The 141637-nt window shown below is 36.6% G+C and overlaps 4 protein-coding genes across 8 annotated transcripts; all 4 read right to left on the bottom strand.

The window, feature by feature from the left end:
* Positions 1-7774: 7774 nt before the first annotated feature.
* Positions 7775-27722, bottom strand: LOC121413913 (TBC1 domain family member 15-like). 2 transcript variants are annotated; one of them, XM_041606920.1, is made up of 11 exons: positions 27153-27722; positions 19064-19139; positions 16807-16931; positions 16086-16219; positions 14098-14210; positions 13554-13621; positions 12982-13194; positions 11366-11456; positions 10508-10656; positions 9263-9404; positions 7775-8173 (listed from the first exon to the last, which is right to left on the bottom strand). In XM_041606920.1, exons 1-11 carry the CDS (start codon positions 27499-27501, stop codon positions 8062-8064), a joined length of 1572 nt encoding a protein of 523 aa, XP_041462854.1. In that variant the 5' UTR covers positions 27502-27722; the 3' UTR covers positions 7775-8061. The 2 variants fall into 2 exon arrangements, with proteins under 2 accessions (XP_041462854.1, XP_041462861.1); XM_041606927.1 differs by having other exon boundaries at positions 12982-13128; positions 27153-27721.
* A 5842-nt stretch (positions 27723-33564) lies between these two features.
* Positions 33565-57479, bottom strand: LOC121413907 (solute carrier family 23 member 1-like). Its single transcript, XM_041606906.1, has 12 exons — positions 56897-57479; positions 55006-55163; positions 54134-54222; positions 53139-53203; positions 41006-41187; positions 39989-40109; positions 39305-39461; positions 37663-37916; positions 36986-37115; positions 36548-36691; positions 35802-35897; positions 33565-35224 (listed from the first exon to the last, which is right to left on the bottom strand). The coding sequence occupies exons 1-12, from the start codon at positions 57095-57097 to the stop codon at positions 34941-34943; spliced, it is 1881 nt and encodes a 626-aa protein (XP_041462840.1). The 5' UTR covers positions 57098-57479; the 3' UTR covers positions 33565-34940.
* Positions 57480-61463: 3984 nt separating this feature from the next.
* Positions 61464-92334, bottom strand: LOC121430587 (acetylcholinesterase-like). The gene is made up of 11 exons (XM_041627907.1): positions 92278-92334; positions 91648-91824; positions 89568-89727; positions 87653-87730; positions 84343-84461; positions 81963-82133; positions 81364-81555; positions 79443-79693; positions 78421-78615; positions 63609-63790; positions 61464-61689 (listed from the first exon to the last, which is right to left on the bottom strand). The coding sequence occupies exons 1-11, from the start codon at positions 92332-92334 to the stop codon at positions 61592-61594; spliced, it is 1680 nt and encodes a 559-aa protein (XP_041483841.1). The 3' UTR covers positions 61464-61591.
* An 11046-nt stretch (positions 92335-103380) lies between these two features.
* On the bottom strand, positions 103381-138825 carry LOC121413892 (histidine--tRNA ligase, cytoplasmic-like). 4 transcript variants are annotated; one of them, XM_041606889.1, is made up of 12 exons: positions 127888-128131; positions 124472-124558; positions 121713-121928; positions 120212-120337; positions 119086-119193; positions 116885-116983; positions 115748-115841; positions 110969-111096; positions 107745-107927; positions 106871-107053; positions 105137-105283; positions 103381-104530 (listed from the first exon to the last, which is right to left on the bottom strand). In XM_041606889.1, exons 1-12 carry the CDS (start codon positions 127999-128001, stop codon positions 104465-104467), a joined length of 1551 nt encoding a protein of 516 aa, XP_041462823.1. In that variant the 5' UTR covers positions 128002-128131; the 3' UTR covers positions 103381-104464. The 4 variants fall into 4 exon arrangements, 1 of the variants encoding a protein (XP_041462823.1); XR_005969785.1 differs by lacking the exons at positions 103381-104530; positions 127888-128131 and adding exons at positions 105378-105829; positions 138698-138825 and having other exon boundaries at positions 105136-105195; XR_005969783.1 differs by lacking the exon at positions 103381-104530 and adding an exon at positions 105378-105829 and having other exon boundaries at positions 105136-105195; positions 127888-128134.
* Positions 138826-141637: the final 2812 nt, after the last annotated feature.

Raw genomic sequence — 141637 nt, 5'->3', positions numbered from 1 at the left:
GCAACGGGCCCCTGCCTAGCAGCCATAGCCCAGGGCTCCGTCTTACAAAGAGTTGCGATCGATCCGATCAACCACAACTATAGCAAGCTAGCAAAGCCAACATCTAAAGTGCATGTTTGTTCAAACTGTTGTCTACATATGATGATTCATTGTTGCCTTGACAGTTCAGTATGCTTCCTCTTTGTTAACATGGGACATTGGTGACAATTTCTTGTAGGAAAAACTAAGACGTTGATTGAGGTTGTACAACTCCTTCTTGTACGCGAGCAAATGCGAGGCTGAATGTCAAACATTTGTACCGTTGCACCCATACCATCCAGAAGGTACCGTTGCACGGGTCAGGAAAAGGTGACGTCACTATAAAAATATGATTCAAATCATTGCATGCGCTCATAGTAAATGCAGGTGCAATACGCGTAGGGCCGGGCTTACTGGCTGAAATGTGCTTTGCTGCTACACATCAGATGCGTGTTTGGAAGGATTTTCCTTTAGCTTTCAGAATATTTTTTCTTATTTTTATAGATTTACGTAGGAAAAATTGTTTATTGTTCGTATTTCCTCTAACTTCCGAGGCGTTGTACAACACAAATAGCGAACATTCTTATTTGAGCAATGGTGCGGCAATTCGCACTCGGTGAAAGAAAGAGACACTCTATTCAATTTGGCCAACGCCTCGTTGAATAGAGCATCTTTATTTCGCCTCCTGCAAAATCTCGCACCATCGCACTCGTGCCTATTTGTATATTTATTGGATGAATCACAACTCTTTGTAAAGTGAGGCCCCAGGTTACAGAAAATTGGCACTTATGTTTTGCTTCTGCTAAAACTGAAATGGGAAATCATCAAGGCCTGAAATCAGGCAAAAGTTTGAACCTTTTCATCCCTGTATCATGAAGATTGCCAGAGTTTGAAAGATGGAAAACTATTGGAAATATATTATTCTATTAAATTTCATAAATGAATCTGATATTTCTTCCTGTCTAATTAAAGGTCTAATAGAAAGGGAAAGGATAAACCCTGTGTTGGCTTTAGATAGTAATTACGATTCCATTCATATGCATTCTAGTGGTCTAGTGGTTCCGACCCTAATCTTTCAAACAGGGTCGTGAGTTTGAATCCTAGCCATGGCATGTTTTCCTTCAAGAAATTTCTCCACACTGTGCTGCACTCGACCCAGGTGAGGTAAAAAGGTACTGGCAGGAAGTAATTCCTCAAAAGCTGTGCACACCAGAATCGGTAGACTAGCTAAGCTGGGGTAATATAGGAGCGCCTTGAGCACCTAGCAAGGTGGATACGTGCGCTATACAAATCCTCAAGAAAAAAAATTACAAACCCACAAGAAAACTCTGAGAAACTCTCAGAGTTCAATGAATTAAAGGATTTTCCCCACCCCTTTCAATTTTTTTTTTTTGGTGGGTGGGGGTAAAAATATGTGTATGCAATTCCCAAATACACAACACTTGGAGAAAATTGCTGATGTGGTTTACGGTACACCATGTGGAGTGTTATAGAAACAGTGGATAGAAGAAGAGAAGTGGATAGGTGAGAAAGTGGAGATTTGAGAGTAGAGTATTCTTTCTTGAAAATAGTCCTGAAAAGGACTGTAAACCAGAAGGAATGTTGAGTGAGAACAGCTTGTGTAGTAGAGCTGATGAGGAGACGCTGGCTTGAGTCGGCGAGTATACTCCTGAAGACGGACAGTCAACCTGTCCGAAACGTCGAGTCTCTACTACTACTCATCATCTCTACTCGCCGACTCAAGCCAGCATCTCCTCATCAGCTCTACTACTCAAGCTGTTCTCACTCAACATTCCTTCTGGTTTACAGTCCTTTTCAGGACTATTTTCAAGAAAGAATACTCTACTCTCAAATCTCCACTTTCTCGCCTATCCACTTCTTCTCTTCTTCTATCCACTGTTTCTATAACACTCCACATGGTGTACCGTAAACCACATCAGCAATTGTACATGCCACCATGCAAACCTTCAAACAACATCTGACTTGGAGAAAAATATTTTTTGTCTTTCCATACATTCATTCAAACTTCACATCAAAATCATTGGTTAAAACAACTTCAGACAAAAAGGTTGCTGTTGTTAAATGGTGCTTGTACAAATAATGTATCCTGTCCACCTCAGCAGCAATTGGTTCAAAGTACCCAAGCTTGTCAAAGCACTATAAAAATACACAATACCAACAACAATTTTTTTTGCCTGAATGAACCTGCCATACTTTCATTCAAGCTGCAGCAAACTCAATTGTCAAACACCCTCTCAGGTTCTGGCATGAATGGCCTGCTATACTCTCATTCAAACTTCATCTAGTGCTTAACATTAATACTGCCCCCTCCAAAAAGGTATAAATCCTCAAAATTGAGTTATATTGCTGTATACAAAGGGGACTAAGTATAATATGTTCAACATCAAAATGTTAAAAGGACATGTACCATCAACATCATGTTTAAGCACCCGGCAATTGACAAATCATGGGGAAATTGAATCGATATGAAATTTGCACAATATAATCTGTCCATCATGAGCTCCCGTCGGACTAATGTGATAAAAGTTTGGACAGCACGAATTTGACCGAACTTGTGATGATTATTTACTTCGGGTCGTCGAAGTTCTAATTTCCAACAATCCCAATTCCTAGACTCTTAGCAGGTCTCTTGATTGCGAAACCAAAATAAATAACCTCTGTGGAGTTAACACGTTTCAAATTGAAAACACGGTTTACTCCTGGTTGGTTAGTCTACTATTGCTCTCCTAAGATTAGACCTCCCAGACATGCCGGCGTCTATTACATAACATCCCCAGGCATGCAGCCGAGTAAAAGACTTGAATCCCTTCTCTGTTCGTAGATTAGCCTTGATTTCCCCATGAATTGTCAATGTACAGTCGCTTTAATAACACATTTTCCTCGATATCTCAATACACCTAAATGTCAATCTTGCCTTTTGGTCATGGAGGGGGAGGGAATACATGAGTACATACAATCAGAAGGTACAAGCAATGATCTATACAGGTAATAAACAAAAAACATTTAATTAGCATACACAAGATGGTGAAATTTGGCTTTAAAATATATATCTCTGACAAATAATGTATACACTCTCTTACAACATAATGGTTGATTAAAAATCATCTTCTATACAAGTTTGTAACCGTCTGCTTTTCCACTTCTCATTTTACCAAGTCACTGAATAGTCACTGTAATTGCTATGAACTCAACGAGAAAGAATGGGGGGGGGGTACTTCCATATGGCATTGTAGGTTGTATCAGTTTTTCAAAAGAAATCCATAAAACACGGTTCTACATTTTTGTAGATTATTGTTACCTTTTCTCTGAAAATTTGCCCCCTACTGATAGGTAGTTAGGGGATCTAGGGTATTTGCAATGAGCATTTTTATAATCAAATTTCAATCCCACATTTAGATGCTGTCACAAGTGGACAATTTAGTCATTAAAACATTGTTTGCCAAATGATATTTTTTAATATATCTATGGAGATTTGAAAGATGTCCAGAAACAAGTATCTTCTGCTTACAATATAGATGAAATATACAGATGATGTTCTACCTAAAAATGTATGAAAATTCAGATATGTCGGCACATTTTTCCCTCCAAAATTGAATTTACATTAAACAAACATTGTTTTATAGCCGTAGTCTGTGTGTACTGATGTCTTTTCATATTTGAGCTTTACATTTACCTTTCGGAACCAATTCCAATAGAAAGAAGAGAAAGGGAAATTATACCATAATGGACATGAAAATTTTAAACTGTTAAGAAAGCATATTCCTTGTTAAGGCCAGAAAATTTTTCATGTCATATTCATCATATTTCAAAGAAATTGAGATGAGCAGGTGAATATGATAAAGCTTCACATATACAAAAGAGAACAGAAAGTGATAAAAGCAAAAATTAATACAAATTACAATATATAAAATCTAATGTAATACATTTGAACACAGGCACTTGAAATGCAAATTAGTGGAAGATTATTTGATTATTACCAAGTAAATCTCAAGTTAACAAAGTAAATTCATTTGTCATAAATATTGCACAAATTTTCTGCACCATGATCTGACTTGGAGTACATTTGATGAAAAATCTATAAAATACTTAAAATGAAAATAATATGATCAATTACAGGAAAGTTTGAATTACAAACACATTCACATTGTATGTACCGGTAGTTTAATCACAGCGGTTGAACCCAATTGAACTTTCTATCATCTAAATGTAGTCCTCTAAAACTTTTTACCCAGCTTTATGAAAAATCCCAATCAGATGCCAAGTATAGAATAGTAATCATGTCACATTAGTTTCTTAAAAATAAATTGTATATTAACTTTTAAGTTTTAATGCCCTTGGGAATATGGATGCCAATTTTACTATTAACGCTATACCACAGTATAAATATATTTTTTTTCAAATAATGAATGGCAATGTACAAAAATTTGACTCAATATTACTGTCGCTCCAATCGACTGATATAGTACACTTCATTCCGTGGTCGATAGTCCATGTACATGTCTACACATAAACATACATTTTTTGTGTATTACACACAAACACCCAAGAATTCCTAAACAGTTCTATCATGAACGTGTTTCGCATTGTGATCATGGGTTTGGTGTTAATCTTTAGGTAGAGTTGGTGTTGGGCCAATTATCGTTCATTAGCACAACGTCAAACTCTAGGTAAAGCTGGTCCTGGAAAGAATCTCAATCAATGCTACGCCATCAGTATTTTAATTTGGATCGTTTTTGTCAACTTTCATCACGTGCTGGAGCAAGAGGAGGCATTCTGATATGTGCATCTAAACACCAACACCAATCTTGATCTCACTTTATTTTCTTTTTTTTTTACTGTTAGCATAGAGAAACCTGGTCATAGGGACTTTTCTATCGTTTGTTCACTATTGGAATGAGAGTAAGTACATCACATTAGTCTGCTTTACGTAAACGGCATACAGAGCCGTGGAGGGAAGCACCGGGAAACACAAGAGCACGCACAAGCTCTTTATACTGCACTCTCCTGGCGAATGACGTTATTTGAGGGGAAATCCATGTTGTCAAAAACAGTTGACACAAGTGTGTCGAGCACCAATAGTCCAGTGTGGGCACACTCAGTGTTTCGCATTGCTTCAATGGGTGATTTCAAGTTCAGTGTTGACCTTTTGGTGTTGGTGTTCGGTCAAATTTTACATGATTACAACACCAAACATAAAATGAAGATGGCCCCGAAAAGTCACTAGTTGTTGAGATGTCAGAAATGTGATCTGGATCAGTTTTACAAACTCTGAATAAGTTTTGGAGCTAGGGGAAGCAATCCAAATTTCAACACCAAGGCCAACACCAGACTTGAAATCGCCCAATGTATACATCGTCTACACAAAACAGGATATTATGAAACAGTATACCAGTCCACCTGTGGACGAGCGAATAAAAAAATCCCTTACAGTAACATACAAGGAGAAGATATGGAAGAATGTTTAAAAGACTTTGGGTGATTCAAAGATAAACAAAAGGCACAATCAGATATAGAAAACAGGGCGAATGAGAGTACTGGTATTGCTTCAACTGTCCTATCTTTGTCAATATTCATGTGCATTTATTTGACGTTCATGATGACATCCTAAAGGTTAGCCCAATTCCTGCATGCTACATATTCTATAATTCCACGAAAGGAGTTTTGAAAATATTGACATATACAAGAATAAGATATTCTTATTGTTTTAAATATATATCGATTCCAAGCAAAAATTGTAAATACTTGCTACCATGCTGATTCCACATCTTTGGATATAAAATGGAAAGTACACATGTACCCTAACTTATGAAGGCTGAAATTATTATATTCTTAATCACACACAAATGACATGGATAATTTTTAAGTTGTAATGCAAGTACTGTTAACAATATATCATAGGTTATATGAAAAATGAAGGGAAAAATGATATCATTCAAAATTCATCTAAAAATTGAGGTACAAAATAGACTGATTTGTAAGAAGATACATGTATCATATTTATGAAATGAATTTCATTTTTTGCGACAAGTTCAATAACCAACAACAGATGGCAGCATTTCACGCACACTGCAAAGATGTGGGTATGAGTGGAACCCACAAGACAAAAATTAATGAATTAAAATAGAATGGCTAGCAAAATGTGTATCTTTTTGTACAGAAATTCAATTTCTCAATATTAATAACGAGAGATGGCATGATTGGTATGCTCGTAGCTACTGTTTGCTACATTTCAAGTTCCACAATAGTAGTCTAGCGGTTTAACTCAACACGGTATTTGTCATTTGGTCTACAATACACTTTCTTATTCTCATTTAGTCTAATGTCAAGTTGGGTCTACTTTCCATTATTTATTTTGCACTTGATGACACAAATGAAAAATTGTTTCATAAACAGTTCATCTCACCATATAAGTAAGTAGTATCAGACCGAGTAAACATTAAAGGGGAACTTTACCCTGACAAAATCTTTATTGTATAAATTATAGCAGAAAAAATAATTGAAAATATTGCTTAATGTTTGAGATAAATCCATCAAAGAATAAAAACAATATTAGAATTTTAATTATTTGATTTGTGATGTCATATACATGTACATAGTGAATGATAAAAATTCAATGAAACATCATTTTCTCAGAAAATTGAAAATGGTTTGTACTGTAACTTTTGCATATCAATAGACAAATCATTACACACCTGATCATGAAAAAAAAATCATCAGGAACCATTAGAAAATAAAACTCATGGATTTCATATTACATGGCACCTGCTCGTTTATGATGTCACAAATCAAAAATGTACATTTATAATAACTTTCTTAATCTTTAACGGATTTTCCTCATACCTTCACCAATATTCTTTATCCTTTTTCTGCTATTTTTACAATAGACCTTTCTTCAGGGTGAACTCACGCCATTCAATACAGCAGCAGTGCTGACTTTGAAAACTACCATAAAATAATTAAACACAAAAAACACCATTCATGCAATGATACAATACTACGTTCATTGACAATAAATGACATTTGACCTTGATCATGTGACCTCAGACTTGTCAGTGATACTTGATTACCCCTATATCCACATTTTATAAACTAAATCTATAATCTTTGAAAGTTATGACAGCAATCTAATAATTATCTCCAAAATGGCCAAAGTTAACTGACCTTTGACTGTGGTCATGTGACCTGAAACCTGCACAGGATGTTCAGTGATACTTGATTACTCTTCTGTCAAAGTTTCATGAAGTAGATCCATAAATTTTCAAAGTTATGATGGTAATTCAACAAATACCCCCAAATTGGCCAAAGTTCATTGACCTTTGACCTTGGTCATGTGACCTGAAATTCGCACAGGATGTTCAGTGATACTTGATTACTCTTATGTCTTAGTTTTATGAACTAGACTTATGTCTAAGTTTTATGAACTAGACTATAACTTTCAAAGTTATGAAGGTAATTCAACAAATACCCCCAACTTGGCTCAAGTTCACTGACCTTAAATGAACTTTGAACTTTATCATGTGACCCGAAACTTGCTAAAGATGTTCAGTGATACTTGATTACTCTTTTTTCAAGTTTCGTGAATCAGATCCATAAACTTTCAAAGTTATGATAGTAATTCAACAGATACCCCCAACTTGGCCAAAGTTCATTGACCCTAAATGACCTTTGACAACGGTCATGTGACTTGAAACTCAACAGGATGTTCAGTAATACTTCATCAACCGTACAACTAAGTTTCATGAACTAGGTCCATATATTTTCTAAGTTATGATGACATTTCAAAAACTTAACCTTCGGTTAAGATTTGGTGCTGACGCCGCTGTCGAAAAAGCGGCACCTATCGTCTCACTCTGCTATGCAGTTGAGACAAAATCCAGTGTAGACCAATTATAAATTTACCAATGATACATGCACACTCTGGGTGATAATACATGTACTAGCAGTATTTCAGTCAAACATGATACGCTATAACAAGGCCTGTTTTGTCAGCTGTATTGTGTGAGTTGATAGGCTTGCAACTTTTCATTCGATAAGCGCAAAAGTACTTTCAGATGAAACCGACTTCCGGCAGTAACTTAAGAGAAGACTCTCTGCCTTTGCAAGGACATCGACAAGGTCTAATTTCTGGGCCAATCTAGATACATGTAGAGAGAAGAAAGAAATATTGAATAGCTAATATCTTATGAATCAAGAAATGAAACATCTTTTTTGATGTAACCAGTCCCCTTCCTCTTCTCTTCAACATCAGAAATATTCACCATCACAACCATTACTGCAAGATCATTGCAGTCAATTGATTGGTTATCACCATCTTCCTCTTTTCAAGAAAAGAGCTGAATAAAGCCAAGATAACCTCATTCTCCTCCTAGACATGGGCCACCAATTTTTTTTTCGTGGTTTTTCGTGAGAAATTTACATCTTTCTCAAACTGATATGATCTAAGTTCAGAGGTGTGAGTGGTCACAAATAAAAAGACCTGAAAAAAGCTGAAGAGTATTGCAAAAGTCTGAAATAGAAAGAGCTCCCATACTTTTTGTACAGAGGAAAGCCAAATATAAGCTGAAATTGAAACAAAAAAATCTGAAATCAGATAAAAATCTGAACTCTCACATCCCTGTAAGTTGCACTTACTCTTGAGAAATATAAGGAACAATACTAACTGAAATTTTTGTAGAATTGAAAAAAAAGGTTAAATCTTACGAACGCAGTCATGGGCCCCCTTCATACCCTTGTAATCTGGTTTCCATGACCTTTGCTCTGGCGACGATTGCTCCGATGTAAAATCTGAACGTTAAGCAAACATAAGACCTAACCTCAAAAACTATTTAAGCCCTGTTCTTAATCATTAAATTATTCTGAACCAAAAACTCTTCCAATTTTATCTATACAATTTAGCTCTATGTAAAATCTGCACGTTACACCAAACATAAGGCCTAACCTCCAAAACTATGTAAGCCTTAATCTTAATCTTTACATTATTCTGAACCAGAAACTCTTCCAATTTTATCTACACAATTTAGCTCTATGTAAAATCTGCACATTAAACCAGACATAAGGCCTAACCTCCAAAAATATGTAAGCCCTAATCTTAATCTTTACATTATTCTGAACCAAAAAATCTATTAAAATGTTAGCTCTAACCCTCTGCCCTCCGAGATATTAAGACCAAAGCAAATGTCGCAGGAGCAAAGGTCGTGTCACCTATAATCTAGCCATGACTCACCCATTGACCATTTGAAAGATGCTTGCTGCATCATCACACTGCCTAAGTTGGTTCCTGTACTCATGGAGGATCGTCACACAAACAAAGAGCTCAAAGGTGTATTCAGTGGATATCGATCCCGGTGCTGATCTACTCACACCGTCTGCAAAATCAAAATTAATGATAATAATAACAATAATAATAAAAATTATAAGAATAATAACAATAATAATAAAAATAACCACAACAATAATAATCATATCAACAAGAGAATAATACTAATAGTTATAAAAAATTAATGATGATGATGATGGTGATGATAACAATAATAAAAATATTATATATATATTCTATAGAGCTTGATACACCAACACACTACCCGTAGGTGCTTTATACATTCTTCACCCCATCATAAGATCCTGGCTAGCCTACACACAATGTATGCACTTTCTGCACAACATTTGGAGCATCTCTTCTGTATCAAGTTTCATCATTGAAATGGAATCCAAGCCATCACAAATACCATGCCTGGCAACAAATTGTGGCTCTTAAACTTGGAGGTCTCATCTTGGACTTGCTATGAATGCTTAAAGGTCAAGTCCACCCCAGAAAAATGTTGATTTGAATAAATAGAGAAATATCAAAATAGCATAACACTGAAAATTTCACCAAAATCGGATGTAAAATAAGAAAGTTATGACAAGTTTCGCTTATTTTTTCATAAAACAGTTATATGCACAACTAGGTGAGTCCGTCGATGATGTCCATCACTCACTATTTCTTTTATATTTTATTGTTTGAAATATACAATATTTAATTTTTTATAATAATAATAATGGTATATTTACCCAGGGAAGCCACTTCAGTTCCAAAAACTGTTCTCCCAGCAGGCCCTGGTATTATTATTACCCAAGCTTTAGTTTTAAAGATTTGACAATAAGGACCAAATTGACTGAACCATATAGCATTAAACAATGCTAATTCCACATGTTCAGGGATGAATTAATCATTGTATCACTTGACAATAAGGAGAAAATTAGAATATTTCATATTTTATATAATAAAATACAAAAGAAATAGTAAGTGGATGACGTCATAGTCTCCTCATTTGCATACCAGTCACGATGTGCAAATATCTGTTTTGTGAAATTAAGTGAAACTTTAAAATGTCATAACTTTCTTATTTTACATGTGATTTTGATGAAATTTTAAGTGTTGTTTTTTGGAATTTTCTCTTTTTATGCTCAGCATTTGTGCGATGTTTACCTGTTTTCTGGAATTCCCTTGCTCTCTCCTTGTCTCGCTCTCTCTCTGCATCCAGAGAACACAGCTCTAGATGATCACTGCTGATTATTTCAAAGATCCTCAGACACTGACTGAACTCAAACTCACGCTTGAAACATAACAGCAGCCATCTATTAACAACAAACACCAATTTTTGAATTCTTTGTTAAACATTGTAAAGAGAATATGGAGAGATTTGTTAGTCATTGATTTCTACTGACTATGTTAGAAGCTACTGAAATCCTTGCATCTGATTGGCTCAAGGCATATCTGTCAGTGAAAACCACTGAAAAGATGATTCATGAAACAATCCTCAAGTTTTTAGCACCATAATTCCAACTCATCTCAAAGTTAATAATAAGAATACTACAAATAATACACAGGTCTTATTAAACACATAACACAATATATTTCTTTTCTCAGTCAAATCCAGTCCTATCTGTTTTTAGGAAGAGTAGTCAGCGCACAAGCCTCTCATGATTACAACATTGATCATCCATGTAGAATGAATCACAAATTTTGGATTGAAGTTTGGGATAAATGCTAGTTTACCCATATTCTAAAGTCAAATTCAACTAAGTCCTTGGCTTAAATCTGTGCTAAAATTATGGCAAGCTGAATTTAAATGATATATATATACTTTTTTTTGTCCTCATGCTTTAATGATAGCTAAATCTGCATTCGCTAGACAGTTATAAATGATCTGAGTGACATATACGCTGGTAAATTGAATATGCATTGTTAAAAGATTTGTGTCAACATTGGCTATCCATAGTTAAATCCCAACTTCAGAACAGAGTTGGATTTATCTCGAGTTCAAAATATGGGTGGTATAATTACCTATGACAGAACATGAGATCTCCCATGTCACACTGTGAGAGGTGTTTCAGCAGTGGCTCATCAATCTCTTCTAGTAATCTCTTAAGGGATTCTGTAAATCAAATCATTATAGAGAAAAGAACAGGGCCCCGTCTTACACGAGTTGAGATTCATCCCATCAATTGCAACTCTATGGAAATCCATCAATGTCATAATTTTTTTTTTCTTTCAAAAATTTGCTCAATGCCCTTTGAAAACAAATGAAGAGCTCACTTGCAAAATGGGCTAGGTCCATTTTTCATCAAATTTGATTTTTAAGTCTCAATGTATAGATTTTTAGTAGCTCTAGAAGATGATACCAAAGAAAACCTGACATTCCTATTAAAAAGTATTAAAAAGTGTTGAAAAGGGGGTTAGGTCCACACAGATGGGTTTTTAAAGAATATCTTAGAAAATATGAAGACAGGTATATTTATTTTATACCCAATTTTATGTTCTCATTGTAGGGTATCATGAAAATTCAATTTTGCATAAGAATACGGCAATATGGGAAAATTTAAAAAATTATTTTCTTCGAGTGGACCTAACCCCTTTTGCAACAAAACTCTTCTGAAGAACTCATTTGTCAAAAGTGATTAGGTCCCGTTTTCATACATTTTATTGTTTTCTGTCTCTAAATCTCAAATATTTAGTCACTCTGATGATACCAAAGAAAATTTGAAATTCGAATGAAAACGTGAATGAAAGAGGCAAAGAAAATCGCTTTTTTAATCAAAAGAGATTGGATTCATTTCAGTTAACTTGCAAAAGGGGTTAGGTCCACAATGATAAATTAAATATATAAAAAAAATTGAAAACAGGTAGATTTCTTTAATACCCAATTTTATGTTCACATGATATGGTAGTACATCATGAAAATTTAGTTTCTCATAAGAATATTGCAATAAGTGAGAATAAAAAACAATGTTTTTTTCGGAATGGTCCAAGGTGGACCTGACCCCTTTTGCAACTAAACTCTTCAAATAGAAGCATACTAAATTGTCAAGAAAACAATGAACACATGAATATACATAATTTCTAGAAAATATTTTGAGCAAACATGCATTTTAGATGTTGATGTTGCTGGCTCTCCATAGTTGCAATCGATCAGATCAATAGCAACTCTTTGTAAGATAAGCTCCAGATATGATTGTTTGCGACTCAAAGCAGAATTGAGTTGTTATAAAATGTTTGGTGGTTTTTACATTATACACTAATTCTTGGCTGCATCATCACCTTTTTCCAATCACTTTAAGAGAGTCAGTCCCATCCATTAACATGACAATGTCAAAGTGAAGATTATTTGAAGTGAAAAAAAAGGCTGGCTATTCAATGTGTGAAGGGCTTAAAGACACACATGATAATGTAGACACGTTTCCATCTGAGAAATAAATCAGAAACATTTTTTCTCATTTTTCAGATTGAAAAAGAACAAGTGATTTAAAAAAATACCTACTGGATGCAGGCCAGAAACTCTTGACTTATTTTTCAGATCGAACATGTGATCTATTTTACTGGGTGAGAGCAAGAAATGTATTTACATAATTTAACTTCCCAAGAAAGCCTTTAACAATGTACACCAAGGAGGTTTTTCATACCTAGTTTCTTGATCATGCCCGTTTCGAGGAAGTCATCTACGACCTTCTCCAGGTAGAGAGTGAAACACCAGTATGCCTCTGTCTCGTTCTCCATGACAACCAGAAACCTACTGAGGACATCATTCATACCCTGGGCATAGGTCACAGCTATGAGAAGAAATATGATACATATCATTCTGAGGACATTGTTCATACCCTGGGCATAGGTCACAGCTATGAGAGCAAGAAAGATACACATCATTCTGAGGACATGATCATACCATGGGCATAGGTCACAGCTATTAGAACAAATAAAAAGGTACGCATCATTTTGAGGACATTGTTCATACCTTGGGCATAGGTCACAGCTATGGGAACTGTAAGTGGGGGCATGACACCAACAGCCGACCTACTGCACATTCATGATGGTATACAGTTTTACAACTATAAGCTTTAAAACTCAATATTAAACTTTGGTTTCTTCATCCGATTTTGATAAAAAAATTTATCATTGCTCATTTAGTTTCACTTCTTTTATTCAGATATTATTATCTTCAGCATGAAGTACCCATTAAAAGTCAAATGATACTTACTTGGATGAAAGACTGCAAAGGTAACAAGAATATTCCTGAGTTTTTCCAGGTTTGGATTTCCCTGCCCCCTGATGAATAAAGAGAATGGATCAATAGTGAAAAACGTGCGTTGTGGCCCACTGGATTAGTCTTCTGACTTTGAAACAGAGGGTCATGGGTTCAAATCCCAGCCATGGCTTAATATCCTTCAGCAAGAAATTCATCCCCATCGTGATGGGCTCAACCCAGGTGAGATGAATGGGTACCTGGCAGGAATTTATTCCTTGAAATGCCACCGCACTGTAAAAGGCTGCGGGGCTACAGCCGGGGTAATAATATCCAAGTCCTTTGGAAGTGTATAGGGACGTTATGACGTATGCGCTATACAAGAACTGAGTTCTTATCATTATCATAACATGAGTTTTACTTAAGCTCAATGCTATTCATATGAATGCAGAGTGGAGGATATTATAAATGATCTCTTGATCAATTCATCACAGATAAAACGAATGGGAATGCGGGTAAAGCAACTGTGTGTACTGTGACTTGGTGTGTAGTAACGTACCTGAAGAAATCTAGATCTCTGTCTGTCCTTGGGACGTCTTTGTCTATTATCCTGAGGTTCTTCTTGATTTGATCAAGATCATTCTCGTCTAGCGGCTGACGACTCGCATAAATCTGATGAGGGAAATAACAAAGGCATTTCAGAAAACATGAAGGCATTGACTACAACATCAGGGCCCCATCTTACAAAGAGTTATGATTGATGCAATCAATCGTAACTCTATGGAAATCCATGCGTGTCATAATTTTTTCTACAGGAAATTTGCATAATGTCTTTTGTAAACAAAGGAGAACACACCAACTTGTCAAGAAATCAATGAATTGGCTGCAAACGTTTTTCACAATCTCCTGCAACAGACATATCACTCTAAGCCCCAGGTAACTACATAGATATACATGTAGCTGCAGTCTCTGTCTGGGATATAGCAATCCAATCAGCTAATTTCTTGGTGAGCTTCAGTCAAGCTTTCAGGGGTTACGCTACAGCCATACTGGCTAAATCGACTCCAGTTTTAATAATCAAAGCAACTGCATTATTCCAATTCCATCAGTCATTTTTTCGGTTTCAGGTTGATGTAACTGTGGCAGTTAGTCCAGATAGTCCACTCATCTTCCCTCCCAAAGATGAGTGGATTGATTAGAGATTGGGGGACATGTGCCCTCTATGTTAGCTTTGGGAAAGTAAACTTCCAAACACCAAGTTCCAATCTGGACTATGTAGCAGTATGCTACAGTCACACTGACGATATAGACTCCAGTCGGATCAAAGAATTTATGTTGTTGTGGATGACGCACGATCAGTCGGTTTGGGGTCAGTTTCGTTGGTATGACTGTGGCATTGTAGAGTCTTATAACAGAGCATTCTTCATGAAAAAGCAATACAAGTGCATACTATTTGCACCAAATGCCCCCATTCCACAGAATAGAAACCTTTCTGAACGACCATTGAATTAAAAAGACCCTAAATTGGCATTGTCTTTCAACAGTCTCTGAGATCAGAAGCACAAACTAACAGCCAATTCATTATTTCCTATTTCTTTCTAAACCACTTGGTGACCTCATTATGCAGAGGGTGTACTTTATTTATGTTTGTTAGGAGTATTCACACAAAAACAGTTTATATGAAATACTGATTCATTTGAATCAAAGAACAGAGACATGACTGACAATCAATGTACAATCAACATATACATACAAAAGGATAAATATATGTACAACACAAAGTTACAATTTGAATAGAAGTCAATATGAAGAGAGGCCTGGGACAAAAGGTAGCACAAAGTCCAACTACATGTATGTTATGGATTTTTAAGTGCAAGTGAAGTGCCAGTAGCAATCAACATCGGTTGCACAGGGGGGCGGGGGAATCAATCAACCACATATACTGTACATGTACATCATATGTTATCAGCTCAGCGTACTCCCGGAAAGTTCCATTACTATTTGCTTCAATCATAACAGCCAATCAATCCAATAAATGAAATATCAGATGAACTTTCGGCTTTTCTCTCTCTACAATTAAAGGCATTTCCCAGGACTGTTGCATACAAGTTTATTATCATTCATATTTACTTTTTCCAAAGTTTGGGAACAAACAAAACCTCAATGATTGTTGCCAATTTGAAAGACAAATAAAATAATTCTTACCATATGACATCATTGTACCACTGCAGGGAATAATTTTATTTCTCAAATTTGATGACCATTTCTAGTTGTAAGAGAAAAAGCTTTCAACTATATTCCATTTGGTCCTATATGTTTAATTGTCACACACAAAAAAAAAATATGTGTGTAGCAGTCATGATACATGTAGAGAAAATCCTAATTCGATATCAGAAAAATTATTCCTTGCTCTATAGTATAGGTTACAATACCTTCGCCTGAAATCTGGCAATCTGATATTTCATTTCTTGGATTGATACATGTGGAGAAAATCATAATTCGATATCAGAAAAATCATTCACTGCTCTATAGTGTAGGTTACAATACCTTGGCTTGAAATCTGGCAAAGCCAAGCTTCTGTTGGATTTCATCATCACCGTCATCACAAAGTCTTTGGATTGATGAGGAGGATGATGAAGAGGTAGACGGTGACGACGATGCTCCATTGCAAGAAGATGAATCTGAAACAAGTGTTGAAAATTAATAAATTCAGCTTGATTCGAAAAGTCTACCTGGACAAGAAACACAAAACTAATATATCACCTACTTAGAGGAACAAGACAAAAAGGGGGAGGTCCACCTAGAACATTGTAAAAATAAATGGAGATCTTCGGAGAAAATGGTATTAGTTAAGCGAAAATCAATCAGATAATTACAGTTGAAAATACTGAAACTATGATGTCACGTTGATCTCTGAATTGTACATGTATTGTAATTTTGATATTGTTTGGTTTTCATTTTTAATGAGAATTGAAATAACTCAATCACAATGAATTGAAACTCCCCCAGTTATATCATCTCATACCCCAACCCCATTCAGACAAGGGAAGTAAATAAATAGTAAGCTAGGGACAATTTAGACCCAAAAATACTCAAAAGCCCCTTGCAAAATAAAAAAGAGCTCTTCAACATCTCCACTCACTGCAACATTGTACCTTAATATCGATGTCATGGACTGACGCAGTAGGTTGTGAAAGTAGCCCCTCAAAATAAAATAAAAATGTGTTTTTTTTTTACATGATTCATTCTATTTGTAATTCTTACTCACCTGAATGGGAGGTTGGCTGCTCGTCTTCCCCTGTAGTAAGCCCTCTATGGGCAAGGATCGTCTTCCAGCGCGCCTTCAGGGCTTCATATCGAAATGCAAACTCCAACTCTAGAGCTTCTCGTTCCCTGATTAGTGTAAGATATAGAGAAAGAGTAAGACAAGTGCACAGCAGTACTGTTTTATTCATGTCCGACACAATGTTGAATAACATACATTGTTAATATTTCATTACTAAATATTTCAAAATTTTGTACGGCATCACCTGTGCCTGGGAGGCAAAAAGAGAACTGAATCTCTGTGAATGTGATGAGCTGCAGAATTTGTTTCTGTTCATTCATTATTCAACATCAGAGCATAACTCCATTGCCACCATGTTTACAATTTTTATCACTTTTATTAAAGGTCAAGTCCACCCCAGGAAAATGCTGACTTGAATAAACAGAGAAAAATCAAACTAACATAACCCTGAAAATTTGATAAAAATCAGATGTAAAATAAGAAAGTTATGACATTTTAAAGTTTCGCTTTTTAATACGGTATTTAAAAAAGAAAAAAACGTGACACATGTATGCACAACTACATGTAGGTGAGTCAGTCGATGATGTCCATCACTCACTATTTCTTTTGTTTTTTAATGTTTAAATTAGACAATATTTCATTTTTTATAGATTTGACAATAAGGACCAACTTGACTGGACAATATAGTATTAAACAATGCTAATTCTACCTGTCCAGGGAGGAATTACTCATTGTATCACTTGACAATGAGGAGAAAATTAGAATATTTCATATAATAAAATAGAAAAGAAATAGTGAGTGGATGACATCATAGTCTCCTAATTTGCATACCAGCCAGGATGTGCATATAACGGTTTTGTGAAACAAAGCGAAACTTTAAAATATCGTAACTTTCTTGTTTTACAACAAATTTTGATGGAATTTTCAGTGCTATGCTTGTTGGATTTTTCTCTTTTATTCAAATAAACTTTTTGTTGGGGTGGACTTGTCCTTTAAATGATATTTTGCAGGCATGAGCTAGGTACTGTACTTTTGTTCATTTGTTAATCAATTGGTTTGAAGTTTCACCTCCATGTGATATTTGAAAATCTTTGAATTTGATACACACCCTAGAACATTCTTTATCCCTGTCATTTATAAAGAAGACAAGAGACAAAGTGAATCCTGGTGTGGCGAAAAAAACCCCTGATATGTGTGCTGTTGAGATGCTGGGCTACATATAGGATACAAGACAGTACAGATCCTCACAAAAGTTTGAATGGAGTGGTGCTTATGGACGACAAGGTTTTATCAGGAGAAATTTGACTGGAGTCATCATACATGTAGCTAAGCTTCCAACTTTAATATTCACTGTGAGAACTTACTGAGGAAGAAACGTTATCTTTCTTTATTACACATAATCCAATGAAAGAAATCAATGTATGAATGATTAGTGAGATGTGAGAATCTGCAGTTTTTCACCAAAATATAACTTTCTGTGCCAGTCATGGAAAGTTCATTGACCTTTGACCTTATTCAAATTCGGCTCACATTTGAACTTGACCTGCACCTTCAAGAGATGGATCTCTGTTATGAATTTGGCGATCTCACCTCGAAGCTATAGAAAGTTATTGGGTGTACAACACAGCACAGTGCCAGTCATGGAAAGTTCATTGACCTTTGACCTTATTCAAATTCGACTCATATTCAAACTTGAACTGTGCCTTCAGGAGATGGACCTCTGGTATGAATTTGGCGATCCCACCTCGAAGATATAGAAAGTTATTATGTGTACAACATAGCACAGTGCCAGTTATGGAAAGTTCATTGACCTTTGACCTTATTCAAATTTGACTCATATTCAAACTTGACCTGTGCCTTCAGGAGATGGACCTCTGGTATGAATTTGGTGATCCCACCTCAAAGCTATAGAAAGTTATTGGGTGTACAACACAATTGTGCCAGTCATGGAAAGTTCATTGACCTTTGACCTTATTCAAATTTGACTCATATTCGAACTTGACCTGTGCCTTCAGGAGATGGACCTCTGGTATAAATTTGGTGATCCCACCTCGAAGCTATAGAAAGTTATTGGGTGTACAACACAATTGTTGACGACGCCGCCGCCGGAAATAGTGATACCTATGTCTCGCTCCGCTACGCAGGCGAGACAAAAATCAGGGAGACTTGGCAGCACAGTGGACTGCGTAGGAGAAATGTGCTAGGGGAAAACAAGAGTGGAAGCCTGGGTTCTACATACCTTTTAGTTGATTGGCAAGGAAAATAACCAAAGAGGAACTTCCACGCATCTTTCCTCACATCTTCCTCAATTCCACCTATTAAAAGAGAAATAATATTGAAAGAATATCACCATCAAAGTACGAGACGAATTGATTTCTTTAAATACCAAAAAATGCAGTATTCAAGTCACAGGAACCTCCTCGAAAACTGTTTGGACCGATTCTTTACCAAAAACTTAGGCAACGCACTGTCCAATATGTGAGACATGCAAAATTGAATAGTCGGTAATGATTGTACCTTTCATATTGTGTGGTATGGGTTTATTTGTGGAGTTTGTTTAGTTTGTGTTTTTCTTGTAGAAAGAAAAACTGTTGTTGGGTATTAAAGTGCCATGCCCATGAGCGTCTTTGGATGGTGTGTGCACTGTATTTAACAACACCACCATCATCATCACCATGATAAATTATTATGAGCCTGGTTAAAGGGGTATTATGAAGTGAACCCTCCCCCCCAGAGAAATTTCAGTTATGCTCTCCTTGCACTCTTCTTCATTTGTTCCCGCTTTTTTCCTAGTCCCTCCCTCTTTCTCTTTAATTCACAAGTCATAAACAATACATGTAGGTGCCCCCCCCCCCTTGGTAACACCCTGAAAAACAATACACAATATTATTTATGTACACTATATTCAGGAGTTTTGGTTTCATTCATCATCATAAATTTAGAGAATCAGTATTCATAAAAATACACATTACGCATTTACACAATTAGGCCTACAGTACACTATGTGTTGAGGGAGATGTAATCTCAGCCATGAATGAAATTTAGTTTCTGAATGATGAAATGGAAATTTGGCTCGCGATTCCATCTACAATAAATCATGGTCATGATTCATGTCGGTAGAAGTGCGGATAGCCAAATGGATTCTCGGTTTTCGGGGGGGGAGGGAATGACTATAAATAGGAAAAAAAAACATTTATAAGCTATGGTAAATTGCAATTTCTACCAAGCAATCAACACAAGAACTGTGCAGGAATTCTGCAAAAAAAAAATATTTTGACCAAAAGAAATATATCATCATTTTTTTGTATGAAATACACTTCAGTGAGTGTGATTACTAATTATACATGTATTTCTCAATTTCAATTTCAATCCCATATAGAAACAATTTCTACCCCATATACATGTAGAAACAATTATTAAGTGTGTGAACATTTAGATGTAAGTGGAATACATTTAATACAGTTTGCAAGTTTGCTTGTTATGTCTGTCAAGTCTCTTGCAAGATATAGTGCTGTCAAGAACACCACTGAATTAATATGTTTGATTTGTTAAAAGTTAAACTTAAGAGCGAAGCCTGTATGAATTACTAAAATGTATATAATTATGTAGGTATTTGGAATCAGTTTGTATGTTATGTACCTGTGAAGCTTCTGGTAAGCAATCAGGTTGACAAATGATGAACTCAACTTTAAAGCATGGTATAAATTCAATAATCATGCTAGTAGTATACAGGTTTATGAAATGTAAATTGGTATTCAGTTTGAAATTGCTGCATGTATTCACACTTTATGTGGGTGGTGTCAAGGTTACATGTATGCCACACATGTTCTACTTTTAATACCGTAGCCCTATTCGGCGGGAAATGATATCGATTATCAGTATGAATAATATGGAGACAATACACACAAGTGTGTATTGATTGATTTATTATATTATTGATGCATTTTAAAGTGTGCAATAATTTCATGCATATTTTGCAATGATTTCATAGTGTGCAATATAACATTCTACCGCTACTACATACAATTTCAAATACAGGTACATACATACTGTATTTTGTAACCTATAAACTATTTTAGGCCTACGCTGGACAAAAACAGGCATGGATTAAATGTAGACCCACATCTGCAGTGTGTACCACAGCTGATTCAAGGAGTCTGCATAGCAGACTAGGTCTACTGAGGCTGCAGATGTCGCTTCGCTCGCCCTTTCAGGCTGGTTTGCTTCGCAAACCAGTAGCAGATCCCACCTCACGAGCCATTCAGAGTCTGCATAGCAGACTAGATTAAAGGGGGGGGAGTCAATGATCATAACTTGGCCAGAGTTAAGCCCAATTTTGGATAAATCTTTTGAAAATTTGAAAATGTAAGAGCTCTGTCAATAAGAATGAAAAATCATATCATAGAAAACAGTGCAAACTATATTAAAATAGGAGTGATCAGGCTATTAAAATAGAATTGGTAATGTACAAATAAATAAAATGGGTCCCCAAGACTTACCATTGGCTTGCATGTATTTTTTGTCTTTTGGTACATTTATACATGGCATATCAAACTGGTGTACACGGGGCCATGTACAAACACAACAACATAAACTTCATCAGGGGAGTGTCAAAGCAAACAGTCAGTGATTTCACTGACTAATTCTATTTGAGGTAATTAGATGCAGTGATGTCAGTAATTGGGACATTTATGGTTTTAGTAAAAAAAAATTATATAATTCATGAAATGTCTCACTTCTGGCAGGGACCAGGGTGCTACATAACTTTTTTGAAGCACTTGCCCAGTCTGGCAAGTAAATTCTTAAATAGTTGCAATATACTTGCCCAAAAATCTATTTCACTTGCACAAAGAAATCCTTGAAAAAAAAAGTTTCACCTCTTCATAAGAAAGTTTTGTGGTTTTATAAACCATTGACCTTTTTTCTCTCTTCTGACATGAACTGATTTACCTTGTTATTGCATTTCTTTTTCCAAAGTGATTTTATCTTGCCTGCCATGACCAAAATAAGGGTCAATATCATCGACCCTAATTATGGTCATTCTACTGTGAGAATTTTGCTTGCCCAATTCGGGCAAGTAGTTTTAGTCTTTTCTTCAAAACACTTGCCTGACTTTTACTTGCCGCGGGCAATCGGCAAGTGCTTACATGCATGTAGCACCCTGCTTCTGGTCATGTGATGTTCTATAGAAGAAACTCAGGGTCCCTTAAAACAGATTAGAAAAAAGAAATATTTGAATGCATTGTAGATTTTGGTTTATTAGGTGGGTGTTTCATATAGCTGTTCGCAAGTTAAGAACGACTGGTGATCCTTTCTTGTGGAAAATGGTATATTCATTGGCGATGGTTAAGCGCGTAAGAAAGGTTCACCAGTCGTTCTTAAAGTTGCTCTTAACTTACGAACAGCTTTATGAAACGGCCTCAGGTCTCTCCACAGTACATGTAAATCAGGGGTTCAATCCAATTCATAAAGTTCTAGATTTTTCTTTAACTCTTCACGCGTTCACCTGTAAACCTCCCGTGTGTTGCGTTATGTTAGCAGTAATACCCTCTCATTCACATTCGTGCCATGAGTTACAGACTTCTTACAATAAGCCTAGCCATGGTATTGTTTGTGAGGAGGGTTTTATTGATTTTCTCCTCTCCTTTTTCAATGAACTTCCTGTCTGTGATCAGGATGTATTGATTTTTTGGGATAACTCAACGATTCTGTAATTTGTAAACTGCGATAATCCGTCAAACGCTTAACTAATGTCGCACGCGCGATCGATCGGTATACGGTATACAAAAACGCCAAGCTACACATTGTAGCTAGGTACGCACCGGGGCATGCAATTGTTCAAAAAAACAATGGGACAGGGGACGTCTATGGGAAATGCGTGGTTGTGCAAAAATGGGAACGAAACACGCCTACGGATGTGCAATACTGCGAACGTAACGCATGAAGAGTTAAATCAAACAATTTTTTCTCTCATTTATCTACTTAAAAATGTTTAAAACTTCATCCAAGAAGACCAAACAAGGATTGCTAGCCAATTCTGAGCATATGAAAGGGAGTCTGATAGGAAATACCATTGTTCATCTTTAAAAAAAAAAATCACAGGGTGATGGAGTGCGGGGAGAGTCTTTTTGTGACATCATTGCATTTGTGCTTGACACGGGTGTAAAATACGTTTAAATTAAAGCACAGAGAATAGTTGATTAGTAGGGTGTACAGTAGTTTAGTGATTGACCAGCACTCAGGGAGATAGGGACCCTGGGGGTTCATGACAATACATGTACATGTACTGGTAGTTGGTTCATAGTAGTAGAGACGGGGGAAGGGAGAGGGGGAGGGGTTATTGGTGGGGGTTTTGGAGATCCATATTGGAATAAGTTGTAATAAATATTTTGTTCTCACTGAATTTTTGGCTGACCCTCACAGGTACGTACATATGCTGATTCTGCCACAGCCAAGTTTATGACATGTAGTGGACATCCCTTTTACTTTGCATGATATAGCTTCTCCGTTAGTGTGCCCACAAGGACTATACTTGCATGGTTGAGGTGGAGTACCCACAGGGACTCAAAACTGGAATTGGTACAACGTCGTTACGCCCGCTTTGCTTTAGGAGACTTTCGACGTACTGTCAGCAGCCTATCAGAAATGCTAAAGCAACTCCAGTGGGCTACGCAGCCTACCCTTCAGGAAAGAAGGGCACAACAGCAAGCTAGCATGGTCTACTGCATCATCAACAAGCTTATTGACATCATGTATGACCAGTTTATCCCATCAACTGGACAATGTACACTTGGAAATCCTGATAAGTTCAAATCCAATATGCCAGAACAAAAATATATCAAAAGACATTCTTTCCTGATGCTATCAGAATATGGAACTCACTCCCAGCAAAGATAGTCCACAGCACCTTCCTCGCAGGAGGTGCAGCAAAGGAGGCTTCGTTAAAGGCCTCTTCTGTTCTTAGCCGCACATAGTTTTGTAGAGATTTTTACTCGCACTTACCTGGGCACTTGACAAGCACAACTAGTACGATAATATGCCATTGCAAGCGGCAGTCTGTACTTTACAGCCCGGAGAAGAAGAAGAAGACTATAGTTGCATTACTTGCATGGTTCCACTGCTTTTGGCAATGTGGCTACTTGCCTCATTCAGTGTGTCCACTGCCATGCTGTGGGTGCTTAAACATGGCATGTTTTAAACCCACAAGTTATCAGGGGTTGAGGGTTTTTTTTCTCTTTCATGTATTTTTGTTTCTGATACTTTTCTTTTTGTGATAATTTGTTTTCCAAGTGTGATTTTCTCATGCACTACTAGCAGGGTGCTACATAACTTTTTAAAAGCACTTGCCAGTAAATTTTCAAATAGTTGGTATATACTTGCCCAAAACTCTATTTCACTTGCCCTAAAAAATCCTTGATAAAAAAAAAGTTTTATGTCTTCAAAAGAAAGTTTTGCAGATTTACTAACCATTGACCTTTTTCTGTCTTTTGACATGAACTGATCTACCTTGCTAAATATTACATTTCTTTTTTCAAAGTGATTTTATCTTGCCTGCCATAACCAAAATTAGGGTCAATATCATATCATATCGACCCTAATTTTGGTCATTCTACTGTGAGAATTTTTGCTTTTTACTGTGTGAATTTTGCTTTCCCAATTTCCCAATAAAAGTTAGAGTCGGGCAAGTGTTTTGAAGTAAAGACCAAAACTACTTGCCCGACTCTAACGTTTACTTGCCCCCGGCAATCGAGCAAGAGCTTATGTAGCACCCTGACTACTATATATCCTGTACACTCAGTTTACAGGTACTGTATATCATGTATCAAGATTCAAGAGTATGATGACAATTTTTAAAAATGTTTTTGAAATATTACATAAAAATAAAATGAATTGAACTGAATAACAAGTGGAATGCCTCTGGCCGTCTCACCTGCATCACGCGGTTCAATATAGCAGCAGTGCTGACTTTGAATACTACTCTAACTCGCACAAGATGTTCAGTGATACATGGTTACTCTTATGTCCACTTTTTATGAACTAGACCAACAAACTTACAGAGATATGATGGTTATTTAACAAAAAACCCCAACATTGCCAAAGTTCATTGACCTTACATGACCTTTGACCTTGATCATGTGACCTGAAACTCGAACAGGATGTTCAGTGATACTTGATTACTCCATAAACTTTCAAAGTTATGATGGTAATTCAACAGATACACCCAATTCGGCCAAAGTTCATTGACCTTTGACCTTGGTCATGTGACCTGAAATGCGCACAGGATGTTCAGTGATACTTGATTACTCTAATGTCCAAGTTTAATGAACTAGACCAATAAACTTTCAAAGTTATGATGGTAATTCAACAGATACTCCGATTCGGCCAAAGTTCATTGACCCTAAATGACCTTTGACCTTAATCATGAGACCTGAAACTTGCACAAAATTTTCAGTGATGCTTGATTACTATTATGTCCAAGTTTCATGAATCAGATCCATAAACTTTCAAAGTTATGATGGGAATTCAACAGATATCCCCAATTCGGCCAAAGTTCATTGACCCTACATGACCTTTGACCTTGGTCATGTGACGTGAAACTCATGCAGGATGTTCAGTGATACTTGATTAACCTTATGTCTAAGTTTCATGAACTAAGTTCATATATTTTCTAAGTTATGATGACATTTCAAAAACTTAACCTCAGGTTAAGATTTCGATGTTGATTCCTCCAACATGGTCTAAGTTCATTGACCCTAAATGACCTTTGACCTTGTTCATGTGACATGAAACTCTAATAGGATGTTCAGTAATACTTGATTAACCTTATGGCCAAATTTTATTAACTAGGTCCATATACTTTCTAAGTTATGACGTCATTTCAAAAACTTAACCTCAGGTTAAGATTTGATGTTGACGCCGCCGCCGCCGCCGTCGGAAAAGCGGCGCCTATAGTCTCACTTTGCTTCGCAGGTGAGACAAAAATGTACCAACTCAAATCTAATTAGCAATATTGGTTATGAGAATACTGAGAGACAATATTTCAACAACTTTGGGATGTTTGTGTATACATAGTCTTTCTTCCTACGTAGAATATATAGCAAGTTGTAAAATGAAGCAAAATCATTCCCTGCACTTCCATTGTTTTTAAAGAAACATCATCGGATCTGATCCTGTCAGCCTAAAAACAGTAAATTGACTAGGCCTACAGAGGCTTAAAATCTTGCTTACTTAGATTTATGGATGTTGCTATTTTATCTTGCATCAATAAGAACATGTGAAATGCCAAACACATTTTATTACCAACATGTGTATGTGCTAAAAAAACATTTTCTAAAATTCCACTTCAATCATTTTCTAAATTCTACAACTTTGGCGACAGGCTGTAGTACTAACGTTAGATAGATCTAGGTACTACTAGTATTACAACAATTTGTAGGCCGTCTTTTAATCTCAATCATTACGTCAAACCCCCGTTTGGAGAAAGACCGCAGTTCAGATTGCAAACTGCGGTATTAGACCCCAAATTGTGTTTGAAATCATTTCCAAGCCCTGGGGGCCGTTTCATAAAGCTGTTCCTAAGTTAAGAGCGACTTTAAAAATGACTGGTGATCATCGCCAATGGTGTGTACCATTTACCACAAGACAGGATCACCAGTCGCTCTTAATTACAAACAGCTTTATGAAACACCCGCCTGATCAATCCTGCTTGGCCAGGTAATCCCCGCTGTCTCAATTTCACCTCCACAGGCCAGATTATGAGCGTTGAGCCAGGGACGAAATGATAAACAACAGCTGTGCTATTACGTAAGACTTCTCTGCCTGTAGTAGGACCTTCGGAATTAAATTATTGTATTCAATATTCAATCACGTTTTCAAAGGCATATTGACTTGTATTCAGAAATTCAATGTTAGTCCATTTTCAATTTCGAACAAAGAAAATCGACCTCGAAATAAGGAAAGTGAATAAAAAATGGCGGCATGCTTTGCCGGAACCGCGCTGGGGCTGTTGTGTTATCTTCAGACCGAGGTCAAGAAACAGGTGTTTTGATACTTACTTGGGGCAGTAGGGTTTGTTGTACTTGGACTCTTTTGGAGAAGAGAATTGACTGAGAAAACTGGGGTAGTTGTACTTGGACTCTTTTGGAGAAGAGAATTGATTGAGAAAACTGGGGTAGGCCCCTACAGCTAGTGTTCTCAAACGGAGGTTTTAGTCATGTCAAAAGTGGCTAGTGCCATTGGATTACCTTAAACCATGTTTAACAATCAACAGGTACATGAAAACATTATCCTTAAACATGAAAATTTCTTAGCATAATGTGAAAAATCACCTCGAAAAACAGCTTTCCTGAATCCATGCTCATCCACCAAACGACCTTCGCTGTCAAAAAAATGTTCAAATCTTTCCCGATCAAGGGGAGGCCCTCTTGTGTTTTCTACATCCTCGCCAATACTGATCACTGGTTGCCAATGATCTGGCAACACTTGTTCAAAACTCTCATCATAACTGCAAGTTCTTGTGACAAAACTGGGAATCGCTTCTGCGACTTCACCGTCGCTCCCACTCAAATCGTTCTCCCAGCTGGATATGGCCTCTGCTCTCGTTGAAGACGCCGCCCCCGTCGGCCCAGGACGTTTGAACTTCACCCCCTTAAAGAGTCCGTCGCTGGATTTGAACATGACGAAGAAGGATAGATTGAAGGCTCAAAAATACGGAATATCCACATGAAAGAGAAAAGTGGGCACATAAGCAAATTATGGCCAATCTTATGTTCAAGTCATATCATAAACTGTCTACATAAGTCGCTAATTTCTGGTTTTCCTGTTTTCTTTTCATGACGGAGTCGGAGATCTCGGGTCAGGTGCTCAGAGCTAGCAGAATTCGCAGAAATGACTCGGATACTCGGATAGTACAGGTATAGGATACAAAACATCCGATACCGGTACGGTAAGTCCACACATCAAGACTTCCCCAGTTGTTGTATCTGCAGATACAACAACTGGGGAAGTCTTGATGTTTAGTGTTCTGTGTATCAATCTGCCTAACACTCTTTTAAAAGACTTAATAACATGATGTTTAAGTTCATTTGGAGCAATGGAAACGACAGAGTCAAGAAGCATTTTTTGTGCAATGACTGTGAGGAAGGGGGGTTGAGAATGATAAATCCTCTGGTATTTGCACAAGCTCAGAAAATGTATTGGGTTACTAGACTTCTGGATGACAATTATAAGAGTGCTTAGAAAGTAATAGAACTGAATATTTTATCTGATTTTTGTGAAGACAATTTAGCCCTTTTTAGGACAGATGCCCCAGACATCGTTTTGTCTAAGTTAAAAAATTGTCAACTGATAGAATCTATCAAAGCTTGGTATCTGTATAGGCAAAATATGCTTAATGAATTTGGTTACAGCCAATATCATTTACAAGAATTTATTTGGTGGAATAGGAATGTGAGGTTAAAGCACAGGTCTTATTTTTATTATCCAATATGGTATGCGAAAGGTATTTATTCTATCTTACAATTATATGATGGTGCTGGTAATGCAAAATTATTTGAAGATTTGGTTATCGAATTTGACATTCCTATTAGGGACCGTAGAAAATATGATTCTCTCATGAATGGAATCTATCTTAGCTGGTTTGATGATGCTGTGCACACAGATGAAGATATTTTTAGGAAGATTGTTAATAATTTATTGATTCAAAAGAAAAAACCTAAACATGCATATGATATGTTACAAAAAAAGTATTGTACTTTCAATACTATAAGAGGGAGAGTAAGTGGGAAGAGCTTTTTGGGCGCCAGCCTAAAGAGACTGGTCCATAATACACAGGGATAACTTTAGATGTACAATAGAAACTCAACTGAGAAGTTTTCATTTTAAGATTTTTCACAATGCTATTCGAGTCAATGCCTTTTTGTTTAGGATAAGGAAACGATATTCCCCCGATTGTTATTTTTGCTCTGGTATATATAGGCCTATAGGCGAACATTAAGGGGGCGCCAAGCTAAACGAGACGTGTACGGAGGAAAAGATCAAGACTGAGGGAGAAAAAAAGGAGGGAGAGAAGGAAAAAGAAAATAAAAGGGGGAAAGAAAGAGAGAATTAATGATAACACATGGGAAGAAGAAGAAAAAGAAAAAAAGATGAAGAAGAGGAAGAAGAAGAAGGAGGAGAAGAAGAGGAGGGAAGGGGCGCCGACTGCATGGAGGTCCGACCTAATAGCAGGCCTAATAGGGGCGCGCCGTATTGATGTTTGACATAGGAGGGGGGGGGGGGCGGGGGCGCCTGAATGGATGTTAGACCTACGGGTGCCGAATTCAATGTTCTACCTGTATAGGGGCGCCGAATTGATGTTCAACCTAGGGGAGAGAGGGGGCGCCGACCTGATGTCCGACCTAGGGGCGCCGAGTTGATGTTAGACTGATAGGGGTGCGCCGAATTGAAGTTCGACACAGGGGCGCCAAATTGATCTTCAACCTATACGGGCGCCGATTTGATGTTCAACCTATAGGGGCGCCGAATTTATGTTCGACCAAGATGCGCCGAATGGATGTTCGATCTTGGGGTGCCGAATTCGATGTTCTACCTATAGGGGCGCCGAATTGAACTTCGATATAGGGGGCACCGAATTAATACGTTCGACCTAGGGGGCGCCGTATGGATTTTCTACCTAGGGGCGCCGAATCGATGTTCGCGCGCGGGGGCGCCAAATGCATAGTTAGATGCCTATCATGTTCATGATTACCATTATCATGATTGCTTGGAAATAAGTCCAAATTTTAGGTCAGAATATCAAAAATTTTCATATCACTCTTCGTGCTCGCATTATTGTTTTGTAAGGTGATAATCAATCTTATTCATGGTTAGATATGGTGCTTAGATGTCCAACTTTGGGTCGAAACACAGGCGGCGGAAGCGGGGGGACGTGTCCCCCCCTAAATTTGAGGAGGGGGATGGTCCCCCTAAATTTGTTGTTGATGACCTTTTTTTTTTTTTTTTTTTTGCCTGTCAATTTATTATCCTATTAAGAACCTTTTTTTTTTTGCTTTTTTTTTTTTAGCTCGCGCTTGCATAAAAAGTTTGTTAGACAGGCCTACTCATCCTGTTCATGGTCACAAAAAGTGCTTAGAAAGTCAAGTTTTGGGGCGGAATTCAGTTCGAGCTTCGCATCGATTAGTTAAATGCCCATCCTGTTCATAATAACAGAAAGTGCTTTGGATATCACAATTTTCAGCTCGTGCTTCGCTCTCGCATCAATTGCTTTGTTAGATAACCATCCTGTCCACAATTACCAAAAGTGCTCAGAACGTCCAAATTTTTGGTCAGGTCTCAAATATAGATCGTTAATGCCAGGAGCGTTGCAAACAGAATTGACGAAATAACGACAATTATTGTACATGATAAACCTGATGTTTTTGTATTACTAAAACTCGTTTATGTCCGGAAATTTTCATCTTCTGAGAGTTTTCCTCAAAATTTTAACATGATAAGAAAATATGGAAATAGACATGGTGCGGGGATTCTCATCGCCTACCAACATAGTTTGTCGGTACTCCGGTAAGAGAAAAGACCTCGAGACAAAGTGTGAAACTATCTGGTGCGTAAGATAAAAAAAAATCTATTCTTCTCGGACATGACGGAGTTTTTTAAACAGACCCACGAACAGTAAGATAGATATTGTATATAAATTTTAAAAATATATGTCTTTAATAACAAATAATGGTAATAAAATATGGAATGTTTTCTTAAGGAGACTTTAATTTCCCTAGTTTGCATATTTCCAGCAGGAATGCAATCAATGCTCAACGTCATAAAGAACTTACTTGAAAAGCCAGGATGAGCGTTGAATGTAAAGGCGGTCTGTCTTCTAGCTTTATATACGTCATGTCGTTGGATAATAATATTCTTTCAAGATTTGATCCTCTCTCTTTCTGGCCTCATAAGATATTTAGTCATCCATGCACCTGGTCGTCGCCGACATCGTCATCAAGTCTCCCAATTAAGTAGCTTACCAACATCCTTACTGCCAGCATGCCATTTTAATCGATGCCAGAGAGTGGGAGGGGAGCACTTCCATTGACAAGTGGATACCATGCGTAACCTTGGGGTTTCGAAAAGCGCCATAAACAAATATTTTCCATGTTCTGAAAATGCATCCCTTAACAAGTATTGGCGTTTGAAGCCATACCCTTAACAAGTATTGGAAACAAAATGGTCCGCGTAGAGAGACACTTTACAGTGTAATTCATCAGGTAGGTCATTTATATATAATGAGAATAATACGGGCCCTAACAATGAGCCTTGTGGCACACCACAATTTACCTGCCTTACCTGTATCGATGTCGAATGGAGGTTTATGAATATTGTGTTTCACATGTCCTAAAGAGTGTCCCCAAAACAGAGGAAGACACAACTGTAGTGTGTTGTCAAATAAAGGTATACAGAATGATGACGCCAGTGACTGGACTGTGATATATCTCGCAGCAGCACCGTCAAATAAAACAGAATTTAAGCGTACTGAAAAGTCCTCATCCAAAGTGAATTATTTTTTGCACGATGTTGGGGGCGTCCTACCTGGACTAAAAAAAATAAAGCAAAAACCTATTTCTATTGGTTTTTAATAATAATAATAATAATTAAAATACTGATACTACTACTACTATTTTTACCAATATTAAAAGCGGTAATGATAATGCATACAATAATAATGAAAATAATGAATATGAAAAAATTATATCAAGTTTGATAAAATAACGATAGTTATAATTACATTGATGATAGCATGGACCTATGATAGTAATAATGACTTAAGAATAATGATGATGATGATAGTAAAATTGTTTTAAAAAATGTAACTAATAATACAGTACACTATAATCACAAGATTCATCGGACGAAATATGCGCAAATTCCTGACGATCATGTCCCTCAACAACATAAACAGGACAGATATCTGGAAATGTTTGGTAGTCAAAGGAAAAATATTTGGTGTAAACTGGATCTAGAAAGCATTTCATATAGTTCTGGATATTCCCGTTCAGACATCCTAAAGATCATATTCAGAATTTCATGTCAGATATAAGATTTGATCAGTTTCTTTTCGTCTTGTTCCTTCTTTGACCTTCCAAAATTTTAGCAAAGAGTTAAACCATCGTCTAACTCAAAGTGGACCTCAGCATATACAGGCCACTGACACGTATTCTGAAATCTTGCTGAACTTCTGTGATCATTAACAACTCTCCTTTGCCTCCTTTATAAGTATTGATTGATTAAAAAAAGATGTCGTGGCAGATTTCTTGGAAGATAATGATCTTCTACTTGATAACTCATTCAACAAAATAACCAAGGAATAAAAAGTTATGTATGTTTTGTTATTTTATTTCCAAGCCAGACGATAAGAAAATACAATGGAAACATCACACGGTAAAAAAAAAAAAAAAAAAAAACAGAGTGAAATTGAGCACCATCCAATGACTGGGAAGTCAGCTAAAATGAATTCAAATTATGTTTAAAGAATCTCAACAATTGCTTGAGAATGCATGAAATACAAACATGCAAATATAAATATGTAAATGGAAGCAAACCTTGAGATAAACCTTAATAATAATATGCGACACTTTTTGTATTACAAATGTCTCTAAGCTGATCGGAAGCTCGAGCATTCAAGGAATTCCTTCCAACCGTGTACCCATTTATACACCTGGGTAAAGAGTGCCAAATGTAGATAAACACCTTGCCAAAGGACGCGACCTTCATTTTAATATGCGGTGAAACAAAAGTAATAATATTGAATACAATAACGAGATTATTTTATGTAAAATTGTTCAGTTTTCAAATCTTTTATAACTGAATTGTAACATAAATGTACTCATGATTAATCAAATCAGAAAACAAGTTATTATCAAATGGGCATAGATGTTGAAAAACAGCCTATTTTCGTTGTACAGATAAAAAGAAAACAGTATTTTGGAATCACAGACAAGCAACGTAAACTGAATCAAACCAGCAAATAATACAATAATCAAAATTTGAATGCAGTACTGATGAAAATCAATAAATTTACTTTTAGAGAGTTGAATGGGGAATGGTTAAATAGAATCTCGATATTCAAAGTACCTTTTTATTTTTATTTTATTTTTGCTTTCACATCGAAAGACGAATATACAAAATAAAATATACAAAGGTAATATATAACAAATAAAACACAAAATAAGCAAAGAAAAATAGAAAATAATTATCAACAAAATGTATGTTTCAATTAAACAGTATGATAATTTAGAGGGATGCAGGAGAACGCCATTTTGATTGTAAACAATAATAACACAGTAAGCTACGTTTTTTGTTAAAGAAAAATAACAATACAAGTCGACATCCAATATATACAAAAAAATCATTGTCTTGACAAATAACCATTATCGTGAGTGGATAGAATGAAAACGAATGGGTTTCTATTTGTATAGAAGTAGAGCTGTTGAACATACTGTAACATTACATCAAAGTATCTAAAAAATCGAAGTTCATATGATAATACTAAATATCCAATAAAAAGACCTCCAACAACATAGAAATTATAAGATTCTTCAAGAGAAGGCTTTTCAAAGAGGAAAATTTGGAGTAAAATTTCAAAAAAATGGAAAGCATCGGTACGTGGTTTTACTGTACATTGAAAGAATATAAGCTTCTTCATACACGGGAAGGTTTTCAAAGAGGGACATTTGGAGTAAATTTTTTTATATCTATGTCGTTTTACTCGATCTATACGTCGATCAGAGCTTGATAAATCTGTTAACGACACAACAAATACGTTTCTTTAAACTTATATCCCGTGAAATTGAAATTCAAATATATACATCCATCAGCTTAATTGTCACCAAACTAGTAAACACTTGTCACTGCATTACGGGTCCTAATCATATTCGTATCATTAGATTTCAATGAACTTATAGGACCACTTTACGCAACACAAAAGGATCATCCAAGCCTGTTTGCATAAAATGGATAAATTCCACGTTACAATTCTTGTGGAAGGGGCCAAGAAGATGTCAGATAAATCAGTGGTACAGTAATTCGTCCGATTAATATTGGTCCGATAACAGAGTCTTGGGGCACACCGGATAGAACTTTTATCCAATCCGATTACCCATTCAAACAATACACACTGTTGCCGATCTGAGAGGAAAGAGCGTATCCAACTGTCAGCGTAATTCGCAAAAAAAACACACAAATTTTAGGGGTAAGCTTCAAGTATTGAATTGAATTGAATTTATTACCAAATATGACTGTTAGGTATTACAAGGAGTAGTTGGCCTACATCACATATAAACAAAACATTTGGTAATTGGAGCTAACAAAAATGCTAATCGCGGTTAGCCCCAAATAATGTCATTATCATAGTTTACACAATAAATTTAACTAAATCTCAATATCGTACATCCAATTCAGTACTAATTCTACTTCTTACTGTTGCAGAAAATTTCGGAGTAATAAAATTTGGACTGATTCAGTCTGTCAAGTAAAGTTGTATCAATTCTTGGGTGCTTGGATTGGTTCTAAGTTTTTGCCCAAATGGAAAAGAGGACTCAGCTTGTGTTGTCCAAATACTTCGAGGAGTGGGAACCATGTTGGGAAACAGTAGTGATCGTGTAGCTTGTAATCACCGTGCAGTAGTTTTGATATTAATAAAGATACGTGTAGACCTATGTATATTGGGCCCCAATCGCGCCGATATTGCGTTAAATCCAGTTATGCTACTGTTTTATCGCATCAATATGTGTCAGATTGGTGTGGGGGGGGGGGGGAATGTGCATGGCTGATTAAGGCCTCACTGCCAAGTTTGAATCTGATGGAATATAAGACCAATCCATTTTTATTCTTCATCAACAACAATCAGCTATAATCGACAATTAAGGTAGTATAGACCAAAACCTCTAGTCTCAGTTACATTGGTTGTTCCGTTGAACTTCGTTGGCTCCACCTTACAGAAAAAAGGTTTAAAATGTTTTAAAACTCCTCCAAACAGACGACTGCAACCTGTCTAGGTAGTATGAGTGTGAACAACACTAGAGGTACAGCTCAAGTCTTTCTTTTTTTATTCAACTATTGGAAATGACCATTTACACTTGGGTTTCTTCCGCGGGACCTTCCGTATTCGGCAATCGCTTCCAGAACTTATAATTACATTTACAAGTGATATTAAATCCAGTAAAGGTCGGACTAAAAGGGATATTCTTGGTCCAAGTCAAGTCTCTGATGTATGGCATTCCGAACGGCATGTCGTAGCAACCGTTTATTAGACGGCCAACTTCAGCTTTCATTTCTTCACTCATATTACCATCATCGTTTTTATTAGTGAGTACATCATCCTGCGTGCCTTTTAGACCCCTATCTTCGCGAGTGCCTGTGAATTAAAAATAAAATTATAATAATTTATTTATGTTCTGTAGAAGCAGTGGTGGTTCCCGGGTCCAGGCCCGTGCCCCTCCCCTTTTGAGAGACATAAAACATATTTCTTCAGATTTTTCTTTTTAAAATGCCCCCGTCATGATAAAGCCCAGATCCGCCCCTTCTCCTCTAAGATGTAAGTTGCAACGACCAAAATAATGACGACAGAAAGATTGAATCGGATGCGTCCGGCATTTTGCCCAGTCGCCATAATTTAAATTACATATTACATTGTTTTGTAATCATAGTAATATTATTTCAATTGCAAACTGTAATACACAAAATAACAATGAAGAAACTGTGACATTAAATCAATATGAAATCCTTGTCGTTGGCACAAGGCTGTCACAAAATGTTTACAAGTTTTCAGGCAATGCATGACCTTTTTTAAACAAAAAAAAATTGTTGAGATAACTTTTAAGTAACGATGTTAAAAAACAAATCAAAGTTTCTTTTCTTTTCATCGTGAAGAATTTTCATATCTTGTTCTCTTTGAAGTTTGGAAAACTTTCTCGCATTTTGAATAAGTTTACCTGGTATGGTGTTGTCGAGTACGAATCCTATGAAACCACCCACGAACATACTTGTTCGCAACAGAACGGTCAAGATCTGGTCGAAGGTTGGTAGACCTGTGTATTCAAATTATTATTCGTCTATTAGATTTGGTTTATTATTTTGGTACTATAAGGCCACGTGGAGTACTCATGTGCAAGCGGGAAGTAGACGAAGCAGCCTGTGTAAACCAAATTTACCCAAAGGGACACCTTTAAAAGATATGGGAAGGGCCAATTTAAGAGGTAGTTCCCAGCTTCTAGGATGCTGAAAAATAAACTGAGATACAAAGAGTCTCTATGTACACACATAAATGTGTCGTAAGATAGACAATGGCTTTTCAATAAGCCATTCGTCTTGTGCCATTGGACTTAATTTAATGTGTAATTTGACTCTCACTTATTTTGAAGGGGGGGGGGGGTCACATAGCGGACAAGTTAACTAATGAGTTATGTGTGTAAAGAAATTTACCTAAATGTATTCACTCCAAGTAAACTTCATATTCCAAATTATTTACTGTTTGGATTCTGTAGGTGTTCGTTATAGAATAATTTAAATCAAACATTGAAATTAAAATGTAATGGAAATCAAGTTCCTGATAAGTTACCAGATAATGACGTTATTAAGGGTGTTATGGATGTTCTTCGAATTCATATGACTCAATTCAAGTTTTCAAAAGGATTCGTTAGCTTAATCTTTCAGTGATCTATTATGGCTGTGTTATTACCTGTCGCAATGATATCAGGATTTTGCGCAATGTATTGTGGGAGAGCAAGACCTAAAATGAAAGAAAATCCCACGATGAAGAGGTTCCTTGGTGAGCTCATATTGACGTGGTGCAATGTAGCAAGGCCAACTGCAGATACCATGCCTGAAAAAAAAAGTGATTTTCAATAAATGAAATTCTAAGAATTACTTTGTTTGTCATGACGACCTGTGGTTTCTTTATCAGCTTCAAAATTTCTTAACATTCAAAATTTGTTACATTCATAAGTGTCATTGTCACATACTCAGTAAATTTTTGCATACTGTCTTTTTTCGAATAAAACCTTCAAAAGATACAATTTTCAGGTTTCAACATTTAACACGGGCAATTGTTTGAAAATTTTGTTTTAAAACGTTGAAAGTGTTTCATCCCGGTTTCATCCTTTCCGTCAGTACCTACCAATGGTGATTGCTAGGACTCCCCCAACGATCGGATCAGGCATGGCGGCAAAAATCGCAGCAAATTTCAAGACGACTGCCAAAATGATGAGGTACCCTGACATCACCAGGACCACAAAACGGCTGCTTACCTGAAATAAATGCAAAACAAATCTACACCCTTTACTTGCCTTCTTCTGTAATAAAATTCTATTATTTCATGACTTGAGGTAAAGGCGAAAAGCGTTATTTGTAAATGCAAAAGAAAATATTAGTATTGATGGATTCGTCTGAATTTAAATGGTGTTCAAGCATCTAATATGCAATTTCAATCATAAGGCAACGTTTCAGCCATACTTGGTTGACGGATTGATAATATTTTTCCTTATCTAAACAGTGATCCCCAAAGTTTTATTCTAGATGTCAATATGCAGAAAAGCTATATTCATCGAAACTATGATGTTAAGGAAACCGGGTTTTTACTGCAAGTAATTAAGCAACATCATGAAAAATGATTTATTGATTTCACGGGTGTAGAATATAAGAAGGTGAAGAAGAAGTAGTAGGAGAATTAGAAGGAAAATAAGCTTTCTGAACTTTGGAAGTTCTATGAAACGTAAGCATGGTAAGTTAGATGATTATCATGACGATCGCAAACTTGTCATTTTATTAGAAAAGTGTGAGGGATGGAGAAACCACCTTTGTTAGACCAATTACTGCTACGTTGGTTGAATAGGAAGTCGAGTTCACACCAGAGCCCCAGAGGGCCGATAAGAGACCCCCTATTCCCTCTATGCCGATACCCCTGTTGATGGCATGGACGGGGGGTCGAGGTGCGCCGGACAAGCCTGCCAGGGCGTAGTAATCGCCTATGGATTCGACGACGGAGGCCAATGTACCAGCCATCATACCGCACACCCCACCAGCGGAAAATATCATTCCGCCCCACTGCCCTGTTAATTTGAGAAAAGAGAGTTGTTTGTGTGTGTTTGTTTGTATTTATTTCCATATTAAACAAAATATATACATGATCAAATTACAAGAAGAAAAAGAAAAATCGTCAAATAAGATATGGAGGATTGCCCATTTCAGCGGTATTAATATAATACCGCTGTTCTTCCATTTTGAAGAATGTTTTATTTAATGATCAATACCAACCAATGTAATGGTATATATATATATATATATATATATATATATATATATATATATATATATATATATATATATATATATATATATATATATATATATAAATAGTTCATTGTCACACAATTATCACACACTCATTAAGTTGATCATTCAAATTTGATGGAAATTTCCTGATTTCCTCACTGCATCCCATCAATATCTCAGAGAAGTGTTCGGGGGGGGGGCGACCACTTCGATGGATTTTCAAGAAACATAAAAATACTGAGGAGAAAATGGGAGAAAGGAAAGAAAGAAAAACTGCATTTGTAAAGTAAAAAAAAAACGCCACTTGTCTTATTCCATTCTCCTCATCCCCATAAAGTTTCATGTCACCACTTAATATGTAGTCTTTATATCTTTAAAGGGGAATGAAACCTTTGGAACAAATAGGCTTGTGTAGAAACAGAAAAATCAAAGAATAAGAATAAAGAAAGTTTGAGAAAAATCGGACAAATAGTGAGAAAGTTATGAGCATTTGAATATTGCAATCACTAATGCTATGGAGATCCTCACATTGGCAATGCGACAAGGATGTGTGATGTCACTGATGAACAACTTTGCCTTTGGTGGACTATAAAATACCCTCAAAATGTCTCTTTTTGCTTTTTGTTATGATGATACAAACTCTTTATCCATGATGTATTCTTAAAAAATATGTATTACATGCCCTCATGTAGACAGAACACATGATTTATGGATAGATGTGATAAAAGAGGCAATTCTAGTGAAATATATACTAAAGTAATGGGGAGAGTTGTTCACAAGTGACATCACACATCTTTGTCGCATTGCCAATTCGCTATCTCCATAGCATTAGTGATCGCAATATTCAAATGCTCATAACTTTCTCATTATTTGTCCGATTTTTCTCAAACTTTCGTTGATCTGTTTCTTTGATTTTTCTGTTTTCACACAAGCGATCTTGTTCCAAAGGTTTCATTCTCCTTTAAGACGAAATATTGATCAAGATTGTACTTTACTCGACCCAGGTGAGGTATATAGACGGAAAATTTATTCTATTTTATTCATTGAAAGGTGCTAGGCGTCAAATCGTTATAAGCTGCATGTCCTGCATATTTATTATTAGCTTTGATAGATCAAAAACTTGAATACATATGATTTAAAAAATATTTCAGAATGAATTCTATACCTGGATAAGGAAAGTAGAACCATGGGGTGTTAGCCACACCTTCGCTCTTGGAATCAGTTCGGACCTGATAGTATGGAGAGCTCTGATCGTTTGGAAAGACATCGGTGACAGTCAAAATCCAACAGAATATCCACGAGATCACTACAGACAAAAATATCTGCACAGAGGAAATATTGGATATTTATATATATGGGTCTTGAAAAGATATCTGTTTATTCATTAGTTAATTCTCATTTTCTTCTACTTCATTAATGTCTTTAACAGAACTATGGAGCAATACAAATGTTGTGGATCATTTACTTCATGAAATGCTAATCTATTTCAACTGGAACTTTTCAGATCAAATTCCTCCCGGGGATGGGTTTCATAAGTTAGTTTACCATAGGCGGAAATCCCAGGGGGACGTGTCCCCCTACCAAAAATAGTAGGGGGCAAATATCAAAGGTCCCCCTTCTGGTCTCTTATGATGGAGAAAAATACATCACTTTACAATCGAAATAATACATGTATTTTGGACTAATTGACTTTACGTTCTGACTGGTTGAAAACCTTTTTTATCTTTTTTTTTGCTTGTCAAATTTTCCAGGCCCTGGTCCCCCTACCTTTGGGGACAGATTTCCGCCCATGTGAGTTACGAAAACAGAAAACAGAATCAAAAAGAGAATTAAAAAAAAACAGACTTACTGGAAATAATCGGAACATTGGAAACCCGAAGAAATGGCATTTCCTAGTCTTGGAGTAACCAAGACACGGGATCTTAAACCGTTCGATGTACTGAGAGAATGTTAGGACCAGAGCCATCGTCCTTGGAAGAAATAGAAAGTAATAGAAAGAAATAAAAATAATTTCAAATATCATTCAAAACAACACTGAAGAAAAACAAGGAATAGACATCAAGGATCAGACAAAAATTGATCTAGCAGGCTACAAACCCATGTTCCAGGGTGATAGATGGGGCGTCAAAGAACACTGAGAGCGCCCCCCCCCCCAAAAAAAAAAAGGAGAATTCAACCGATTTTTTATCATCGGCAATTCCTAAAGCAGTTTCGCGTCAAAAACACCTGGCAAACAGACTGCCCCCTCCTTTGAAGTTGAAGACCTTTTTTTTTTGCTTGTCAATTTTTTTCTTGTACGAAATCCTTTATTTGTGGTTGAAGACCCTTTTTTTTGCTTGTCAAATATTTTGGCGGACGATTTTGCCCCCCCCCCGTGGAAAATCCTAGGTACGCTACGGCACGTCTGTAAAATTCCAGCACTTAATAAACACACTAAAACACGAAGAGCGTGAATTGTGGAAAAGGGTTGGAAACCCGGGTGGGAAAGGGTTTAATGAGAGTGTTATCCACTTTTTAAGAATCCCGTCACTCATCATCCCTTAAGTGGTCAAGTGACCACTTTCTAAACTACCATTTTAAGGTGCACCATCCAATGAAACGCTCGATCCCTGTGACAGTAGTAGATCTTGCCCTTTGCCTTGCTTTGACCATTTTGGTTCAATAACAACGATGAGCTGCGACGTACGTACTGCGTCCCGTATAGATCTTCCACTGTTCTGCTTGCGCGATCTCGTACGCAGCTAGGGGATGGGTTGTTTTTTAAATCCATTTCTTTTATAAGGGAGCTCCCCTCCCCCTCTAGATCCGCTACTGCCTGAACGCCCTAATCATAATGCTAACTATCCATCCACGTACAGTCACTTACAGGATTGAAATACCCCAGTGGGAGCTGCATTTATCCATGATCAGCCCGGTAACAGAGAACCCAATCAGTGCGATGGTCGGGGCGATGGTCAAGGGTCCAATGAACCTCAGAAGGATGCCGATGATCCCACCGAAACCAAGGAGGATCTCAAAGAATGCAGCCACGAAGAGGGCGCCCTGCACCTGTGAGATGTGATGGATTAAAGCTACATCGAGTTATGACAACGAGCTAGGAGTTGAATTTCGCTCCGCAACTCAGGACGGAAGCAAGAATACGGTAAACATATTGAAAATGCCAGACAAAATGATAAACAAGTGGAATGCCTCTGGCCGTCTCACCTGCATCACGCAGTTCAACATAGCAGCAGTGCTGACTTTGAAAACTACTATAACTCGCAAAAGATGTTCAGTGATACTTGGTTACTCTTATTTCCACGTTTTATGAACTAGACCAATACACTTACAGAGATAGGATGGTAATTCAACAAATACCCCCAATGTGGCCAAAGTTCATTGACCTCACATGACCTTCGACTTTGATCATGTGACCTGAATCTTGCACAGGATATTCAGTGATACTTGATTACTCTTATGTCCAAGTTTCAAAAGTCAGATCAATAAACTTGCAAAGTTATGATGGTAATTCAACAGATACCCCCATTATGGCCAAAGTTCATTGACCTTTGACCTTGGTCATGTGACCTAAAATGCGCACAGGATGTTCAGTGATACTAGCTTACTCTTATGTCCAAGTTTTATGAACTAGACCAACATACTTTCAAAGTTATGATGGTAATTCAACAAATACCCCCAATTCGGCCAAAGTTCATTGACCCTAAATGACCTTTGACCTTGATCATGTGACCTGAAACTTGCACAGAATGTTCAGTGATACTTGATTACTATTATGTCCAAGTTTCATGAATCAGATCCAAAAACTTTTAAAGTTTTGATTGTAATTCAACAGATATACCCAAATCGGCCAAAGTTCATTGACCCTAAATGACCTTTGACCTTTGTCATGTGACGTGAAACTCATGCAAGATGTTTGGTGACACTTGATTAAGCTTATGTCCAAGTTTAATGAACTAGGTCTATATATTTTCTAAGTTATGATGACATTTCAAAACCTTAACCTCAGGTTAAGATTTCGATGTTGATTCCCCCAACATGGTCTAAGTTCATTGACCCTGAATGACCTTTGACCTTGGTCATGTGACATGAAACTCTAATAGGATGTTTAGTAATACTTGATTAACCTTATGGTCAAGTTTCGTGAACTAGGTCCATATACTTTCTAAGTTATGATGTCATTTAAAAAACTTAACCTCAGGTTAAGATTTGATGTTGACGCCGCCGCCGCCGTCGGAAAAGCGGCGCCTATAGTCTCACTCTGCTATGCAGGTGAGACAAAAACAACAGGTGGGAGGTGTTACAACCGATAATGTCGCAGCAACGCATAATGTCGCAGATTGCGACATTATGCCAAGAGCGTTCGACGCATAATGTCGCAGCAAATTGTCAACGCATAACGTCACATGTGACATGTCGCAACGCATAATGTCGCAGCGGTATCTTCTTCAGGACTCGAGTTACAGATAATATATAAATTATGCTTTTACTAAGTATTTAGGGACACGAGAAAGAGAATTAAGTGATTTGGAAATCAGGATTATTCTTTGAATGGATATTTATCGGTTTATTGTCTCACCTGCATAGCAGAGTGAGACTATAGGCGCCGCTTTTCCGACGGCGGCGGCGGCGGCGTCAACATCAAATCTTAACCTGAGGTTAAGTTTTTGAAATGACATCATAACTTAGAAAGTATATGGACCTAGTTCATGAAACTTGGCCATAAGGTTAATCAAGTATTACTGAACATCCTATTAGAGTTTCATGTCACATGACCAAGGTCAAAGGTCATTTAGGGTCAATGAACTTAGACCATGTTGGAGGAATCAGCATTGAAATCTTAACCTGAGGTTAAGTTTTTGAAATGTCATCATAACTTAGAAAATATATGGACCTAGTTCATGAAACTTGGACATAAGGTTAATCAATTATCACTGAACATCCTGCGTGAGTTTTATGTCACATGACCAAGGTCAAAGGTCATTTAGGGTCAATGAACTTTGGCCGAATTGGGGGTATCTGTTGAATTAGCATCATAACTTTGAAAGTATATTGGTCTAGTTCGTTAAACTTGGACATTAGAGTAATCAAGTATCACTGAACATCCTGTGCGCATTTCAGGTCACATGACCAAGGTCAAAGGTCAATGAACTTTGGCCGAATTGGGTGTATCTGTTGAATTACCATCATAACTTTGAAAGTTTATAGATCTGATTCATGAATCTTGGACATAAGAGTAATCAAGTATCACTGAACATCCTGTGCGAGTTTCAAGTCACATGATCAAGGTCAAAGGTCATGTAAGGTCAATGAACTTTGGCCATGTTGGGTTTTTGTTTTGTTGAATAACCATCATATCTCTGTAAGTTTATTGGTCTAGTTCATAAAAAGTGGACATAAAAGTAACCATGTATCACTGAACATCTTGTGCGAGTTAGAGTAGTTTTCAAAGTCAGCACTGATGCTATATTGAACCGCGTGATGCAGGTGAGACGGCCAGAGGCATTCCACTTGTTGCCATTTCGTCTACTGCTTTTTTCCCCCACTATCGCATGGTCTGATATCATTTCGTCTACCATTAGTTAGTCAACTATCAACAAAGTCCAATAACCATTTTGTCTAATTACCATCTCGTCTAATAGCCAGTTGGTCTAAAAGCCGTTTGTTTATTATCATTTAGTCTGATTGTATTTTTTTCAGTTGGTCCAATATCCACATTGTCCAATATCTTAACGTCTATTACCTTTTGGTCTAATAGCCAATTGGTCTAATAACCACTTGGTCTACTCTCATTTCCTCCATGTTCAATTTGGTTTAACTTAAGTTGGTTGACTATCACTTTGTCTAAACCCATTTCGGCTAACAATCATTTTGTATCGTTGGCATGGGTCCAATCACCAATAGGTCCAATCACCGGTATTTTCTTCGGTTTACTGACAGATTCTATTATCACTTGGTCTACTTGGTCTATTATCACTTGGTCTAATCATAAGAATGGCTAACAACATTCGGGCTAAACCCACTTAGTCCTATTCTATTTTGGTCTAATGACCACTTGGTCTAATAGCCAATTGGTCTAATGACCACTCGATCTAATAGCCACTTTGTCTAATTGCCAGTTGGACTAATCGCCACTTGGTCTAATTTTCATTTGGTATAATTGACATTTCGTCTAATGTATTTTATTTTCACCTGGTCTAATTGTATTTGGTCTAATACCAGTTCGTCTAAAGGTCGGTTGGTCTAATACTAGTTTGTCTAATACCAGTTGGTCTAATCCTCACTTGGTCCATCATTCATTTGGTCTATAATGCAGGCGGAAGTTAAAGGGTTTTTTGCGCTCGCGAGCTGATCTGAACCACAAATCAGGAGTAGTACTGCAACAAGTCGGCAATGATACATAGAGTCATCGTAGAGGTCTATTACCAGTAGACCATTAAGATGAAATGAATATGTCTATTGGACCGAATGATGATTGGACGAAATGATGATTGGACCCATGGCAACGATACCAAATGATTGTTAGCCGAAATGGGTTTAGACAAAGTGATAGTCAACCAACTTAAGTTAGACCAAATTGAACATGGAGGAAATGAGAGTAGACCAAGTGGTTATTAGACCAAGTGGTTATTAGACCAATTGGCTATTAGACCAAAAGGTAATAGAAGTAATGATATCGGACAAAGTGGATATTGGACCAATTGAAAAAAATACAATTAGACTAAATGATAATAAACAAACGGCTATTAGACCAACTGAATATTAGACGAGATGGTAATTAGACGAAATGGTTATGGGACTTTGTTGATAGTTGACTAACTAATGGTAGACGAAATGATATCAGACCATGCGATAGTGGGGGGAAAGGCAGTAGACGAAATGGAAATAAACTGATAAATATCCATTCAAAGAAAAATCCTGATTTCCAAATCACTTAATTCTTTTTCTCGTGTCCCTAAATACTTAGTGAAAGCATATTTGATATATTATCTGTAACTCGAGTCCTGAAGAAAATACCGCTGCGACATTATGCGTTGCGACATGTGACGTTATGCGTTGACAATTTGCTGCGACACTGCGTTGTGACATGCGAGGTTATGCGTTAGAAAAACTACGACATTATGTGTTGACTGCGACATTATGCGTCATTATGCGTTGGTGCGACATTATCGGTTGTAACAGGAGGTCTCGATTGGAAATTGGCGAAACGGAACAGCAGTATCGTCCTAAGTTTTCGAGCTGCATGACGAAAATTGCACGTGTTTTTGTGCACTGTTCAGGACGAAAATGTCTTGCTTCACAAATTTTCGACAAAGACTTCATGGTTGTTCATTGTCATGATAGCATTTGACAATACTTTGTCTATGTTCTTGAATTCGCCGTACGTCGTAGAGATAAAAACTCCCTAATGTGGAGTAAATGAAAACTTGGATACAATAAGGCCGATACTGGTTGTTAACAGTGGCGGCACCAGGATTTTCAAAGTGGGGGGGCAAATGGGGGGCAAAAGAAAATATTGGGGGGGCAAGGGCAGTCAAAATTTTTTTTTGCATGTGTGGAAAAATCGAGCGCGAAGCGCGAGTTTTAGTGGCCCCAATAAACATTTTTTTGTTACACTTGATATAAACAGAAATTTTTGTAAAATCAGGTAATGCTTAATGGAGCAAAGTTATTGATCAAAACTAGATCATGAACTGAACATTTACATATATGTAATCTTAAGGCGTAGACCTATTCTACTTTTACATTTTTGTATCACATCAGAAAAAATGCATGATCGCATTGTAAAAGACTTCAATATTTAATTTCTGTTCTCTTTTTCATATCTTATTTTTTTTCATACATAGGCCTAATAATTTTCTTCCGAAGACAGGAAAGTTTTTAATACACAGGGTAAAGTTTATTTTCAAATATACTATAGTTGGGTGTCTTGTTATGAGAATATAGCCTAATAGATACAGACATTCCCCTCGTGGAAAGGTCGAAAATTTAAGAGGGAGGGGACAGAACACCCATCGCAGATTGCACATCTTTACATAGCCTATTTACTTTTTCACTAAAAACCATGACGGTGACAAATTATGAACGAAGAGTTCAAGCATTCTTATTTGTTAATGAAGCAAATCGATGAGTTTAATCCAAATTTTACATGAGTAGATGCATATTTATTTCAAGGAAGGGGGCAGACTTTGAGTATTTGTCCTCCACGCCCCCCCCCCCCCAAAGAATAAACATTGCTGACGACAGAATACACGCCATGTACTGTAGTTTAACACTTACATTAGCTTGTGTATCACACATTGAAATGTCTGCCTTAATGCAAGATATAACAAGCGATATAAACTTATTACAAACTAATAGTGTGCGAGGAAGCCAACAGCGACTAAGTGAGAAAATTTTCAAGTTTTGAAGAGCAGAAAATGGTATTTTAGAGCACTTCACAGCTGAGCTTGAATATGTAGTACGACAGCATCTACTTATTTACAAATTACTGTATAATTTTCTTATAAGTCCTCAAAATTTCTGGGGGGGCAACTGGGGGGGCAAAGCTTCTGAGTGGGGGGGCAAATGCCCCCCCCCATGCCCCCCCCTTGGTGCCGCCACTGGTTGTTAAGCAAAGACATGCGAAATACTGGTAATAAAAGGGATATTGTAAAATATATTAGAAGCAAAATAGCCTTTTTCATCGATGACCTGGGCTCCGTAACACAAAGCATAGCTATTGATCGTATGCTTTTTAAAGGATGTTTTTAATGTATGCACATTCCATAAACAAGATTTCGAAACACGATAATAAATTATACAATAAATCCATATCTCATATAGCGGGCGCGTCGTGGTTTAGTGGTTCTGACTCTCGCCTTTCAAACAGAGGGTCGTGGGTTCGAATCCTAACCATGGCGTGTTTTCCTTCAGCAAGAAATTTATCCGCACTGTGCTGCACTCGACCCAGGTGAGGTGAATGGGTACCCGGCAGGTAATTCCTTGCATGTTCTGAGCGCCGGTGGTGGTAGCTCGAGCTAAAGCCGGGGTAATAATGGCAGCGCTTTGTATCCTCAGGCAAAAGGTGCTTTATATATGCAGTTTTTATTATCATTGTATAATTATACAAATTATATTTACATCAAACTTTGAAGATACTGGAAATTGATACTGATGCGTTTCAACAATTACAAAATGAAATATCATCAAGAAGTCTTAAATGACAAGAGGAAAAAAAAACAATAATAAAAATGTGACGTTCTACCTCCCACCCCCACCCATCCCGGGGGGGGGTTAATGAGATATTCTCTTGCTACTTGTCATATTGACTCTGTGCAATATAGTCCAGTATAGGTCCCATAGAAACTTTGTTTTTTTATATATACAATATATTTTGATGGTTTCTTGTCTTGTGTTGATAACGAATCTGGATGATGCTCGTGTAACCTTGAGCATTTTCCGCAAATTGGCAAAATCACATATGGCCGCCAAAATATGCAAATTACCCATGAAAATCATAAAATTGCCCGCACATATTGGCTATGAAAAGCATGAAATCGTATGGCAGGAGTGAAATACTCTCTGAATAAATAATTCTTGACAAAATAGTTATTTTCCTTATATTCAAAATGGCCGCCTTATGTCATTGTATATTCTAATATGTACAATATTAATAGGGAAAATTAATTTTCACAAAAATGAGCACTAAAATGTATGAAAGAAGAAATATATGCAAATCATCAATACTAACGAGATATATCATTTATTATGTCATATGGGGACATTGCTGTATTTTGATATCTTAAATAGCCGCCACTGGCCCAAAGAGTATTACGTACAATGCAATGACCAGGGCCAAAAAATGACAAAGAGTGAGCACTAAAATGCATATTATTTAGATAAACGAATGGAATACTGACTAAAAACATCATTGTTGATATGCCATTTATATGATAAATGCTGTATATTGAAATTCAAATGGTCGCCAGAGGCCCTATGCTTATTAAGTACAATGCGAATGGAGAAAATAATTTTTACATGAGTAAGAAACATAAAATGCATGCTGATCTACGAGTAAAATGTTTTCTGAAAACATATTTTATAGCAAGACGTCATTTCTTTTGTCATGAATGAGATAAATGCTGTATTATTAAATTCAATATGGTCCCTATAGATCCTAACAGTATTATCTGCAATGTGAATGGGACATATAATTTTAAAAGAATTTGGATTTGCTTGACCATGACAGGGTGAAATATTGTCTAAAGCAATGGTTTTTAACGAGATATATCATAATGTTGTGTAAGTAAGCTAAGGTAATAAATGCTGCATTTTTAATTATTGAAAACGGCCACCATAGGCCCTTATCGTATAATATACAATTTGAGTGGAGACAAATAATGTTCACAGAAAGGGCATATGGCAGCCATAAATTATACTTATAAACAATATTTTACTGATATGTCACTATTACGTGCCTTTATGGTGCTCACTCCTGTGAATACTGGTTTCCCACTTGCATTGAACATAATACTGTTAATGTCTATGGCGGCCATTTGAAAGTCAAAATACAGTATTTATCACAAATTTGAAACCTGAATGATATATATTTCGTTAGAAAATACGTTCTTAGACAGTATCCCATATATGCATTTTAGTGCTCATTCTTGCTCCTCTTTCTCATTGAGCATAATACTTTTATAGGGCCTTTGGCAGCCATTTTGAATATCAAAATAGAACATTCAACACACACATGGCATATCAATAATATATTTCGTTAACAATTATGTTTTAGTCAGTATTCCAATCGTTTAATCTTAGTAATATGCATTTGAGTGATGACTCTTGTGAATTTTTTGGCCCCCATTGCCATTGTACACAATATTGTTTGGGCCAGTGGCGGCTATTTTAGATATCAAAATACAGCAATGTTCCCATACATGACATAATAAACGGTATTATCTCCTTAGTAATGATGATTTGCATATATTACTTCGTTTACACATCGCGATTTTTTGCAGTTTAGTGCTAATTTTTTGCGAAAATTAGTTTTCCCTGTTCACATTCTACATAATAGAGTATACAATGGTCTATGGCGGCCATTTTGAATACCAGGAAATGAAATATTTTGTCAAGAATTTTTTCAGAGAGTATTGCACTCTTGCCACACAATTTTATGAGTATCGTAGCAAATGTGCGGACAATTTTATGATTTTCATGGGTAATTTGCATATTTTGGCTGCCAAATTGGATTTTGCCAATTTGCGGAAAATGCTCAAGGTTACATGAGTGGCATCATTCAGATTCGTAATCAGCACCCTAATTGACAAGTAACCATTAAAAAAAATATTGTATACATAAAAAACATGGTTATTTTGTATTTTATCATATGAAATATGAAATATTTTCATTCTTTCGTCTTTGTCATGTGAAATGAAGTTTCATTCCTCCCTGAACACGTGGAAATCCATTGTTTTAACATTTTGTGCTTCAGGCAAGGAGGTCATAATCGTCAAATTTGTTAAAATTGAAATATTGTATAATTCTAACAATAAAAAACAAAAAAATAGTGAGTGACATCATCGATTCTCTCATTTGGATGGAACTGGCTCGTTCATATGACTATTTTGTTAAAAATAAGCGAAAATTTGAACTGTCATAAAGTCTTATTTTACATCCGTTTTTGATGAAATTGTCTGATTTTTCTCTATTGATTCAAATCAGCATTTTTCTGAGGTGGACTTGACCTTTAACAAAGAGGTTATCCCGAACCGGGCTTGTGCTACAGCCTACAGGATCGGACTACAGGGGGCCAGGAGGCAACCCCCCCATCGCTTTCTTAGTAGTGAACAAATTGAAAATAAAGATAGAGAGGGTAAAAAGGGAATAATAAAGTTTATTTTTAAAGAGAAATGCAGGATGTGTTACTGTCCATACAACCCTTTCTCGATCGAGAACGCTCAGTACCCCTCTTAATTATCTGTCGCCTCGCCCTCCCCCTAAAATTGGAATACCCTTGCATCGCCTCTATTTCTAAAGTCATGGGAATTGAGCTTCGGTATAAACGTATTGTCTACACGTCATTGTGAAGGTATATGGGAATGTTTTGTTACATTTTACATATAGCATGACCTAGCAAGCTAAGGGCAAGGGTTAACGTGGTTAACAGGTGTGACGGATGTCTACAGTGCACATAACCAACATAAATTTTCCTCCCCAAAACACATATACATGACGCTTCATTCCATTTGGAACACAAAGTGTTTTTTTTTTCAATGAGAATCAATTAGATCCATATCAAAATTTGTTTTCGTGTTAGCTTGCAGTCTTTTGTGGGTCCCATTTGATTCTAGAAATTGATAAAAACATTTTTCTCAAAAAAAGTTTATAACACAATACTAGCACGGTGCCAGGTCAAAATGGCAGAGGTAAAAATGGCAGAGGCAAAAATGGCAGAGGTAAAAATGGCAGAGGTAAAAATGGCAGAAGTAAAAATGGCAGAGGTAAAAATGGCAGAAGTAAAAATGGCAGAGGTAAAAATGGCAGAGGAAAAATGGCAGAGGTAAAAATGGCAGAGGTAATAATGGCAGACGGTGAAAATGGCAAGAGTTAAAAATGACTTGAGGTAAGGATCATGACATACCACATCAACGAAAGACAAAGTCTTTCCAATTAATATCAGTCATTATTATTGGCCTTGAATGGAATCCTATCGACGGAATGAGCATTATGAACTGAAAATATATTATTTAGATGTTTTAATCATTTTAGGTCAGCTCTATACTTTATTGTTGATATGATTAAGCTCAAACATTTTCATGCCAGAATGATTTCAATTAGTGAGTAATGAAAGGATTTATCTTGGAGTAGAACAACACTTCATCACATACATACCAAACGAATTTTATTGTGAACACCAAAATGTGCGCTACCATTAACACACTGAAATAGACAAGTTCGGGATTTCTTCGAACCACTTGCATTACTTGGATAACAGAAAAATAACAAACCGTTCTGTAATAAAAAGTTATTTTTCATATTTCAACATCATAATGGATCCGAATAGATATTGATATGATACGCATATAGTTAATAGTAAATGATATAATAATAGCAATAAGTGTTTAATTTTTCAGAGCAATACCTCATTGCAGCTAGTCCAGTGGATAGCAGGTTCCTAAACTAGTTTCTATGGTAACAGTTACCGCATGAATTTGGAAATGTGTAGCGAATCAAGGATTTTATTTCAAATTTATAGGCTTTTCTTAGGTACCATTCTATCGACCTGTTTTGAAGGGGAAATTCACCCTGACAAGTGTTTTACTGTAAAAAATAGCAGAAAAATTATTGGTGAAGGTTTACGGAAAACCCATCAAAGATCAAGAAAATTATAAGAAAGTTTGAGTTTTTTATCTGTGTCATCAAATACGAGTAGCTGCCCCGTATTACTTTTCAAATTTTTAATCTGGGTTCATGATTACTAAAAAAGTCTTTCAGGAGCGGATGTGAAATGATTTGTATGTTGATATAATGCAATGATTATTTAGAAGGGTCCCCTCCATTTTCTCAGAATTTTATTATGATATTTTGCTAATATATAATACTTTGATTTGTTTTATTATGGAAAAATATCATATATTGTACATGCCTCAATTTATATTGTCTGTATAAGTTCATTGTAATTATTTCGACCACTTTACTTCGTTCTGTTGAAAATGAAATAAATTGAAATTTAAAAAAAATGAACAAAAACAATTTTTTTTCATTTTTTTCAAACGACATTTCATTGATATATCTTGTTACACCAGATTTGGGGGAAAAAATGCTCGCAAATAACGTCACCATTAAAATATAAAATTCTAATAGGTTTTTAAATCTTTGATGGATTCCCTTAAAACCTTACCAATATCATTTTAATTATTTTCTGCTATATTTACAATAAACTTTCTGTCAGGATGAATTTCCCCTTTAATGAACTAATTACAATACTCGGGATCCAAAGTGTGCTTCAAATTTGAATATTAGAAGAGCGATTTGACATGAAAAGGCTATTCATGTAAGTCAAGGAATAAATCAAGAAAAATAAACTCGGGTGTTATAAATTTGGTGCAGAAAATCTACAGTATGATAAATGTTACCCTTTCCATTAGCCAAACATTATAATTCTAATTTTCTTCTCAGAACCTTTCTTATTTAATCTACTGTACATGGCGGGGCTTTTGGATTTTTTGGCAGGGGGGTTTAAGACTGGCCATTTTTACCTTTGCCATTTTTACCTCTGCCATTTTTACCTCTGCCATTTTTACCTCTGCCATTTTTACCTCTGCCATTTTTACCTCTGCCATTTTTACCTCTGCCATTTTTGCCTCTGCCATTTTTACCTTTGCCATTTTTACCTCTGCCATTTTTACCTCTGCCATTTTTACACCGAGCCACTAGCACATCCCGACACACTAAAAAAACTGTTAGCACACCCTGACACACTGAGAACACAATGTTAGCACATCCTTAGCACGCCGCGACACACTGTGACACACTAAGAACACACTATTAACACAATGTTAGCACACCCTTAGCACGCCCCGACACACAGTGACACACTAAGAACACACTATTGACACAATGTTAGCACACCCTTAGCACGCCCCGACACACTAAGAACACACTATTAACACACTGTTAGCACACCCTGACACACTAAGAAGACACTATTGGCACACCCCGCGACACACTGTGTTACACTAAAACACACTACGCCACACCAAGAACATACTATTAACACACTGTTAGCACGTACGCCCCGACACATTGTGACACACTAAGAACACAATGTGAATAAACTGCAAACCCACTTTGCACACTGTGTTCACACTGTGAACACACTGCCAGTACTCTGTGAACACACAGCAAACGCACTGTCAACATACTCTCAAGACATGTGAACACACTGAACACATTACGAACACACTGTGGACACGGGACACGATGTTTTCATTTCCATTATGGATGTTATACCTTACCTCTTGCATCCGACTGCGGTATTCACTCTCGACTGTATCATGAACCTCCGTAGTGTTACTTGATCCTTGATATTAAAAATGATACATAGAAAGAGTCAAATTCAAAATATTAGGCATGAAATATAATGATGTACTCATTCACTATCCATACTGTTGGCCCTTCCACATAGCTCTGTTTGTGTATCTTTATGTACTCAGTCTTATATCATCTGTTTTGTTAATGTATCAGGAAGCTACTATTATTTTGAGCATCTGGTAATTAGCTTGTATTTTGAAGTGAGAACTCATTTTGTTTTTTTTTAACTATCTGTTCACGTAGTCATTTTTACTACACTTTATGTACACTGCTATGTTAAGTTTACTCAATTAGTCACCACTGTTGAATACTCCTTTGTTACTTTGTAAGTCATGTGCAGCAGGTCTATTGTTACTTTCAATAACACTCTAAGAATCTTGTACACAATGAACCAGCTTGTCTGGTATCTCTTGGATTTTTGCTAAATTCTATTGTGCTGTTGTCAGCTCCAGCATCATGAATGTGCTAGGAATTTAAGCTGTGTTCAGTCCCATGGGGTAAACTCCTCTCAATGTTGCGTATTAAAGAGGAAGTATGTTGGAATCCTTGTTCAATATTATGCAAACTCCGAGTCTACTTCCCATACTTTGTTGCTGACATCTGGTGATATCAATTCGAATCCAGGCCCTAGCAGTGTTCAATCTAATGTGTCTCAAAAGGATAATTCTTGTTCCATTCTTCATATCACAAATATGATTCTCAAACACTTCATCCATTAAATACAAAGAATAATTCTCTTTTCGAAAGTGGTTTGATGCATATATAAGAACTTTATTTCCAAACAAAGCGTAGGTCAAATAATCATGGGGAATGGAGGTTGCAAGGAAACTTAGTTACCCAAAGTAACTTTATTTTCCGTTTGACCAAAGATCTCGTGACTTGGGGATGAAACGCTTGATTTTGAATTAAAGTAACTTACCACTTACATCCGGGCATTCACCTCGCATGTCCATCATTGAAATAAGGGGGAGAGCGTAGGAGTAAGACGGCCCCTGTACCATTGGGAGTCTGAATAAAATAAGCAGCAGATCTGGGGCCCATTGCAGAAAGAGTAGCAATCAATCGCAACTTAATAATCAACATCAATCAACAGCGCGCATTTGGGACTTGCGATTGAATTTTTGACTTGCGTTTAAACGCAACTCTCTCTGAAACGGACCCCTGAACGATTACATCTAAAAGTAATCAGTCGAATCGAAATAATTGAAAATGAAATATAGATAATAATTATGCTGATCGACTATTATAACGAAAATGTATGAGCCGCGGAACCAGATGGCTGCCCCCCCCCCTGCCCACCCCACACACACTTTTAAACGTGTACAAAACCGTGAAAATAGACCGGTTTACTAACATATTCAAATTTTATGCATATCAGTTTAACAAAGTTTGCCTCAAACAACCGGAGAGCTTTCCAGGTTTGCCCGACATAGCAACAACTAATGTATGCAAAGTGGATTCTAAGTATTGAAATACCATTATTAGGTACAGGTTAATGAGCCGCGGAACCAGACCGCTGAGGCTTCACCCCCCCCCCCCACACACACACACACTTTTGTTCAATAAACGTGTACGAAACTGTAAAATTACCTTCTGATTTTAATTTTTATGGTCACCCCCCCCATACACACACACACACCTTCTTTCGGCTCAGCGCACCCTCACTTTCAAAACCAATCCGCGGCTCATGAAAAGACTGCCAATATAATTATTATCCCTCAGTTCTTTAAAAAGTGATTATCATTTTTAATGAAAAAAGGGAAAGACTCTTTAGCTGATTTCATTGCCTACCTGATGCCCATTGTAGTTTGAAGAAACGTTTGAACCCCAGACACGAATATGATGGTGGCGATGAACTTGGATAGAAGTGTAATATCTTGGTCGATGCAGAGAAAAGGGGCTAAAGCTATAGGCACTGCTATACTCCCACTGAACATCGTTAAAAAATGCTTTAGACAAAAAAAAAGAAAAGACAAATAAGTCAAACTGATTGTTGGCCTTTTTTGTCCAAGTTTTGTCCTGTTATCATTTTGATACAAATCATTTTCACTCATCCTGTTTAGTTTGTTAAAAGACAATCAATAATCAAAATAATAAACGTGGCATAGATGCTACGTGATTTATTTTGTTTTTGTTCTTTTCTTCACGTTTGCTCAAGTAAGTAATTCACTTTTTGTTTTCCTTACTATATACATGAACTTGGTAGAACAAGTTTAATTTATCTAAACATGACCTTTAATACGTTATTAAAACATCGATCGTCTCTCTTATCAATTGTTTTTGATCTTCAACGCTGCACGTTTTTGATTAATATATAGATAAAAAACATTGACATGATTATCAGTCAATATTTGAATATGATATGGGAGGACGGGTTCGAGGTCATATTTTGCTAAGAAGGCAACAAAATGTGACGGTGATAAAATCACAATATTTAGAAATAACCTGACTAATTAACATAATCAGTCAATCTAAATCTTCTCCAAACTCCCAGAGTCAACACCCAGTACTATGGAGAACATGCCTTCACCACCCTTGGCTCACATCTATGGAACTCTCTACCATCTCAACAACGTGAAGCCACTTCAACAGCTCATTTCAAGACATCAATCAAGACCTATTTTTTTTTCATTGTTGTAGCGTAATATAGTTTAATATAGTTTTATTCAATATGTTTTGCACCAAATTAATACCATGTAATGATATATGTAAATTTAATGTTTATTATAATGTAGCACAATACTTAGTCTAATGTATAATATTGTATTTTTTAATGAAAACCATATTAATAATTTTGATCTCTTATGTAATAGATAATTCATTTGTTAAGCGCATAGAGATTACCTATATTATGAGCTTTATAAGTACAATATTATTATTATTATATCCAACGCAATTTAAGAAGAAAACAAATATAATCAGGTAATTTCAGAGATCATGCCATGGGTGACACTGTGTGTCAATTTCTGGCGCTGTCACGAGTCAGCGGCGCGGAAGGGGGGGGGATAGGACTCCCGGGAATTATGTCACTCACTGGCCCTAAGATCTCCCAAAACAACCCTACCTTGTTATGCTTAATCATGTCAATGCAGGTTTTATTCTAGAAATTTTAATCATACATGTTTTTTTTTTTATATATTTCAATCCTCATATTATCGTATTAGGCCCAAACATTCAATGTTAAAAGAACGCTGGAGTACGGATGGAGAGGGGGTGTGGCCTTGTGGGACCCCCAAAATTTTCAAAACATGCAAGGAAACGAAAAAGGAGAAAAAGGATGATAAGGAAAAGAAAAGGGGTGAAATAGGAGATTGTTTTCTAAAAAATTATGTCAAAGTCTATCACAACATAGATCTTTGAATTTAAAAAAAAATGTCTACATGATTGCCCCCGCTCGCAGCATTTTATGAATTCTGCCCCATTCGACATACAAGCCCCCCTAAAAAGAATGTGCTCATCGGCTACTGCCAAAGAAACCTAAAGAACTTTTCCAACACTTAAATGTTATTATAAGCTACAATATTTTACTATTTATCTGAGTTTCAAATGTATAACTTTGTATTACATATTTGTTCCTAAATTTAATGTATTTTTTTTTTAATTATAATTTTTGGTAGAGTTTGTTCCTATCTTACAAATGGGGAATAGGAAAAAAAAAGAAAGAACTGACTATGATGCTTACTTGAAAAGCGAGAACACCAGTGGTATACCAAGGCGGTCTGTCTTCTAGCCTATACATCATATCACCGGAGATTTCTTTCAAGATTTGATCCGCTTTCTTCCTGGCCTCATGTGATAGGTAGTCAGTCCCCTGGTCGTCGTCGCTTTCGTCATCGTCAAGCCCTCCAAGCCTCTTCCCGACACCCTGGCTCATGTACGCCATGGTAAACGAATAAATATAATACACGTATAACGCTCACAGGAGAAGAACCAAAGGTCAACGGCTTGCTAGAAATTGATCAATATGGATTTGTGTAAAGGATGAAGAAGCGATCGTTGAGGTAATCTGGGGGCCTACAGGCAGCACGGGAAGGTAGTGTTGTTAGATCCAGTCACATCTTCCAGATACGATGCCAAACGTAGAAACGTCAAATATCTAAATATCGTATTGTCGTGACATTATAGGCATAGCAGCGACATTGTATGACGACTTCTGTTTGCAGTCGAAAAGTCGGAAATGTAGCAGCAGCTAATGAAGCAGATGAACTTGAGTTTGGGACCACTGATCTGTTAATATACAGATTAGTGGCTGGATTCGATCTACTGTACGATGATGATGGGGCGCCAAACTTGCAGAGACGATATACAGAAGAGAGCACTATTAAAATGACTGAGAGGTGAACTTTTTGTGTCCCATTGCTTCTTTGTGGTGTGTGTGAGGGTGTGCTAACGAAAGCCATTGGAAAGGGCGAGGGTGTGTTGGCGCGTGCGTGGGGAGGATGAGGGTGCCGTGGCCGAGTGGTCTAAGGGGCCTGGCCATACATGGAAAGTCCGGGTTCGATCTCCGGCCGCGGCACCTATGCCCGTGAGCAAAGCATTTAAGCTACAAAGCTCTTTTATCTTGCTTTTAAATAAATTACGGAAATGTTATATGCATTATTAGTAACTAGGTGTGCACTTGTTAAAAAAAAGAGGGTGTGTGTGAGAGAGAGGGGGAGGGAGGGGGGTGACGTGTGGTGTGTGATATTTGATACATCATTATCGCGTAATCAACATTTTCATCTTTACCGCACCGCCTCCACGTATCGACATCGTCGTATCATTATTACCATGATAACAATTATCATCGTCGTCATCACCACCAACACCGTTGTCACCCTCATCAACTTGACTATCGTCATCATATCACCATCATGATCACTATCCCCATCATCATCATCATCATCATCGTCATCATCATTACCATCATCGTCGTCGTCATCTCATCATCCCCGCCATTATTTAATTTTGTTTCTGAGCAGGCGCGGTACTTTATTACTCAATCCCTTAACCACCCCAACCCCCCCCAAAAAAAAAAACGTAGTCTAGAACCAACTCTGCTTTCGAGTTATCAATATTGCCCATTTGTTTCATTATCCTTACAGTATGGAAATCATCGAAACTCGTTGATATTTTGACCAGGTATGTATAAAAAAAAAACAGACACAATCCTAATCACTGATACTGATTTAATTAATACAATGATTAACTTTAAAAAAAATAATCTATTTGCCATGGCGCTGGGAAGCGGGGGTGCTGGGGGCGCTTGCGATATTCAGACCAGAAAAGAGGGACATTATGTTCCATAGGCAGCACTATTGGAATTCTTAAAGTTGTGACAAAATGGAGAAATCTAACCAAGTTGACCTTCATTTTGTAGTGAACCTTCATCAATTTCAAGCTCTAAGCTTAAGATGAAGGTCTCCCACATTTCAAAATGTACTATGTTGATATATGTATATATATATGATTTTTTCTGCTATTTTTTGTAACAATTAAAAAAGATCAGGTATAAATATATCTTAATTAGATTATTAGATTGTATATATGTATATGTTATTAATTATATCATTTACTTATGTTATGCTAAGAAAAACATGATATCACTTGTATATGATTTTATTGGAATGTGGAAATAAATAAATCAAATCAAACCCCTGTATTTTTCGCATACATTCGTTATTCCGAAGCTTCGTTATTCCGAAGGTTTCTAATTCCGAAGGTTCGTAAGTCCGAAAACGAAATGAGGTTCGTTAGTCCGGAAAAAGTGAGGTTCGTAATTCTGAAGATTCGTTAATCCGAAAACGAAATGAGGTTCGTAATTCCAAAGGTTCGTTAGTCCGAAAATGTAATGATTAACGAACCTTATTTCGTTTTCGGACAACGAACCTTCGGAACAACGAACCTTAATTCGTTTTCGGATTAACGAAACTTCGGAACAACGAACCTTATCTCGTTTTCGGACTAACGAACCTTCGGAACATCGAACCTTATTTCGTTTTCGGATTATTACACCTCAGGAATAACGCCATAAAAAAATTAATGTTCGGATTAACGAACCCTTTTACGTTTTCGGATTAACGAACATCGAGGCATAGGCAATTTACGTGTTTCGGAATTACGAACCTTCGGAATTACGAAGTGTAACCTTATTTTTTTTATATTTCATTATTGTTTTAATTTTTTGCTTTTTGCTTTACAAAATTCTCAGGACCAAATTGACCTCATGTTTTAGTGAAATTCTTCTTAAACTTTATTTTGTTTTTGCTTTTTAAATCTACATCAGCACCCCCAGTAAAAAAAAATCATCGCCAGGGCCCTGCTTATCGCTGTATAATAACACATTCTTTTATTATGCATCAGTAAAATACACCTACATATAAAACAAAATAACATAAACAGCAACAAACTACATCTTTTAACAAGCATTTAAAATTTAAAAACATTGTCTAAGATTTACATCTCATTCGGGGGGGGGGGGAGGGTTTAATGCAATGCCAATTCAAAACTACTTTTTTTGCCATTAATAGGCCTACCATACAAAACTCCTTCAATTTGTTATATTTTCCGATAATGGAGGGGCTCCTATTCTCAGGAAACATTTCATCAAGTGGAATGATAATTTTCCTTTTTTCGGAGCAATAAAATATTCAGAGACCTTGCACTTAGCAAGAGCTACATTAAAAATCGACGACGAAGGTTTAATAATCCCTGTCGGGTGGCAAGCGAAAGCTTTCCAAAATAAAGACTCAACAAGTTAAACTTCGTGATTCTGTAAATATAATTAGTAATATTTATTAATTAGCAATATTTCTCAAATTCAAAGTAATGTTTTTAAATGAGATGTGATTTTATAGGATAATAATGATAATAAAAACAGGCATTTGTATAGCGCCATCTATCAAGAAATATGGTATTGCAGCATATCAGAACATCCAATAAATAAGACAAATTAAATTGGTGCAGCGTAATTAAGAAAAACCACAAGAAAATAATTTTAATATTAGAATATCATTAGAAGGTTAATTACAAAACATGAGCATGAAATCGTAACCACACATGCAGTACGCCATATATTATTGATTATAAACCATATTCAAAATATTAATATATTATTTCAAGTTGCTCAGGATGTAAATTGGAATGTATCAGAAATGTTAAATAAATAGATATATGTCATATAACTATATTTAGCCGGAGAGGAAAGAGAGGAAAATAGGGAGGGGCAGAGAGGAGAAAAGGAAGGAAGATAAGAGGAATGTACTGATAGAAATCAATTTTCTAGGTTTTTTCATCGAAATCAAACACATCGGATCATCAACTAAGCAATCACTTAACGTTCTATACCCTCCCCATAGCATAGAGTAAAAAAAATTATGCATAACATTCTATTTTTAACCTACGTGGAATATATTCTAAATTTCTATAATCAATAAAAAAATAGACCTTATGCAAGTGATGTCATAATCGCATAGCGCCCTCGCTCAGAGGATATATGAATTCACGTAAACGAAGTTGTCCGAGACGCGTCAGCTGCCCATTGCCAATGCATGCAAGGCAATGGCTTTGGCCTCCAAGATGGCGGCGCAATGATGTCAATGCGTAAGGTCTATTATGCAGCAGGGGCGTCGATCCGTTTTTCAGATTGGGGGGGGGGGGGGCAAAATCAGGAATCAACGTTCCACACAAAATAAAAGAACCCCCCCACACACACACACAAGCACAGGCCTATACATATATATATATCAGAAAGAGACACATATCTCACCAACAAATAAATGCGAGCGCGAAGCGCGAGCTTAAATTTTTTAGCATACTGTCCTGTAAACAGGAAAAAGGTACCTGTTTAGGACTGTTTGAAGTAACTCATGAGAAGGATACATATCTCACTACACAGATAATGCGAGTGCCGTGAGCGAGCATAAATTTCGTTATATTCTGACCTGAAAGCTTGATATTCTAAGCATTTTTGGTACTAATAAAGAAGACAGTTATCTAAAAGAACAATAGATGAGAGTGCGAAGCGCGAGCTGAAAATTTTGATATTTCGATCTGAAAAAGAAAGTTTAATGGACGTTTTCAATAAATGAACAAGATATATATCCAACAAAAGATTATTGCAAATCAAAGTTGGAGTTCTTTTGAGGTCTATACCTGAAAACGGGACATTCTATTCACCTATTTAATCATGAAAAGTATGGGTTTTGCTCAAGAAATCATGCGAGTTGTGTATCTCAATTTCGCTTGCTGATTTCTGTGTAACATTACAATCTTTTTTTTTGCACTTACGGAATTATTGGGGGGCAAAACGATATGTTTGCCCCCAAATATTTTAGTTGGTGGGGCGACCGCCCCCTGCCACCCCCCCCCCCCAGGATCGACGCCTCTGTTATGCCGTTTATACATTCTCCTCAAACTTTCTCTTCCATATACCATAATCAGACTTCCACGAAGTGTAGTCACGTCTCCATTGCTGCTCCAGTTCTACCATGGGAGCTGAGAAGAAGAAAGAAATGCTTTATTTTTTACAACATATCATATCATGCTTTCTGCGTTTCACATAATTCTTTTGGTATTTAAAAACAACGGGAAATTACAAACGTTTTATGGGAGAAATGATAAAGAAATCCAAGGAATAATGTACTGATAATAACAATATTAATAGTTAGATTTATGTAGCACTCTTTGTCAAAGGGTACAAAGCGAAACTATTATCACCCCCGGCGTTAGATTTAGTTATCAACTCTATCGGTTTATTTCCTATTCGTCTAATGCCAATTCGTCCAACTTACCAATCGTCTTATACCATTTGGTCTATCATCAGTTACTCTACTCACCACATAGGTCTACTTTCATTTAGTCTAACGCCATTCCGATAACGTTGGTCCAATAGCCGTTAGGCCATATACCATTTAGTCTAATTAAACTAAAGTGTCAATTGTGCAAAATGAATGAAAAGAAAAAGGGTATAGACCAATGGGACGAAATGGTAATGAACGAAATGATGATTAGACGAAGTGATGATTGGACCAAATAGTTAATGGACCAAAATGGTTGTTAGACGAAATGTTAATGGACGGAATGACATTAGACTAAATGAAGGTAGACCATGTGGTGAGTAGACGAGATGGCAGTGGACGAATTGGCAATTTACCACTCTATCAGCGGCGCTCAGTGCATTCAAGGCATGTAATGTAAATATGCCGTACAATGCGGAAAATTTATACGAAGAGAAAGATAATTAACAAAAGAAGGAATAAAACAGAAAAGGAAGCCGGGGAGCAGTATTGCTTTACACACGTGTGACCAAATTATTTCCAAATACCCCCTAAACTAGTTTTTCTCTGTGTGCAAAATAACCCCCTAAACAAGTTTTTCGCGGTCTTTATTTACACATTTTGGCCCCTAAACAAGTTGTCGCCAGAATATGACCCCGGGGAAAAGCTGGGGGGGGGGGGAATATCCTAAACACGTTTTGCTAGTCTTTAAAAAAAAGCTTGGAAAAAAATACCCTAAATACGGTTGAACCCGCGATTGACCATTGACCAGCTTTTCAAAACCACCTCTTTTTTTTAAATCGGTGTTTTTTTATACCCTTAAAGGACAAGTCCACCCCAACAAAAACTTGATTTGAATAAAAAGAGAAAAATCAACAAGCATAACATTGAAAATTTCGTCAAAATCGGATGTAAAATAAGAAAGTTATGGCATTTTAAAGTTTCGCTTATTTTCAACAAAATATTTATATGAACGTGCCAGTTACATCCAAGTGAGAGAGTTGATGACATCACTCACTCATTATTTTTTTTGTAATTTATGAAATATTTTCATTTTCTCGTCATTGTCACGTGAAATGATGTTTCATTCCTCCCTGAACACATGGAATTCCATTATTTTAACATTTTGTGCTTCAGGCAAGGAGGTCTTAATCGTCAAATTCGTAAACAATTGAAATATTGTATAATTCAAACAATAAAAAACAAAAATACTGAGTGAGTGTCATCATCGACTCTCTCATTTGGATGTAACTGGCTCGTTCATATAACTATGTTGTTGGAAATAGCGAAACTTTGAAATGTCATAACTTTCTTATTTTGCATCCGATTTTGATGAAATTTTCAGCATTGTGCTTGTCTGAATTTTCTCTATTGATTTAAATCAACATTTTTCTGGGGTGGACTTGACCTTTAACGAGTGACCCGCGTCAAAAACTGAAAAAACATCCCTTCAAACGCATGTGTACAGCAATATATTTGAACGTTCCCCCCCCCCCCCCCCCCCCCCTCCTGAGAGGAAGTCAGAAGAAAAAATATACAAAAGAAAGAATAGAGGAGAAGAAAGCGGGAATCCATGATGAAGAAAAAAATAAAAAAAGATGAGGAGAAAGGAGATTGTAAACTGCAAACTTCACTTACTTGTTGATGCTTTAAGCATAGGAAGATAAGAGTTCAAGAAATGGCACTGCCTCGCTCGAGCTGCTCTTCCGTTCCTGAAACCCTGGGACAAAACTTTGTGTCTCAGCCCTCTAGCGTTGAATTCCGGCCAGGGCGGCAAGGTGTTTGTTTGGGGTAGGCCCACCTCTGACAGATTTGGATCTCTGGCACAAAATTGTATAGAAATAGAGGCTTGAGTTGGAGAGAGGCTTGAGCTGTAGAGCTGCTCTACTCCCCGCTCAGGCGGGGGGGGGGCTTGAATAATTGACGAGTGGAAACCATATGCGCGACCCCCCCCAAAAAAAAAAAAAAAAAAAAAAAAAACCGTAAATAAATATTTTTCAAGACAGGGCACATAAATTACGTAATAAGAATGTAAAAAACACTGTAATAATGAAAAAGGATGTCTATTTCACTAGGGAAGCTACGTGTTTAAGGTCAAATTTGCGAGGGTATAAAAAGACTAAAATGTTTTATCCGGGTGTTTTGTAAAGGAGTTTTTGCCCCTACAGTCAACACTACGTATTTAGAGTCCGATTTGTGGGAGCTAGGTGGGGCCGTACTATACCCAATGATGTAGGTAAAGGTAAAACCAACGACCGAAGTCTATGACATAGTATACATAACAATTAAAATATCGCTGCACTTGTTTAGGGGTTCAATTCAGTGAATACTTGCCAAGGGTATCGTTTTGTTTCCAATACTTGTTGAGGATATGGTTTCACACGCCAAATACGTGTTACTTGTTTAGGGTGCGTTTTGGTATCCACTCGTCAATGGAAGTGCCCCCCCCCCGATCCCCGCTCTACTCAAGCCCGATCATCTCTCCAACTCAAGCCTCAAATTACAGGCCTCTCACCCTGCCTACTACTCAAGCTTTCCACTCCTTTTTGTTTACATTCTTTTAAGGACTATATAGTCGATTTGACAGTCTCATAGGGCTCAATACACCTACCTAGAAATGTTCTTTCCGATGAAGTTTTTTTCCTGATTCGTGTTCCTATGGGGTCCTAGAACAAATTCAGCTTGGTTGCCAAAAGTTGCCGTTTGGGCAATTTTGCTAATTTGCATAAATCCAAAATGGCCGCCAGCTAGATGCCATCTTGAAAACCTAACTTTTGAACCCCTGTCCACAAAATGATAGGTAATGATTTGTTTTGGGGGTCTATAGATGTGTAGAACCGATTTCTGTAATCATTTTTGCAATATAAGGTCATCTTCAGGTCAAATCCAAGATGGCCGTCAGATTCCATCTTGAAAAATTGACTTTTGATCCCCTTGCCCAAGAATGACCAGTATACTTCTGTTTAGGGGTTTTGGGGTGTGCAAAATCTCTTTCTGCTTTCTATTTTCAATATAATGTTATCTTCAGGTCAAATCCAAGATGGCCGCCATATGACGCCATCTTGAAATATCAACTTTTGAACTCTTTGCCCCATAATCATGAATAATAACTTTATTCGTAAGTCATTTGGTATGTTGATTCAATTCATGCTGTAATTTTGCATAATGGATAATCTTCAGATCAAATCCAAGATGGCCGCCACCCGCCATCTTGAAAAATTACTTTCCGAGGCTTATTCGTGTTAGAACTAATGTAAAGGGATATCAATAAGAATACTCATTTCTTTTATTAATTCTCAAGTTTTTGTCCCAGAATCATGAATAATCCCTCTTTTCGTGAGTTATTTGGTATGTTGATTCCATTTCTGTTAATAATTTTGCAATATAGGATCATCTCCAGGTCAAAATAATCCAACATGACCACTAAACGCCATCACTAAACGCCATATTAAGAAAAAAAAACTACTTCCGAGACTATTGAACCTTGAAGAAGTGCTCTCCCTAATAAGGTTGTTGTTATGTATTGGAGCTCATGTAAGGGGATTTCAGTGAGAATGATTCATTTCTTTTAATCACTCAATTTTTAGTTCGAGGTCAAGTCATGTCTAAGATGGTCAGATGGTTGATAGATTTCGACATCAACCGCTTACTTTAGAATGAAACCATTCAAGGTTTGGGCTATGATTTCGGGAGTTTTGATCCTTTTTTTATTTCTGTGCAACCATACTTTTCCAGTGAAATGACTTTAAAGTATTATTTGAATTAAAAAGTGATTTCTCCTTAATTTTTTTGTCAAAAAAATTAGTTAACTTATTAACTTCCTTTATAATTATTATTGGAATTTTCCTCCTGACAAGAGCCATTGACTTGGTCAGCAGGAGTGCACTCTTTAGCCTCCTGCAGAAGATAGGCTCCCCCAAGACTGTTCCACGGTCAGGATTGTTCTCATTCGTGAAATGTTTTACAGAAACGATGTCGCCCCTGCCTCTCAAGAGGAATATACATAACAGCTGCCTGTCCTGTGCATGTAAAGGGTTTGGATCATCCATCAGCCTGTGAGACAGTCAGAAATCCTGATAGACTCAAGACACCGACTGTCCTCCAGATGTGTATATCAACAGCACACACTTGTCTGGTTGTGGTGGACTCCTCACCTACCTTGGACCGACTATATGTCTCTTGCCCCCTTTCAGAGGACCAGCATATAAGCATCTAAAATCTGTCACAGTCATGGCCAAGCTCCTGCACGGAAGTAAGTCCTGGAAAACTTACGCCGACCAAGAAAAGTGGCTAAACACCTTCCATGTCAGCTGCCTCGGACGTATCATGCACGTTAAATGGCAGGACAAAGTGAAAGATACAGAGGCCCTTCAGCGTACCTGCTGAAAAGCTTATTCTCGCTCCTTAGTCAAAGGCACCTCAGGTGGTTGGGGCATGTTTGCCGCATGAAACCTTGGCGAATCCCTTCTTGGATTCGCCAAGGTAAGGTGAGCTGTGTGATTGGTCTCACCCCATCGGTAGATCACACCTCCGTTATAAAGACCCCTGCAAACGTGACATAAAACTTGCCGGCATAGACACTAACACTTATGAAGGTGTAGATGATAGTCGCCATTCTATGGAGAGCTACTAAGTACAGGGGTAAAGACGTCAGAAAATAAACGGAATGCTAAATTGGCAGACCAAAGGCCTAGGAGGAAGGCTAGGATAGAATCTCTATATAAACGTGTCTCAGCGCCATCCTCCTTCATCTGTAAAAATTTGCTCTAGAGACTACAGTGCGTATAAAAAAGGGACAGTTTTGAAAAGTCTATAAAAAATTTGTTTCAAATTATTATATATATATTTTGATGTCAATAGATGCTCTAAGATCTTATCTTTGAAATGCAATTTAAAAAAATAAATTTTGTTCATGCTTGAGCGAACACGGGAAGTTTTTGTTGGGGGTTCAAAAAGAGGCTTGCGCCAAAATGGCAGAAATGAGAAATTTGATGATTAAACTTTGGGCTAATCAGCAGAGTTCCTCTTAATCTTTTCATTAGGCATATCTTTGCCATAATTTTCGAATTATGCTGTCAAATTTCATTTACAAATTTATTTATTTACCTGAATTATATTGTTTTTCATTTTAACTTCTTTTACCCTTGAATTTTCCTTCATAAGTAAGAAAAGAAGAGACTTTTCGTCAACCCAAGTAAGAAGATTTGCATTGTTAATTGGGAAAAATTTATAATTATTCAAATCCTTTTATCATGTGAAACGAAATATGTTATGGTACCTTTAATAATTATTTGGTGAAACAAATTATGCTATGGTACCTATAAAAGACATGAATCCTATTTTCAAGGGGTTATTGAACCCTTCACCAAGTTTAATTATGTGCTTGACAGGACAAACAGGAAAGGATTCATGTCTTTCAATGGCAACGGTGCATTGAGTCAATTTTGAAGGAGCAAGATATGGCAGATTGGGTAAAATGTATTAAAAAGTTGCGAAGCGAGCAAGCAAAAATTTCTACTTTTTTATTAAAATATCCAATCTTGTGATTTTGACATAATATTCAGAAAATTATATCATACTTCACTTTCTATGTTTTCTGTTATTTCCCTTTCCCCTTTTTTCCTTGGTAATATATTTTTTATTTGTGGGGAGCACCCCGAGCCCCCACCCTCAGTATGCCACTGTTCAAAGGCACCATAACCTTTGTAGCACATAATGAAAGGATTCGAAAAAAAAACACGCTCTCCCATATTTTGGTTTTAAAAATCGTCTTGCCTAAAGAAGGAATATTCAAAGCTAAAAGAGAACAGATTAAAAAGGAACAACAACAGAACTATTCAAGCAAATAAGTAGATTTGGAAATGAATTTTGACCGCATAATTCGAAAATTATGGCAAAGATAATGAAAAGGTTAAGAGGAAGTCTGCTAATAAGCAAGAAGTCCGACCACCATATTTATCATTTTATGCCGTTTTGGCGCAAGCCTCCTTTTTTACCCCAGACAAAAACATTCCGTGTTCGCTCAAGCATGAAGGAAACTAAATTATTTTAATGGCATTTGAAGGATAAGACTCAAGAGCACGTATTGACACCAAAATATAGAGATCGTAATTTGAAACAAAAATTTTAGAGACTTTTCAAATCTGTCCCGTTTTTTTTATACGCACTGTAGTATGGATGGACCTTAAAAAAATAAAAATACACTCGAAATGGATCATAGCCCAAACCTATATAAAGAGGATTCATTCTAAGTTGAGCAATAAATGTTGAAATCTGACATCTATGATGTAACTTCATCTTGACCTTGAACTTGAGAATTATTTAAAAAAAGATTCAGTATTCTTACTGAAATCCCTTTACATTAGTTCTAACACGTATAAGCCTCGGACAGTAATTTTTCAAGATGGCGGTCGGCGGCCATCTTGGATTTGATCTGAAGATTATCCTTTGTGCAAAATAACTGCATGAATTGAATCAACATACCAAATGACTCATGAATAGACTTATTATTCATGTTTTGGGGCGAAGGGTTCAACAATTGATATTTCAAGATGGCGGCCATCTTGGATTTGACCTGAAGATGACATTATATTGCAAAAAAGAAAGCAAAAATGGATTCTACACCCCCCAAAACCCCTAAATAGGGGTATTACTGGTCATTTTGGGGCAAGGGGAACAAAAGTCAATTTTTCAAGATGGCATCTGGCGGCCATCTTGGATTTGACCTGAAGATGACCTTATATACTAGTATGTTCCTCTGGCCATGTCATGCATACTTCCTTTATTTCATCAGATTTATTTATTTATTTTTTTTTTTTTTCTTCCACCAATATCATCCAAATGGTAATGTTGTTTAATGGTACAGCAACTGCTTATTAATTATTATTATTATTACTATTACAATGCATGGCTATTTATTTTGTTTTAATCTTTATTTTCATTACAACACCCTTTTCTTCACCATTATTTGCATCGCTAATTATATCCTGTTCGGCATCACAAATTATATATTGGTACCTTAATCTTTTGTCTAAACGGACATTATGAAGCACCTTATACCATGCATACATTATTCTCTTTATTAGTTTTGCATTATCTTTTTTTATATACAAATTTACAATAATTCCTCAAATGGATAGGTAATAATGTGCTGGCTTTTGTACACTTTCATACAAGCATGCATTATTCTGAGTAGCTAGTGAATGCAACAGCATTTTCTCATTATTACTGGATCCTAAATTGTTTGACCCTTTTCAGTAGGAAATTAGTGCCATTTTTATTGTTTTTTTTATATATTTTGTTAATTATCTCCATGAACACTTATTTCATTTTCCCTTTTACATTTAGATTAGATTTTGTGCATAGCTCTAATAGCCATAGTAAGTTATGGGACTGGTACATGTACATTTAGAGGTAAGCAACATTGACAAATTCATGTATGTTCCTCTGTCATGTCATGTATGCCCTTTTTTTATTTCATTTTATTTATTTTTTCCACCAATATCATTATCTAAATGGTAACGTTATTTGTAACTGTTATTACTCATTACAATGCTTGATTAAGTTTTTATTATTTTATTTTCTTTTTAATTCTTATCTTATTTCAACACCCTTTTATTGACCATTTCTCGCTATGCTAATCATATCCTGCCTGGTATCACAAATTTGATATTGCTACCTTATTATTTTGTCCTAATTAACATAATGAATTTGTTCACACCATGCTTACATTCTTTTATTTTAGTATTTAGCATCATATTATTGAACTTTCAAATATCATTGCCTCAAACGGATGAATATCTTCATGCATCTATTATTCATCTATCTGTAATATCTAGTGATCTACTCGAGTTATTTACATAAGTTCCTCTTCGTGTGGCCGAAACCTAGCTTGGTATCATTGCATATATTTTTCACCTTCTCTTGAAAGTTGATTCTATCATGCATGCCCTTTTAGTAATTTGAAATCACTGTTTTTGTTTCGTTAATTCTTAATTCTTTTTTTTCCCTCACCTTCATATGCAATACCAATTTTTACCCAATTTTAAAAATTAGTTTAAGTCCTGTGTTCAGTAGCTCTTTATCATGCCAAGCATGCTTGCATCATTATTTAACATTCCTTGTTCGCCCTTGCAATAACTACATTACCTAATAAGAGAATAAGTAAATATCTGTGTTTAGTTGTGAGCCCGTGGCCATGCTCGCATCACTATTTGTCTGTTCTACTATAGATCTCAGTTGAATAATCGACATCTTGTTTTATTCTATCGTAATGTCCACCCTTTTTTGATATTGGCTTCTAATGACTGGTTTTACCAGAATGGCATTTTTTCAATTATCTATTTGTGTTTAAACATTTGGGCATGATCCTTCTTTCAATTCGTTCACTGCCAACCTTTTGTTCGCTCTCGCCGCACCTATAAAATAATTACTGAGAATTTGGTGTTTGGTATTCCTGATTGTCAGAATACAAAAAGGACTTGTGCTTAATAATTATATTCACTTATCATGCCTCGCATGCCATATCCCTCACATATTTTAGTATCTTGCAAGATCATATAAGAGCGCCAAAGATATGCAAATCATTAATTACAAATGTCTTCAGTTTCGATTAATGTCATACTTGACTTCTTTATTCTTGTAACTTTAACAATACCCAATTGTTTGAGAGAAGATCTGTGTCATTAGCTCTTGACCATGTCAAGCATGCTGCCTCATTATTCTTCTATTTTACTATCGATTTCCAATTGAATAATTAACACTTTGTTTAAAAAAAAAATGCTTGATTATATAATGTCTGCCCTTTGTAATAACTTCCAATGGCTGGCTTCACCAAATGGCAATCTTTCTTTTATATTATCCATTTGGTGTTTGAACATGTTGACATGACCCCTTCTTTCAATTCGTTAAGTCCTAACTTTTTGTTAGCTCTTGCCATGCACATCTATAAAATAATTACTGAGAATTTGGTGTTTGGTATTCCTGACTGTTTATCAGAATACAAAAAGGTGCTTAAACAATTATGTTCACTTATCATGCCACGCATGCCATTCCTCACATGTTTCAGTATCTTACAACATCATAAAAGAGCGCCAAAGATACGCAAATCATTTACTATAAATGTCTTCAGTTTCGATTAATGCCATGCTTGACTTACTCTTTTATTCTTGTAACATTAACATTACCCAATTTTATGAGTAAAGATCTGTGCTATTAGCTTTGACCATGTCAAGCATGCTGCCTCATTATTCGTCTATGTTACTATCGATTTCCAATTGAATAATCAACACTTTGTTTAAAAAAAATGCTTGATTATGGTAATTGTCTGCCCTTTGTGATAACTTCCAATGGCTGCTTCACCAAATGGCAATCTTCCTTTTATATTATCTATTTGGTATTTGAACATGTCGGACATGACCCCTTCTTTCAATTCGTTAAGTCCTTACCTTTTGTTAGCTCTTGCCATGCACATCTATAAAATAATTACTGAGAATTTGGTGTTTGGTATTCCTGATTGTTTATCAGAATACAAAAAGGTGCTTAAACAATTATGTTCACTTATCATGCCTCGCATGCCATTCCTCACATGTTTAGTATCTTGCAAGATCATATAAGATCGCCAAAGATAAACAAATCATTTACTATAAATGTCTTCAGTTTCGATTAATGCCATGCTTGACTTACTCTTTTATACTTGTAACATTAACATTACCCAATTTTATGAGTAAAGATCTGTGCTATTAGCTTTGACCATGTCAAGCATGCTGCCTCATTATTCGTCTATGTTACTATCGATTTCCAATTGAATAATCAACACTTTGTTTAAAAAAAATGCTTGATTATGGTAATTGTTTGCCCTTTGTGATAACTTCCAATGGCTGCTTCACCAAATGGCAATCTTCCTTTTATATTATCTATTTGGTATTTGAACATGTCGGACATGACCCCTTCTTTCAATTCGTTAAGTCCTTACCTTTTGTTAGCTCTTGCCATGCACATCTATAAAATAATTACTGAGAATTTGGTGTTTGGTATTCCTGATTGTTTATCAGAATACAAAAAGGTGCTTAAACAATTATGTTCACTTATCATGCCTCGCATGCCATTCCTCACATGTTTAGTATCTTGCAAGATCATATAAGATCGCCAAAGATAAACAAATCATTTACTACAAATGTCTTCAGTTTCGATTAATGCCATGCTTGACTTACTCTTTTATTCTTGTAACATTAACATTACCCAATTTTATGAGTAAAGATCTTTGTTATTTGCTCTTGACCATGTCAAGCATGCTGCCTCATTATTCGTCTATTATACTATCGTTTTCCAATTGAATAATCAACACCTTGTTTAAAAAAATGCTTGATTATGGTAATGTCTGCACTTTGTGATAATTTCCATTGGCTGTTTCACCAATGGCAATATTCCTTTAATATTATCCATTTGTTGTTTGAACATGCTGGGCATGACCTCTCCTTCAATTGTTATAACTCCATGGTCCCATCCACGGGGGATTTTTTCTGTTTTTGCTTAGCATTGTCTCAGCGCCCCCCCCCCCTCCCTCCCTCGTAGCCATAGGCGGCGGAAGCGGGGGGGACGGGGGGGACGTGTCCCCCCCTAAATTTCAGATGGGGGGGACGGTCCCCCCTAAATTTTGTTTTGATAACCTTTTTTTTTTTTTTTTTTTTTTTTTTTTTTTTTTTTTTTTTTTGCTTGTCAATTTATTTTCCTGCGTCCCCCCCTAAATTCACGTGGACCCCCTTGACACGTGTGTTGTCCCCCCCTAAAATTTAGGTTGATGACCTTTTTTTTTTTTTTTTTTTTTTTTTTTTTTTTTTTTTTTTTTTGCTTCTCAAAAATTTTTTGGGCGCTTGTCCTATTTTTTACATGTGTCCATCCCAAAATTTCAGGTGGACACCCCCTAAATTTATTGGCTTCCGCCGCCAATGCTCGTAGCAATGGATGATCCTGCGTGAATGGGTCCATGGTGAACTCCTAACTTTTTGTTCACTCTTGCCACATCTTTAAAATAATTACTCTGAATTTGGTATTCCTGATTGTTTCTCAGAATACATAAAGGACCTGTTTGATTACGTTAATTTATCATGCCATGCATGTTATATCCCTCACATGTTTCAGTATCTTGCAAGATCATAAAACAGCGTCTGAGTTATGCAAATCATGAACTACAATGTCTTCAGTCTCGATTAATGCCAATTTTGACTTCTATATTTTTGTAACAATAGCATTACCCAATTATATATAAAAAAAAATAATCTGTGTTTACTTGCTCTTGATCATGCCAGGCATGCTTGCACCACTTTTTGTTGTCAGTTTTACTATGGATTACAAGTTGAATAATCCACATTTTGTTTACACAATACTTGAAAAGGAAATGTCTGCCTCTTGTTAATAATTACTTTTATTAACATTAAATGACAATCTTCCTTTTCTACTATCCATTTGACATTTCAACATGTTGGGCATGTCCCCTTCTTTCAACTCATTGACTTTGTTTTTGTTCGCTCTTGCCACAACTATGAAATAATTTCTGAGTATTTGGTGATTGGTACTCTTGTTCAATTATTAGAATGCAAAGATTATTAGAAGACTTGTGCTCAAATATGTTCAATTATCATGCCATGTATGTCGTATTCCTTTATTCTTTACTCACTATACGTATTTGAAATTATATCTTGATATTTGAATGTACTATTTTATAGGTGTATCTCACTACATTTTATTTTATTTTGGAGCTGCTCACTTTATCTCCTCCGCCAATGTCTGTTTCGATAATCGTTCCGTTCTCACTGACTTTGCATCGTTCACACTTAGAGGTCTTTGCCCTACGTTCTCGTTTTTGCGTAAGAATCCTTTGTGTTGCGCCTCCTCGTCCTTCTTCATGTTCTATATGTGTTTTGTGTTCTTTGCCTTCTCCCCTCACTTTGTTACTTTGCTTTACTGCCTCTTATATGACCTTGACCGACACTTTATTGGACATAACACAACACTTTCGGATATGTACTGACTTCTTAGCATAGACAATACACCTCAGTTTCCATTTACATCATTGGATAATGATGACCTCTTCAGCGAATTGAGACCTCAGGATACTGTACTTAACAACCCAATGAATCCTTCATTTTATGATAATTTTGTTACTAATAATATAAATTTAGCTTCGGAAGAATTAGATCTCGATTTTGAACAGGATCATAACATATTGCAAAATCCTTCTTCTGAGTATATTACGCAACATCAGGTAAATAATCTTACAAAAAATTTTAACGACGATACATTCAGCATAATGCATGCTAATATAAGAAGTTTAAATAAACATTTTGATGAACTTCAGTTACTTTTGAATAACACTTCAAATTCTAAAAAATGCCCCTTTTCTTTAATTGGCCTTACTGAGACATGGATATCGTGTGATTCTAACCATCAATTTTCTCTTAACGGATATGATTTCGTAATGAATAACCGAGAAGACAGACCTGGGGGTGGGGTAGCGTTCTATATTTCACATGACTACGAGTATACGGTTTGTGATTATCTTAACTCCATGAACGCCACTGTAGAATCTCTATTTATTGAAATTAATATTCCTGGTAGTAAAAATATGATTATTGGTGTAGTTTATAGACCTCCAAACTCAAATACAAATGACTTTCTAACTTACCTTTCCCAAACAACAAATAATCCAGCTCTCGTTAATAAGGATGTAATATTTATAGGTGATTTTAACATTGATTTATTGAAACACAACAATATATCTCAAGATTTTCTTGAAACTTTTTTTTCGGCCTCCTTCTTGCCTCTGATTTCTAAACCAACTCGTGTAGTTAATGAAACTGCTACACTTATTGACAATATTTTCTGCAACATTCTCCCTCCTCCCGATTCTTTTATAATACTTTCTGACATGACGGACCATTTCCCGATTCTTACTCATTTTTCATTAAGACGACCAATTAGACCGATACACTCCCAACAACGAAGACGTAGACCTACGCACGAAAATACAGCCAGTCTAGGTGCTTCTTTGGATAATGTCGACTGGTCAGTTGTATACAATTCTGTAGATGTTAATGCGTCCTTTAACCTTTTTATGAATATAATAAATGAGAAATTAGACCTGCATATACCCTTAAAAAAAGATAAGCGTAATACATACAAAACGATTTCTAAGTCACCATGGATATCGCCATCTATCTTACGTTCGATTAATAGAAAAAATAACTTATTTTATAAATTCAAAATGAAAGGTACAGAACAATCAAAAATAAAATACACATCTTATAAGAATACACTTACTAAAATATTACGCATTGAAAAGAAAAATTACTTTGCGAGGCAGTTGGCTCTATATAAACACGACATGCAAAACACATGGAAGGTTCTAAAACAGACCATGAATCTCTCCAATAATAAATCAAGTATTTCCAAAATTAGATTTAATAATGTCATTGTTGATGATGGTGACAACCTTTCAAATATTTTTAATAACCATTTCTCTTCCATTGGCGTAAATCTAGCTAAAGATATTCCTCCCGCGACGAAAAGTTTTTCGGACTTTCTCGGCCCGCCTAATCCAAATTCAATATTTTTTGCTCCAACATATAATCAAGAAGTTATTGATATAGTATCTGGTTTGAAAAATAAAAAAAGCCCTGGCTTTGATGAAATTAATAATTTTATTTTAAAATCCGTAATAAATTCTATTGTTTCCCCGCTGGTGCATATATTCAACCTTTCCTTAGAAAATGGTACAGTACCAAATCAAATGAAGATAGCCAAGGTAATTCCTTTATTTAAAAAAGGTGATAAGTTGGATGTCGGTAATTACCGACCTATTTCTCTTTTGTCCACATTTTCTAAGATCCTTGAAAGAATAGTATACGTCAGAACAGAAAAATTTTTGTCAATGCATAATATTTTATCTGATGTTCAATTTGGGTTTCGCGACAAGCACAACACCACTCATGCCCTGATGAATTTTGTCAACAAAGTAGTCAATGCTCTAGACAAATCTAGTCACCTTGTGGGTATTTTCCTGGACTACTCCAAGGCCTTCGATACCATTAATCATGAAATCCTACTTAAAAAAATATCTCACTATGGTGTGCGAGGGAAGGCCTTGGAGTGGTTCAGGAGCTACCTACTTAACAGACAACAATACGTGTTTGTTAAAGATCATAACTCCAATTTGAAATATGTTAACTGTGGAGTCCCCCAGGGTAGCTTATTGGGCCCACTTCTTTTCACAATTTATATAAATGATTTCTGTAGATCATCCAAAATATTATCCCTTATCTTGTTTGCAGATGATTCGACCTTATTTTTTTCTCATCAGAATCCACAAACTTTAGTTGATGTTATTAATTCTGAACTTATTAATGTTACTGAGTGGATAAGAGCCAATCGATTATCTTTGAACCTTAACAAAACAAAATACATGTTATTTAGTAATTCCATAGACAAGTTACCGATGAACATTATATTTGATAATACCCCATTAGAAATGGTACCTTACACCAAATTTCTTGGAATAACAGTTGACAGTAAACTTTCTTGGAAAAATCATATTGAAAATATATCCAAAATAATTTCACGAAATATTGGTGTTATTAATAGGCTAAAATTTTGCATTCCCTCCACATCATTAATCATGCTCTACTCATCCTTAATCTTGCCTTATTTGAACTATGGGATTCTTATTTGGGGTGATACCCATCAATATTTATTAGATAAATTGTTGCTTTTGCAAAAGAAAGCACTTCGTATTATTCATAGTACATGTTTCCGTTCTCATACGGACCCACTTTTTCTAGAAAGTAAACTGTTGAAAGTCAAAGACCTGTATTTACTACAGTTAGGGCACTTCATGTATAGTTATAATAATAATGCACTTCCCCATATTTTTGATGCCATGTTCCCTAAAAATCAATTTTATCATAACTACCCCACGAGACACTCTGACGAACTTCACATCCCACTTTACAGAACTTTACTGGCCAAAAATACATTCCTATTCAACGGTCCTAAATTCTGGAACTCACTCGCTAATAATGTTAAAGACAGTGTCTCCTTGAATTCATTCAAACGTAAACTCAAACGTATCCTGCTTAATTCCTATAATTCTTCTCAACGGAACTAACACTTCATTATCTTGATTATAATCCTTACATTTTTCACTTTTATTTTATCTTTTTTCATCTATATTGTCCAGTCATATCCTTTGTTATTTCACCAGATCAAGCTGGTTCATGGTCAGCCCTTTCCCATTCTTAGTTTTACTCCTTTTTAAAAACTAGTTGTCTTGTACTGTCCTGTCTCTTGTTTTGTCTTGTCTTCTACGTCTTGTCATCACCTCTCTCTGTTTTTTTTTCCTGTCTTGCGCAACATATCCTTTGCAACGAAGACCTCTTTGTGTGAAAAGGTTTGCATTTGTTCAGTTTTTATGTTTCCGTCAATATGATTTCTTTTTCTCTTTTTCTTTCCTGTAATACATGCATGTACGCATATAGTAAGTCGACTATAATTTCTTCTTTTCCAAGGGGGATCCACAATTTTACAAGCTTTGCTTTTTAGTGGATCCCCCTCATTTCCATATCCATTTATGCTCTATATTATACTGTTTTTTTTTACGAAGTAAGAATGCCCTTCTGTAAAATTGTATTTGATTTGTATTGTTTTATATTACTTTGTATTATGTTTTGAATGGAAATGAAATAAAAAAGAATTGAAAAAAAATTGAAATATTGCAAAAATGATTACAGAAATCGGTTCTACACATCTCTAAACCCCCAAAACAAGTCATTACCCATCATTTTGTGGACAGGGGTTCAAAAGTTAGGTTTTCAAGATGGCATCAGGCGGCCATTTTGGATTTATGCAAATTAGCAAAATTGCCCAAACGGCAACTTTTGGCAACCAAGCTGAATTTGTTCTAGGACCCCATAGGAACACGAATCAAGAAAAAAACTTCATCGGAAAGAACATTTCTAGGTTCGGAAAATGTTACATGGACTATATACAGACACTCCGAAAAGAATACTTTACTACCTAACCTCCACTTTCTCTCCTTTCCAATCCACCTCTATTATCTCAGTCCATCCAAGGCCCCGACTTACAAAGAATTATTGATCCGATCAACCACATGGACGGCCAGTAACGTCAACATCTAAGATGCAAATTTGTTCAAAATATTTTCTAGATAATAATGTATAGGTCATTCCCCGGATTCATTCATTCCTTATTTCTTGAAGATTCAATGTGATTCTTTTTGTTTACTAAAGATGGTTTGGGTGGATTTCCATACAGTTGAGATTGATTGGATAAATCGTAAGTCTTTGTGAGACGGGGCCCAGGACTTCACACATGATGTACCGAAAAGCACTTCGGTGATTCTTCATATCACCATGGAAACCTTTAAACATCATCTTACCCTGTTTTAGCGAAGTTTGTCCAATATTTCATGATCTGAATTGAGAGGGCTTTCTCTTCTTCTGTGACGTTATGACCTCGAACATGATAGAGTTCATCGATGAAGGGAAAGCCAAAGACAAAGGTCAAATCTTCTCCATGACCCGCCTTCAACCACGGGGTGGACGGTATGACGTCCCGGAACTGGAAGAAACTCCTAAAATGATATCATAATGATGAATGGTAAGATAGAGGCTAGAATTACAAGATGAATGAAAATAATATTTATCATGTAATTAATTGATTATAATTATATGCATGTACAATTGATAAATTTGTTCATTTTTTTAATGTAGGAATTATACATCCATCCATTAATTCATTCATTTATTCATTAATTTATCAATTCATTCATTCAGTCATTCGTTCATTTATTATTTCATACATTCATTTATCCTCCATCCATTCATTTATTATGCATTCATTCATGCATACATTCATTCATTCATTTATCCATTCATTCATCCAACCACTCATCCATCCAACCATTCATTCATTAATCCATCCACCCATTGATTCAGTCACTCATCCATCCACTCATTTATCCATTCATTCATCCATCATGTATTCATGAAAATAAGATTCAATGAAATGAATAGATAGATCAGTGGAAAAAAATATTAGATTATTAAAATTAATATGATGTCATCATTTTCATAAAACCTGACGATGCTGAATGTGTCGTATGAACCCTTACATTGGTGAACAGGGATGAATCTAAAAAGTCACGAGCGAGCAAAAAGTTTGCCTTTTTTAAGAATTGAAGTATAATTTTGCCAAAGCTTTTGAGATAATATTTGGAAAGTAAAAAAAAATCCTCAGTTCATCTTTCTTCCTTTTTCCTACCCCCTTTGTTTATGGAACTTGGGGGGGGGGCAAGTGCCCCCAATGACCTACCCATCCATACACCAGTGATGAAGAATATATTGCCAAAGATTAGAAAATTGATGGGCATGGCGGTGATCGAGGGTCATGACAACTTACTTAGTAGGCTCATGACTGAAAACATATTGGTAGATTTTGCTGTCATCGGTGCTGTCGTGAGCACGGAGAACCTTATCAGTGGTGCATGCGTAGTATACGTCGGTTTCGACGTCGACGAACGTCCGGAAGAAGTTGGCAGTAGGATCTGGTATCATCGACCAGTTCGTGTACACCTCCAAGGCTGCGTTACGCAGGATGCTACCGGTGAACCCCATCCCCGATACCATCCGGGTCACGCGATTCTGTGCAGCCTGTTAAGGGACAAGGATGGTGGGTGGATTTAGGGTTTAAAGTTCGCCCTAATGACAATTTGGTTTTGATAAAATCATAAAAATCAAAGACTAAAATTCGTGAAGGTTTGACGAAAATCCATCAAAGAAAGAGAAAGTTATGAATTTTCAAACTTGTTAATTTTTGATGTCATATGCGAGCAGCTGCCCCAAAATAAATTTTATGAATTCAATTTTTTTAATGAAATATCATGAATAAAAAATATATTTCTTATAGAATGGGGTATGAAAATAATGTGTTTGATATGTCCACAGCACAAATAAAATCACTGTCTATTTTTTTCTTTGAAAAAAAAAGGTTTTGGTAGGATTTATATTACACAACCTATGGAGGAGCTGCTTGTCTGGAACGTCACAAATGGTCTTTTCACACGTGGATCTTGAATCATCATTGTAATGATGATTACGATTCGTCTTTACAATCATCGGACCTTTCACACCGAAAAGATCGTACCATAATTTGAGTGAAACTTAACTGAAATTCACCTCCGGAGTAGAATTTGAATTCGTGATTGTGATTAGCCTTCGTGATTCTAGTTTGTTTTCACACGTGCTAAAATGGGTTGTGTTGATATAGCAGGCAAGTCATTACAACTTGTTATTATCCCCGCTGGAAAAACATAGTGTTACTACTGTCACACAGTGTATTCGAAGTGTGTCCTTATAATAGACTACATGGAAATGTGATTCATACTGTTGAAATGCTCAAAATTAAACAGTATGAAGTTACGTTCACACTGTGGATAACTCTACAGTGTGAGCATTGGCAGTGTGTTCATGGTAGATAATGTGAACTTGTGATTCACAGTGTAAAACTGCTCAAAATCAACTGCTTGTAGATATGTTCAAACTGTGAACATCTCGACAGTAGGCCTATATTGACAGTGTGTTCACATAGTAGACAATGTGATTTTGTGATACACAATGAAAGAAAATGTTCAAAATTACCTGGACGTACATGTAGATATGTTCACACTGTGGACGCATCGACAGTGTGAGTATTGGCAGTGTGTTCACATAGTAGATAATGTGAACCTGTGATTCATGATGTAAAAAAAATGTTCAAAGTCAACTGGTCGTAGATAATTATGTTCACACTGTAAATACCGCCACAGTGTGAATATTGGCAGTGTGTTCACACAGTAGAAAATGTGAGTATGTGATTCATACTTTAAAATTTTCTAATTGAACAGTGTGAAAATAATTTCACATTATGGACACCTCGACAGTGTAAGCGTTCACCATTCGCAGTGTGTTCACATAGTTGACTTTATTTTAAATTAATCAAATTTAGATGGTGTGAATGTGATTTAAAATTGCGTACCACACTGTGAACACACTGTGAGACACGTTATTTCCAGTAGGGATAAACCATTTTCATACTCATAAAATACATGCAAACCAAACTAATGACACGACATTTTCTCCTGCGACATTTGCTCCAGCCTTAATATATCAGAGGGCATAGGGTTAGAGCTAAGATTGTATCAGAGTTTTTTGGTTTAGAATAGTGTAAAGATTTAGATTATGATTTGTTTAGTTTTTGAGGTTAGGTCTTAATATGTTTGGTATAACGTGCAGATTTTACATCGGAGCAATTGTCGCCGGAGCAAATGTCATGGAAACTTTACCCGAAGACCGATGAAGGGGTGGTAAGACTGCCCTCTGTAACGTGGGTAGTAGAAGTATGGCGTCAGAGTGCCCTCGTCTTTGTTAAAGCCCGCTAGGATTGGACATCGCTTAAAGTCACGTGACAGATATAAGTTAGTGGGCGTGTCTTCCAGGAAGAGGCCGTCCACAAAGATCGGGTAGGCGCCGTATATCTGGTAAAAAAAATCAGCAAAAATTAAGATCCACTTGAATAAGTTGATGGATAGATAGATAGTTTAGTCACAAAATTACGATAGTTAGATCGATCGGCTCTTTTCAAACTACTACCCTCGTATTTCTGTTATGTTAAATTTTACTCAACATGGCGCATGCTGTAAGCCATGCTGATATGTTAAGAGTCAAAGCATGGATCCTATAGGATCCATGAGTCAAAGTGACTCGTTTTCCGAGTTACTTTGAGTCGGAAGTGAATGTTCTTTCAGACGTTGGCACACCGTTCTGAGTTAAAAATTAATATATTCTAAGTCTAATTTTTAATTCAATTTTGTTGACTCCATTCCGAGTCAAATTTGACACCGTGGAAATAAGAGAGTGGATTATCCCTTTAAGTGGTTCTTACCCCTCCTGCAGTTCTCATCAAACTCTTGGCATCTTTGGTTCGCAAACATGCTACCAGATCGGAGGCTAAAGCAGTTGGGCATCCCATCCTCTGACCGAGACGAATGGCCCGGTTCGTGTCCACCTCCGACGAAGGATTCTTGAAGGCCCATTCAGAAAACGAATTCCCACTCTTTCTTGGGAAAAGTGATTACAAAAAAAAATCTCACAACTACAATGACAATGTTACAGGAATGTGCGTACATGTATTCATGGAGCTCGATCAAGTAAAGAAATTAAATCTAGACCTACTTACTAGAAAGTTAAGACCAACGACAGACAGAGCATTATTTCAGTTGGATCTCTTTTGTTTTGATATATGTCTATTTCAATTACATCAGAAATTTAGGGCCAGTCTAAACCCGGCGCCGTTAATTTGGGAGACAGTCTGGAGATAATCGGCTGACGATATCCCGACAACATTCTGTTTGGATGGTGCACAGCATACGTGTAAGTTACAAGCTGATTCAGATAATCTTTGTTCAATCCTTAATTCGGTCAATTCTATTGTGCTATGTCGTTAATCAACCACACAAAATAAATTGTATCTGATTCTTTACCTGATGAAAGTCCCTAAAATTTGTCCCCAACAGCTTCTTTTAATGTGGAGACACTCTGATGCCAGTCTATTGTCAAACGGAAGACAATCTGTTTTGCAAAACTGAAGATAGTCTGGTTCCCTCTGATTCATTTCTTTAAGAATGAAGTCTGGTGCCAGTATAGTATCAAGCAAAAGTCAGTCTCAGTCAGTATGAACTCGGTCTTTTGCCAGTTTGGTGTCAATCTGCAGTAGATGTACCATTTGTCAGTTTCAATATGTTGCCAATTTGGCTATATAATCTTCAGTAGTTGTACCGTTTCTCAGTATCAGTCTGTTACCAGCCAATGGAGTCAATCAGCAGTTGTTGTGACATTTGTTAGTATCAGCCTAGCTGTTGCCAGTCTGGCGTCAATCTGCAGTCTTTGTGCCATTTGTTAGTATCAGCCTAGCTGTTGCCAGTCTGGCTTCAATCTGCTGCCAGTCTCGCGTCAATCTGCAGTTACTGTAACATTTTTTCAGTATCATTCTGTTGTCATCTTGGTGACAACCTTCCGTCGTGACATTTGTCAGTTTCAGTCTGGTGCCATATCCTTCAGCTGTTGTCAGTATCATTCTGTTGCTTGCCTGGCGACAATATCCAGCAGTTATTATGACACTTGACAGTATCAGTCTGTTGTCAGTCTGGTGTCAATCTGTAGTCGTTGTACCATTCGTCACTATCAGCCTATCTGTTGCCAGTCTGTCGTCAATCTTCAGTCGTGACATTTGTCAGTTTCAGTCTGGTGCCATATCGTCCATTAGTATCATTCTGTCACCAGTCTGGCGTCAATCTACAGTCGTTGTGCCATTAATGTCAGTTTCAGTTTGTTGTCAGTCTGGCATCAATCTGCAGTCGTTGTTTTAAACAATTTGCAAGTATATCCTACTGTTGCCAGCCCGATGTCAACCTGCAGTCATTGTGCCATTAATGTCATTTTCAGTCTGTTGCCGGTCTGGCGTCAATCTGCAGTAGTTATCAGTGTCAGTCTGTTGCCATTCTGGCGTCAATCTGCAGTCATTGTGCCATTAATGTCAGTTTCAGTCTGTTGCCGGTCTGGCGTCAATCGGCAGTAGTTATCAGCGTCAGTCTGTTGCCATTCTGGTGTCAATCTGCAGTCATTGTGCCATTACTGTCAGTTCCAGTCTGTTGCCATTCTGGCGTCAATCTGCAGTCATTGTGCCATTAATGCTAGTGTCAGTCTGTTGCCGGTCTGGCTTCAATCGGCAGTAGTTATCAGCGTCAGTCTGTTGCCATTCTGGTGTCAATCTGCAGTCATTGTGCCATTACTGTCAGTTCCAGTCTGTTGCCATTCTGGCGTCAATCTGCAGTCATTGTGCCATTAATGCTAGTGTCAGTCTGTTGCCGGTCTGGCTTCAATCGGCAGTAGTTATCAGCGTCAGTCTGTTGCCATTCTGGTGTCAATCTGCAGTCATTGTGCCATTACTGTCAGTTCCAGTCTGTTGCCATTCTGGCGTCAATCTGCAGTCATTGTGTCATTAATGCTAGTGACAGTCTGTTGCCAGTCTGCATGACGTCATCTGCAGTGATTGTACAATTTATCCCTGCGTATCAGTCTGCTTTCTGTGACGCGTCTTGCAGTCGTTGTTTTCGCATTCTCAGCTCTGTTGTCCGTATGGTGTCAACCTGTGTCCAAATTGTGTAGCTGTCCAAACTCTCTAATCTGATTGGTATCTGTATGAAATGAGCTTTAAATTTTTATCACATTTGAAACAGTAATATCTGGAAATAAGACCGACTAACCTGCATGATTGCTTGGCTAAAGAGTCCCCTACTCAGTTTTGAAAGCAGTAGGAAATCCACGCTTGCAGCCCCAGCACTTTCACCGAAAATTGTAACTCTATCCCTGTCACCGCCGAATGCTGAACAATCCAACAAATAGAGAAATGGGTGGGTTATGATAATGGTGATGATGGTGATTGTTGGTGAAAATACTATTTCAGACGATGATGAAGAAGAAAAAGAAGAGGAAAATAATGAATGTGAAGAAGAAGGAGGAGAAGAAAATGAAGAGAAAAAGAAGAAAGGAAAAAGAATTAGGAGAAGAAAAGAAGAAGTAACAAAGAAAAGGTAGTAGCAGCAGCAGCAGCAGTAGTAGTAGTAGTAGCAGCAGTAGTAGCAGTGGTGGTAGTAGTAGTAATAGTAGTAGTAGTAGTAGTAATTGTTGTTGTTTTAGTAGTAGTACGTATTAGTTGTAGTAGTAGTAGTAGAAGTAGTAGTAGTAGTAGTAGTAGTAGTAGTAATAGAAGTAGTAGAAGAAGTAGTAGTAGAAGTATAGTTGTTGTTGATGTTGTATAGCAGTGGTAGTAGTAGTATAGTAGTAGTAGTAGTAGTAGTAGTAGTAGTAGTAGTAGTAGTAGTAGTAGTAGTAGTATACATGTACCATTCGAGGGCAACGAAAGCAGTATGAGCTATTTTTTGCTTTCCAAGTTACAAATTCGAAAGTTCGAAAACATTCGCAGATAAAAATCACATTCACATGTCATTTCCTGTTTATATTAATAGAAACCTGAGCTATCGACATTCATTTAGGCAACTTATATTTGCTGCTTACCTAGCAGCAACGGTTCATCTTCAGGTATCTGTGTTAAAACATTATATGTCAGCTTTGCCTGACATAACAGTCGAGGCTGAACAAAAGACAGGCAAATAAATCACCAAAAGATGGTCTAAAGTTGTAGATTTCTATCCATTTACAGGCACTCATTAATGATATTAAATTCATTTTTATTCAACCATAAAAATATGTAATACAATTCACACAGTGTACATAAATGTGCAACAATAGGTACACAATAGGTATAAAATATGGCTAGGACGATAAAAAGCAAACTGCTTGTAGAGAATATCCCCTCAATAATGAAGCCAGAATTATGTTCATTCATTTCACCTCATTGTCGAACTGAATTGAATTAAAAGACTCGACTTATTTTCAATGGCGCAACCTTGAACTACATGTCCGTGTGACAAAACCAACGTCACTGAAACTAAACTAAACTCCTTAAAAAAAGTTTGAATATCTGACTTTGATCGAAAATCCCTCCTTAGTTTTAGTACATATGTCTAATGGATAGCAATGAATAGAGCATTTAATTCTCTTTAAAATGATATCCTACATGATATGATTATGGTTCACATGGAGGTGCAGTGCCTTGAAATAAGGGGCAAGGTCAAAATTCAAAAGTTGCAAAAATGACAATATTGAAAGTCACTGTTCTTTTTTCCGTGGGTGATGAGTGAGTTTCTAAGCGGTTTTTTTTATTTGATCAATAATTTCTCATCTGTTTTAGTCAATATCAATGTGTGATTAATATCAATGAATAGATCATTTAATTCTCTTTAAAATGATACCCTACATGATATGATTATGGTTCACATCGAGGCGCAGTGCCTTGAAATGTGGGGCAAGGTCAAAATGAGTTAGGTCATGATGAGTGAGTTTCTCAGCGGATTCTTTTAAATGTTTTCATGCACATTAACATCATTGTTAACATGGAATCAAACACACCTCTGCACAAGCAAAAACATAACAAACAAACAAACATGCATGGGTATTTCAAACCACGACTAAAACCATGTTATCTCACATACCGTCGCTACAGAAGCAGGGGCTTTTCATCTCTATTGACACAGTACAGACAAAAGAATCATGTTCTGTATTGACCCATCATGAATATTTCTGCTCGTTTTCCAGCTTTTAAATTCAGACCTCATCCAACACTTTTGAATCCTGCTCTTTTCTTGATGGCATGGTCATAACAAGCATGGTATCATTTTAAAGAAAATTAAATGATCTTTTGAATGATATCAAATATGTATTGTATAAAATTGGGAGTTATTAGGAGAAATTAATGGTCAAACTTAAATATCCAAACTTTTTTTGCTCGTTTTGCAGCTTTTCAATTCAGACATCATACAACACTTTGGAATCCTGCTCTTTTCCTGATGACATGACCATAACAAGCATGGTACCATTTTAAAGAGAAATAAATGATCGTTTGAATGATGTAAAACATGTACTGTGTAATATTGGGAGTTAGGAGAAATTAATGGCCAAACACAGATTTCCAAACTTTTTTTGAGGGGTTTAGATCTCTCTGAATATCATATACTGATTTGAAAATAATAATACAATAACGTGATTTTCATTTTCTTGTCAAGTTTTAGTTTAATCTGTAGAATAACTTGCATTTTAATAAAACATCTAAAGACAATTACATTAATTATGTGTATTTCGCTATTTGACTGAATATGTAAATAGTATAGTGTAAAAGAAAAAAATGCTTAGGCCTATAATTTGAAGCTATTATGTCTTTTTGTATTCTTTAAAATAATGTTAATTGATGGCATTAAAGGTGAATTTCACCCTGACGAAAAGATTGTTGTAAAAATAGCAGATAAAGTAATCAAAACAAAAATTTGTGAATTTTAAAGAAAATCCATCAAAGATTAAGAAAATTATTATAATTTGAATAGTTTGTGATGAACTTTTTTCTTTCCGGATCGTACGTAAAATGATTTGTCTATTGATATTATACTGAAGGTACATGAAAGACCATTTTCAATTTTCGGAGAAATTGACAATCATGGATTGTTTACCATACGTTATGTGGAAAAGCTGCTTGGATATGACGTCACAAATAAATAACATTCTAAATGAATTTCCTAATCTTGTATGGATCTACCTCAACCTTCTATATTTCTTTTATTATTTATTTCTGCTACTTTCGCAATAAACTTTTTATCAAGGTGAAAGTTCCTCCTTGAACTATAAAACTGGCCATTTTTTTAACCAAGACCCCATAATACAGCATGATCCTATAGGTCCATGAATATGTTTAGCCAAAGCGATATCAACATAGATGCCATTAGATTAGAATTTATATAGATTGAGGGCAAACCTTTTTAGGTTTGTGTTTTTTATTATTTATTTAAATTCTGTATGTACTCGATACCTGTGAAAAGGCTGTGATAATTCGCTGCTCTCACCCCAATGTTTCAATCCAAGTCTCACTTATATTCAGAGCATATTATACATTTCAATGTTCCATACCTGCTATATTTCGCTGCACCCATCTCAAAGCTTCGACTTGATCGAGCATTCCGAAATTTCCTCTTGCTTCTTCACTTCCTTTTAACAAAAGTAAACAAAATTGGACAGAATAACAGAAAAAGGCAAATTATCAAAACTAGAATAAAGATATCTTTAAAACAATTAAAAATGAATAATGTGTGTTGCATTTTTAAAATAAAATGAGTTATACACTGTAAAATCGCGGTTTAGAATTTGATGTAACGCTGATTAATTTATTGAAGATTAAATGTAAAAAAAACTAAACTTTGTTGTTTAAGACTTGTATAAACTTTTAATACATTCTGTAAAGATAGTAAGCAGCATTGTATCAAAATATCAAATAACGTTTTAATGTATACTGCATAGCGCTGGAATGTTATTTTTTTTCTCCCTCATTTGCAGATAGTAAACGGATTCTGCCAACCGAATAGATCATCATATTTTCAAAAGTATTATCCGAGGTGATTGAATACTGTAAAAAAAACCTATTTGAAATAATACTCTGTTCAAGCCCATGACATTAATTATTCTTTAAACTTTTATATGAGTGGATTAAACTTTAAACGAAGTTGCTTAAACTTTTAAAGTGTACCATAGCCCTATATCGGGCTATTATGTGTCATTTTTAATCCATGACATATCCGAGTAGTGATGGAGACATGTAGGAGAAGTTAATTAACGTATCCGCCAAATTTGGGATCATGACTAATTCAATGAGGTAAAGGTAGAATGAGGTATTTTGTTGGCCAAAACATAAAAGACATCAATCAACTCATGAAAAATATAAGTTTATTATAGAACGAGGAATAGCATAGGTCAATTGTTAATTGTTTCGCTCTAGTAAAGAGGAAGCAAATTGTATTTTGTGGGGGGGGTATTTGATTGTTTTATAAGTATTCTATGCTTATGCCATAGAGACTGATATTGTGATAATCACCGTAGGAAATATTTAGAGATAACCTTGAACTATTCATTTATTCTGTGTAGGCTATGCAGGGTGCTACATAAGCACTTGCCCGATTGTCCGGGCAAGTAAAAGTTAAAGTCGGTTAAGTGTTTTGAAGTAAAGACAAAACTACTTGCCTGAATTGGGCTAGCGAAATTCTCACAGTAGAATGACCAAAATTAGGGTCGATATGATATTAACCCTAATTCTGGTCAAGGCAGGCAAGATAAAATTACTTTGGAAAATAAATGCAATAACAATGCCTAGATCAGTTCATGTCAAAAGAAAGAAAAGGTCAATTTGTTTTTAAACCGCAAAACTTTCTTTTGAAGAGATACAACTATTTTTTCAAGGATTTTTTTAGGCAAATGAAATAGATTTTTGGGCAAATATATTTTAACTATTTAAAAATTTACTAGCCCAACTGGGCAAGTGCTTTGAAAAAGTTATGTAGCACCCTTGCTATGTATATAAACCAAGGAGGCGATGCAGGATATTTTAAAGGGAAGGGGTCGGGTGCATGACGACTAGGAGATAATATTCTCTCTCAATCGAATTAAAGGTATTCTGTAGAGTTAAACGTCCAAGAACTCGTCTTTATATACTATCCCCCTTCTCATTTTTGTTTTCTCCATACTGCCATGCTCTATTTAAAAAAAAATCATAAGCCCCCCCATCTTACAGTGGCACCGCCCCCGTTTGTTTCCGCTCTTCCTGATTATAAGTTCGTTTTACTGCAGGAGCGGAAATTATGATAGTAACAGTAATAATAATAATGATAATAGTAGTAATCAACGATGATGATGGTGATGATGAAGATGATGATAATGATGATGATTATTATTATTATTATTATTGTTATTATATATTATTAACATTATTACTATTATTATTGTTATCTTCATCATCATAATAATAAAAAATAATTGAGTGACCTATTATACTAACTTGTTGAGAATCGTGAGAATATTCCCACCCTGTAATTTATTGTGACAACGATGACGTCACCGACCGCCACCAAGGGAACGCCATAATACATATAAGTCATAGCGGAGCCTGTTACGAAGGTCCCTCCGTGGATGTAAACCAGAACTGCGGCATTGTTGGGCTAAAAGTTCAAAGAATTGGGAATTAAAATATTAGATACTATACCCAGTTATTATCTGACGTGCAAATTATGTTTGGATGTATTACGAGATGAACTTTGTTTGTTTTTCCATTTTATTTCGTCGGTTGCATGCAGTAAGAAAAACAATCATGCAGTCTAAATATAACTTATATCGCATGTATCATTATTTTGAAATCGTTGTTGCTCCTAACCTAATTAGAATGAAAAGGAAATTATTATTTGTGAACTTCATACTTATCCACGGTAGTACTGATTATTTTTTGAAGTCAATATTTAATTTTGTATATAGTGTAAATACATTTGTGTTACAGTGTTTATATCTATATAATTTTATAGAATTTTGCTGATTATTTTACTCTATTTGTGTTTTGATAGGGGGTCTACATTTTACAAGCTCTGCTTTTTAGTAGGCCCCTCCACTTTTTTTCATTTCATTGCTACGTTTCAATCCTGCATATGTTATGCATTTTTTCATTGTAAACATGATTACGAAATGTACTTTGATGATTGTGGAATATGAACATATCAATAAATAAAATAAATAAATAAAATTATACAGTCATATCGATATAAAATATGACTTTACTTCTAAATTATTCACACGAATAGAATGCATATACTATCTGACAACTATACTGGGCATTTAATTAAGACTGACTTTGACTGAAATGAGATTACCAATTTGATAACTAAACGACTTCACTGAGCGAAACAAACAAAAATAGATTGCTTCCTATGTGAAGGAGAAGGCAAAGTGCATTGGATAAAGGAGCAAATTGGACAGTAAAAAGCAGACTAAAAATTTTCATAAAAATGTTCTCCTGGGCCCTGTATTACAAAGAGTTGCGATTGATCCAATCAACCACACAACTACACTCTAAAAACAAATCCGTAAAAAATTACTAGTTCATATGGTCAGCTGGGTGCGCCTGTTATTCTAGTCATATTTGACTATTTTCTAGTCGTATTTTACTAGAACAGAGTTATTTCTGACTAGAATATATGTCAGAAATGTGACTGTCATATTAAAAAAAAAGGTGATTGTCATATCAGTTGCACCGAGCTGACTTCTGGTCTAGTCAATTTGACTGATTTGTTTTATGGAAAGCCAGCAACGTCAACATCTATTATGCTTGCCGGTTCAAAACATTTTCTAATATTCGTACATTCATTATTTTCTTGAAAATTCAGTGTGATTCTCTTTTGGTTTACAAGGACATTTTTAGAATTTATAGTAGAAAATATTGTTATGATAATGATAAACTTCCATAGAATTGAGTTTGAGTGGATCAATCGTAACTGTTTGTAAGACGGGGCCCTGCATGGTCATCGTTTATTACGTCACCAGAATTCACAACATATCTATGATAAATATGGATTTATCAAGATAATCAATAAAGCAAATTGACCTAGAGCAGGAAACTCAATTTGGAAAGGAACTGTTTGTATGCATGAAAAATAAATGTTGTTAGAATATTCAATGGGATAGCTGCTGCCAAAGAAGATGGGAAGGAATTTCCGTTTTAAATTCGGATACACTATTCACTTGAAATTTCCATTAAACGGTCAAGGTACTAACTCACTCTCTATGTCACTGAAACACTGTAAAACGTTGTTTAATATTTCAGCACTTTGCTTAAGTCTGTCACTCTATTGTAGTTTTAAACTAGTTTTTTTTATAGAAAAAAACAATTTCTAATAAGTTTAGACAATTGTTTAAAACTTTAATAAACAATTTGTTGTTGGAGTGACGGGCTTAACATGCAATCAAGGACCAAACTCAATGAGTATATAGATTTCTATAGATACATATTTTTTTACTTTTATCCAATACAGGTAATCAATAAACATAAAAATGCAAATGATATGTACTTATAGGATGGGGGCACTTATGATTACCTTAGGACTCGGTGTATACACGTTGAGATAAAGACAGTCCTCGTCAACGATAGGGAAGTTGTTGTAGATTGGTTGCATGCATGCTGGCTTAAAGGCCTTAGTATCTAAGATGTGCTGCCATGATGACTTGGGAGCGGGTGGACTGAAACGCACAGGTGGTTCGGCAAACGGGACACCCTGAATATAAGTAGGAACGCATATAATAATGGGTTAAATAATTATCGTGGATTTTTTAAAGAAGCAAACTTTCATTCCAATTTGGTGGACTAAATTGCTATCGGTAAGGGGCAGTTATGACGCCAGGGTATTTTGATATGGGTAGGAGTACCTTCGGGCCTTCATTGCTCAGGTTAATGTTACCTTAATTTTTCTTCCCATTTCTTGTCTCCCCCCGTATTTACTTTTAAAAACCAAATACAAAATAAGACGGTGGCCCCCTTACTCTAAACGAGGTTCTAGTTCGAAATTAAGGCTCATAATATGCACTCAATTGTTTCTTTGACCGATTTATGAAAAGCGATAGCGCAGTCGGTGGAGCACCGTAGAGGTTTCGTTTTCCGATGACCCGGGTTCGATTCCCGATTGGTGCGCTATAAGTGGCCTTTGGAAGGACATTTAAATCCTCATTACCAGGTCCTCGAAGAGGACTTTAAGCCGTCGGTCCTCTGGTTGCTTGCTTACAAACATTGACGGCGGAACTAAGCCAATCAAATTAGGGGGGTTCACCTAAAATTTTGTGATGGACACACACACACAAAAGGTTGGGGTCCACCTAAATTTAGGGGGGGGGGACGCAGGAAACAAAATTGACAAGCAAAAAAAAAGTTAGGGGGACCTGTCCGCCGCCTATGCTTACAAGCATTCATGCTTTTTTTAGCAATCAGGTCATTAGTAGAACAAAATCACGACCATTTGTCATTTACCAAAATATATAAATAATTAACAAAATGTACTTACAAGATAAATATTGACCGTCTTTCTAATACCGAAGTGGTCAAAATGGGTCGTATTCCCTTCGATCGTTCCTTCAGCTAGCTTGACCAAGGGGTGCGCCAAGGTCTCTATTATTGAGACCAATCCGAACAGAAAGAATAAGATAAAGAAATCCATCTCATAATTTCTTGTTCATATTTTTCAAAAGACTCCCGCAGAGGCAGAGTATGTTGTTAGCAGCTATATAGCCAGGTGAACTTCAGTGTTAGCAGAAGAGTTACACTGATCAATGTTATTGAGTTAATGAGTGATGATAATCAACTGAACGCGATTCGTGTGCAAAATGACGGATTTGTTCTGTTTTTTCTGTTTTTTTTTTAAGAGAGAGGGAGAGAGCTGTTCAAACTCACGCGATCCTCACGATTTAATTCTCTTGACAGCTGTGTCTGTCGGCCTCTCTCACGATCATGAAAATGACATAGTTCGATTAGTCTCATTATAACTTTATCATTCCCTATTGTTCTTGATCGTCCTCGTAACTCTCAATGAACTTTTTTCCCTCTCAGTCAAGGTGAGGGGCGTGTAAGCAGTTGCTCCTCCTCGCGATCTCTCGACTCCTCTGTGTGTGTATGTATTTTTGTTTGTTTATTTTTTGAGGGGGGGGGGGAAGTGAACCCCACCAGAAAGTTGAACATACTTAGTGTTCAGATTTTTCTGACACATTTTTGAATATTTGATTGTGTAGTCAGGTGATCAAATATTATTCAATAAAATTTGCTTCTCGATCTACGCTCGCCGAACATTGTAGATTTGTTGTCTTCATTCAACACTCCACATGAAGGAATGCATTTTGTGGTAGGGTCCACTAACTTTCGAGCACAACTGTAGATAGACAGATAGATAGATAAATAGATAGATAGATGGATAGAAGGATGGTTGGATGGAAAGATAGATAGATAGATAGATAGATAGACAGAAAGATATATATAGATAGATAGATAGATGGATGGATGGTAAAATAGATAGATAGATAGATATATGGATGGATAGAAGGATGGATGGTTGAATGGATGGAAAGATAGATAGATAGATGGATGGATGGATGGATGGATGGATGGATGGAAAGATAGATAGATAGATAGATGGATGGATGGATGGATGGAAGGATGGATAGTTAGATGGATGGAAAGATAGATAGGTAGATAGATAGATGGATGGATGGATGGAAAGAAAGATGGATGGATGGATGGAAGGATGGATGGTTGGATGGATGGAAAGATAGATAGGTAGATAGATAGATGGATGGATGGATGAATGGATGGAAAGATAGATGGATGGATGGATGGATGGAAAGATAGATGGATGGATCGATGGAAAGATAGATAGATAGATAGATATGTAGGTAGATAGATGGATGGATGGATGGATGGATTGAAAGATAGATGGATGGATGGATGGATGGATGGATCGATGGAAAGATAGATAGACAGATATGTAGGTAGATAGATAGATGGATGGATGGATGGATGGTTGAATGGATGGAAAGATAGATAGGTAGATAGATGGATGGATGGATTGATGGATGGAAAGATAGATGGATGGATGGAAAGATAGATGAATGGATGGATCGATGGAAAGATAGATAGATAGATATATAGATAGATATGTAGGTAGATAGATAGATGGATGGATGGACGGTTGAATGGATGGAAAGATAGATAGATAGATCGATGGATGGATGGATGGAAAGATAGATGGATGGATGGATGGATGGATCGATGGAAAGATAGATAGATAGATATGTAGGTAGATAGATAGATGGATGGATGGATGGATGGTTGAATGGATGGAAAGATAGATAGGTAGATAGATGGATGGATGGATTGATGGATGGAAAGATAGATGGATGGATGGAAAGATAGATGAATGGATGGATCGATGGAAAGATAGATAGATAGATATATAGATAGATATGTAGGTAGATAGATAGATGGATGGATGGACGGTTGAATGGATGGAAAGATAGATAGATAGATCGATGGATGGATGGATGGAAAGATATATGGATTGAAGGATGGATGGTTGGATGGATGGAAAGATAGATAGATAGATAGATAGATAGATCGATGGATGGATGGAAAGATATATGGATTGAAGGATGGATGGTTGGATGGATGGAAAGATAGATAGATAGATAGATAGATCGATGGATGGATGGATGGATGGAAAGATATATCGATTGAAGGATGGATGGTTGGATGGATGGAAAGATAGATAGATGGATGGATGGAAGGATGGATAGTTGTATGGATGGAAAGATAGATAGGTAGATAGATAGATGGATGGATGGAAAGATAGATAGGTAGATAGATAGATGGATGGATCGATGGATCGATGGAAAGATAGATGGATGGATGGAAGGATGGATGGTTGGATGGATGGAAAGATAGATAGGTAGATAGATAGATGGATGGATGGATGGAAAGATAGATGGATGGATGGATGGATGGAAAGATAGATGAATGGATGGATCGATGGAAAGATAGATAGATATATATATAGATAGATATGTAGGTAGATAGATAGATGGATGGATGGACGGTTGAATGGATGGAAAGATAGATAGATAGATGGATGGATGGATGGATGGAAAGATAGATGGATGGATGGATGGAAGGATGGATGGTTGGATGGATGGAAAGATAGATAGGTAGATAGATAGATGGATGGATGGAAAGATAGATGGATGGATGGATCGATGGAAAGATAGATAGATAGATAGATAGATATGTAGGTAGATAGATAGATGGATGGATGGTTGAATGGATGGAAAGATAGATAGATAGATAGATGGATGGATGGATGGATGGATGGATGGATGGATGGAAAGATAGATAGATGGATGGATCGATGGAAAGATAGATAGATAAATATGTAGGTAGAAAGATAGATGGATGGATGGTTGAATGGATGGAAAGATAGATAGATAGATAGATGGATGGATGGATGGATTGATGGATGGAAAGATAGATAGATAGATGGATGGATGTAAAATTAGATAGATAGATAGATAGATGGATGGATGGATGGATGGAAGGAAGGAAGGATGGATGGTTAAATGATTTGAAAGATAGATAGACAAATAAATAGATAGATAGATGGATGGATTGATTGATGGATGGAAAGATAGATAGATAGATAAATAGATGAATGAATGGATGAATTGTTGGATGGATGGATGGATGGAAAGATCGATTGATAGATGGATGGATGGATGGATGGAAAGATAGATAGATAGGTAGATGGATGGATGGAATAAGAGGATAGATAGATAGATGGATGGATAGAAAGATTGATTGATAGATAGATAGATATATAGATAGATAGATAGATGGATGGATGGGATGGATGGAAAGATAGATAGTTAGATGGATGGAATAAAAAGATAGATAGATAGATAGATGGTTGGATGGATGGATGGAAAGATTGATAGATAGATAGATAGATGGATGGATGGGATTGATGGATGGATGGATGGAAAGCTAGATAGATAGATAAATAGATAGAAAGATAGATAGTTGGATGGATAGATGGATGGATGGATGGAACGATAGATGGATGGATGGGTGGAAAGATAGATAGATAGATGGATGGATGGATGGATGGAAAGATAGATAGATAGGTAGATAGATAGATAGATAGATGGATGGATGGATGGATGGATGGAAGGATGGATGGTTGAATGGAAGGAAAGATAGATAGACCGACAGATAGATAGATGGATGGGATGAATGGAAAGATAGATAGATAGATAGATGGATAGATAGATAGATGGATGGATGGATGGATGGATGGAGAGATAGATGGATGGATGGATGGATGGAAAGATAAATAAATAGATGGATGGATCGATGGAATGATAGACAGATAGATAGGTAGGTAGATAGATAGATGGATAGAAGGATGGATGGTTGAATGGATGGATGGAAAGATAGATAGATAAATAGATGGATGGATGGATTGATGGATGGGAAGATAGATGGATGGATGGATGGATGGATGGATGGGAGGATGGATGGTTGGATGGATGTAAAGATAGATAGGTCGATAGATAGATGGATGGATGGAAAGATAGATGGATGGATTGATCGATGGAAAGATAGATAGATATGTAGGTAGAGAGATAGATGGATGGATGGTTGAATGGATGGAAAGATAGATAGATGGATGGATGGATGGATGGATTGATAGATGGAAAGATAGATAGATAAATAGATAGATAGATGGATGGATGGATTGATGGATGGAAAGATAGATAGATGGATGGATGGATGGATTGATGGATGGAAAGATAGATAGATAGATAGATGGATGGATGTAAAAATAGATGGAATGATGGATGGAAAGACAGACAGATAGATAGATAGATATATAGATGGATGGATGGATTGATGGAAAGATAGATAGATAGATGGATGGATGGATGGAAAGATAGATAGATAGATAGACAGACAGAGAGATAGATAGATATATAGATGGATGGATGGATTGATTGAAAGATAGATAGATGGATGGATGGAAAGATAGATAGATGGATGGATGGATTGATGGATGGAAAGATAGATAGATGGAATGATGGATTAATGGAAAGACAGATAGATACATAGATAGATATACTCTTACTAGATAAAAAATAGTGCTTAAAATGTCTGTATGGGGTCAATATACAGTGCGTCCCAGATAATAAACGAAACCGAGATTTAGCGATCATTTATCATAACTTAATCATAAATAGAATAGACAAATGACCTACCAATTTATAGCTTAGAACTTCCTCTTTCATCTGATATTACTTAAGTTATTTCTTATTCACGCATGAGTGAGCAAAAACAATTTGAAGAAAGGATACCAAAAACTCATTTGGCGGGGGGTATCTGGGTTTCAAAAAGAAAACCACATTTCTGAAAAGTTCAATATCTGCTCTTTAATTTGATACCAAAATTACAGAAAATGGTCAAGAAATAAAAAAGTTCTCGTCATTTGAAATAAGGCTTGTATTTCCATAATTTCATGAGATAAACGTGTTTTCACCGGTTTCTATGGAAGCTTAAAAGTGCCACCGAGATGTTGAGATAATTATCTTGGGAAGTCGATATCTTGATAGCAAAAGATCAGATGACGAGATCCTGGATCTCATCATGTCGACATCTTTTAGAAGAGATGATGAGATGACAAGATCCCGGATCTCATCATGTCAACATCTTTTAGAAGAGATGAGATGACAAGATCCCGGATCTCATCATGTTGACATCTTTTAGAAGAGATGATGAGATGACAAGATCCCGGATGTCATCATGTCAACATCTTTTAGAAGAGATGATGAGATGACAAGATCCCAGATCTCATCATGTCAACATCTTTTGGAAGAGATGATGAGATGACAAGATCTCGGATCTCATCATGTCAACATCTTTTAGAAGAGATGATGAGATGACAAGATCCCGGATCTCATCATGTTGACATCTTTTAGAAGAGATGACAAGATCCCGGATCTCGTCATGTCGTCATCTTTTAGAAGAGATGATGAGATGACGGATCTCATCATGTCAACATCTTGTAGAATAGAATGATGAGATGACAAGATCCAGGATCTCATCATGTCAACATCTTGTAGAAGAGATGATGAGATGACAAGATCCAGGATCTCATCATGTCGACATCTTGTAGAAGAGATGATCAGATGACATGATTCCGGATCTCATCATGTCGACATCTTCTAGAAAAGATGATCAGATGACAAGATCCCGGACCTCATCATGTCAACATCTTTTAGAAGAGATGAGATGACAAGATCCCGGATCTCATCATGTTGACATCTTTTAGAAGAGATGATGAGATGACAAGATCCCGGATGTCATCATGTCAACATCTTTTAGAAGAGATGATGAGATGACAAGATCCCAGATCTCATCATGTCAACATCTTTTGGAAGAGATGATGAGATGAAAAGATCTCGGATCTCATCATGTCAACATCTTTTAGAAGAGATGATGAGATGACAAGATCCCGGATCTCATGTTGACATCTTTTACAAGAGATGATGAGATGACAAGATCCCGGATCTCGTCATGTCGTCATCTTTTAGAAGAGATGATGAGATGACAAGATCCCGGATCTCATCATGTCAACATCTTGTAGAATAGAATGGTCAGATGACAAGATCTTCGATCCATGATCATGTCATTTAATCATCTCGTCTTAAAGATGTAGACATGACGAGTTACGAGATCATGACATCTGATCATCTCTTCAAATGGATGTAGACATGACGAGATCCAAGATCTTGTCATCTCATCATCTCTTCTAAAAGATGTCAACATGATGAGATCCGAGATCTTGTCATCTCATCATCTCTTCTACAAGATGTCAACATGATGAGATCCGGGATCTTGTCATCTCTTCTACAAGATGTCAACATGATGAGATCCGGGATCTTGTCATCTCATCATCTCTTCTACAAGATGTCAACATGATGAGATCCGGGATCTTGTCATCTCATCATCTCTTCTTAAAGATGTTGACATGAGATCCAGGATCTTGTCATCTCATCATCTCTTCTTAAAGATGTTGACATGATGAGATCCAGGATCTTGTCATCTCATCATCTCTTCTTAAAGATGTTGACATGATGAGATCCAGGATCTTGTCATCTCATCATCTCTTCTTAAAGATGTTGACATGATGAGATCCAGGATCTTGTCATCTCATCATCTCTTCTTAAAGATGTTGACATGATGAGATCTGGGATCTTGTCATCTCATCATCTCTTCTAAAAGATGTTGACATGATGAGATTCGGGATCTTGTCATCTCTTCTAAAAGATGTCGACATAATGAGATCTGGGATCTCGTCATCTTATCTTTTGCTATCAAGATGTCGACTTCCCGAGATAATTATCTCAACATCTCGGTGGCACTTTTAAGCTTCCATAGGTTTCCCACAGAAGCTTTCGCATGGTGAACAAAAGATTTAATGCATGGCTGATCGTCAACAAAACAGTGTCGAGAGAGTTTGAAAGCCAGCCTGGAGAACCTCTTCGTTTTGAGAAATTATTGAAATTCAAGCCTTATTTCAAATGACCAGAACTTTGTTATTTCGTGACCATTTTCTGTAATTTAGGGATCAATCTATAGAGCAGATATTGAACTTTTCAGAAATGTGGTTTTCTTTTTGAAACCCAGATACCCCCCGCCAAATGAGTTTTTGGTATCCTTTCTTCAAATTGTTTTTGCTCACTCATGCGTGAATAAGAAATAACTTAACTAATATCAGATGAAATTCTAAGCTTTCAATTGGTACGTCATTTGTCTATTTTATTTATGATTAAGTAATGATAAATGATAGCTAAATCTCGGTTTCGTTTTTTCTGGGACGCACTGTATACAATTTTTCAGCTCGCACTCGCGATCGCATTATTTGTTTAGCGAGACAGGTACGTATCATGAAAACAAAAATTTGCTTATAATGTCAATTTTTAGGTCTGAATATCAAAAATTTTCATCTCGCGCATCGCGCTTGCATTATTTGATCGGTGAGAGTAATGGCTCAGCCCTGAAAATGTCTTTATTAGGTCAGTATTATGATTATCATCCGAAAGGTTTATTGATAATATATGAGATTTGTATACCGCACTTTCAATTAAATGCTCAAGGCGCTTAAGAGCAGAATAACAAAAACTATTTACATATGTCTGAACAATAAGTCAATGTTTATCAAAAAGCACTCTTAAACAGATGTTTTCAGGTTGCCCTTGAAGGTGGTCACTGAAGTCTGGGTTTTCAAACTTTGTTGGCGAGAATTCCACAAGCTAGGCACTGCATGAGCAAAGGCCCATTCCCCGCATGATTTCTCAGCAACTGGAATTTGTTAAGGGATTAGTATTAGATGATGAGGATCGAAAATTTCTTGAGGGTTGGTAACTATGCATCAAATACCTATTGTAACTGGGGAAACTGGTTTATAGTGAGTACAAAATATTTGAATGTATGAAATGACCTCTGACATTTGGCCTCATGACCCTGAGATAAAATCAAATTATTTTTCACTCCCATATGCATACATGAGCCAAGTTTGAAGTTAGACACTCAAACGGTTCTTTATAGTTACAGGATATTTTGCGATATGTATTGAACTATCTGACCTTTGAACTTATGGCCGTAAGATCGTCACAGACTGTTGACCTCTGTGACCTTTATTCTTGTGACCTTCAAATTTCATCAGATTATTGGGTCTTCAATATGCATACATGGTCAAGTTTGAAGCTGATCACATAGAGAATGAAAATGGGATGGACAGACAACTCAAAATACAGAATGCCTCCATCAAACATACAAAATCAGGCACAGAAATCAGACATGAACGAATCTTTAATCCATGTCATTTTCATAATTTATTACATAATTGTTACTATGCAGCAACACAATAAAACAAAATTGAATATACTTAAGTTTCACTTATAGCATTATTATCAGTAAGGCCACATACAATACTAATACACAGTTCAACAAAATGATTTTGAAACTACATGGCGGTTAAACTGAGTACGAACTGAGTATAACAAACATTACACCTCGAAAAATGCCATTTAAACATTACATATGTCCTGAAGAAGTATTTGCCATCGACTTGTAGAAATGGCTATCTCACCAAATCGCCTTTATAATGTTATTTTGTCTACTTGGTGATATAACGATCTCGACGAGATGACATACAAAGAGGTGTATGTCAACTTGGCTTGACACGTTATCTTACAAAGTTGACATACAGATTTCCGCATGTTTGTTCACTATCCCCATTTTTTCCTTCGGAAGAAGTGCTATTTCACACAAGATGATATAAAAACCATAGTTTCTTGTACAAGATGGAACAGAATGGTAAGAGGTTATTTAATTTGGCCACACCGCATAAACATTGGAAAGTTGTAAAACAGATGTGACATAAAGTTTTCCCTAAAGACTTGAAGATCTGTATTACGTGAAGTTGACTCGTATTTAAAATAACAAATCTACCAGCAATTAACTATTTATTTTCTATGACATATTAAGTTTCAACATGGAAGTAGAAATAAAAATGTAATGATATTTTCCCCTCCATTGTGTCCACATTCTATACATTAAGTTTATGTGATCATGCAGTAAAACTACAATACATACAATCTGGTGAAATCACAAATTCACATGTAGGTTAATCTGCTCAGACTTGATCTAAATAAACATCTTTGTTTTACACAATGTGTGATTTCAAGTTCAGAGTTGACCTTTTGGTGTTGGTGATAACACCAAACATAGAATGAAGATGTTTCCGAAAAGACACCCACTAGTTGTTGAGATGTCAATAATGTGATCTGGATCAGTATTACAAACTCAGAATAAGTTTTGGAGCTAGAGGAAGCAATTCAAATTCCAACACCAATGCCAACACCGGACTTGAAATCACCCAATGTTTCACTAACAAGACAGAGGTGTCAGGGTCTTGTGTATATTCTCTTAACTTAAGATCACAAGGTTTGGGGTTCAATTCCAGCCTTTGGGAAGGCGTTGATCTACATTTGCCATACTTGGCCCAGGTGAGGCATCATATTTGGTTCTTTACACAAAGCAAAAATATATCTGCATATCATAGAGTAGTCCAACCACAAGGTCTGGGGTTCAAATCACACTACAGCATGAGTATCATTTGGCAATGCATTATACAGCACCGGTATCTACATTTGCCACTCTCTATCGGGGGTGTTTCACAAAGATATAAGTATAACTAAGAGTCGCACTTAAATGTCTAGTTGCGTGTGCTATAAAAGGCATGACCAGATTGGTCAGATCATGAGTAGATTACGCGCACTACTGCGTATTCATCAATAAGATTGCGCGTTGCATATCTTGTACGCATCGGCGTCTAAGTGCGACTCTAATTCATACCTATGTCATTGTGAAACACCCCCCCCAGGTGTAGTAGATGGGTACCCGGTATTCCTTAAATGTTTGAGAACTTGATGGTATGAAGCACTTAGAAACATTGTATCACAGCACAAGTTATTACCTTGACCAAGTCAATAGGATTTTAATGTAAAATTGATGGACAGTGTTTTATTATAATGAATACCAGCCTGATTCAGACATATGGGGAATGAAATAGACATGAACTTAAAAATAAAAAAATACAAGCATCTAATGCTGATCAAAGACAGAAGAACATCGAGACAAACTGAAAAGCGCCAACAATAATCAAGAATAAAACAATGCCTTAAATACAATCAATGCAAGTGTAGATTGAAGATCACTGAAGATGAAATCTCATACCCGCTGATATCAGGGTTGCGTCTTACAAAGAGTTGCGATTGATCCGATCAATTGCAACTATGGAAAGCCACCTATAAAATGCATATTTGTTCAAAATTTGTTCTAGACATGAATGTATATCCATAAATTCATTGATTTCTTTATAATATGGTGTGTTCTTCTTTGTTTACAAAGGACATTGTGCAAATTTCCTGTAGAAAGTTATGACACTGATGAATTTCCATAGAGTTAGGATTGATGGGATCAATCGTAACTCTTTGTAAGATAGGCCCCAGAACTGCTAGTGGTTGCCTTAACAACGAGCAGTGTATGCAGGGACAATTTTAGAAAGGGGCTCAGGGCAATTTTGCCCCCCCCCCCCCCTCCAGAAAGAAAATGCTCAAAGGAAAATCCCCACACATATGTTGAAATGTTAAAGCTCATCCCATATATAATTAGGCAGTAGGTTATATAAAAAGTAGCCACTGAAAATGAAAAAAAAGAAAGAAAAGAAATGTCTGAGTATATATGAGCTGGACTCACAGCATAACTAATGGAATATAAAATGCAGTTTTAATGGATTAAGTCATATCTACACTTTCAATACCTTGGAATACATACCAAGTTGATCTAATGTTACCGATCACATGTAGTGTTTTCAATGATACCCATGTGTAAGAATAATTAGATTCTGGAAAGGAAGTGAAAGCTAGTCATGTCACATCCCTTTCAACTTTGGAATTAATTACTCTTGGCTCACACAAATGAATATTTCCATGCTTTTAAAGGGGGAGTGAACTGTATGTGGTCTCTCATTGACTGTGTGTTGTAAATACATTATTCTGGTCCCTGAGACCCGTTGCATAAAACTTTTTGCCATAAAAACTCTGGCAAACAAAATTATGCCATTGAAAATTACACATTGAAAGCTCTGGCAAAAAAAAAATTGGTTTTATGGCAAAAGTTTCATGCAACGGGTCCCCGATATCTACTAATACTACAGAGAATAAGTTGACCTATAATTGCATTTGTATAGAGAAATTAAAATGTTTTGAGCAGAAAAGTAATTGTTTTGCTACTTGGGAACATAATTATTGTGGTATAAATGTATTGAGTAGTTAATTAGCCATGTTACCATGCAAGTGGGTTTATATTACTAGACTACACTAGCATCATGGGTCTGGAAACTGGCCAGGTATGAGTAGTCGAGGACTCGAGATGGCGCTATTGGTTCGTATCTGCTTTAAATATACATGTATATTCAAGGACATCGCAGACAAGAGTTTAACTGGAAACTTCCTTATCAACAGGGACGTAGTCAAGGCAGGCTTTGAGGTCATGTTTTGCCGGCCTTGGCCATGGCCTCGGGATGAGACACATGTACAAAGACTATGGATGAAGGCTATATATCCAGCGGACTCGTGACTCGCGACTACCCGCCTCGACTCCATCCCTGCTCATTATTGCCTGTGCGATCCTCAACAAATAATAGCAATAAAATAATTCTATAAAGCTCATTTCAACTTGTTAGACAACTCCATGTAGTCTATCTACCAGTTCTCCACATCGCATCTCTCTTTTATGACTCGTATAAGATCAGATCGTGGTATTTGTTCCTGCATCAGAGAAGGGAGGAAAACAGAAAGAACAAAATTTACTTGTATGGCGTATATCATAATGATAAAATGACGCCTCTATGGGGTTTACATAGATTTTTTTAAAAGAAAGAAAACAGAACAAAAGTGAATTCATAAAATGTTTTGTAATCGATTTTCACTTGATTGCTCTCAGACAACATTAGATACCGTAATGAAGATTAACGACTGTTTCTTCAATGAAAAGCTCCTAGGAAAAAAAAAGAAATGCCTAAATTTATCTGCCAACTCATATTAAATACCCTCCATATATAGAGTCATACAATAACATAATTCTGTTTCATTACAGAATGAAACAATTGGAGCAATTTAGCTTATATAAAAAGCAGAAACCTAAAAAAATATCATAAAAATAGCTTTTTAATGTAATTTTTAATAAAAATGTAATACAATTTTTTTCCTGGTCACAAACAATCTCTTATTTGTCATTACACAATTTCAAAATGCAAATAAATTATTATACATGTACCAGAAATAGTAGGTATACATATAAATAACATAATATCATTTATAGTATAAATATGAATCAGTGATTTTCAAAAACATCATTAATGGGTATAGATTTACCTCCACCCTTGTTGCAGAATTTCTAAGAGTGACGACACCATCCTTGAGCTCTTGTTCACCTATGACGGCTAGTAGAGGAACACTGTACTTCTCAGCCTGTTGATACTGATCTAACATCTTAGGGTTTTTCTTGTATGACATCTCAGCCTACAAGAATGGGGAAAAGTTTCAATAAATATACTGTTTAAAACTAGAACTATCACTGAAGGTGATTCAAACCCATCTTTGAGTTCTTGTTCACCTATGACGGCTAGTAGAGGAATACTGTACTTCTCAGCCTGTTGATACTGATCTAACATCTTAGGGTTCTTCTTGTATGACATCTCAGCCTACAAGAATGGGGAAAAGTTTCAACAAATATACTGTTTAAAACTAGAACTATCACTGAAGGTGATTCAAACCCATCTTTGAGTTCTTGTTCACCTATGATGGCTAGTAGAGGAACACTGTACTTCTCAGCCTGTTGATACTGATCTAACATCTTAGGGTTCTTCTTGTATGACATCTCAGCCTACAAGAATGGGGAAAAGTTTCAATAAATATACTGTTTAAAACTAGAACTATCACTGAAGGTGATTCAAACCCATCTTTGAGTTCTTGTTCACCTATGACGGCTAGTAGAGGAATACTGTACTTCTCAGCCTGTTGATACTGATCTAACATCTTAGGGTTCTTCTTGTATGACATCTCAGCCTACAAGAATGGGGAAAAGTTTCAACAAATATACTGTTTAAAACTAGAACTATCACTGAAGGTGATTCAAACCCATCTTTGAGTTCTTGTTCACCTATGATGGCTAGTAGTAGAGAAATATTGTATTTCTCAGCCTGTTAATACTGATCTTACATCTTAGGGTTCTTCTTGTATGATATGTCAGCTTAAAAGAATGGGGGAAATTTAAATAAATATACTGTTTAAAGAAATGTCACCCAAAAGTCCCATCAAACGAGAAACTAATCCAACTTTTTGAGTTCAATTCAATGGGGAAGATTGTTTATAGATAATAAACAACCATTTTTCATGGAGCAACGATGTCCCGCATGCTAAACCCTTGCAAATATGGAAAAGGTTGCCCCAGATAATTTGATAAGCTCTGAAACACAATGATATACAACCCAAAATCAAATTCACTTCTGACACAGTCAAATACATTTTCTTGCTGTCTCTCCTACTAGAACAGAAATCTACACCAACCTCTCCAACTCCCATGCATACCTCCTTTCATCGTCATGCTATCTCAAACACTCCTTCAAAGGAATTACATGTATACATAACCAGGTATAAAGATTCAACTGAAGGACGACATCTAAACACTTGAAAAACTAGAGTTTAACAATCCATGGGTTTCACACTTGCTATATTCAGAGAATATAAACCAATGAGCCGCACCCCGACATCGAAATCGGACAATGGAGAGGGGTTGAACTTCACCATTGTCCTTATGAGCCAATCAGAAGAAATATGCAAATGAGGTCATTAACATGTACATATTCCTTCATCACTTTGCATGGGTAGCACTTGTACCCAGCACTACCTCCATGCCAAGAAGCATCAAAATTGGAGTCAGTTTTCTTGGTCAGGTTCACCTTTTTGTGGAGAAATGGTCGAGAGATAAGTGTGCCTTCCAGCACGCTGGGTGGCCCACAAAAAATATAACCCAAACATCATCCAAGCGCAAATCAAATGAGGCCATGAATATTCATATTCATAAAGGGGATTATAAAAAAGACTCACCTTGATATCAGCTGACCATAGTTCATTACATAGTTTCATTCTCTCTTCAAGCATGTTGGGTTGAGCTGAAGCGACCAGGACCTGTGTCTCAATCGTCCTCACAACGTCCTCCGAGAGTTGAGCCTTGGCTTCCATTATGGAGAACACTCTCTCGATACCGATACTAACGCCAACACAAGGTACCTAAAGGCAAATAGGCAAATGATAAAGGAAAAACTTATATCTGTTTACATTTCTTTGCTTTTGGGAAGGCATTGATCCACACTTTGCCACTCTCCACACAGGTACTAAATATGTAATGAGAGGGATGCAAAAGCCTATGTAATGTGTTTAGCAAATCAAGTTTAGCAACTCTCATTGGTATGCTTCACATGGTACGGAGACAATGCATGCAGGGTACGGTGAACAGGATTTCATTTCATTTACTGATTCCACTTTTAAAACAAATATCATAACATACGTAACAAATGTGTTCATAAACATAGTGTATCAATGATAAAATTAAGTATCTAACATAAGTATTTAAGCATAAGGTAGAAAAAAACGAATAGAAATAAAAATAGCAAAATAAAATGGAATTGGAAAACGACCAAAAAGACAGAGGGGGGGGGGTCAAGGGATATAAAGAGTATAAGAAAGAAAGAATAGACAAAAATAATTATAATAATTGTTATTTGCAGTCATCAGTACGATCCAGCATTGTACCTCTCTAAGAGGTATAACTTAAGCTTGTGTTTGAAACAATTGAGAGATGTGCTATCAACCAGTTCGTTATTTAGGCTGTTCCAGAATTTGGGTCCTGTTGTAGTAAAAGTGCTATTAGCAAAAACGGTTCGGATGAAGATATATCTATGAAAATAAAATACTTACTAACCTTTTTGTTCTTGGCATCAAACATGCCCACAAGGTTGTCATAGCGACCACCACCGGCGACGGAACCGACGCCCACCTGTTCCCCCGTCTTGGTCGGTAAGCACTCCGCCCCCTTGAGCACGGCTTCATATATCACACCTGTGTAATAATCCAATCCTCTCGCTAAGCTCATGTCGAAGGATACCTAAAGAAGATAAGATATTGGTGAATAGCTCGACAGCTTTATAATCACTTGCGTCTACTTGTGGTAGATAGTCCACTATCAATCTGGGACCCGTTTCCGAAAGACTCGTTACAATAACAATTGAATAGTGTCTATAACAAATCAGCCAATCAGATTGAAGGATTTCAGTAGCTTTCAACAGTTATTGCAAATTTGTTCTAATGACAAGTTTTATGAAATGGGCACTGGTGTTTTCGTGTGTTTGGTTTACACTACACAAGGCAAGGCGTCAATCCGCACATTGCCACTCTCACCTAGGTGCTAATTGGGTACCGGTAAGAAACAACCGTCATTGTGGTTGTTTTAGCAAGTAAGCGCCTAACAGGCTGCATGAAATGCTATGAATCCAGTGACCAGGTAATGATAATTGTGAAGCGCTTTGAACAGTCGTAGATTGATAAAGCGCTATGTAAATGCCAATAATCATCATTATTATTATTATTCACTTCTAATGGCAACATGTCAAAAGTCTTTTCCCTGTCTTTTAGCAAGAAACCTGTTCTAAAAATGTTGCACATCTTTGCATCGCAGGATTCTCTCATTCCCTATTACTTTCAATTCAATTCAATTGTTTTATTTCCACTTTCAATTTCAATTTCATATTTACAATTATGATACAATTGACATATAAACATATAGTCACATTTGAAGTATATGCAATTGATAACATTACAACATTACAATAGATAATTATCAAATTGAAATACAAATAATTGAAAGGGATGGAGGGCCAACTGAAAAGCAGAGTTTGTATAATGTAGCCCCCCTCCCCCTGATATTGTAATTACATGTTCATAGCAACTGAATTGTTCTTTTGTACAAAAAATATTTACAGTTATGTAATATGTACATTGTAATACAAATCATATGCGTCATATTAAAAACAAGGCAAACGTCAAGCGTTGTCTCGCCTGCATATTGCAGTCATGAAAAGACTGCATGTCAAAACTATGGTATATGACTTCTGTCAGTATATGACTTCAGGCTGTCAGCAGTTTAGGGGGTGAATTGTGGTTCTGACAGTTTACATATGCATTAATGGTTATAGGCCTACTTTATCCCTAGAAAATCAGATAACACTAAGAATGCTGTTAATACTATGAAGCTATAATTATTTCCATGCAAGTAAGGAAATGAATGTTCGCGAAAAAGAATGTAATTGATAATAATGTGAGTAAAATTGTAAAATTAAATTAATTATTAAGGTGTTATAGCAAACCAGGGATGTAACTGGAGTTTTGTATAAAAACCTGAAAATGCGAAGCGGAGCGAGCGAAGCTCTCGCGACTTACGGCCGGGGTCCAGGGGCCCGCTTAAGGGCCCCTGGTGGGGGTCGGGGGGCAAAGCCCCCCTGAAGCCAGAGCATTATTGCACATTTGGGGCCACAGGAGAGGCCATTTCAGGGTTTAAATTGTAAAAAAAATTACCTTTTGTGTAGGTTTCTATAGACTCTTTCTTGCAATGCAATGTTTCAGCTGTTAATTCCGAGTTAAATCAGTCCGAACGAGAGGTTGGCAAACAAAATATGTGCGGCACATGTGCATGTGTTTGTGTGTGGAAATTGCGATCCAGGGTTCACTTCCGCATTCAAGCCAACTCGCGACAGCTCGACCATCAGAATTTCAGACAGCGAGCGTTCTGTGCATTGAATACTGTAATTACGGTCAGTATACACTGTATACTGACCGTAACGTAATCAGAGCGAATTTCTCAGTAGCCGAGATGTCGCGATTCACGTGGCAAGCAAAGCACATGTACAAAACACATTGGCGATCGATCGTCTTTTTTTAGAACGTGCCGATCGTGAAATTTCGAAGGGGCCGGGTTTTCCGGCAACTTTCGAGGGAGGGAAAACCGGAAAAGTTGAGATTTCATGAAAATACCGGAAATCCGGCAATTTCCGGAAAAGTTACATCACTGGCAAACTTATTGTTTGAAAAAATGGAGGAAAGGTTGTGCATGAAAGATAAATAAAAAACTTATTGTGTGTGATTTTTAACCATCTTGCCTTTACTTTAGCAGGAGGGTTTTCTAAATTGATCTGTGTGCATATGATAAGTAAAGGATGCAAGAGTGAAGTACTACAAGCTACAGAAAGTGCCAGTCATGGAAAGTTCATTGACTTTAGGCTTATTCAAATTCGACTCATATTCGAACTTGACCAGTGCCTTCAGGAGATGGACCTCTGGTATGAATTTGGCAATCCTACCTCGAAGACATAAAAAGTCACTATGTGTACAACACAGCACAGTGCCAGTCATGGAAAGTTCATTGACCTTTGACCTTAATCAAATTCAACTCACATTCGAACTTGACCTGCACCTTCAAAAGATGGACCTCTTGTATGAATTTGGTGATCCCCAAAACGCTATAGAAAGTTATTGAATGTACAACACAATTGTTGACGATGACGACGCCAGAAACAGTGATACCGATGTCTCGCTCCGCAGGCGAGACAAAAAATCATACATAGTGTTTACAAATAATTAAAGGTTTCCTGATTTATTTGTTTATGATGAAGTGTGAGGATTGATGATGGAAAGCCGCTTGCAGCATTCCCAACATTCGACAGGTTGCCTTTGTCCAATCATCAGAAAAAACAACGGTAGGCAGATATCTTTATATTGATCAGGTACCTGACTAAAAATAAATGTGTGTAATGTCGCCAAATTAATCCCAACAGATTTTTTTTATCAAATATCGTCATCTTTGGTCATACAGATTCATATAATCTAGAAAGGAGATAAAATTGTCACAGGCTTTCTCTTTTTCTGGAGGGGGGGGGGGAGATTCTCTAAATTTAATAATTAAAATAGGCTAAAACTTTTCATAATCTCCCAATTTGTTTTTCTAATCCTTTGGCAAAATCACCATAATTTCTCTAAAACAATCCACTGTATCCTCAGCATTCTGCATAGTGGATCTGGTAATTTATTAGTTGCATTATATTATTCATTATAATTATTAATTGTTTTGATAAAATTCAATCAGTGTAATCTTACCTTGTCAAGCACGCCAAAGATCTCGCAGTACTTGAGTAGTAGTCTCATAGCTTCCAGACCTTGTTTAGCAGACTTGTTATCCTTGAGAGCTGATTCATTCAATAGTTTATCAACCAGTTCTTGACCACCTTTGGATGAAGAAAAGGAATAAAACCTGCCTAAAGTGTGGGGCTTCATGGTACACCATGCAAGAAAATAAAATTACATAGGACTTTGGAGCAATTTTTAGCCTCCAAATGCTTAAAAGAACCCTGAAAAATTCTCATTTACTACAATGTTGAAGCTTGTCCAATGTTGCAGTCTAGGTACTAGCTTGTGAAAAGTTTTTTTTTTTCCAAACACTAAGTTTACTTTTGTGGGCATGTTTTCAGGACCAAACTTATGACCACAAAATAATAAACTGCATAAGGAGGAGATTCCATACTGATTCATTTCTTCGCAAACCTTCAGAAGTTAACTATCTAAAGCTCGAGTAAGAAGCCAATAATAAGACAAGAATCACACTATAATCATGGCACGGCCCTGGTGCCAGTCTGACAGTCTAAGACCTGTATAACCCGCTATTGAAAAATAAACCTTATAATACCAAAATTAATGAGTCTGCCATATCCAGTATAACATCTTTGGGAAGAATAAAAAGTCTGAGGAAGTGAAGATGAACAGACAGTCAAATAGTTCAATGAATTATATAATTCAAGTGATTGGAGCAGATTGTTAAGGATTGACAGAGTCACAAATGTGTAAATAATAATAATAATAATAATTGGCATTTATACAGTGCATATCAAAAAAAAGTTCACATTTAGAAAAAATCCTGTAAAATTATACATTTGTAATATCCTGAAGATTTTCCACATTTTAACATGAGTACAGATCAATTTAAGCAAATGACGATATAACTGTCGAAAAATATTTCCACTTGAGTGAGTACCATTTAATTTTGAAAAGTTAGTGAAAAATGATTTGCGCAGAACTTTGAAACAGTTATGCGAATAAAAGTAGACCTTAATCATGAAAAACACGTTGAATTTAGCTAGTTAAATTGATTAATATCTTTTACCTTTTTTACTTGTTTCCTTGCCCAAAACACTTCGAAGAGTGCATTGCGCTCCACCCCACTCCCCCACACACCGAGGCCATTGTGACAATATTTGCTTTACACTGAGCTTTACATGAAATGGCCTAGGCTTTGATTTTCATTTTGTTAATCATTGTCAAGGTTGGAAAAGGTGTGGAGAAACAAATATTAAATAAAAAATGAAATGTAAACCCACTTTAAATGATAAAAACTTAGTGAAAAAATGCTGGAGATGTCTGAAATAAACTTTTGCTCACATTCAGTTATATCCTCAGATCCACCTGGTACAAAAAGGGTTAAGGCTGTGCTTACTAAGTGTTAAAATTTCAATTTGGGTGGCAAAAATTGTTACAAAATGCTTGATTGTATCTGTTTTATTTCAATTGACTAAAAGTGCAAGGGAAATGAATGAGAAATGTTTTGCAGGGTAAATTTGATTTCGCCCTTTCCCCTTGACATAGGGTGAAAACTAGCATTTCTGAGCAAACAGATTTCTGCGAGCTTTACAAAAATGGACAGTGCACACTCAAGTGTAACATTCTGTCAAAACTTTTACTTTCATTGGATAGATGAGACCCAAACCTAAGATTTTATGTTAAAAAATGACCCACATGTTGTATATTTTTTAATTCCCAGGGCTTTTTCAAAGTGTACACTTTTTTTGATACGCACTGTATAGCGCTTTATCAATCTGCGACTGTTCAATGTGCTTCACAATTATTATTACCCGGTCACTGCATTCATAGCATTCCGAGCAGCCTGTTAGGCGCAAACTTGCTAAACCAACCACAATGATGGTTGTTTCCTACCGGTACCCAATTAGCACCTGGGTGAGAGTGGCAAAGTGTGGATTGACACCTTGCCAAAGGGCGCTAGGCCATGGTGGGAATCGAAAACACGACCCTCTGATTACAAGGCGAGAGTCAGAACCGCTACACCACGGCGCTTCCACAAGTTAGAGATCAGCCCAAAAAAGAACAATTATCCTACTAGGGATGCCAGTTGGAATTGATCTGAGGGCCTGAAAATCACCCATACAGTCCGACCTCTCTTATCCGGCCTCCCCTTATCCGGGTCTCTCTATTATCCAGACGCACACTTGCCGAGATTTTTTTTTTTTTTTATCTAGTACCGTTACATGAGGAAATGAGATTTCAATCTAAACTCAATCCTATACGTAAACTCACTTTGATTACATATTTCCCAACATAAGTCACCCTACACTAAACATATTTTTCATGAAAATATCTCACCCAGAGCTGCCAAGTTGTATTTTGCATTTTCAGTATTCTTATCCCCCAAAATCAGTATTTTGACCAAAAAATCCGTATTTTTACCATGAGATAAGTATGCATACATAATGGCAAAGTTCGATCACTACTTACATTATTGGCATGCCTACATTATTTTGCGCCCCACACCGTCGTACACGAGACCGAAAGCTTCAGTCTAGATTTTGGTTGTTCCGCTGAACTGCGTTGGCTGACTCACCAATACATAGACTGAAAAATTTGGAGGCCCATACGTACAGACAACGTATTAGCAGTAATGTTAGATCTAACATTCGACGGAAACCTGTTTTTTCCGATCGTTTTTTGCACATAAAATCATACAATATCACATTATGAAAAAGAGATTGCATCCATATTTACGGAAAAATGTAGGAAATTCAGAAATATCGTACCTTAGACCGCAGTTACGGCTAATTCGTTTCAAATTATGATCGAAACATCGTCATCTTCGATCCTTCCGTCGGTCAACGTAAGTTGCCATCTTGGATGATGTCATCATCCTTACAGACGTATTTACCAGTCGCAAAATATCGCGATTTGAGCCGCTGCTATGCGCTTGTAAACTACGTGCGTGCGCTCGGAACTTGTCACCCGCAATGATTCGCCAGGATGCGCGTTTCCGTTTTACACCCTGGCGAAGGCATTTTCCGGAAAAGTAGCCAAAAAGCGACTAGTGAAGAGTCTACACACGTCGCTGGTTGCATGCAGCGTGCGACACAGGCGAGTCCACCACCGCATGCAATTTGCAGTTACTGATCAGAGCAAAGAGTTCCTCGGCACTTCATGTACATAGAGAGCGGCAGTCAGGAGTGAAATCCGAACATGCTTTTGCAGTCGCGTTGTTTATGATAGTTTTTTTTATAGAAATAAATTATTAACTAAATGAATAGAATGACAGACAAAATCAAAATAAACAGATACTTATAATGGAAAGACAAATTGAAATTTGATGGATTGATACACTTAGAAGCTGCCGAAAGATAGATATAGAAGACTGATTAGAGACAAGATAGACAGATAGATAGATAGAAATAGAGAGAGAGAGAGAGGTGGATAGATAGATAGAAAGAGAGAGAGAGATGTTGTAGATAGAAATATGGACGGACAAAGAGAAAGAGAGAGAAATGCTAGAGAGGGAGAGAGATAGAGAATTTGAGAGACAGATAGATGGATGGATAGAGAGATTTGAGATAGATAGATGTTAGATAAAGAATGAGAGAGACAGAGAAGATTATTAGATAGATAGATACTGCAGTTACATAGATAGATAGAGATAGAATTTGAGAGATAGATATATAGACAGATAGAGAGAAAGACAGACATCAGCAAGTCGGCAAGGCAAATGATCAAACCTGGAAAGTATAAGCTCATGCAGCTGCATTTGCAAGACAGTACGGTATGTTCTGCGGATAACGTCGGTGTGGACTTTGGATCGCGCGCCCAGCTGATAATGTAAGCAAACGTAGACGTAGACTCTTCACTAGTCGCTTTTTAGCTACTTTTCCGGAAAATGCCTTCGCCAGGGTGTAAAACGGAAACGCGCGGCCCGGATATCGAAAATTCTAATCGGAAAGCCTTGATGAAAGCATAACTCATTGAACGTAGAGGGCAGCAACACACGGAATACCTTTTCTTCTCTAATTTGTTTTTTCCCGTATTTTATCATGAAAAAGCGTACTGCCGTATTTTAAATTGATTTCCGTATGAAATACGGAAAAATCGTACTACTTGGCAGCTCTGCTCACCCAAATCACCAAAAGAACTTTAGGAATGATAATTTCCAGTAAATCAGGGTGCAGCGCAAACATTTCATCACGTTTCTCTTTTTGCTTCGCGGGAAAAACAACACATGTCTTGCTAGCTAACTTTAGGCCTTGATACAGACAGCACCATCTACCATGTTTGAGCCTACAGTCAGTGTAACAATGGCTGACATTGCAAAGCTGCGATACCCACCACAATGATCTCATTTTAAAACTTGGTTTCATCGAGTCATTCTTTTTCTTTCGAGGTATGCTCGATGTATACCTCAGTCATTTCAGCAGGTGAATTATCCAAGAGTTTTTGCCATCGATCGATTTCATTTCCATAAAAACACTGCCTATAATTTGCACTGACTCTGCAGTGAATATTGTCTGTACCATACGCCCACTACACCGGCGGTGGCCTGGGGAGGCAGCCGGCATCGCAGCTGTGTGTATTTAATATTGGGTCTCCCAGATCCGGATAAATCCCTTATCCAGATTGGTGCTGGTCCCAACGTGTCCGGATAAGAGGTCGGACTGTAATACAATATTTTGTACACAAAAGTACTAAAACTATGGCCTGAAAATAAATGGCCAGAGCCTAAATTCAGGCTTTTGCCTGAAAACTGGCATCCCTGTCCTACGATTAAAATCATTTCCTTACCATTTTGTTGGACAAAGACACCGATCCTGTCAGCTGCCACCGGATCAATTCCTTTCTCATCTATCATTTCAGCTCGCACATCTTCCCAGAAAGTCTGATAAAAGATACCGATAAAAAATCTACCCTTATATGAATTTGAAACTATTCATGTGAATTAAAGTGGAAACTATCTCCATCAGGGACATGTTGACAACCAGCACCTGCCGCACAGAGACGTTGTCAGTGCTAATAATGCGCAAACAGAGGCCCTGTTACAGCCGGTGATGTTGCAGCGATGCCTAACGACAAACAACACATTATTTACATCTTGGATCAAAGTTTTACATCAAACATCTGAAAGATACTACTGGGCATGTTGTTAAGCTCTTGTTAGTGCTCACAATGCTCATGTGTGACGGATGCTGTATTACGGCTATAGCGAGCTTTAGCAGGTTTATCTCAAGAGAAACATTATATTTATTTGGAAATCACTGTGGCAAAAACATTATGCGATCCATACACCCTTTGTAAAGCTTTAGTGAAGGGTAAATAATGTGAATTAGACTCGCATAGCAGCAAATATTACAATATTAGAAAGTGAGATAGACATCGAATTTTTTTCTTTCAACTGCCGACTCTATGTTCTTAAATACCTAGCAACCTCTCTCGGCTAAACCATAAATCAAGCAATTTTTTGAAAATTTATAATAGGAATGGGGGGGGGGGCATTTGAATAATAATTCTTTGCAGGGGAATATTTTTCTGATAATATCTCTAAATACGAAAACAATTTGAAAGCTCATACAGATTTTCTTCATCTACCCTTAAATTGAACTATAACTGTGGGGGCATCACGGTTTACTTGTTACTACTCTCGTCTTTCAGTCAGTGGGACGTGGGTTCAAATCCCAGCCATGGTGTGTTTTCCTTCAGCAAGAAATTTACCCACATTGTGCTGCACTCAACCCAGGTGAGGTGAATGGGTACCCGGTAGGATTAATTCCTTAAGGGCACTGAGGGCTGGAAGGCAGCACGAGCTAAAGCCGAGATAATAAAAATAAAAACGTGCCTCGAAATAGATTATTTCTAGATATATGGCTATATCTTCAGGACTATTATTATACTACACTCTAACGATATGAATGAGTGTTTATTTACCTTGTCGAGCTTGTCAACTGCTGAACATGCCATCCTAAACTTATCTTCTGGTACACCGCATGCTTCAAACATTCCATCCAATATCTGCCTGTGATTTACCTTCAAAAGAAATCATAATAGTTCACTTCACAAGATGTTGCCAAGTTTAAGATCAATGCAAAATGTTAGACTTTAATGATTAGCTTATAGTTTGATTATTTTTGTTACAAGGTAGACAATGTATACAAACATGTATAATAAATTTTTTATTTTTTGGTTATAAAAAAATAAAAAGTGGACAGTGGGGACATGACATCACCATACCCATTTATTGTTAGATTAATGATGGCACAACTGCATGAAAAATATTGCTCCAACCCCCATTCACAGAGAGCAAGACCTCTGAAAGACTGCTGTAAGCCCATGAAACTTGCTTGATCTTTCAAAGGTCTTTCAATGAACTTTTAAAGATCTACAAGGTCTTTCATAACTCATGATTGATCTTTCAGTGATCTTCGTGGTCTCCAAGACGTTTTGAAACTGTTCAAAACAGTCTTTCAGGAGAGTGGTCTTTAGGCGATCACTTGATGTACTTTAACAGTTCTTATTTATAGTCTTTATGATCTTTTTACAGTCTCTGAAGATTTTTTTGTGTGGAGATCACTGAAAGACACATGAGAGATCATTAAGAGATCATGGAAAGATCATTGAAAGACCAGGCAAAGTCCATGGAGAGAATTCTAAAAGATCACTTGTTGCATAACATATCTCGGAAAGACAATTGAAAGATCTCTATATGTATCGATTGCTTTACTGAGTTCTCTGAAGGGTCTTTCAGAGCCATTCCACAGAGCTGACAAATTTCAGTGATCTTGGAGACTGCTGGAAGACTTTGCCAATTTTGGGTCTTTCAAAGGTCTCCCTTCTGCAGAATGGGAGCCTTAGACTTTAAGAATCATGATTTTAATCAGATGTTGATGGAATTCTCATTACTTTGCTCACTGAATTCGACATTTTTATTATTTTTTTTAGATATAATTTTCATCCTAGAGTACCCCTTTGATCTCTACTAATATTCTATCAAAAATGTTTAATGAAAAACCTAGACCAGGGATTCTCAAATGGTGGCGCGCACACCACTTGTGGTGCACCGAGTCTTCTGGAGTGGTGCGTGGGAGCCAGTAAGAAACAAAAATAGAAAATACAAGGTTGATCTACTATTAATCTGGAATTGAGGTCTGATCATTATATTACAAAGGGAAAATAAAAACTCAGCTCTTTTTGAAATCTAAATGCTATTTCATTTCCTCTGATGTTGTGTAATCTAGCATTGATAACCCCTATTGTGGAGTATCTATTTAATGTATTCATTTACGATTGGTACAAAGACTAAGTACATAATATGTGAACATAGATTTGTGAACAGTGCTTCTTTAATAACAATTATAATCATAATTACGTTTTATTTACTCAGGGTAGCCATTTCAGTTAGGGAACTGCAGCGGGCCCTGCATTTCCATGTACTACCCTTCTCCAATCTAAATGCTGAGCGCCAAGCAGAAGGTTCCATTCTTGTATATATTTTTTGCATGACTCTTTTGGGGTTCGAACCCACGGCCTCACGGTCAGGAGACTGACGCTCTACCACTGATCAACATACCCGGTTTGCTTTTCAAAAACCACACTCATCAAGAACAAAATGATACAGAAACATAATAATTAACACTAATTGAGCAAGTCACTTATCATTTTTTTAAATAAATTGTGTAGTATGTTGGTATTTTTATATCTTCTATTGATTGAGAACCCCTGTCGGCCATTTAAAAGGCTTTCTTCCTAAGCCCTTAAGGTGGTCTTGCACCCCCCCCCCATACCACAATGTTTCGCTCTTCGTGTGTTGGATAGTGGAGCAGTCCAGATTCTTAACAAGAAATTTGGCGCTTCAATAAAATTAATTGAGAATGGCTGACCTAGACTCTGGAGGGAAAAATCACTGGTTCATCAGGGGAGCATTTTATTAGAATTTTTAGTTATCAGATCTGACTACTTTCTTTGATTGGATAAGAAGCTCAGTTTCTATGGTAACTGTCGGGTAAAACAGGATTTGTCAGATGAAACATCCGACAAGTCCTTTCATGAATTACGCCTTAGAAAGATGCTTCCTCAGCCGAATCAACTTCCTTTTTATTATCCCATTTCAGAGAAGTTAAGAATACACCTACCTTGATAACGAAGTCTCCTAATTTGAGGTTTGTAAGGATCTCATGGACGATCTTTACACACTCGGCATCAGGTATCATGGCATCGTACTGACCAGCGATGTCAAAATCCTAGGATGTAACATGATTTACAGGTTTGTCAGTATACAAATACATGTACAGATATCGACTGCTCAAGAAAGCATTATTTTAATAATAAAACCTTATGCCCGAAAGTGATCTTGAGATTATACCTTATTATAGGGAAAACATAATAGTTTTGACAATTGCACGATTGAAAGAGCAGTCAATATTCATTACATATATATATATATATATATATACATAATTCCAAAATATTGGTGGCTACTTATATAGTGCACAGGTCCACCTTTTTGGTGCTCATGGTGCTTTAAACAAGGCAAAAGCAATTTTGTGTCTTGCCCACATATGAAAATAACCAGAAATATTGTGATTTGCGAGGGCACGCAAGAGAATTATATCGAAACTTCATTGTGAAATGACTGGGATGGAATAACAGTTGTCATGAGTGCCTTGCAAGTAAACTTTAATGTTGACCTGAAAATGACCTTTGACCTTACCATGTGACCTCCGACTGCAGCATAACATGCAGGTCGCTTAAGTACATCTACCATCCAAGTTTTGTTAAAAAGTAACTTACGGTTGCGGAGTTAGATGTCATAAGAGAGTCTTGCATGTAAACTTTAACGTTGACCTCAAAATGACCTTTGACCTAACCATGTAACCTCCAACTGCAGCATAACATGCAGGTCCCCCAAGTCCATCTACCATCCAAGTTTGGTTGAAAAGTGACTTACGGTTGCGGAGTTAGGTGTCATAAGAGTCTTGCATGTAAACTTTAACGTTGACCTGAAAACGACCTTTGACCTTACCATGTGACCTCCAACTGCAGCATAACATGCAGGACCCCCAAGTCCATGTACCATCCAAGTTTGGTTGAGAAGCGACTTACGGTTGTGTGTCATTAGGTTTGTGACGGACAGACGACATTTGGATCCCTAAGTCTCGCCTTTACCTCTGGTGGCCGAGACAAAGAATGAAAACTTCTGAAACATTTGGGAGAAAGGGGAAAGGGAAGAGAGGGGAGGAGTGGGAAATTTATACTTACACATTGGTAGAATTCTCTATATCTTCCTCTGGTCATTGCAGGGTTATCTCTCCTATAAACCTTTGCTATGTGATATCTCTTGATCTTGGCAATCTTATTCATTGCCACATAGCGAGCAAACGGAACCTGAATCACCCAGTTAAAGATAAATGCCAGTTGTGGTTACGATCTCTTTTTACAGAATCTAATATAATGACCACCCAGGTGTCTGTTTGTATGAATAAAAAATATGTGCCAAAGGATTCTGGAAGAAATTGTGTAATTGCTGAGAAATAAGCAAAATAAGCGCGGATTCGGTCACTTCCGTTGGGTCTTTATTCCAGCAATAATAATACACTGTCCCACATGTGCCTATCTGTGTTGGCGATCTTCAATGTGATCGTTTTTCAGCTTAGATTTTATGATTTCACAAAGTTCAGTTTATGTAACTGTACCCTATCTAGATCCACGATGATATAGTAATACTTAACCTTGGTTTTACAGACTTTCTCATGAAATCAGTGTTTTACTGCAACTACTTTCATTTAGCTTTAAGGATTCTAAAGGTTAGAAACGTTTCTGTTAATTATACATGTACGTTCAACATAGAGCATTGTGGTCTATTTGTTCTGCCTTCTGTCACAGAAGGTCGTAAGTTTGAATCCCAGAGGTGAGGTGAATGGGTACCTGGCAGGATTTATTCATTGAATGTACTAAACGCCTTCAACCACATATGAAACTTAAGCCTATATAGGCAACTACATAAAGATAACCAACACTTCATAAATGTTATATTATTATTATCCATAGGCAACGTACAAATCTCAATTGCATATCAATTTGCTGAGCGCTGAAAGCCCTTTTACAAATTAATCAAAAAATATATTTCTATTTCTTTCTACGAGCAGTGAATTTTATTTTGAACCCCTTTTCCAGAAAATACAAAAACAGACCAACCTTTGAGTGTTATCAAACTCTAAACAGAATCTGTATTTTTTTTAATACCTAAACAGACGGGGGGGGGGGGGGGGAATCATTACCAATAAATAATCTATAAAACTTAAAGTCAAATTACAAAAAATTCTCATAAATAATGAATTATGCTACTTTATGAATAAAATCAAAGGTTTGATCCATTCAGCTTATTATTACAGCATCAAAACTCATAGGCCCATATTCTGATGTAAGGTTTAACTTAGACCATGGTCTAAATCTGTGCTAAAATTAAGGGGAGCAAACAATTCAAAAATTCTGTTTGTATTATTAATTTTTTATGTATACTATTTTTGTTTCCTTTTGCTTTCATAATGAAGAAAAATACTTCAGTTATCATTCCCAGACAATTATGAACAATATGGGTGTCATACAAGTTCATAAACTGAATGTGTACTGTTAGGGATTTGTACCCCAATTGGCTCTCGATAGTTAAACCACAACTTTAAACCAGGGTTTAATTAAACCCGAGTTTAGAATATGGGCCATAATATATATTTTCAAAGACTCTTAAAGATGAAAAGGATACAGTGAGATCATATCTGAGTGAGAGGAGTTCCCCTCCTTGGTCTTTCAGATCGTAGATGAGCTTGGAGTCTTCCCCGTACTTCCCTGTCAGGGTTTCCTTCAGCTCAAAGACCGGTGTGTCGATGGTCTCGGCTCCATGGCGTTTGAAGGTATCTATGATCACCTTGAAAACACCCTCTCTGATTGCCATCTGCCTGGGTGTGTAATCCCTGGTACCCTGGTTTCACAAAAAATCAAATAAAATCCAAAAACAAAATGACATCACATAATTAGCAAGTGGAATCTGATCAGCACTGTATTCTCAATTTTTCAAAGTATGATATTTTCAGTTTTATGCAAAATGTACACAAACATTTTCCAAAAGCTTAAATACCAATATATGATTTACTCTTATATATTTTCATTTTGTATATTCTAATTTTCAAAAATAGAATAACAATCAATGTTCATAACAGCAAAATATTTCCTACCTGGTTTAAAAAGTTTAATTTTCCACTCAACCATATAACATCACTTCTACAATGTAGTACATGTATATGTCCCAAAGCAAAGAAAAAGTGAATAGTCCAGTACTGCGCAGAATGTTCCCTCCTATACTAAAAGTAGCTCATTCCCTTTATATACAAGTTAATGTGGTATAGTCCACCTGGAATCATTCTAGGGGTATTGCAGCAAGTTGGTCCATCAAAAGGAGAAGGGGGGGGGGGGGGGGGGAGCTTTTGGATCCCATTATGAATAACAATACAAGTAAACTGACACACATGGGGAACATTTCATGAAGAGAATTAACAGTGATTTTAAACACCTAATTTGCTTTCAGCCAATCAGATGCTAGGATTTCTAGAAGCTTATAACAATAATCAGTGAAAATCACCGACTACTTGTTTCATGAAACGCTCCCCAGTTGTCTAGATCTTAAACCAAATAACTTCTATGGGGGTAGGTTTCCCTACCCCCTTATTAAAACATTTTCCCTTTCCTGATCCCACACCCATCAATGCCCATTGTTACGGTAACCGTCCTTGAATACGGGAAAGGCGGAGTCCAAAACTTCTCTGAATTTCTCAGGCAGGGAGAAATAAGCTTGCATCATTAGGGCCATTCACACTAAAGGAAACTTTCTATCTCATCTTTACTGTTTACACGCAGTGAGTGTTCCCACATAGTGAAAAATCATGAGAAATACGAGCAAGAACCCCTTGATTGCAAGCACTCTTAAGATTGACCCCGATAATTTCATGGAGCTTAATAATCAATCAATATGATTATGCGCTGTGCATCATGGGATATCAAAAATATAAGATGTGCATGAGGATTCACATCCAGAGCTTGTCAAATGATTCTGAAAAAAAATCGCAAGAACAGCGAGTTGAATAATATATTTTCTGCCACATCCACACACCCAAAAAATAATTCCTATTTATTTGCATGGCTATGTGAAGATCATTTTGCAAATTTCACTTTTTCCTCAGTGTGTGAACGCCACTATCATTGTTGAAAGTAGTTTTGAGTGAACTGGCAGTGGTCCAAAATAATAGGATCAATGTCGGGTCAACATGTAATAGTGCCATTGACTGACAATAGCCCTAGGCCCCGCAACACAAAGGTTAGTGATTAATTGCAAAATGAAATGGCCTATCAAGATCATCGCTCATAGGTCATAGATATTCCATTCACTTTTCACGTCTCAGGCCCAACTAACAAATGATAATAATTGTAATAATGACAATGTAGAGGTATTGTTGCCAAGTGGATAAGTCTCCACACTTTGAACAAGGTCCAGGGTTCAAATCCAACCATGACTCTCCTGTCCATTGGCAAGGCGTTTATCCACATATGAGTTGGGGATGTCATGGTCGAGTGGTTAAGACTCATGTCTTTCAATCAGAGGGATATGGGTTTGATTCCCGGCCATGGCATTTTTCCTTCAGCTAGAAATTTACCCACATTGTGCTGCACTCAACCCAGGTGTGAGAGATGGGGACTGGGTAATACCTTATAAAAAGTTATTTATTATCCGATTTTGATCAAATTTTCAGCATTTTGCTCGATTTATTGAGATATAAATATTCCCAGCCCGGACCATCCCTTTAAAGCTTGTGTATAGTTTTGGTAAATCCACCAAAATGCACCTACATGTATCACTATTCCAATTCACTGCTAGCTAATATGAATGGATATGCCCTATAACAGTTATGATGTGGAGGATATGAAATGAAAATGTGTTTTACAGGATAAATTTTGCGATTTTACATGGAAATTTAAACTTGATCGGGTCACCCGATCAAATTGAAATATCTGTGTTTTTGTCTTCAATTAAATCCTATTCCAAATCATGGAATGGGCTAAAACTTTCAAGATATGTTTTTTGTCTGTAACTTTTCGATATCTAATCACTAAATTTATAAGATAAGTGCTTGAATGCCCATTTTTTAATTTAAAACAAGCATCGCCGAGAGGGGGCGCTATATATCCAAGATTTTAATATTTGAAATTTTCTCAGAGAAGTGCAGTTGGAAAAATATCTAACGGTCTCTACGCTTCAGTAAGACTGCCATATTAGATGATATTCGATTATCAATCACATTATTGACCCTTTACCAAAGCTATACACAGGCTTTAAGCACCCAGCCATGGTCACAGTGCTAAAGCCAGGGTAATACTATGCAGCGCTTAGAAACACTTTGTTAAGAGATACATGTAGATAATGTTGCATATTATTATTAATAAACAAGACCATCTGAATATCAAATATCATACCTTTGCAGTTTTGAGGACATATTTCTGAGTAGGTCCATCTCCTAGCTGCGCCTTCAAATCTAACAGTTTATTAACCTCTTCTTTGATCTGCAAACAGGAGACAAAAAACATGTGAGGAAGAAATGGACATCACATAGTTTTAATGATTTGATATATTAAAGGATACACCAACAAAAATAAATGTGTGTTTTTACTGGCTGTTCTCCATTGAGATAAGTTTGTGTTAAGATATTTCTTTAACTATATAAAGATACACTTGACTGTTCTTTCTCCTAAAAATGCAACCTACAAGTAATGAGAAGTGGTGGGTCGTTAGGGAAATTTTTGCAGCTGGGTCCCTAGGACGTTGTTCTTATCGAGACCCGGTGGACCGAACAAATCTTAACTTTTCGCTTGAATTAAATTTCAAACATCAAATGAATTAAATCAGAGTGTGGAAAGACAATTTGAGATCAGGATTTCTCAACTTCCTAGCTAGAATCTATTGGCCTCTAATATTATATTGTCGTGTCATTAGCCCACCATATTTGAAGTTAAAACTTCACCTCTCACCCAAGAGGATGCTGTGACGGTGGAGGCCGAAGTCGTCTTTCCATAATACAATTTTATTCATTCAAGGTTAAAAATCATCCTGTGCAAATTTTCATAAAAATCGTGAAATCTAAAATCTGAATTTACTTTCTTTGGTGCACCCGTTTTGACAAAAATCTCATCAGGTCCCGATTGTTTCAGTCAGGACCCGGTGAGATTTTTGTCTACTCAACACTACTACTGAGCATGCAGAAAATCAATTTTTACTTTCAAGGAATAGCCTACTTTTCACAACACCACCTACAATTGCAACATTGTGGTGGATTTTTTAATTTCAAGGGCTCTATTGAACAATCCGGGGGTGAAATCGCCCAGGCCCCAAGTAATTTCCCCTGCTACTGAGGGCCAAAGATGAGTGGTGCTTAATATTTATTCAATATTAAATGAGTAAACAAACCTGTTCATCAAATGGATAAGAATGCAATCCAGGGGAGATGGAAAAACAGCGGAGGGCATGAGGAAGGATATGTTGGCGGAGACAGCACAGTTTTGCCCAGGTTAAGGCCATTGTTGTCAAAGAATCCAGGTACACAAAGTTAGAAAATGTTTGGTTTCAAAATGGCAACAGTTCAATATTCACATCACAATCAGTTTTCCCAATCCAGGTACGAGAATCCAAAGTTAGATTTCATATTCCCGACACAAGAGGGCGTAATCATTACAGCATTGTTGCAGACATTAATTCCATTGAAGTAAGTGACATGGTTTATAAGTCATCCAGGTAGGCCGTTGTCAATTAGATCGGGTTTAGGTCAAAGGTATCATAAGTTGCACATCCAGGCAACAGCGTTGTGAAATTAATTAATGATCCCAAAAGGACGTTTCCAGCAATTGCACATCCGGTACACATTCCACGGGCATTATAAGTTCAATCACGCGATTCATCCAGCAGTTGGCATCCGTCGTGACAGGAACCAATCCAGGGTGGTCGTCGATGTCAGGAAACCATTAGAGGGAGCCCCAGATTTACCAGGCCAGTTGGAAGAAGATCCAGGTGACATCAAAGACCAGCAGGTGTTGAGGTCCAGGAATAGAGAGAGAAAGAGAGAAGGGAGAACAAATGGAGAGTAATTCTTTGAGAGTTCACCAAGTTATCATTATTTTTGTGTTTACTGTAATGAGCATTATTAATTTGTATTTGCGAAATGTCATATCAGATAAACTTGAATAGATACATGTACGGATTTAACATTGGAGAATATCAACATCAATTCAACCGAATGTTACATTACAAATACGTAACAATAAGCTCCTATTCTAGATTCATGGTTTGCATCTTAAAGCACATTTATTTAGAGTATACATGTACATTCAAGTATATTTTTATTGTATTTTGTTAAATATAAATCTTTTCAAAGTATACATTTTTATGTACACACAAATTCATTTAAAATGTAAAAAGGTAAACAAGGGATAAAACACCTCACAACAAAATGTTCCAAAAAAAAACAAAATCCATTACAATTAACATGGACACAAACATACACATACAAGAGATGGGGTAGATAAAAACTCACTCTGCCTGAAAACTACATACATGGTCTACAGGTGTCTCATTCTGTCTTGAATACATATGCAAGCACCTCAAATAATTCATTTAATCACATACTACAGTCTTGCAAAGGGATAAAAAATAAAGATAGATATGGAAAAGATGAGATAGACTTCATGCATGTGCTATTTTTTTTAATAGGCATTTCTGTTTCTTTCAAAAAACAAGTTCAGAATGTCATTCCACAATGCTTCTGAAAAGTCTGGAATACAACTCATATCCAATCGATAGGCAGTTCCCCCGACAGTAAAATGCAAGAAACATATTTTAACAAGTAAAACAATATTTAAAAAAAGGAGTTCAAATGGAAAATATAATCAACAAAGTATGAACAATTTAATTGAACATACGTTAGGGCTAAAATGAAGAATTCAAAAGCGCAAGGCCATCTTTTTGGAAGGGCACTTCAAGGAATCTAAAGGCAGTGCTGACCTTACGGGGAATCCAAGGCCATTAAAAACCTGGCATGAATAGTAAAAGTTTCTTTTCAATGTGACACATGTAATAATAATTACAGTACATGTATATTTCCGCATTGTAGCCACTTCACTTCCGAAAACTGTTCTCCCACTGGGCCCTGCTATTACTACCTGGCTAAGCTAGGCTACCTATTCGGTGCACACAGATTTTTGAAGAATTACTTCCTGCCAGTACCCACTTACCTCACCTGGGACGAGTGCAGCACACTGTGGATGAATTCCTTACTGAAGGAAATCACGCCATGGCTGGGATTTTAACCCACGACCCTCTGTTTCAAGTCTTGAGACTAATCCACTGGGCCACCATGCTCCTCTAAATTACATTACACTTGAACTGGACTTCCATAAAGGCACCAAAGCCACAGGAAAAAGGGCATCCCACTTTGGCCTTGAATCTATAAATATTTGGAAGGGCATTCAAGGCCATTTATGAGGGCATGTCCTTCGATGGCCTTTAATTGAAGCCCTGCTATCCAAGATGACTGAGAATACTTCATGTACAGGTATATATTCTGTGACAAGACATTTGCTCTTGCGACATTTGCTTCGAGCTTAATTTCGTCTAAAGCTGCAGGGTTAGGGTTTCAATATGGTTTTATGTTAAGTTTAGTGTAGGGTATAGTGTTAAACCCAGGGTTGAAGTTGGCCATTCCATTAGTGAGTGAAATTCAGAGCAGAGCAATTGTTGTCAGAGCCACTGACATGGAGCCATATATTTAAGATATTTATTTTCATGTTGTAAGTAATTTTTAATGTGAAAGACCCAATGGAAGATGGAATAATGACCGACTCACCCTCTGTTTGTAATGAAGAGGTTTAGAAAGCTTGAGCTCTCTGATCAGACAGCCTATATTCACTATACTACGATACATAACATACTGCCTCCTCAGGAAGACGTCTGTATCCATGTTGTCAGCTCAATAGAACATGAACGAGTAATCAGTAAAGCTTTGTTAAAATCTCCATTCCGGAGGCTTCCCTGGATCTGGGAGTGTTAACACAGAGTCAATCACAACCAGGGTTTGTTCACTGAATTTTTTTGTTTTAGAAAAACAAAATGTTGGATTGTTTTTTAAAAACAAGACGCTTTTAATTATAAAAACATCAAGACAGCTGAATTATCCAAATGACAAAAGTGGCTTGGTCCAGGGAAAAAGCAAGATTTGAAGTAATCACTGCGACAGATTCTACATGTGCAGCATGATACACAGACTAGCTGTAGTCTGCATGCACAGACCCTGGTTGAAACTTTCATCAACAAGTAGGCCTTCATACAAGACTAGTACTCAACTTGCTGGGCCTTCTATACACAACTCATTCACAGGCACCTTAGCCTGCCTATTCATACCCCTTTCCCCAAGTGAAGGGTTTGCACAGCAGACTAGAATAATAAAATATTTATCACTGAAAACTGTCTTGTTGCACTTTTCGAATGGTCTTGATAACTATTTACTTCATAATTTTCAGTCAGATGAACATCACTATAAATTTTTAACATTGTCCATGGTGTATTATAGACGACCTGAATGTATTGTTGAACTTGACTACTACCAAGCAAAAAGCAACCATCTTCCAGAGTCGGAACAGCATTTCAGTTTTAAACAAAGCAAGAAGCTGGAATATGACATCTTTGAGAAATTAAGGAACTGCATACAAAAATCCATAGACAAAAAACTTTACAGATGAACTCATGTACAATACTGTATGTACCTCTACACCAGAGTCTAAATCACTGCCAGCTCACAGGCTCTCCAGAATCACAGTCTATTGAGCAAATGGGCAATTTCAACGAAGTATCAAGGTCTGAACAGTACTAATCACACTGCAAACAGCGTTCCTATTGCACCTTGGATTGTACATGTGTAGATAAATCCATTGTTTCAAATTGGTTTGGTTCATGTCCAGGTCAGCCACCCCCCCCCCTTTCAAAACCATTCCGGCGTTCTGCTGCCGTTGTTGTCTACTGTGTTGGGATGTTTAAACTTGCTCCAGCCTTAACACCAATCCACTAAAACCAGTTTACCGAGGCGAAGCGATCTTGAAAACTACATCGCGAGGTGGTATTCCAAACTGGTTTGGAAGCTCGCTTCCAAGACCGTTTTGACCATTCTCACAACATGTTGAACTAGTTTCCACCAAACTAGTTTCCAGTAAACTTGTTTTAGGAAGGCAGTGAGAACGGTGTCTAAATTATTTCAGGCCTTCTGTACACAGGTCATTGAAGGCTATACATACATGCCACAACTCACAAGTGAAGGGTTTGCACAGCAGACTCGATCCAGATGCAGTACCAGACACCATGAAGTGTTGGGATTGAGTTGATAGGAGGTATTGTTATGAAAAGGAAGGTCAGAATCCTGGTGCAGATCTAGGGACCACAAAGCATCCAGGGCCCAGTCTTGCAAAGTATTACGATTGATCCAATCAATCGTAACTCTATGGAAATCCATTAGTGTCATTATTTTTTTCTACAGAAAATTAGTGCAATGTCCTTGCCAAACAAAGAGAAGCATAATGCGGAAGCGCTGTGGTGTAGCGGTTCTGAATCTCGCCTTGTAATCAGAGGGTCGTGTGTTCGAATCCCACCATGGCCTAGCACCCTTTGGCAAGGCGTCAATCCACACATTGCCACTCTCACCCAGATGCTAATTGGGTACCAGTAGGAAACAATCGTCATTGTGGTTACATGTAGTTTAGCAAGTGTGCGCCTAACAATCTGCTTGAAATGCTATGAATCCAGTGACCGGGTAATAATAATTGCGAAGTGCTTTGAAAAGTCGTTCATTGATAAAATGTTATTTAAAAGCCACTTATCATTATTATTATTATTATTATTATAATAATGAATTTTCAAGAAAACAATGAATGCATGAATATACATCATCATTCGAAAATATTTTGAACGAACACGCATAATAGATGTTGACATTGCTGGCAGTCTATTGTTGTGATTGATCGGATCAATCACAACTCTTTGTAAGACGGGGCCCTGGTGTGACAAACCTGTAGGTTGTGTTCCCAACAGTTATGACATTTTGAATTAGTTTAAGTTGTCAAGTTCACATTCAACAGATGATATCACTTATCAAGTTTCCAAAAGATGAGTTCTTTACAGAAATCAAGGAATGACTAAGGACTAGGTCTGCTTAAAAATTAACTCTGGTAATAGTAACAAATAACAAAAAAATCAAATGTTTACGGAATTGAACAAAACTTACACAGACTTATAAAACCTATAAATGAAAATCTGCCTAAAAACTTTTCAGGAAAATCTACAGTGGTTAATCGAACTTTTCAGGAAATCCAGAGCGGTAAAGGGCGTGGTTCTAAAAACTTACAGAGACTTGAGACAACCTCACTCAGTGATTGCCTGTGATGAACTGCCCTGGGCTGAATAACCTTAAACCTCAGAGGTTTATTAGGCATAAAATATTGACATGCATGATTTATACATAACAAAGGAAAATAATGAATATTCAAATATCAAAGATAGCAAATAGAAGAAAACATGAATATACATGGATGAATAGCTGCTAATGAATATTAATGAACTTAAGTCAGAGGGAGAGAACCAATCAGAGAATAAGAATAGCAATAATCAAGTATGAGTGAACATGGGCATGAACAAAAGAGAGGGATGGAAGAGTGAATCTGGTATGTTGTAAGGAATGTAAAGAAGGTGATGGAAGAAAGGATGGAATTTCGATGACTAACAGAGAAGAGGAGATGATCAAGAATAATGCAGAACACATCTATCAATGTAACATAACTATTCGAACTTGAAACCCTGTTCACACAACAGCTCTGCATTATACGAAGTAATAATGTGGTTCCACATGTTGTTTCTTGTATTAGCTACACCGCATAAGCTGGGTGAGCAGAGGCGGTTAGAGAGTGTCCAACGTAGAGCTACTAAATTGATCCCAGGTATTAAGCACCTATCATACTCTGAACGTCTTCGCCTCCTTAAATTGCCATCACTCAGTCACAGACGTAAATGAGGTGACATGATTGACGTGTACAAATATCTTCATGGTTACTATGATTCAAGTTCTGAGCTTTTCTATCTGAGACGTGGTGGTAAAACACGTGGTCATTTCTTAAAGCTAGAATAAAGATATTCGCGTCTTGATGTGCGTAAGTTTTTCTTTGCTAACAGAGTGATAGATGTGTGGAACAGTCTTCCAGCTCTACAGCCAACTTGGATTAAAAAAATACTTGCATCTGCCGATAGATATCAGGAGTCGCAAAATATTTGTTTTATTCAATAAATATCATATAAATTACTTAATATCTATCAACCAAAACAAATATTTTACGAATCGTGATATTAATCGGCAAGTGCAAGTATTTTTAAAATCTAAGTTGCAGCTCTACACGCATGTGTATCTAGGTATCGATAACAAAAGAAATAAAAATGGCGACGTAAACAGATGGGGTAAGTGAACGCTCTTGCTCTTAACTTCTTTAAATTTTACTACTATCTATTTAATGAAAAGTAAGAAAAATGTAAAAAAATGGGGGTAACATAACTTTGGGCGAAAAACAAAAAATGAAATTGGTGTTTAGGTCTAGGTTCAACACGGGTAATCATGGCCTCTACGGAGAGGCATAGAAAGCAAATCCAGGCATTAGTTCGTAACGGGGAGTGACCATACCGACTTTCACTCCCCAGTCCCAGACGCCTCCAGACTAGTTGTAAAGCGTAACGTTAAAGGGGAATCCAGCCTTGGCCATAAAATGTTGTGTTGGGAAGGAGAAAAATAAATTAAACAGAATGGTGAAAGTTTGAAAGAAATTGGACAAGCAATAAGAAAGTTATAGCTGCTTTAAATTGAGATCACTTATACTATGTAGATTTCAAATTGGCAACTGGGTAAGTAAATTATGACAAGGGGCAAAGACAACTTTCCCATAGGCCATGTACTTTATTATCAGGGATTTGTGGTTTTCTCATAAGTGCCCATTCCCCTGGGGCAGTAATCTAAATACAACCCATGTAGTATATTGTTTTATGTCCTCATGAAAGAAAAATATAATTTGAAATAAAACTTATGGGAAAAATGACATTTTAGCCATAATACATGGAAGAGTAGTCCTTGCCTTACATCACTATGACATCCCATATGCGGCCAATTTGAAATCTCCATGGGTATAGTGATTACCAATATTTACAACTTTTAAAAATTCAAATCTTTCTTTATGTTTGTCCAATAATTATTGTTCAAACTTTCTCACCTATCAACTTGTCTGATTTTTCTTTTCCTTTAAAAACAGGTTTTTATTTGGGTTGGATTCCCCTACTGTTGTTGTTTGTTGTTATTTTGAATAGGCAAACTAGTCAGTTTTGACTATTGTTGCCTTATAAATATGCTTTTCTTTTTTTTTCAAAATATGATAATTTCTTTGTTCAAATTATGTCAGTTTGAAAAGTAAAAGAAAGAAAGGAAAGAAAAGTTCCCAGGAAATTGTGCAAGACCACCTCTCCTGCCCTGTATTAGTACGTTATCCTGACAAGCCCGCTCGAGGTGCATTTCGAGGACGTCTCAGGAGTACAATAAAGTTGTATTCCCTATGTCTCTCAAACGTAAGCAGGGGGCGCTCTATCCAATACCTCGTGGAACTTGATTTAGATTCCGCAGGTGCAAATTTATGTCAAATCGATCGGAACCATATCAACATTATCATTTTTTTTTAAAAGCGAAAACATTTATAGTAGAGTAAATACTGACTCCGACCCTAGCCCCTTTAAGTTAAGTTCTATTCCACCCAAATCGACTCTCATTCTCAGAATCAGATGAGTTTTTACACAGCCAATGGACATGTAACATAAGTAATATGATTAAATAATATGCTTACGAGTATAGTCACGTATTGTATTACCGGACACTATCATATTTCCGGACGTGCACATTACTGCGTACGAAATCAATTTCGTACCGTAAGACTTCCGCAGTTCAATATTATTTCACATATCAATTCAAAGAACAAGTTTGCAAAAACAAGGCGAAAAAATCCAACATTTACCTTATTTTTCTCTAAAATGACAGAAAATGCTTAAAATATCATATAACATAGTTTTGCATTAACAATTGATCTATTTTCTGATGGCAATATGGACCTAATTTCGGGCCTGATTCGCCGAATTTCAATCTCGTCCGCTCTATCGATCAGATCGTCGACGGCTAGTTCTCAAGGCATGTACCCCGGCCGTCCGTGCGCGAGGTAGATAGAGAGCCGTCAACGATCATCTGCGCATAGACTGAGGGTCACGATATGAACGAGCATTAATACTGAAAAGTGCCATATCGAACACGCAATCAAAACAAATTTTTAAAAAATGAAATTAGTTAGCAAACACCAATTTATAACAAAGATCTGCTCAAAATCGATATAAGAAAGCAAACAAAAACTTAGAATTTACTCATGAGATGATATATCATGAAAAAATCACACCAACTCTTTCTTACATCATTATAATCAAGAATATTTTTACCCGTCCGTCGCGCGTCCGGAATTATGATGTAATTTGTCACGCACGAAAATAATTGTTTTCGCGGAGGGGTATGCGGCAAGTGCGGTGCAAAGAAAACGGTTGGAAAATATTATATTGGAAATCATATTCATAATTTTCAGAATATTTGGAATAGCAAGGTATAATTTTTCTTGGAGTACCTTTAGAATGCAATGTCATGAATCGATTACAAGAGCAACCTCCTATTCCTAATTGTTGCTGCCGTTGTGCAATGATAGCAATTTTGTCGCCCTCTACGTTCGTGAACGAATAAATAGGGAGATGGACGAAGGATAGGGGGGGGGGGGATAGCCCCGTAAGGAGTACGGGTACACGACTTGTCCAATATGGTTGATGCCCGGGGGTTGATGTATAAGAGAGAGTGGCAGCAATATTAGATGTATAATGAGAGGACTTATAAAGGGAAGATTTATGAAGGGATCAATGAGGGGGCGCGTGATGGAGGACATGTGCAAAGGTATATAATCATGTTGATGATGTTTATGTTTTGGTTAAGGAATGATATACGTTGATATGTATACAGGGATACTGGGAGATTTTTATGTTATGGATATGAATACTTATACTTGGATACTATTGGATACATGGATACTTGGATACGTGGATACATGGATACTTGGATACTATTGGATACATGGATACTATTGGATACATGGATACTTGGATACTATTGGATACATGGATACTTGGATACGTGGATACGTGGATACGCGGATACGTGGATACGTGGATACTTGGATACTATTGGATACATGGATACTTGGATACGTGGATACGCGGATACGTGGATACGTGGATACTTGGATACTATTGGATACATGGATACTTGGATACTATTGGATACATGGATACGTGGATACGTGGATACGCGGATACGTGGATACTTGGATACTATTGGATACATGGATACTTGGATACGTGGATACGTGGATACGCGGATACGTGGATACTTGGATACTATTGGATACATGGATACTTGGATACGTGGATACGCGGATACGTGGATACTTGGATACTATTAGATACATGGATACTTGGATACGTGGATACGTGGATACGCGGATACGTGGATACTTGGATACTATTGGATACATGGATACGTGGATACGTGGATACGCGGATACGTGGATACGTGGATACTTGGATACTATTGGAAACATGGATACGTGGATACTATTGGATACTTGGATACGTGGATACGCGGATAAACTGATACGTGGATACTTTGGTACTATGAAGGAACATCAAGGAGTTCCTGATACTCTAGAACATGGAAGCCACATAAAGAAGTACATGATACTAAAAGAACTTTTAGAACGAAGCATCACACACCCTAATTACCCTTTCTGCCAGATAATTTACATCGTTTTTAATTTGTATTTTTCTTGAGAGAAAGATAGAAAAGGGTATACTTTAGTGAATTGTTCCAAATTGGCTGTTCTCTTTATAGCGAAACATGTATCAATTGCCTAAGCCCATATTATTACAATTTGACCTATAAATTTTAATCCTTTTTAGAATTGATTTTATTTAATTAAGTTGATTTCAGTAAACAAAACATAAATAAACTATTTGGATTATTACAGATTTTTCAGTAAAGGCTAATATAATAACATGTACGAATATGCAGCTTATAAAAGGTGAAGTCTATACCCAAAAAATTATTGATTTGAATCAGTAGAAAAATAAGTAACAAGCCAATTTCATCAAAAAAATATGTAAAATAAGAAAGTTATGCCTTTTGAAGTTTTTGCATATATTACGCAAACCAATTACAATCATGTACAGCTCAGTGATAAGTAATAAGACACGAGCAACAGATAACAACAAAATAGTAAGAAAGGGGATATTAAGAACGATATACCACACTGAGACGTTTTGGTTATATTGAAATAACCAATCAATTTCAAAACATGTCGCATAGAGACATATTTGACATGGTTACAATTCGACGATTAATTTCACCCCGTCCTGCTTGTGATTGCAACGAGACACATCGTACAGGGCCTACATCACAATCCCTTTTTTAAACAAATTAATTTCATTCAGGGCTATGTCTTGTTGCGCTTTTATCTCGTTGTTTAAAAAGCGCTAAAGAACCAATTTTACTTAAACACTTACAGATTCGGTCATCGGATTTAAGCAGTCATTCCTACTCCCTGGGTGTATCTTAGCCATTCGTCAATGTGAATGTCTCGTTCTGATTATGAATTATCTAATATGAGTCGTTCTATTTATCATTTTTAACTTAAAACTAGAGATTTAATAGTTCAAAATTGACCTGATAATTATTTTTTTTGTCCGATTTTTTAAGAAAGATGTGAATAAGAAGTAAAGGAGTGAATATAAAGTTTTGTGAATGAGTTATTGCATGAATGGCATACATTGTATAATTTATTTTTTTCAAAAATTATAGAAAGAATGAACTTGATGAAGAGAAAAGGAAAAGAGGGAGAAGAGAATGAAGAAAAATAGGAATAAGAAGTAAGGGAGTGCAATAAAATTTTTGTGAATGAGATACTGCATCATTGGCATATAAATTACTTATTTTAAAAAAAATTATCTTCCTACTTATACATCCAGAAGACTTTCAAAAGAGCATGGAGTACTAGAACTGCATTTGTAACAGAACATCGGCATGCAATGACGCCTTTGATATAATATTTCGTTTTGAGCACAAATTGGATTTGACTTTCATTGGTTGGTTATTATGTGAATGTCTCGTTCTGATTATAAATACGAATAAGTATTAGTCCTATATGACTCGTTTTATTCTTAATTCTTTATTATGAAATGTAATTTCTAATATTTCATGAATTTATACCTAGATAAAAATTGAATAAAGTGACCGGTTTATGAAAAGACATGACTTTCTTAGCGCTATTTGAAGTGGTGAAGAGGAATGTTATCTGACTAAACTTAGTGATTCGAGTGCAAAGCGCGAATAAAAATATGTTATAGGGCCTATTGGCTTGCGATCAGAAATTTCATATTTTAATCACGTTTTGTATATACACAATCAGTCCGAAGCGCGTTTTTTGTGTGGAAATCGTATTTTGCTCCTGTGTCCCGGCGTCCCGACAAACCCTTCCCGGGACGCCTATTTGTCCCGTATTTCAGAATATTGAACAAAATGTAGTTAATACATTTAAAAGTGGCGAATTTTCATTAAATAGCCAACAGCTGACGAAGCAGGGACAACAAATCGATAACTGTAAACTTTTGCAAGTTCTGCGGTGATTTCTTGCTAACGAACTGGCCTCCTGCCTGTGTGTGGCAGGCTACTAGCTAGGCATGGAGGATCGAAGCAAATTCTCAATGGTGCAAACATCTCACATGACAGTTTTTCCACCAAAATAATCACAAAATCGGCGGGAAATTCTTATAATTATACTATGGATTCTCAGATTAATGATTTGGAGATGTAATCGGAGGAACATGTTATTGACTTTTCATAGATCTAGTTGTTTCAGCTTTCGTTTTGAGTCTTGGTGTGCACGATGCCGCGATGTTTCATCTAATTTTTAAGTTTGACAATATTTTTCACTTTGAAATTTTATTCATTTCTAAAACATTTTATGTTTAAAATTTTGAAAATACATTAAAAAACACCAAATAAAATTATGATTTTTATTAGATGATTGGATTTTTTTGTTTACTTGAAGTTTGAACTTTCCCTTTTTCTCTATTTTATATATACCCTATCCTTTCTGCTTGCCTTTTTTGTTCCATCTATCTTTCTTTCCTAGACATTTTCTTTTCTCTCTCTCTGTCTGTTCATTTTTCTTTCTTTCCTTCTTAATCATTATACTTTTTTATTTCCTTCATTCTTTCTTTCCTTATAATTACCTTGGCATCCTTCTCTCTTCGTCTCCTGTTTCTTTTCGTTCTTTCTCTCCTTCCATTATTTTCTCTTTTTTCGTTCTCTCCTCCTAGCTTCATTCTTCCCTTCCACTCTTTATTCCTTTCTTTATTTTTCCCTTCTTATTCTTTTCCCTTATTTTCACTTTCTTTCTTTTGTTTCTTTCTTTCAAAGAATGAAGGAAACATGTTTATTTCCTTCATTTTTCTTTCCTCCTTCTTTTTCTCACCTTTCCCCCTTTAATTCCCTCCTTTATTTTGTCTTTCAGACATTTAGTAATCTTCCCTTCCTTCCTTTCTTTCTTTCTATATTCATTTCAAAGAATGACGGAAACCTTTTTTTATCTCTTTTATTATTTCTTTCATCCTTCTTTCATTCTAACTTTCTGTTATTTTTTTTGTTTTCCTTTATTTTCTTTCCTTCCCAATCATCTCTTTTCTTTCTCTCCTTCATTCTTTCGTTCACCTTCTAATTATTTATATTTTTTTCGAAAGTCTTATTATTATACTATGGATTCTCAGAAGCCCACACTTTGTGTGGGCTTCTTTGTTGATCTTATTGTCCCGTATTTCATTTTGTGAAATCTGGTCACCCTGGACTCTCCCATTTCCACAAACATCCCAGATGCCCGGCCGTATCCTCGTATCCACGTATCCGCGTATCCTCGTATCCGCGTATCCTCGTATCCATGTATCATCGTATCCATGTATCCACTTATCCTACGTATCCACGTACGTATCCCAGTAGTATCCACGTATCCTCGTATCCATGTGTATCCACGTATCTTAGTATCCATGTATCCACTTCTGTCTCAAAGACTTATTAAGTATAAAGTTCTGAAAAAGTACGTCGTATCCATTGTTTTTCTCGTTTTAAAATCTAGAGATTTTTGTAATCGATTCATGACATTGGATTCTAAAGGTAAGCCTTTTTCTTCATTGTATTTCCTCTAGTTGTCATTTTTAAAGCACTGAAATAAAGGTGTCCGGCAATAGGATACACTGCCATACGAGTCTAACGTTAGTTCGTAAAGGGGTACCGACTATACTACCGAGACAGGCCGACAGATACCCTCACGACCCCCCGTTGCAGCCGCTCCCTCTCGAGCCAGCTGGAGCTCTTCCGCATAACACACGTGCACTAAAATGATCAAAATTAAACACCAAATTACATTCACAATCGAATGCGAGTATACCAAGATACAAACCTTCTCTTTATCAGCTTTTTCTGCCTTCAAATTACGCACAATTTCCCCTTGCTTTTTAATACTCTCCTGAAGTTCCTTTCTCTGAGTCTGACTCTGAGCATCTGCCATGTTGTCTACTACAAATGTGTACGGTATATATATATAAATTACGGTAGCTCAATGCAATTACAATATGTGAACGCATAATAAATATAGCTACACACACGTGGTATACCATACCGTATCAATAAATAAACGCGGTTTGGCATACAAGCTCGGCTGACGCAATAGTGTAGACGGTTCATGATGGGACTGGCCCTGATTTGGGGAATTGTGTTCTTGAAAAAGTAAAGGAATTATTCTGTTAAATTTCATGTTTTAAATTTTATATGATTTTATTTATTTATGTGGGTTTTTTTTGGCATACCAGTAATATGGGCAAATGGGATGATGGAGTGGCCGCCGGGACAGGCCCCGGCTCTTGCCCCTATATATAGCTCTGGTATAGCTCCCCCATGCCGGCGCGCCGCCGCCTCTCCCCAAAGTATAGGGGGCCTGGTATGGGGGGGGGGGGGGGGCAGCTAGTGAATGGAAAATTTGACAAGCAAACAAACAAACAAAAGTTCTCACCCCGATTGTAAGGTCATTTCGACCAAAATAAATTTGATTTGATTTGATTTGATTTTATTGTTTACTTCTGCAATTACATCATTCGTATAGAATACATTTTCCATAACATAACAAACATAGTATATTGATAATTTTTTTGGCATGAATCATAACTAAATGTACTAAAATTATCATTACAAACAAAATTGATCTCATACCAAATTAGTTAACATTTACAATTTGCAGGAGAAGGATTGTCATCATAAGCAGATTGCTTGAAAAAATGACAACCCCAGGTTAAAACTCATTGATTAATATAATACATTAATACAGCAGAATCGATACACAGTACATTTTATGAAACAGCAGTAATCTAATTTGAGCATTGAAGATGGAGATGATAAGGATGAAGATGACGGTGAAATGGTGAAGATGAAGGTGATGGAGAGGATGATGATGGTGATGATGCTTTAATGACACAACGACACAGAAATTTTACTTCAAATATTCTGATATCAACATGGATTTAACGTTTGCTTTAAATGAGTAAAGGGACGTGGATCTTTTTATAGATTCTGGTAGAGAGTTCCACAAATCAGGACCATGGTGTCTTATGGATCTCTGCGCAATAAGCAATTTGGGGTTGATTAAATGGAAATTAGAAGAGTTCCGCGTAGGGTATGAATGGATAGATGTGTTCATAGTATAAAAATTGTGAAATGAAGGTGGGAGCATGTTATTTACGTATTTGAACATAAGCAGTAAGCTTTGAAATGAATTTATGTCAAAAATAGTTAGAGTCTTTAGTTTATGGAATAATGGATTTGTGTGTGATAAATATTGCGAATTAGTACAAATTCGAATTGCTTTTTTCTGTAATAAATATATTGTATTAATTTTAGTTTTTGCACACGTTGCCCAAACTATATTACAGTACGATATATACGGCAATATCAATGAATTGTAGAGTAAAACGAGTGTAGTATGAGGAATTATGTTTTTCATTTTGTAAAGTACACCTACGTTTCTGGAGATGTTAGTAGTTATACAACGTATATGTTCATTCCAATTTAAATTTTCATCTATTGTGACACCTAAAAACTTTGTTTCTTTTTTCCTTTTGAGTGGAATATTATCTATGCTTATGTCGTATGGAAACTCAGTAATATGTGAACTTGTATGCTTAAAATACATAAAGTTTGTTTTGTCTATATTAAGTGATAGCCTATTACATTTAAACCATAAAGATAGTTTAGGTAATTCACGATTAAATGTATCTACTAAAGTTTCTAAGCTAGTGTGTGAACAAAAAATGTTTGTGTCATCGGCAAATAATACAAATGATAATAAAGGCGTTACAGTAGTCAAATCATTAATATATATAAGGAAAAGTAGGGGGCCAAGGATCGATCCTTGTGGAACTCCGCATTTTATTGTCTGAAAATTAGAAGAAATATTATTGTGAGTGACATATTGTTTTCTATCAGTCAAATAACTCTCAAACCATGATAGTGTGATTCCCCGAATTCCATAATTTTCAAGTTTTTTAAGTAAAATCTGGTGGTCAAGAGTGTCGAATGCTTTGCTTAGGTCCATGAATACTCCTATTATGTGTTCTTTATTTGTCATTGCATTTGTAATTTTATCGTATATTTGTATTAAAGCCTGATCAGTAGAATGCCCTTTCCTGAATCCATATTGGTTTGAATTTAGAAACTGAAAAGTATCTAGGAACTTATAAAGTCTTTTGTAAATAATCTTCTCTAATATTTTGGATATGCTGGGGAGAATAGAAATAGGCCTATAATTTGTTATTTCATGTGGATTGTCTTTTTTTAAAACAGGATTTACCTTTGCAATTTTAAGGGGATCTGGACATTTACCGGTGCTGATCGACAGATTAAAAATATGACACAATGGAGTGACAATATAATGTATGATCTGCTTAAGGAGGAAAGTACTAATTCTATCATATCCCTTTGATTTGCTGGATTTGAGATTTTTTGTTATTTCAATTATTTCCTGAACATTTGTGGGGTTAAAGAATAGGGAAGAATTGATGGGTGTGGGAAGAAATTTTGCAAAACTTTGGTTTGGTCTGGCAAGGTTGTTTGCCAAAGAGGGTCCTATGTTAACGAAAAAGGAATTAAAGGTATCAGCTACATCATCTGAATTTATTGCAGCAGCATGAACTGTGAAATTGTCTTTAGGTAATACTTTGGGTTTCTTGCCAATCAAATCATTGATGATCTCCCATGTGGCTTTCATGTTTGATTTAACTTTGTTAAGTTTCTCGGAATAAAACAATTTGCGAGAAGCCCGAATTATATTGGTTAGTCTATTTCTATAAGT

The sequence above is a fragment of the Lytechinus variegatus genome, chromosome 1, assembly GCF_018143015.1.
Source record: "Lytechinus variegatus isolate NC3 chromosome 1, Lvar_3.0, whole genome shotgun sequence".
NCBI lineage: Eukaryota > Metazoa > Echinodermata > Echinoidea > Temnopleuroida > Toxopneustidae > Lytechinus > Lytechinus variegatus.
Note: the sequence above shows the minus strand (reverse complement) of the source record. Positions and strands in the feature narration are given on the sequence as shown.

Coding starts and splice junctions, on each gene's coding strand:
- LOC121413913 (XM_041606920.1), bottom strand. CDS start 27,501: ATGTTCAAATCCAGCGACGGACTCTTTAAGGGGGTGAAGTTCAAACGT. Junction 13,195..13,553: donor CTTTGCAGTCTTTCATCCAA/GTAAGTATCATT, acceptor TTGCTCTCATAG/CTGTGACCTATGCCCAGGGT. Junction 8,174..9,262: donor ATCTTTCAAATGGTCAATGG/GTGAGTCATGGC, acceptor ACATGTATCTAG/ATTGGCCCAGAAATTAGACC.
- LOC121413907 (XM_041606906.1), bottom strand. CDS start 57,097: ATGGCGTACATGAGCCAGGGTGTCGGGAAGAGGCTTGGAGGGCTTGAC. Junction 37,917..39,304: donor GTTCTACTTTCCTTATCCAG/GTATAGAATTCA, acceptor TCAAATTAACAG/GGCAGTGGGGCGGAATGATA. Junction 37,116..37,662: donor CAGTAATTGGTCTAACAAAG/GTGGTTTCTCCA, acceptor CATTTATTTCAG/GTAAGCAGCCGTTTTGTGGT.
- LOC121430587 (XM_041627907.1), bottom strand. CDS start 92,334: ATGTTTGTAAGCAAGCAACCAGAGGACCGACGGCTTAAAGTCCTCTTC. Junction 89,728..91,647: donor TGTATACACCGAGTCCTAAG/GTAATCATAAGT, acceptor TTGAACTTTTAG/CCCAACAATGCCGCAGTTCT. Junction 79,694..81,363: donor ACCCCTTCATCGGTCTTCGG/GTAAAGTTTCCA, acceptor GTCCCTTAACAG/GCTGCACAGAATCGCGTGAC.
- LOC121413892 (XM_041606889.1), bottom strand. CDS start 128,001: ATGGATACAGACGTCTTCCTGAGGAGGCAGTATGTTATGTATCGTAGT. Junction 124,559..127,887: donor CTCTTCATTACAAACAGAGG/GTGAGTCGGTCA, acceptor TCCTGTTTGCAG/ATCAAAGAAGAGGTTAATAA. Junction 120,338..121,712: donor CACTCAGATATGATCTCACT/GTATCCTTTTCA, acceptor TGGGTGATTCAG/GTTCCGTTTGCTCGCTATGT.